At 51.5% G+C, this 141,722-nt stretch overlaps 2 protein-coding genes across 3 annotated transcripts; one reads left to right on the top strand and one right to left on the bottom strand.

Annotated features, from left to right (window-relative positions):
- Nucleotides 1-42,679: 42,679 nt before the first annotated feature.
- LOC125353330 (tyrosine-protein phosphatase non-receptor type substrate 1-like) lies at nucleotides 42,680-81,475 on the top strand. Of its 2 annotated transcripts, none has more exons than XM_048348929.1 (9): nucleotides 42,680-42,908; nucleotides 43,811-43,898; nucleotides 59,712-60,065; nucleotides 65,300-65,617; nucleotides 66,089-66,421; nucleotides 68,322-68,429; nucleotides 70,451-70,475; nucleotides 76,808-76,859; nucleotides 78,904-81,475. In XM_048348929.1, the coding sequence occupies exons 2-9, from the start codon at nucleotides 43,820-43,822 to the stop codon at nucleotides 79,165-79,167; spliced, it is 1,533 nt and encodes a 510-aa protein (XP_048204886.1). In that variant the 5' UTR covers nucleotides 42,680-42,908; nucleotides 43,811-43,819; the 3' UTR covers nucleotides 79,168-81,475. The 2 variants fall into 2 exon arrangements, with proteins under 2 accessions (XP_048204886.1, XP_048204887.1); XM_048348930.1 differs by having other exon boundaries at nucleotides 42,682-42,908; nucleotides 76,808-76,847.
- Nucleotides 81,476-113,683: 32,208 nt separating this feature from the next.
- Pdyn (prodynorphin) lies at nucleotides 113,684-115,366 on the bottom strand. Its single transcript, XM_048349375.1, has 2 exons — nucleotides 115,235-115,366; nucleotides 113,684-114,307 (listed from the first exon to the last, which is right to left on the bottom strand). The coding sequence occupies exons 1-2, from the start codon at nucleotides 115,364-115,366 to the stop codon at nucleotides 113,684-113,686; spliced, it is 756 nt and encodes a 251-aa protein (XP_048205332.1).
- Between the last annotated feature and the right edge of the window lie 26,356 nt (nucleotides 115,367-141,722).

The raw sequence follows: 141,722 nt of genomic DNA, 5'->3' as shown, positions 1-141,722 counted from the left end.
GCAGAAAAGAATAGGATTGACTTTTTCTTTTTCAAGCTTGCAGGACCTTCCACTGTGTGAGATCATTGCTGTTGTCTCCTCTCCAGTAAAGCAGGTAATCAAGGGCTGCCTTGAGCTAGCCAGCGAGCAGATGACCCCCTTCTAGAAAAGCAGCTAAAAAAATCCCACGATTCCAAACCCAGCATATTTGATTAATCGCTTGAAATTCTTTCAAGAGGCAAATGGAGTAGTGGGGAAAAGGGGGAAGATCAACACCCTATTTTTAAATGGTGATGTGAGCTCACAGGAACTAAAGGCAAAAAAGAGGTATATACCATTTCAGGCCTTATGCAAATCTATGTAAATGAGACACACTCCCTGGCTAGGCGAGAATTCTGGGTCTGTGTTCCCACCTGGCTTCCATGGGTGTCACTGAGCAGGGGGAAGGGAAGGGAGAGGAGGAAACAGGGAGAAGGACCATCACTCATTGAGGACCTACTAAGTGTCTAGCTTGCAAAACATCTTCATGGCTCATGGGTCAGAGGTGACCCACGCCCTCACCTGAAGGTATAGGTGAGATGAGGTCCTTGCCTTGCAGGCCTGGGGTAAAAGCAGGTGCCACATAGGCTTTGCCCTTGCCTGGTCTTTGTACCCATGGTGTTCCTCTGCATGGGTACCCCTTTCCCCAGATGTCTCCCCAGACTTGTGGTAATGCTCAATGAGCTCTTTCTTCCTTTTCTCACTGTGGCTTCAGCTCACCCAGCTTCTTACTGGGTTTAAGTTCCTTTACCTGGGGGGCGGGGAGGGGGCCACTTCCTCTTCCTCACACCTCTCCAGGAGAGGAGTTTAGCTATGACTTCATCTCTGCCTGTCACCTTCTTGGTGTTCAAGACCTTTGTATCACACAATCCTGTACAATGACCGACAACCACAGAGGGGAATCTACTTTGTTCTCCTGCCTCAAGGTTGCTCCTTGGTTTGGCCACTGACTACCCTGCTCCCAGTGGACCTTCCTGAAATTCTCCAGCTCAGAATCTTAATCTAAATGTGACCCCCCCCCCCCCACATACACACCTGCCCTGACCTGAGATCCTCTAAGCTGGCCACACCTGGTGAAGCAGGGCACTTGTTCAAATAATTGGTTCCCAAAGCCAGGCCTGTACCATAAACTCAGGAAGCTCTTTGAACCCCCCAGCTACCTGCAACCCTGTCCCCTGCCCCCATTACACCTCGTGACACCATGCGTCCCCCTTCAACTCTCATAAAAGTTGGTCTGGTCTGTTGAGGCTGGTATCTTTCTTTTCTTTCTTCTCACCTTTTGAATCTGTCCCTTTCCCTAACAACAATAATGTGATGACTAGCATATGTATGGTCTGAGCATGTATTTTTACATTCCTTTCTTCAGTTGATCCTTAATTCACATCATTATCGACAGCCTTAATTCCAATTATTCCCATTCAACAGCTGCAAGACACAAGCATGTTTTGATTGTGTGTGTGTATGTGTCTGTCTGTCTGTCTGTCTGTCTGTCTGTGTCTGTGTGTATGTGTGTGGGAGGTGTTAGCACTGAGGCTTTGAACTCAGAGCTTCACACTTGCACTCTAGGTTGGCACTCTACCACTTGTGCCATGCTTCCATTTCTGACTTTTTGCTGGAAAAAAAAGAATCTCACAGACTGTTCTGCCTGGGCTGGCTTCGAACCACAATCCTGAGATCTCAGTTGCCTGAGTCTCTAGGATTATAGGCATAAGCCACCGATACCCTAGCAAGAATCCAGCATGTTTGATTCGAGCATCTACTCTCCTACCTCCACTCGGGGATGAGGGGCAGACACCACATCTATCTCATTCGCTCCCCTGTTTCCAGCGCCTTGTGCTAGCCCACTTGTCCTTGGTGCTATCATGAACCAGCAGCACCCGCCTGCCTCCCCAGGAGAGTGTTATAAAAGGAGATCCTCTAGTCCCACAGCCAACCTTTCAAGTTGCCAACCAAATGGGGGACCACAGAACGAGCATCTCCAAACTGCCGTCCTGTCCCATCAGCAGAGCTGATTATCCTGCGATACAGGATGAAAGATGAAGGTCCCCCAGGGCTGGACCTGCCGTGGGGGCTCCGGCTGTCCTGATTCCTTCCCACCAGCTCTCGGAGGCAAAGTTTTCAGCTGCAATTTCAGGCCTTTGATTTCATCCTCATCTGGCCGGGAAGATGCCAGCTTGTCAGAGGGAGTGGGGAGCTGCAAGTGATGGAGCCCGAGCAGGGGGATCTATTATTAATTACCATGTAACATTGATTAAGAGCCCACAGGGCAGCAAGGCAGCAGGAGCCAGGGAGAGCCTCCGCTCCTGCCTGGAGGGGAAAATGATTAGCAACATTATGAAAGGAAATATGCATCCTGGAAGCTCTGAGCAAACACCTCTAGGGATGGGGTGTGCTCCTCTCCCAGGGGGGGTGCTTCCTTCCTGGGGCAGAAATCGCCACCTCCACAGCCTGGGAGAAAGCTGTTAGGGTAATGAGGTGGCCTTTTGACCTTGAACCTGCCTGAGATTGTTGGCAGGCGGATAGTGTGGCCAATCAGAGACCGTAGATGTGGGGGTTAGTGATGCCCAGCTCAGCTGGTCTCGGGGCTTGAACTCAAGGCCTTGAGCTCTTGCTTCTCTTTTTCACTCAAGGCTGGTGCTCTACCGCTTGATACACACTTCCACTGCCAGCTTTTTTTTCCTGCTTCATTGGAGGTAAGAGTCTCATGGCCTTTCCTGCCAGGGCTGGCTTCCACCCTTGATCCTTCGATCTCAGCCTCCTGAGTAGCTAGGATTCCAGGCGTGAGGCACCCTTGCCTGGCTCCCAGCTTGGCTTCTTGAGAAAGCAGTTCGGCATGGCTGCATTCTGGTTTTTGAGTGACAGAGGCTCCTCCTCTGTAAATATGGTGATGGTAGATTCTGAGGTGGTTAACGTGTCCAGTAGCGCAGCTGCTAGAAAAGTTAATATCTTCCCACTGACCTCTTTTGATGACTCCGTCTCCCTGTTCTGGATGAGGCTCAGGGAGGTCACTTACCCAGCAACGGGTGACACAGCTGGGATTCTAGCCCACGAGTCACCCGAGCCCGGGCTTTCTCCAGGTATCCTGCCCCTCCATGTCTCCAAACAAGACGAACAAAAGACATTCCAGAATGCTCTAAATTACAACCCTCTGGATTGTTCTAAATTACACACTCCAATGTAGCATACAGGCTCCTAGTCAGACACCGTGTCTGGGTGTTTGGACATGAACCTCATCAGCTTCTTTCCTTCCAGCATTGTGCTCCACCAAGCTTGGGATCACGGAAAGGGAGCCTGGCTCTGCCCTCTGCCCTCACGTGTCTAAGAGGGGTCAGATGGTGATGACGGTGGTGGTGCTCTGTATGATGTTGTCTGTGTCCCAGGCACCCAGCGTGGACTGATTTTTACAATCCTAGAAGAATGTGGCTGCAGCCCAGGTTTGACTGCGCCCAAAGGCAAGTGTGGGATGCAATCCACAGCGTTACGTGTTGGGAGGTGGGCTGGATGGGAGGTGTTAGGTCCTAAGAGCTCCATCCTTGTGACTGGATGGCTGAGATTACAGGAGGGCTGAGACAGGCTATGGATGACACAGTAGCAACCCTGGCCGCATACCCGTGCCCTGATCATGGAGCCCCAGGAGCCAAACTAACTTGGCGTATGTGGGCCCCCCAAGTAGCTGGGATTGCAGGTGTCTGTCATGGCACACGGCTCCACATAAACTTCTATTGTTTATAGACACCAGACGCTCAGGGAGGAAAGCAACTCCAGCGCAGAACGAGCCTCTGCGCTAATGTCCACACTGCGTCCTCCCCGCCCCCACAGACACACCACGTGCGGCTCGTTGGCGCTCTCTAAATTTCTCCATTGGTAATCCAGACCATACCAGCTCCCTGGGGGCTGAGCAGGCGGCTCTGTTTCCCAGGAAACCACTCCGAGTCTAAAGGACTTATTAAGGAGCCCACAAACCTGGGCAGAGTTTTCAAACTAGTACAGCAGCTGGCCCAGACCTCCAGGGAAGTAGTGAGTTCCCCAGCTCTGCAGGTGTACAAGATGAAGTCAGCAGTGAATTCAAGGGAGTGTGGCAGCAGAGATGCCAACACCAGATGGGAGGGAGGGAGAGAGGGAGGGCCGGAGGGCGGGCAGGCAGGCAGGCAGCTAAGAGTCAGCCTGACTGGCTTCCATTCCTAGCTATTTTGCTGAGTGACCTTGGGTGAGTTGCTCAGCGTCTCTGCTCAATTTCCTTGCCTTGAAAACAGAACTAATAATAGTTCTTCCTCCCTCCTCGCCGCATTACTGCAAGATTACATAAATTAATATGTGTGGAGCATTTAGCCGAGCGTCTGGCGCATGGCAAATCTATAAAGTGCAAGTTATTACTTTCCAACTTTTCGTTTCATCTTTGGAGTCCTGTCTTGCAATATAAACTTCAACGGAGGTTGTGTGTGAAACGGAGCAGAGTGGAGCTGCCCTGGTGGGGGGTTGGGGGGTACAGATGCCTGTAATCCTAGCTACTCCAAAGGAGGAGGGAGGAGGATCACAAGTTCAAGGCCCGCTTTGGCAAAAATGTTAAGAGAGATCCCATCTCAGAAGCAAAGGGGCATAATTCTGCCAGTGAAGCCCTTGTTCAATCTCCAGTACTACAAAAGAAGAGGGAGGAAGAGAAGGAAGAGGAGGAGGAGGAGGAGGAGGAGGAGGAGGAGGAGGAGGAGGAGGAGGAGGAGGAGGAGGAGGAGGAGGAGGAGGAGGAGGAGGAGGAGGAGGAGGAGGAGGAGGAGGAGGAGGAGGAGGAGGAGGAGGAGGAGGAGGAGGAGGAGGAGGAGGAGGAGGAGGAGGAGGAGGAGGAGGAGGAGGAGGAGGAGGAGGAGGAGGAGGAGGAAAAAAGAAAGAAGAAAGAAAAAAGAAGAAAGAAGAAGTTGTTTCCCTGAGCGACAAGGCAGGATCCCTGGATCCCTGTCACATCTGTTTCTGTCCCGCAGTTGCCTTGACACCACATCAAGGCATTGGGGGCCAGTGTGCACACAGCCCGTCCTCAAAATCCAAGCTGCTCGGAGCTCCTCAAAATCCAGCTTTAGCTGCCACATTGCACTGATGGGGAAACTGAGGCTTAGAAAAGTAAGTTCTCTCTGAGGTGCACAGGGAGCTCTGATAGCCACCTTCCTGGTGAATGACACACACACACACACACACACACACACACACACACACACACACACACACCCCTGGGTCACACCCCTTTCTAGCCACTCCCTCAGGGGGACCCAGGCCCTCCTTGGTTCCTCTCCCTGAGGCAGGGCCTCCACCAGAGGTCAGTGGGGGAAAGCAACAGGCAGGAGAGGAATTGGGGAGCAGGAGCCAAGAGCAACATGTGGGGGTGGGGAGCAGGCAGAGGCCCTGCTGGGCCAGGGCAGATGCAGAAACTGGGAGTCAGCAATCCCAGGAAGCCCCCCACTCCCATGTGCCGTCCTTTTCCTGCTGGACTCTCTGCCCCCTTGCCCCAACAGGGCCCAAGTCTGAGTGTCTGGGGTGAGGTGGGGTTCTCTGAGATGGCTCCCTTACCACCCATGAAGAGCCCCCCCCCATCCCCACCCCAGAGAGTGGGCAGAGCCGGGTCACCCCTGGGGCACTGGGGCCTGATTGTTTCCACCGGCAGCAAAGCTGTAGCTTAGTAACCACAGTGGTGGAGAAATAGCGACAGTGAGCTACTGTCTGCTTTAGGTTTTCTTTCTAATGTCTGCTCTAGGGAAGAGCAACTCCAAGCCCCTCACAGGATGGATTACTTTCCATCTATCCGGGTAAAATCACTCCCTAGGGGAGCTTGTGATCCATTTGACAGATAAGCAAAGCTGAGGCTCTGGGAGAATCAGCCCCTGCCTGAGGTCACCTGGCTGGGTCTCCGTGGGGCTAGGATGGGGCCAGCAGCCGGGTGATGCAGCCCACACCGTGTAGATACAGGACATGAATGACACGACTTTCTTTCCAGAAGCTCAAGCGAGAATCACTGCTCGTGCCACAGGAGACCTGGTAATGGGTTCTAGGGAGTGAAAACCATGCATGGGCAGTGGCCCTCCTCTTGGCTGACAACTCCCCTCACACCAGCCATGGGGCTTGAACTCAGGGCCCAAGCACCATCCCTGAGCTTCTTTTGCTCAAGGCTGGTACTCTACTACTTGAGCCACAGTGCCACTTCCTGCTTTTTTTGGTAGTTAATTGGAGATAAGAGTCTCACAGGCTTTCTTGCCTGGGCTGGCTTCGAACCTCGATCCTCAGATCTCAGTCTCCAGAGTGGCTAGGTTTACAGGTGTGAGGCCCCTGCGCCTGACCCCAGCATCCTTTTGAACTAAGCGTGGTAGAGGACATTGATCAGCCAATGAGACTGAAGTAGAAGCCTTGAGAGTATGTTCTCCCACATTAGGGGCCCTTTCCTTTATGCTGTTTCTTCCCTCTCCTCTCTATGTGGAATCAGTGCACAAGGACTGAGATTTTGCAGTCATCTTGCAACCATGAGGCATTAGGAATGAGGATAAAGGGACCAAATGGTAGCTGGGTGGTACCTACCTGTCATCCTAGCCACTCAGGAGGCTGAGATCTGAGGATAGCAGTACAAAGCCAGCCAGCCCAGACAGAAAAGCCCCATAGTTCTTATCGTCAATAAATTACCAAGAAAAAAAAAAAAAAAACAGAAGTAGAGCAGTGGCTCAGGTGGTAGTGTGCTAAAAGAAAAAAAAAAAGCTGTTAAGCTTAGGAAAGAAGCTCAGGGACAGTGCCTAGGCCTTGAGTTCAAGCTCCAGGACTGACCAAGAAAAAGGCCCAAATGACAAGTTTGGCTTTGGTCCCTAGTGACAGAGCAAGAGCTACATGGATCCTGAGCAGTCTATCTTAAACTTCTTGTCACCCACGACTGTGAGAAGCAACGCCATGATGCCCCTGTGCTTACTTCTATGGTTTGTGGCTGAGTCCATTTCTAAATCGCACAAGGTGCCAGCCTGGATGGCGCCCAGGCCCTGCCAGAGCCAAGCCCATGGGGCCCTGCCTCCTGGGACTGCCAGGAAGCCCTTTGAGCTAGGGCCTCAGTTTCCAAGTAGGGGACACCACGTTCCAGCGCTCACAGGTGGACAAGGCCAGCAGAGTCCCTGTCCCCGGAGCAGGCAGGCAGGCAGGAAAGCAGCAGGCAGCTTGTCCTGACTCTACCTCACACTCATCCAAGGCACTTTCCCATTGACCACCTGCCTCTCCTCCATCCTGCGTCAAAGCAGAGTCCAAGTTCCCACTGGACGGAAGAGACGAAGCCCAGATGGGGAAGGGAAGGGAGGCCTCCCCGAGGTCCCCAGTGTGTCTCGGGAGCAATGAGATTCACACCTGGGCCTCCCTGCCTCTGGCTCTCCGACCCTGCCTCTGTCCTTTGGAATCCCCTGCCACGGGACGGGACGTGCGTGCCTCTAGGTGCCACCACATGAGTCATCAGAAACAACAGCCTCGCCCCAAAAGCAGAGTCAGGCTGGGACACAGCACTGCCAGCTACACAACACCCCCTGAGTCAAGCTGTTGGCGCCTGATGGTTCTTTAATTATTCATCCCCACTGAACACGCAGGCCCGGGGCTTCAGCCATGCTTTTTTGGAGCTCACCCATGGGGAGAGCCTGGGTAATGAGTCCAGACCTGTCAAGAAGTTTGGAAGCCGTCTGCCCACAAAATGTTCCCTGGTCCTCCTCCCACACCGTCCCCGGCAGGCACTGCGGAGAATGACAAGAGCCAGGATGCTTCAAAGGCACCAGGCCCAGGCTGTGCGCTCCGTGTGGATGGCTAAGGTCTTGGGGCCTAATTTCTTTCCCTCTAACCCAGGATCTTTCAGACTCTGAACTAAACAGGGTACCGGGAGGGCTGATGAAGTGTGGGGATGGGGAGTCTGTTTCTTCAGGGCAGTGGGTGGCTGGGGGAGGGGGAGGGTAGAACCAAGGAAGCCAACAGACGGAAAGAGGCCTCGTGTTTCAACATGGAAGGTGCCACCCAGACCTGGCTAGAGTCTTGGCTCTGTAACTTCCTAGCTGTGTGGCCTCAGACAAATCACTCTATCTCATCAGACACCTGTGATGTGTACCTGGAGATTTGTTCGCTCTGTGAGGATTGCCTTGGGTCTTCTGCAACACTCAGTGTTGGTTGCTGGGGATCCCGCAGCAAAATAAATAAACAAATAACAATGATTCTCACGGGACTTCTGCAGAGATCAGAGTGCATGTTCCTAACCCACTGGATGGGGTATTTATATACCAAGAAGTCTGTACCTGGCTGCTGTTATTGCTTTTGTTAGTATAGGAGACTTTGGACTTCATATACAACACTGTTTTCTGGCATATATTCTGGTCATGGTTGTATAGGAAGCAAACCCGCCCCCCATCACAAATAGAATCATGCATGTGCACACACACATGCACACACACAAGCATGGTGAGGACTTCTTTTCCTTCTTCACAGTTTCCTTTGACCTCCCTCTCCCTTCTGATCTGGGAGTGTGTGTGTGTGTGTGTGTGTGTGTGTGTGTGTGTGTGTGTGTGTGTGTGTTGTCTCATCCATTTCCTTCCAGTTTTAATCACCCCAGCTTGTCCTGATCCAACCTCGCATAAAACAAGGACTAATAGATGCTTTCTTCTTTGGCTCACTCATTCATTCATTTACTCAACAAATATTTACTGAGTCCTGTGTCATATCAAGCCCTGTTCTGGGCACAGGGGACCCAGCTGAGATTAAGACAGATGGTCTCTGCTGTTGCAGAGTCTACCTTCCAAAAGGGAGGTAGACAGGAAAGCCAAAAGCCCCCCTGGGTCCTCGGAGGATGTGCCCTGAGACCCTCACAAAACACTCAAACTGCAGATAAGGCCAAGCCCTATACCGGTTCCCTGTGCATACATCTTACCTGTGATATAAAGCTTGGTGTGGAAAGTGAGAAGAGTTAGGAGAGAAGAAATAGTAGCAACAGTAAAACAGAACAATCATAGCAGTGCATTGTGATAAAGTTTATGTGAATGCGGAACCATGAGCTGAGCTCTGATGATACTGGCCGATCGCTGGTAACTGAGACCACATGAAACTAATGTGGGGTCAGGGGAGGGGTGTACCCCAGGAAGTGATGGGTATAGAAGAGGAGAACAGAGGGCTAGGGGGGACACTGCAGATGGACAGTGCCTTTGCTGAGAGGGGACATTTGAGCAGCGGCCTGGGCGAGTGGAAAAGGAAGTCCTATGGACATCTGGGGAAAGGCATCACATGCACCAAGGACGAAGGCCTGAGGCAGGAGGCAGACTAGTAATGTCGCCAGGAGCCCATGGCCCGTACCGGTAATCCCAGCTACTTAGGAAGCTGAGACTGGAAGGATTGCGGTTTGAGTACAGCCTGGACAGAAAAGTTCACAAGACTCATTCTCAACTGAAAGCGGGACATGGTGACTTGTGCCTGTCATCCCAGCTATGCTTGAGAGACCAAAATAGCTTATTGTAAGACCAAATCTCAAAAACAAGCAGTCCGTAAAACGGCTGGAGGTGTGGCTCAGTGGCAGAGCATCTGCCTAGCAAGGTGTTAGGTTCTGAGTTCAAAACTCCTGTACCACCACCAAGAAGGAAGGAAGGAAGGAAGGAAGGAAGGAAGGAAGGAAGGAAGGAAGGAAGGAAGGAAGGAAGGAAGGAAGGAAGGAAGGAAGGAAAGGGAAGGAGTTCACGGGTAGCCATTCTGGGATCCAGCCTGTCACCTTGGGGGTGGGCATTAGGTATGACTGGCAGCCCCTTAGACCCATAGGAAGGGATTGCAGACTCCAGCTACTTCCTGAAGAACTAGGAGAATGGGCCCCAGAGAGGGAAGATGATTTTCCAGGGACACACAACCAGCACTGTCTGGGCTAGACCCATCCCAAATCTCCTAATTCAAGCTAGTGTTACTTTAGTCATTATCTTTCTGGGTAAACGATTAAGGGGTCCAAGAAGACCCTCCCACCAGGGCACTGAAAATCACTTAATGCTAGGAAAGGTAGGAGCAAGAAGCCACGAGCTATCATCCTCTTGCTCAGAGAACCACAGCAACCAGAGAGCAGCCTCAGCCAGGTTCTGCATCTGGGAACCATGGTTACGGCTGCTGCTTGATTGGCAGGGGGTCCAGGCGCCTTCCAGCTACCCCCTGCTTCCTAGAGGTTGCCTGAAAAGCAGGGGCAAGGGCTAAGGGACAAGCCAGGGGTCACCCGTTGCCCCTGGATACCACCCACTAACAACCCTCCCTTCCCAAACAGTGCATCCGGGCACCGCACACCACCGCGAAATCCTTTTTAGAGCTCTGAATTAAAAATAAATTTGCAAGCACATAACCAGATGTTACATGGGGAAAAGATAAATAACTCAGCCTGTCAAGGAACTGCCTCATCTCAGTCAACCCTCTCTCTTTCACAAGGTTTTAATTTTTAATTTCACAGCGGTAACTATAGCAACCTGCAAAAATAATATATTCCAAAGCAAAACAACTTTCTTGGCTTCAGCTCGGCATCTCCATGTTCCTGCCTTCCCTTCTTCTCTCCTCCACCAACTTCACGCAGGTCTGTGCCCAGAGTTGGCGAACATTCTCGGCTTTGGGCTCCCTCATTCATTCATGCAAGCATTCATTCATACACAAGTATCTCTGGCCAGCCAACGCGTGGAACTCTGTTTGAGGGTAACAGGCTGCTGAAAGTGGATTCAGAATCATGTGGGACACCATGTTCTTTGGACCTGTTGTTTCCTGGCTTTTGAGCAGATTAGGAGAGGTTGTCTGTGGTTTGGGGTGGGCTGCCCCAGGGAGGCTGAGAAGGGGACTGAGTTGAATCTGAGGATCTGTTGGCACAACAGATACAGAAGCTCATAATACCAAGAAGGGAAATCTTGGATGACATAAGGTGCAAATGGAACCCAAAGAAATGAGATTGTATTACCTGGGGTGGTCTAGGGAGGCTTCAGAGAGGAGGTGATTCCTGAGCTGGGTCTTGCTGGACAAGGAAGACAGGGAATAGCATAGCTGGCAGGTGGATCAGCACATGCGGAGGCAGAAGCATGTGAGGAAGGTGAGTAGGATGAGGATTGGATTTTTAGAAGAAGCCAGAGAGCCTGAGAGACTAAAGGTCACAGAGCTCAAAAGCCAAGGTGGACACTTCAGTTTGGAGGCCAGGGACAAATCCACCAAGAAAGCTGAGTGGATGAAATGTTTCCAAAGGGGATTCTGGGCCCAAGTCAGAGAATGGGCTAGCCAGGGAGTGGGTAACATTAGAATCAGAGTATGTGGGGGACTCAAATAAAGCTGGCTTCAGGGGGGAGGAGGAGGAGGAAAAAAATGGAAGTCTTACTTTGGCTTCCCCAAGACAAGGGTTCATTTGGAGGGGATCCCCCAGGATGTACTGATTTGGGGGAGGGGAGAGGGAAGCAAGTAGGGAAGGCCTGTGGTTCCCAGGTGGACATCTAGAGTCTCTCCTGCTAGAAACTTTGGGGAGCCAGTGCTGTGTGTGGCTCAGAGCTGCAGTATAGAAACAACTCACCCTACAGCCAGCGGTTGGGACAGGGAGGGAGGGTGTGGCTCAGTTCTTGAGGAGCAAAGGATGTTGGGGACTGAGTAGACTCCACAGGCCAACGAAAGTCCTTGTGCAGAGAGCCTCACGCTGACTGCCAGACACACACCCGGTGTGTCCTGACATGGGAAAGGAAAGCCAAGGGAGCACGCGGCAAACAAGGACAGATGCCCAGAGGGAGGACATGCTAGGCTACCATGGTGTCTAAGACATAGGTGGGCTGGCACTCAGCTGCCAAGACAGGATATGGGCACCTTGTTGTGGTGGAGGTACACAAGGGCCAACCTATACCCAGGGTCCTCAGTAGCGGGTGAAGGAACCCCCCCTCCTCCCACAAGAATAGAACTGACCAAAGGCTGAGCAGCCCATCCAATGCAGCCTTGGGATCCCACCCCCTTGAGCTAAACCTCGGACCCAAACACAGAGTCCTGTCTTTAGGGCAGCAGAGTGGTCCACACGCAAGGTATGATTTTAAAAGGGACACAACCTGGAAACACGTTGAGTAGAGAAGGTACATACAGGGTTGTGCTCCTATAGGTTACAGAACGAAAGGCAAACTGACACTAGGCTTTTTTTTTTTTGGCCAGTCCTGGGGCTTGGACTCAGGGCCTGAGCACTGTCCCTGGTTTCTTTTTGCTCAAGGCTAGCACTCTGCCACTTGAACCACAGCGCCACTTCTGGTTGTTTTCTGTATATGTGGTGCTGGGGAATTGAACCCAGGGCCTCATGTATATAAGGCAAGCACTCTTGCCACTAGGCCATATCCCCAGCCCTACACTAGGCTATTTTTAACCTCGCCTGGACTCCGTTTCCTCTTCTATAAGACATGGCTCACAAAAAATGATGATGATGATGATTATTAACCTGTTGCGAGGATGTCATTAAATAACACCCCGTGATGCCTCCAGGTCACTTTTCCCATGTTACCTGTGACTGTGATTCTCAATGATGGGTTTTGGATTTTTTGAGGTTTTGTTTTTGTTTTTGTTTTTTTGAGCCTGCAATACACTCTTGACCCCAGGGATCCTGCAATTATCAAGCAGACATAGTCCCTGCCCTCCTGCCGCCCATAGCCTGTGGACAAGCTGAAAGGATTTATACAAAACGTTGAAGAAAGCCAAATTAAACACACACACACATATATATATATATATGCAGAAAGCATGATTCTAATTTTGTTTAAACACACACACACACACACACACACACACACACACACTCACAGAGGCCTGAGGGAGATACAGCAACATGTAATGAGAGTTAACACTCCATGGTGAAGTTGAAGGTGACTCGCAGTTTTACATTTTTTTTTCTTCTTTTAAAATGTTTACAGTGTTATTTGAGTGGTTATTATTTAAAAAAAAAAAGAAGAAAGGAAAACAAGCAAGCTCCATTCTTCTGACTTCTTGCCCATCACCCCATCAGTTTCCTCAGGAAACTCCTCAGGGGACACTTTCTGGTCTCCTCAGGGGACACCTTCCAGGGTGTGCCCATCAGGCCCCCCTGCCCCGCACGCATGCGCAAGGCTGTGTGTGCACCCGCACACTCACATACTGCCCACTGTATGGACAGGAAGAACCAGGGGAGGGGACAGCCCTGAGCTAACTGGTGAGTAGAGGATCAGCTGAGCTCACCAACCCCAGGGCGGGTACCTTTGAAGTCCCACTGTCCTGGGGGAGGGGGCGTAGATCCGACAGCTCTGTGCTCATCATCTACCTGTGGCTGCAGAGGAATGGCTGTCCAATTCCCAGCGCCGTCATGAGCAGTTCCATCCCACTGCCTGTCCAAGACGCGTTCTCTAAACAGTTTCATCTGTAACAAGCTGACGTCTCGTTCTTTATCAAATGCCCCTGGGTCTCCTCCTGCTTCCGAAGATGGAGGAGGAAGAAGACTTACATGCTGACACCATACAATCCTAAAAACTGGTTATTAATAAAGATATTAACGGCCCATCATTTCTCTTCTAGCCTCTTTGCTATCTAGATAGGTCCAGGGCGCCTGGAAGTTCTAGTAAGGTCCCCCATCACAGCCTTAATAATATTGTTTGAGTCTCTTTTGGGGAAAATAGTCCCTTATCCCTCCATGTGGGCTCGTACCAAGATGACAGAAACAGAAAGTGGAGATGTGGATCAAGTGGTGGAGTGCCAGCCTTGAGTGAACAAAGCAAGGGAGAGTGCAAGGCCCTGAGTTCAAGCCTCAGTACCAGCACATACCAAGGAAATCAAGGAAGACCACAGGAACAGGGTGGTCATGGGCCCCCTGCAGGATAGAAGTCATGTTTTGGGTTGAATGTGCAGACATGTGCATGGATATAAGATAGGCAGGAGATCTGTAAGAGGAAGGAATTCTGTCTCCCGGGCTTGATGATCTTAGAGCAGCGGGTGAGTTTGTGTCCACCTGCAGGTGGCCGTTCCCTACCACACGCTGGGAGCAGGCTTGCAAGCAGACAGAGAGGATGACTTCCTGGAGTCTCTCTAGCCAGCCATTCCTGAAGTTGTCTCCTCAGAAGACAATCTTAAGTGGTTTGCTGCTGGGCTCTATGGATGGAAGCTGAGGGAGCTCTGACAGCTCACCACAGTGAACACCCTGAGAGGCTTGTGGCCATATCCAGATCCGTGTCCCCTTCCCAGGAACCGCCTTCGCAGGATGTATCTGGAGGACCACAGTTCTGGAACCCTCATGACCCCTTGCTACCTCTGACCCCAGGCAGACCAGGGAAATGAGCCATGAGCCCCTGCTAGTCTGCCTTCAATTGTCTCGCATGCCTTGATTTCTCCTCTTTTCCTTTAGGAAAGGACCCAAGGATCCAGAAGGGTGTCAGAGCCACTGGGTGGTGGGACCTAGATCAGGGTGGGACCCTGAATGACTGGAAGGAGTTAAGCCATGTGGAAATGTGACTTGAGTGACAACCAAACAGCATGCTGAGCCATTGTGATTGGGGGTTCTTTTGCAGTAGGGTGTCATGGTGGAAAGCTACCCAGAGCTTTTATTCAAAGGGGTTCTCAGCTTTCATCTGACCGCAAGTATTTATTGAGTTCCTTGGGTGTGTTAGTGTAGCACCCCCCCACCCCCGAGCTTCTCTTTACCCTACACTGCCCACGATCGCCTCTCTCCTCATCTGCGGTCTCCATATGGAGTACACGTTTCCCAAGAAACAGCTCCTCATCAGCCTTCTTCCTCTGCAGAATTTCGGGTATCTAGTGTATTTCTAGGCATACAGTAAGTGCTCACTCAGTAAATTCTGACCAGCTGGACTTACAAAGCAACCAGATGCACAAAATTGCCATGTAGTTCTGGTTAAGAAGGAGCACAGGGCACACAGAAGGTTCTCAGCCTGTGTCCACCCCCTGAAAACAGGCTCAATAATGAACTCAGCAAGGCTTTGGGGGGTGGGGGGAGGGAGAGGGTACAGAGTTTAGCCAGGATTTACCCATGCAGGCTCCAGGGCTGAATGCAGTCTCCCAGGAGGATGCCTACATGCTTGGTGTGGGGTGGCTACACTGGATCCAGATAGCCTAATAGGTTAGTGTTCTGGAGCCAGAGTCCCTGCATTCAAATCCTGGCTATGTGATCAGGGACTACTTGGCACAGCCTGAGCCTCAGGTTTCTCCTCTGCACAATGGGACGGTAATCATTGTTGGGTTGTTGGGAGGAAGACTTTGGTGCTTTGACCACTAAAGGAGAGGGTTTTTCAAAATACCTTTGGTTTAATTTCTTATTTGATACCTAGCAATGCACCAATACCAATAGAAACTCTCTAGGCTCCTTAGTCATTTTTGTTTGCTGGTGGAGGTATTCAGACTTAAACTCTGGCCCTCGCGCTTGCCAGGCAGGTGCTCTACCACTTAAGTCATGGCCTCCAGCCCACCTCAGTAACCTCAGGAAATTAAAGGGATCTTGAGGACAAAGGGTTGGAAGCCATTCTCATGTGATAACTTCCTGTTAAACATGGTCTACTGTTAGTCTGGAATCAGTTGACTGCCTTCTTCCCTCTGTCTGAGTCCCAGTTCTGCCCAGCTGACCAATGTAAGCACCTAGCCATGAAGGTCTGAAGATTCTTTGCTTTATCCTGCCCTCCCACACAGCAGCTTTCCACCTTCGATTCCGCCATGCCTCTGCCCTTAACTAAACCTATTCAGCCTTTAGCTCCAGTCACTCCTGGGCCCCAGGACCTGGCTGGTCACCCCAATCATGAGAGAGCTTTGGTCCTCAGCTCACAGGGTACTTTCCTCGTTGTGGGGGTGGACAGCCCACATGACAGGACTGCTTTGGGGGGGGAGCCCCCACCTCCCCGACTAGGAGCTGCTTCTGCTTTTTGCATTTCACACAGCTCTGAACACGTCATCTTTTCTGCTCTCCCCACCTGCAAAATGGGGTGAGTCCAGTACTGACCACGCCAAGCCGAGAAGGAGCAGCTGTGCACCTGTGTCCACACCAGGGCTGTTTCTCACAATCCCGGGATATCCAAGTCCCAGCCCCAGGTCGAAGTCAGCACGTCTGTTTGCTCTGAGGCCTCACTCCTTGGCTTGTAGATGGCTATCTGCTCCCTGTGAATTGACAGAGTGTCTGAATCCTGATCTCCTCTTCAAATAAGAGCATCATCCTATTGATTAAGGTCCCCCCCCCCACCCCTGACACACACACATAACATGATCTCATTTTAACCTCTTTAAAGACCCAATCTCACTCTGAGGCCTTGTCCTTAAGACTTCAGCATATGGATTTTGGCAGGGGGCAGAGGAAAGGACACAATTCAGCTCCCAATAGCACCTAGAGGGTTCTGCGCAGGGCAGTCACCTATGACAGAGCTGTTTCTTTTCTGCTGGAGCCTAAGGCTGTGGCCGGTGACCTGGGCCTGGCCAGTAGACCCTGCAGAGAGAAATCAATCATCAGAAGTGAGCTGCTAGATGAGCGGGCAAGAGTGTCCTCGTCAACTGCTGATCCCTAAGGCTGGCTCTCTCTTGGACTTCAGGGCCCCTACCATCCCTCTTTTCTAGATAGGTCTTTCTGCATTCAACCTTTTGCCTCAACTTCTACCTCAACTTCCAAGACTGGCAAAATGGAGAAGATGGCTAGCAGGGTTGCTGGTGGCAAAATGAAATCCCGAGATATTGTGTATCTGTGTAGCAACTACTTTTACTGAGTACCTGCTATGTGTGGGATACTATGCTAGGTTCTGGGAATCCAGCAGAGGAAAACAAAACAAAACCAAAAAACCAAGGCACAAGGGCTGAGAATGTGGCTCAGTGGTAGACTGCTTGCCTAAAGTATGCATGAAGTCTTGGGTTCAATTCCTCAGTACCACATAAACAGAAAAAGCCGGAAGTGGTTCTGTAGCTCCAAGTGGTAGAGTGCAAGCCTTGAGCAAAAGAAGCTCAGAGATGGTGCCCAGGCTCTGAGTTCAAGCCTCAGGACTGGCAAAAACAAAAAACAAGCAAGCAAAAACAACAACAAAAAACCAGGCAGAGTCCCCAGCTGATGTCAGACACAAAACAAATAAGTAGCTTACCTATCAAGTGATGATGAGTAATAATTAAACCCCCCAGGGAGCGGGGGGAAGGGGGTGAGTAGGGAAGAGGTGGGGCTTGCAATTTACAATATAATGGACAGGGCAACCCTGTCTATAGAGAGGTATGGTTGGGTGAGGGGCCACAAGATGGGGATGTCACAGGGAAGAGCTGTTCCCCTTGCCTCTCTCCTGTGTGGTGGGAGGAAGGGTGGGTTGCTGAAACTGGGTGAGCTGGAGGGAGGCGGGCTGCAGGCCAGGTCAGAGCAGCAGCCCCGGGTCAGCCAGGGCAGGGCCTCACAGGCAATCGTAAGGACATTGGCTTCTCCTCTGCCCACCACGGGGAGCGGGGAGCGGCGGGGAGTGTTCTGAGTGCTGGAGGGGGCGTGACCTCACTTTGATTTTACTAACAGAGCGTAACCCGGGTGACAAGATGAAATTGCAGCTGCAGGCTGGCGCCTCGGCTCAGGGGCTCCCAGAGCCCCCACGTGCCTCTGCACTGCCTCTGTCTCTCTGGCTGCTCCTTACCCAGCCTCCTGCTGGTGTACTGCACCCCCCCACAAGGTCACACCCCATCCTGTGTGCTTTACCCCTGGTCTTCAAGCCTCTGTCTGTACAGCTCACCCCCCTCCTGGGAGTCAGCCCAGAGCCCCAGACCTGCCCTCATCTCTCCCTTCCTGAGATCCAAGAGGCAGTCAGAGTCCAGTATGAAAATGGCACACATCTGTAACCCCAGCTACTCAGGAAGTGGAAGAAGGAAGATCGAGGTTTGAGGTCAACTGGGGCAAAAGTAGCAAAACCCTATCTGAAAAACACAGTATAAACAGAAGGGTTGAGGCTATGGCTAACATGATAGAGTGCTTGCCTACATGCTCCCAGCCTTGGTATCCAGCCATACCACTACCACCACCACTACCACCATTACCACCACCACTACCATCACCATCATCACCACCATCACCACCACCACCACCACCACCACCATCATTACCACCATCACCACTATCATCACCACCACTACCACCACCACCATCACCACTATCATCACCACCACTACCACCACCACCATCACCACCACCACCACCATCACTACCACCACTACCACCACCACCACCACCACCACCACCACCATCACCACCACCACCACCATCACCACCACCACCATCACTACCACCACCACCACCATCACCACCACCATCACCACCACCACCAACACCAACACCACCATCACTACCACTACCACCACCACCACCATCACCACCACCGTCACCACCACTACCACAATCACTACCATCATCATTGCCACCACCACCACCACCATGAATAGACAGGGAACAAGTCTGAGCACCCAAGTGCAGGGTTCAAATCCTCTTTGTTCTCTCTGGGCATCAGTGTTCATCCTCAGTAAAACAGGATTAGTAAATAACAACAGATCATTAAAAATCTGCTTAGACCAGGGGCTGCACAGAATCCCTAAGACCTGGTCATGTGAAAGGCAGCTCGGTGCAGTTGGAGGTTAACGAGCATGAGCACTTTCAGCTGCTCAGGGTTGTAAGGATGTAAAGCACACCATCACCAGAAGAACGCCAGTCTGGTGGTCATAAGCTCTTTTTACTTTTGTTTTATTTCTGGGGTTCCTGTCCTAGGGCTTGAGCTCAGGGCCTGGGCCCTGTCCCTGAGCTTCTTTTGCTCAAGGCAAGTGCTCTACCACTTGAGCCACAACACTACTTCTGGCTTTTTTGGTAGTTTAGTGGAGATGAGAGTCTCAGGGACTTTCCTGCCTGAGCTGGCTTTGAACTGTGATCCTCTGTTCTCAGCCTCCTGAGAAGCTAGGATTAACAGGTGTGAGCCACCAGCACCTGGCTTACACCCAGTCAATCCAAATCTACCCACACATGAGAATAGGAGCTGGGCCAAGGTACACTTTCTCCTGCCCAGAGGGCTGCACACAGGGAAATGAGCCCACCCAAGAAACATCCATGGGTGGAAGAGTACTCAGTAAGAGGAATTGAGACCACAGTTCCCACCAGCGCCACAGGGAAAAGTTCTCCATCCAGTTCCTGGCAGGGGCCCATAGACATAGCACTGCTTATCCAAGCAACGATAGCATCAGGGCTGGGCAGACTTGGGGAGTGAACTCTAATGAGGCTCAGGGTGGGGTCCAGCCTGGAATCAGAGGAGGCTCACCAAGGTCAGATGGCCTAGGCTGAGTCACCAGTTCTTGTCCCAGGATGGAGTTTTGTGTTTGGTAGGTTTGCTCTGGGCTCAGAAAGGAGCAGGGCTAGCTCATTAGAAACCTTCCTGGTCCATTTCCCAGTCCGGGGTAAAGAATCTCAAAGAAGCCACCCACCTTGAGAACCTTCTGTCTCCTAGCCTATGCAGCAGCTACCTGAGCCTCCTACAAGCCCTTTGGGATAGGTAGTCATAGCACCATGCTCCAGATAGAGAAACTGAGGCACACAAAGGGTCACACGGGAAGGAAGTGGTAGAGTTAAGGTTTGAGTATGTAGATCTGGGTTCCAGAGCTTACTGTGTATAAGTAGTAGTAGCCCGGTTAGCCCATGGATTAAAGGTATCATCCTTCCCAAAGCCAGGCTGACAGTGTTCAAAGCTAGGCCTGACCCTCTGTGCCCCGTGCCTCTGTTTCCTCATCCAGAAAACAGGCTCTATAGGACCGCCTTCTCAGAGCTGTCATGTGCAGAAAGTGAGGGGCTGTGTTTGTAGTGACAGGCGATCCATCGGCACTAAAAGCTCACTCTTATCTTACCAGATTATCCCTTCTCTCAGCTCTGCTCACTTTACCATGCGTCTCCGACTTCCTTGTTTCTCTTGCTTGCTGCCATCTCTTCTGAGGCATATCTGTCTTGCTTTGAAAAGCTTCTCTTTGTCACTTTCCTCTCTTTCTGGCTCCCTTCTGGGTCCTAAATCCTAGCTTTGCATTTATATGCTGCATAAACTTAAGCAGAGCTAAGCAGAGCCGTATGGACAGCGGTTTGTCCTGACAGTCATACTCTTGAACAGTCTCTTGGGGAGTCTGCAGAGTGCTGGCTCCACTCGAGAGAAATGAGTTCTCCCAGGGTAGATCAAGAAATCTATGTTATTGTTGTTCTTATTCTTATTAATTATTAGTGTCAGTAAGGAGGCTTGAACTCAGGGCCTGGGCACTGTCCCTTAGCTTTTTCCCTCAAGGTTAGCACTCTACTACTTGAACTACAGAACCTTCAGTTCTGGCTTTTTGCTAGTGAACTGCAGATCAGTCTCTGATTTTCCTGTCTGGGCTAGCTTTGGACTTTCCTACCCAGCTTGTTTCAAATTTTGATCCTGAGATCTCAGCCTCCTGAGTAGCTAGGGTTACAGGTGTGACCTCTCCCCTCCACATGCTCATACCCTACTTTCTACCTCTGCTGCATTCTGGGGAGCCCCTGTGTGCCCTCAGTTTTCCTATCTGTAAAATGGAGAGACAATTTGTCTGCTAGGCAAACATCCTTTTCCCTGCTGTGGCTTTGGCAGGATTGCTTTTGTCTCGGTCTGCTCCATTCTCTTTCTGATGGGTTTGTCACTCCCTACCTGCAAATGTCCTGAACTCCAAGGCAGAAAGGAAGCATTGAGCAAGGGTAGCCTTTCTGTCAGGGCTGGAAGGCTCCAAGGCCAGCCAAGTGGCCTGTCCAGCTCCTCAGACAGTGCCCCCAAGATCGAAGAGTCCCCACCCCTGCAGCCCCCATAGCCGTCAAGCCCGGGAAGATGGGATCCATTGTATAGGAATGGCCTGCTGCTATGGAAACCGGTGCTCAGGAACCGCAGAGAAGATCCAGTGGGGTGGGAAGTTGGGGGGGGGGGAGGTGAGAAGCAGCAGCATGGCCTTGGGGGAGGGGGAGAGGCCAAACTGCGCCTTGAACTTTGCCCTCCCATTACCATCCGTGTGGTGCTGGGCAAGTCACTTAACCTCTCTGAGCCCTCCTCTCCCTCACCAGCCTGGGAGCAGCAGCCCCCATTAGCCGCGGGTAATATGGGCCTGATGACTGAACGGCGCGCTGCGGCTTTCAAGCCTGAAGACACGCCAAATTGCCGTTTGCTTTCATTACCGCGAGCTCAAAATATTCCAGTGCCAGCTTGCCGCGCGACCCTGTGCCACCGGAGGGCCAGCAAGCGATTTCCATGATAGAATTCCCTCTCCTGGAGGCACAGGGTCCCCTTGTCCGCTCGCACTCACTTGCCCACGCGAGCCCACCGGGGATGAGCTAAGCTGCCCATGCTTGTGCCCCTAACCCTGGTTGAGAATCGCAGGAGCCACAATGCCCCTGCTAGGAAGGGCGAGAAGTGAATGCTGCTGCTAGGGTTAGCTGTCATCTGAAGATGTGCTCTGGCCCTTGGAGATGCCTCCCAGGCTCCCCAGGCCCAAGTTCAAGTTCAACAACCTGACCTTGGAGCCCCTCAGCACTCCTTGCTCTGCACCCCCCCCCCCACTCCAGGCATCACTCACTGGGTTTATGTAGGTACAACCCTCTGTCACCACCATATATCCAGTGTCTGGAAGATCGGGCAGGCTCCTAGGGAGGGTAAGAGGCCGAGGCATGGGCCGATGGGGTGGGAACTGCTTGCCTCCCATCCCAAGGGGCATCGGAGGGCCTTTGTCTACCTTGTGTTTCTCACACATACCCGCCTCTCCACAGTACCATGCCACACGATACATTCTCAGAAGCACAGTCACAAAACAGAGAGCGCGCGCGCACACACACACACACACACACACACACACACACACACACACCAGACGAGAAACAACATTGTATGCCTCAGTGTCCATCCTGCTGGACACACTGGACACCTTCCTGCCTCAGCTTGTGGGCTTCTCCCTACCTGCAGCTTCCTCCAGCCCTCCCTGGGCTCCCCTCTCGCCCTCCGGCAGCCTCGCCTCACTCACCCAGCTCATTTTTCAGGGAACTCGGTGACTTGCCCAAGATCACACAAGGAGCGTGTGTGGCCACCCAGCCTGTGTCAGAACCCAAGCCTCCAAGGGACGCGAGTCCAGCTGCTCCTAAGAGCATCCCGATCGAGCCAGCCAGCGCTCATCCCGACAGCCAGGCTGTTGTTTGTTTTCCCAACAAACATTTATTACGCCCCAGGCAGGCTGCTCAGTGCTGGGGACCCAGCCATGAACAAGGCCAGCCGAGAACAAGTACTGCAGCCCAGAGAAGCAGACAGATGCTTAACAAGTAATTACAAGTGTGATGGATGCACACAGCAACAGCAGAGTCCCAGAGAGGGGACAACAGGGACCACCAGTGTTTCCCACTTGCACTGTTTTGCAGCCCCCAGGGTGGTCCTTTAGCCCCTGCATAAAATCTCCTGTTTAAAAGTTCCTAGGAGCCGGGCACCTGTGGCTCATACCTGTAATCCTAGCTACTCATGAGGCTGAGATCTGAGGATCCCAGTTCAAAACCAGCCTGGGCAGAAAAGTCCCCATGACACTCTTGTCTCCAATTAACCACTCAAAAACCAGAGCTGGCACTGTGGCTCAATGTGACAGAGCACTAACCTGGAGCAGAAGAGCTCAGGGACAGTGCCCAGGCCCTGAGTTCAAGCTCCAGGACCAGCACAAGAATAAATAAAGGCTCTAGACCTGCAGCCTTTCCTCCCAAACACAAATCCTGGAAGGTCACCACCGTGGGGTGTGAGACCACTGGAGACCTGGGGGATGGGAGGAATGTTCTAGAATCACTCATCACTTCTTGGGCCGGCCCATCTGCCTGGTAGGCTTTGGAGGCAAGTGTAGTTTGTCCCAGTGTACAGACGAATGAACTGAGGCCTGGAAAAGTCCAGTGACTACTGAGTGCAGAGAGAGGATTTGAACCGAAAGCTGCCGGACTTTGACATCTCTAGTGAAGCCCTGAGTAATGAGCTTCTGTAGGCCCAGCCTGTGGCCTGGCTGCATGTGCTAGGTTAGCAAGGAAAACCCAATGAGCCAGCATCACCTGTGACCAGGCATGTGGTAGGCAGCTCAGGGTGCTAGGCAGCCTGACAGTGTCCAGCCGGGTACCTATGGGTTAGGAGCTGTGCGGAACTCCGGCAAACTGTCTCACCTCTCTGATCTCCATTTCCCATTGGTGTCATGGGGATGGTGGTAGGGACAGCGAGGAGTGGGCTTCCCTTTTCCTCTCTGTCCTCCTGCTCTGACCTGCTGGCTTCTAGACCCTTCTTGCACAGACAGGCCCTGCCCTCCCCCCGCCCCCCAAGCTGCTTTGCATGAACACACTTCCTCCACATATCTCTGCATCTCTGCCCAGAGAGGCCCTCCCTGGTCAGCCCCAGGCCACCCTGGGTGCCAGCCAGCCTGCAGCATCACCAGCTCCTAGGCCTAGCACCGTGCTGCGGAGGGCCGAGGCTTTGTTCTCACCATTCTTTCCCAGCCAAAGCACCCAGGAGTAGCAAGACCACTGGATTTCAAGCCAGGCCTCAGAGCCTCCATGGCCTGTGCAGCCTGAAGCATGTGTGCCTGCCCACCCTTCCATCCCCAGCTGGTCCAAAGCCTCTGATTTCTCTGGTCCTTGCTGGGCAGACAGCAAGGACCAGGACCCGTGAGTCATGTCCAAGACTGTGCAAACCTGCTGACTTTGAGATGATCATCACCCAGGCCTCCGTAGCAAAGACTCAGGAGAGGGGCACCAGATTGCTCTGGGCCTCCTCCTCCTGTGCCCTGTAACCCGCAGGCAGCAGGAAACCAGGCCGAGGCTTGGCAGAGGCCTAGCAAGGGGCTCAGTGCCAAGGGCCAGTGCTCTGCCAACCTCACAACCCCCAAACAGCTACCGATTGTCTCGGTGCCTCCCTGAAGACCTCCCAGTGGCCACTCTCTCTCACAGGGACACTCACTCTCAAAGAGGCCTCGGCCTGGCCGTTTCCGGCCACAGGCAGGGAGGCTGGACGGGCATGGGTGGTCCCAGCCTCCAGGGAGACCCTAGGTCTTCCGAGCCCTGCTGAGAACTCACAGCCTGGTGCTTGGCTACAAGCAGTTGAGGACAGCTCCGGGCGGGCCAGGGCTCTGGGCATTTGTATGCAGGTGCAGTCCCCGAGCATGAGCTGGAATCCATCAGCAGAAAATAAAACACTCAGGAAGAGCGGCCTCCGAAGACAAATGGCGGTGGGCCAGTGAGGGGACCAGCCACAGCGGCTTGCGGAGCGCTCACGACGGCTGGAGGAGCCCGCGTCTAACCTTCGCCACAGCAAGGGGGGAGGGGGCACCTCCACTTCTCCAGAAGAAAAATGAGACCCATAGAAGGAAACCACTTGTCACTGGGACTTGAACCCAGGGCCCCCAGCTCTGCTCCAGAGGCAGGATCTAGCCAACTCTGCCACACTCCAAATCTCCCTCTCTAGGCTCCCCAGGGTCACGTTACCATGGCAAAGTCTCATTTATCACACCCACAGAGCAGGTCTGAATGTAGCCGCAGAGGACCTGCATCAGAATAGGGTACAAAGAACTTTCTAGAAAGCTCATCAGAGAACTTTCTAGAAAGCTCATTCCAAGCCCACTTCAAGTCTGCTGGCGGCTGGCTAGACTGTCTTTTTCACATCATTCTGGGAGAGGTACTTCAAGGCTACTTATTGCCGAGAAACACTGACTCCTTCCTGCCTCTCCCATTTTGTATCTGTGTCCATTGTCCTGAGCCATTCTCTCCTGTGGTCACTTGGCAGCCATCTTGGAATCCACCAAGATCCCACCACCTGGCCAGGCCTGAGACAAGGGAGTAGTGGGCCACCTCTGACCACCCCTGACTGTCTCTCCACACACCTGTGACTTGGGACTGCTTAAATTATGCATACCTTTTCACCCAATCCCCCCCACCCCCAATTCTCCCTATTGAACCTAAGACAAATATCTATACTCCAGAGATGGCTGAAGATGTCTTCCATGGCAGCCATGTAAAAGACTTTCTTTTGCCCTTCTTTGGTGTATAGGAGTGAGTGGCCAGGCCTGACATGTAGAAGCCCTAGAGTTTGGGGTCTAAAATTCTGTCTCTGTCTCTGTGTCTCTGTCTCTGTCTCTCTCTGTCTCTGTCTGTCTCTCTGTCTGTCTGTCTGTCTCTCTGTCTCTCTGTCTCTCTCTCTCTCTCAAGCATGCTTTCTCTCTGTCAGTCCTTGGGCTTGAACTCAGGGCCTGGGCACTGTCCCTGAGTTTTTGCACTCAAGGCTGGTACTCTACCACTTTGAGCCACTGCACTACTTCTGGTTTTCAGGTGGTTAATTGAGGATAAGAGTCTCATGGCCTTTCCTAGCTAGGCTGGCTTCAAACTGTGGTCCTTGGATCTCAGCCTCCTGAGTAGCTAGGATTGTAGTTATAAGCCATCAGCACCTGGCTTAAAGAGTTTGTTTGGGTCTTTTTTTCAACTGTGTTTTTGTTTGCTTGTTTGTTTTTGTCTTTCCTCTTGGTGCTGGGGATCAAACCCAGGACATTATACTTGCTAGACAAGCGCTTAGCCACTTTGCCACTGAGTTACATCCCTGTCCTAAAACTCTTCTTTTAGTTCTCGTTTATTCTTTTTTTTTTTTTTTTTTTTTTTTTTTTGCCAGTCCTGGGGCTTGGACCCAAGGCCTGAGCACCATCCCTGGCTTCTTTTTGCTCAAGGCTAGCACTCTACCACTTGAGCCACAGCGCCACTTCTGGCCGTTTTCTGTATATGTGGTGCTGGGGAATCAAACCCAGGGCTTTGTGTATACAAGGCAAGCATTTTTGCCACTAGGCCATATTCCCAGCCCCAGTTCTGGTTTATTCTGAAGGCGAAATTAGACAGGCTTAAATTCGACAACTACTGGCTTAGAGAAAGACCCAACCTAGACAGAGATAACTTTTCCTCTGTCAGAGGGATAGGCCCTCAGAGAAATGGAGGAAGTGATTGGGAGTTGACAATGAAGCAGTTTAGTGAGTATGCCAGGCCCTCTGGGAAGGGCTTTCACAGGCAGCTAGCTTCATGCGGGAGGCAGCCTCGTTTCTTTCCCCATTTTGCAGATGAGATCCCTGAGTCCCAGAGTACATAAATTCCCTTGTATGGTGTCATCCAACTAGAAAATGCCAGGATTTGAAGCCAGGTGGAAGTTCCTGAGCCTTTTACTGCCCTAACACCAGGATGGCTCTTCTGGAGCCCACAGCTGAGTGGAAAGGAAGAAGCATGTCCTGTAGGAGAGTCTATGCATGGGCTGCGGAGGCACAAAGGGTCCTCTAGCCTCTAGCACGGGGCTTGATGGACAAACCTTCCTAGAGGAGGCCTTGAGTTCCTCTGTTGGGCTTTAGCAGGTGAGTAGGAGTTTTCTGGGCAGGTATGATAGGTATGGTGCTCTTGGAGCTAAGTACTTGTGGCTCACGCCTAAATCCTAGCTCCTTAGGAGGCTGAGCTCTGAGGATTGTGATTCAAAGCCTGCCGGGGCCAGAAAGACCATGAGACCCTTATCTCCAATTAACCACCAGAAAATCGGAAGTGGCTCTGTGGCTCAAAGAGCTAGAGCACTAGCCTTGAACAAAACAGCTCAGGGATAGCACCCAGGCCCCGAATTCAAGCCCCATGAACAACAACAAAAAAAGAGAATAATGCTCTTGGCAGAAGGCATGGATGTACAAAGATATAGAGAGGAATTCATAGAAAATCATGTGACTGCCACACTGATGTAGAGTGGTGGGATTGAGTGGGGATCTTGGTCACAGAGGCCTGGATAAAGTCCTGGGAGAAAGACTGGAGGGGAAGCCCATAGGTCAGAGCTGGACAGAGCTGGTGAGGGGCCGGCAAGGGCAGCCTAGGCAGGGCCAGCAGTACTCTGTGGAGAAGGAAGGGGAAGAGAGAGGAAGGCCGCAGGGCTAGTGAAAATTCTTCAGGAAAGCAGGAGAAGGGAGCAACAGTACCCAGGAAAGAGCAGGCAAGGGGGAGGGGACGGATGGTGATTTCCTGTGTGTGCTAAACTTGACCCTCATCCAGGAGAGGAGACCAGGAAGAAGTTGGACATGTCTGAGTGGGAATCAAGCCAACCTTTGAGTCTGGGGGACAGTGGAGGGGGGCACTGGCAGGTAAAGAGCACCAGGGGAACCACCAGCACAACATCCTTTTTGTTTCCAGCACCCAGCGTTGACCCCTAGCAGGGGGGCTCCATCCTCTTGTCACTGCCCAGCTTTTCCTTTCTCCTCTCCACATCCAGGAGTGGGTGAACAAGGGAACATCTGCCTTGCTGTCCTCTGCGAGTACCACAGTGGCTTGGGGGAGGTCTGCCCTCTCTCTGGGGGATTCCCTCCCCTATCAGATCCTCTGTGCTTACTTGAAACACACACACACACACACACACACACACACACACACAGAGACAAAAAAAGTGAGCCAATCCAGGCACGTTTGGACAATGTGGAGCCCTAGGACAGAAGGTTCCAGAAGGTGAGCAATGGAAACTTTCCCATCATCACCTCCCCAGGTCCCAGTGGCCATCTGTGAACAAAGCCATCACTCCTGTCTTCACCTGTGAGGAGACCTACTGACATGGAACTATTTCAGAACTGGGGCTACATGGGAATAAAGCCCTGGGATGTAAATGGGGGTTTGGCGTGGGTGTGGCCCCAGATTCAGCTCCAATCCACCCTGGATGCAATCCCTTGATGGTGAAACATACAAATGCCCACACACAGTGGGTCTCCCAGCATGCACTTCTCTGTGTATACAAGGACTGGGGGGCCACCCCTCCCCATAGCCATCTTTACAACGCGGAGTACCTCAGACCCCCCTGGTTGCCCACTGCCCCCCCCCACCAGCCCTGCAGAGACTTGGGACCCTTGAATGTAAGCCAGGCTGGGGCCCCACCCCTGGGGCAATAAGGAAACTGTGGGCTGGGTCTCTCTGGGTCCTAGGAAGATCCCAGCTGTGGAGCCAGCCGCCGACAACAAAAGATATTTGCATCTGATAATGGGTAAAGTGTCTTGTTATTCCATTAACTGTGCAGCAATGACTGCGGCAGAGGGAGAGAGGGAGGGAGGGTGGGAGGAGTGCTGGAAACCCTAGGGTGGGCAGGAGCTAGGATTGCTGACCGCCAATCAGCCAGGAGTCTGTGAGGGCTGAGATGGGGGTACAGAGTCTTGGGCAGAGGTTGCATGAGTGAGTCTGGTTTTCCTCCTAGATTCTCAGCCAGAGCCATAACGCAGGGACTCAGCGGGAGGCGGGGGGGGGGGCGGTTTGCAAAGAGCAAATCCAAGATGCAGAATCCTGGTAACCCCTGCATCTCTTGATGGAGCACTGGTTTCCTGGGGCTCTGGTGTGAGCACCCGGGTAGGGTACAGGGTACACAGCCTAACAGTGGCTTAGGTGCAGAGCTGGTGGGTGAGGGTTGGCTGATGTAGTGAGGTGCACTTGGGCTGGTTTTGCTGGGGTTTCTGTACAAGGAGACAACAGGGGTCTGTGTGCTCCTCTGGGAAGCCACCTTTGCAGTCCTATAACTAATCCCACAAGTCTGTAGGACACTGCAGCCACTTTTTAGGTCCTGGAGCCCCAGCAGGGAACAGCAGGAAGTAAAGCCCCTCTGTAATGAAGTTTGCATTCCAGTCAAATGGGATCAGAGAAATGCCAGGTGATCGGAGTTATAAAGCGTGGAAATGGGATGTTGAGGAGCTGGGTGCATGGGGGCAGGTACTGTAGAGTGTGAGGAAGGAGGGCTGTTCCCAGCAGGTTACCTGGACCAGTCGCTCAGGCAGCCCCCAGGAACCATAGGACGGCCCCAGGTTGGACAACATGGGCTCCTCTGAGAAGGCAGTGTCACTGGAGGGAGGAAGAGTCCATAGGGAGCAATGTCAGCTCTAGGATCTTGGCTGAATTTTTAGCCCCACAGCAACTCTCAGAAGGTCAGAGCCAGGGAGGGACATGAGCTGATTTCAGTTGCCGGAAAGGAGGCTCAGATGGGGGTCCAGGAGGGTGCTGAGGGGTAGGTAGAGTGGTGGTAGATGGGCTGGGCTCTAAAGGCACTATCAACAGGATTAAGGAATGATGATGGGAGGAGGCAGAGAAAGCAGCCAGTGAGAATGGCCAGGATTATATGCGGCTGTGCGTGTTGGCAAGTGGCTTATTTAGTGTGTACCTTACACATAGTAAGTGCTTGATAAATACTGCCAGTTGCAAAAGCATTGTGTGCTGCATGAGGTACAGCTTATAAAGGGATGGGCCATGCAGAGCACAAGAGCTCGCTTCTCTTTCCAGGTTTCTGGCTTGGGCTGGCTGATCTCCTAGTGGTCTCTGGTGCTTCGTGCTTGTAATCCCAGCTACTCAGGAGCTTGAGACCTGAAGATCACACTTCAAAGCCAGGAGACTCTTATCTCTAACTAATCACCAAAAAGGCTGGAAGTGGAGCTGTGGCTCAAGTAGTAAAATATCAGCCTTGAGTGAACAAGCTAAACAAGAACATGAGGTTCTGAGTTCAAACCCCAGTCCCAGCACAAACAAACAAGAAACAAAATAAGACAACAACACAACCCCCCCAAAAATGGAGGGGGAGGGGGTCAGGCACCAGTGGCTCACAACTGTAATCCTAGCTACTCAGGAGGCTGAGATTTGAGGATGGTAGCTGGAAGCCAGCCCAGGCAGGAAAGCCTATGAGACTCTTTTTTTTTTTTTTTTTTGCCAGTTCTGGGCCTTAGACTCAGGGCCTGAGCACTGTCCCTGGCTTCTTTTTGCTCAAGGCTAGCATTCTACCCCTTGAGCCACAGTGCCACTTCTGGATTTTTCTATATATGTGGTGCTGAGGAATCGAACCCAGGGCTTCATGTATACAGGGCGAGCACTTTACCACTAGGCCATATTCCCAGCCCCCTATGACAATCTTATCACCGATAGATAAAAAAGCCAGAAGCGGAGCCATGGCTCAATTGGTAGAACATTCTTCTTGAGCAAAAGAAGCTCAGGGTCAGGTACTGGTGGCTAGGCTGACATCAGAGGCTCACAGTTCAAAACCAGCCCAGACAGGAAGGTCCATGAGACTCTTATCTTCAATTAACCACCAGAAAATCGGAAGAGGTGCTATGGCTCAAAAGTGGTAGAGTGCTAGCCTTGAATAAGAAGAGCTCAGGGACAGCAAGAGCCCAGGCCCTGAGTTCAAGCCCCATGACCAACAATAACAGCAAGAAGAAGAAGTTCAGGCCCAGAACCCAGGTTCTGAATTCAAGCTGGGGTGCGGGGTGGGATGGGTGGGTGGGGAGGGGATCTGATTACTATGTTGTCAAATACACACAGTGACAACCTGTCAGAGTGTCACCCAGGTTCACTGGGCTTCTTAGAAGCAGGGCAAGCTCCTTCCTGTGTGCTGATCCAATGAAGCCCTCACTGGAATCCGAGAAGTCCTTGTGATTCCCCAGTGTGAATCCTGGCAGCACCTCCAGCCACATCCGCTGAGACATGGGCTCTGGAGTCTGTTTCCTGCCCCTCTCCTGACCCCCCTGTCCCCCCCCCCCCCCCGCCCCACCAGCTGTCAGTAGCAGAGACCAATCTCAGAGCTTCTGCCCTTGGTGCTCCATTTCCTGAACCTTCCCACTGTGGTTGAGTATCACTTGGCACCTCTGCCCTTGTCCCCGGCGCTCCTGCAAGGGTCAGCGTTCTGAGAAGACCCCCAGCCTCACAAGGCCTGCGGGGTTTCCCAGGCCATCCGGAGGGACCAGTGGTTCCCACTACCTCATGTTCTCTCGTAGCCAACTTGGAAGGCATTCGCAGCCTTCTGCCAGGACGGGCTGGCATGGCTGCCTGAGCCCCAGTCTGTGCTACTACAGGCTCTCACGTGGACTGACTCTGGCTCCTGGTGGCCAAGCCACACAGGATAGACCCGACCTTCCTGCTGGGACATAGCATTCCATGTGGAATCCCCCTTTCACCCCTCCAGGGCCAGCTCGGATATGAGTCAGGCAATATCCATAGGCCTCTTCCCCGCTCCTCTTCCCCAGCCGAGGTGGCATGGGCAGGCATAGCCCCGGGTGGGAGGGAGAAAGACCAGCAGCTGTAGCTGATGCCCAATCTGCCTGCTAAGGTCACTGGGAGCCACAAGCCAACAGGTAACCCTTCTCCACAGCCAGAGGGTCTGGCCCTGTGCTGGCCCCAGACTCAGGATACGGGCTTTGTGCTTAACCTCCAAACAGCCTCTGCCTCCATCAAGGCCAAGTTCAAACAAGAGGCAATCAGGGTCTTAAGTGGCTGCCAAAGAAGGCCAGCCGCCTGGTTATTAAATATTAAGTGGCAAGAGCCTGGGAACGCATAATTGCAAATGAGACTCGGAAGCAGATGTTGCCAACAGCTTGGACTGGTGCTGGCAGTTGGGACCCACAGGGGATTTGAAGTCACCCAACCCCAGCGGCTGGTGACTTCCTTACATTTGCTGAGCCCCTGCTGGGTGCCTGCCTTGAACCAAACACTACAGGCAGGGAGATGGAATAGACATGGTGTCTGTGTCCAGGAGCTCCCTGGCTTCCGAAGAAGACAAAGCAAGCCAAGGCCGCCTAGGGGTAGTGTAGCCCTGGGAATATACCTAGAAAGGGTTGGGGAAAGGGTGGAGGTGGGGAACTGAAATTTCCAAGGGGGAAATGAGCTGGCTTTAAAAGAATGCTTTCCGTCAGTTAGTCAACCAGCATCCATTCCCTGCCTTCTGAGTTCCAAAACGTTGTAGATTTCCAAGAAAGCATTTGCTAAGTCGCACTCTTTCTCTCATGGCACTTACAATCGAGTGGGAGCTTGCACTCCGTGGATGGATGAGGGCTGGCACCACCCAGAGTGGTGAAGTGGAACTGGGTTTGTACAAGTGAAAGAGCTGAGTGGGGCTGGATATGTGTGTGTATGTGTGTGTGTGTGTGTGTGTGTGTGTGTGTAGGGGATGGCTAGTTAGCAGAGCCCAAAGACCAGCTGTGCTAGAGAGCGTGAGTGAGTCCTGGAGTATTCCCTGGCTGGCTACTCCGCCCCTCACTTCCCCCAGCCCAGGCTGAAATTAGTGTCCCGGCACCGTGAGCTGAGTGAGCACAAGGCCACTGTGTTCAAACCCTGGTGCTAGAGAGTGGGCAGGCGGGGGGGGGGGGCGGTGTGAGGACGAAGAGGGAAAGATTGCCGGGAAAGGTAGTGAGCTTCGCACCAATGGCAGCAGTCTAGTACAGCAGAGGGGTTTATGGGTACTGGGAGGTCTGAATGTCTTAAATTCCTTTGGTCTGGATGACGTCCCATCACACCTGCAGCAGAACCACTGAAAACATATCCTAGGAATACACGGGTGCCTTTGTATTTGTTGGGAGCACCGCCCTCTGGGGAGGGATAAAGGGAGGGAGGGGTGTAACATGAGACCATAGATCGGTCAGGCAACAAGTCTTAGTCTGGGATGTTTCCAGTTTACCATCTCTAAGATGTCCTAGCTGACAGAACTCTCCACTGCCCTGCCTGGAGTCAGGGTATGGACCTGGTGAATTTCCAAGGTCATTTCCCTGGCAAGACTACACAAAGGAACAAAGACCAGAGAGGAAGAAGAACGACAAGAATATATATTGAAAATGCCAGGAGGAAGAGTCAAGTCCCTGAACATAGTCGTAGGAATCTAGAATTACATTGGACCGACACTTGAGAATTCCACAGACCTATAATGCTAAGATTCTTGCATCCTGTGGTGTTATGACCCCTGAGTGATCAGGGAAAGGAAAATCACAGCACAGCCACACACACACACTCCTCAAGCTTCCCGCCTCTAGAGAGAACCCTACACCCATAGCTCTGAAGGCAAGCTGGGTCGTTTCCCCCCCTTTCCTGCCTCTAAATCGTCTTCTCACTCTCTCCTCTCGCTCTCTCCCCGTGTGTGTTCATCTGCACACCCCCTCCGCAGTCCCTCCTCTAAGCCTGGCAGCCACACATTTGCCATCTGCATATAACCCAGTCATTAGCGCCTCGAGAAGGAGGGGAGGGGCACAGAGCCCTTGCTGCCTGCCAGTCAGGAGGCCTTAAGTCAGCCAGGCTGCAGGAAGTCACCCCAGCCCCTCAGAAGGCCATGCAGGGAGGGAGGCCCACAGCAAGCCACACAAAGGAAGCCCAGCACACAGACAGAAAGACACCGAGAGACATGCAAGCTGCAATGGAGAGCTCAGACAACACCCTCACACGTGTACAACACACACACACACACACACACACGCACACACACAACCAACCGAGAAAGGCATGCAACCCCACAGGGGCACAGACATGCAAACACACACACACACACACACACACACACACACACGTGCGCATGCACACAGTATGCAAGTATATTTGCAGCTGGACCTGCACACATACCTGCATCCATAGAGACACAGCTATTTAGCAAAACACACAGGCAGACACACGGACAGCTCTGGACAAACACATGCAAACAATCACAGCCACGTACTCAGTTACAGAGATCCACCCACTCCCCAGGGACCACAGTGCTGCACGTCAGCTCACCCACAGTGTAAGACAGGGCAGCAGCACCCCTCCTCCCCACTCATTGTGGCACATTATCTAGGGACTGCTAGGAAGCCTTGCACACAGCCTGGCACAGACACAATGGTGACGGTGGTGGGGTCAGGGCTCAGACCCTCAGGGGTGTAAAGACAGCTAGGGTACACACAGACCCTCGTCTGTGGGCTCGTCAGATCAGATCTATAAGAATTAGATTAATGAAGCCAGTCGCCAGGGGTTCACTCCTGTTCTAGCAGCTCCAGAGACCGAGAATCAGGGGATCACAGTTCAAAGTAAAATCCAGGAGATTCCATTTCCTGGACTTCAGATCAGTGAAAGGCTGAGCTACAAGGCGTGGTGGCTCCATTGGTTGAGCACCAGACTAGCAAGCGAGTTGAGTGAACCCAAGGCTACTGAGTTCCAACCCTGGTACTTTGGGTGGCATTGTGGGGAAAGACTGCTATGAAAGGTAGTGAGTTTCCTACCAACGGCAGGAGTCTAGTACAGCAGAGAAGTTTGTGGGTGCTGGATAATGGGAGGCCTGGGTGTCTTAAATTCCTTTGCTCTTGGTGCCATCCCCACGGGGACAATGGGAAGTGGCCAGTCTTGGTGGAGCTCCCTTCCCCATGAACATCTCAGGCTTCTGGAATCTGTCTGGCTTGCTCGCCCTGCAGCTGCTCAGGCTCAACCCCTCAGTAGCTCCCACCTGCATCTGAGTGAGGGCTGAATGGCTTGCCTGGGCTTGTGGGGGCTCTGCTGACACTCTGTGACTCTGTCCTGGGCCCTGTTCTGGGTCCCTCCTGTTCTAACCTAGCTCAGGCCACCCACTGGCCTTGAACTCCCTGGCTCTTGGGCTTAGCAACACTAAGCCACTGTGCAGCCGATAGTTGAGGGCAGAGGCCTGGGAGGGTCAGGTCCCTTCTCAGGCCTGTGGGGGTATGGATGGTACCCCGTGCTAACCTGCAACACCCCTTCCTCCAACACATGCTTCCTTCTCCCCTCCCTACTCTCCTGATGATCCATTGCTTCGGTTTTCCACCTTCGTGGAGATGCGGCCCCTCATATGAGGCCGCCTTTGGCCTAAATCCCAGCACAGCCTCTTCTCTAAGGCCCACTATTGGCTTACAACTGGGAGAACTTCAAGAGGCCAAGCCATTGGAATGTGCTCAAACTTTCTCTGTGGTATCTCCAGGCAGGGAGCCCTGGGAGGCCTAGGGATTCCCTCTGAACACACCCCCCCTCCCCCTTCCCCCCTGCCCCCCCCCCCATCTCATCTATTTCCATGGGGACAGTGACTGCTTTCTTTGCTGAAGGGGGAATGAGCCTTGGGGAGAGAGGAAACTCAGGCTGGAATTCACAGACATGTGGGACTTGAAGGGGTCTTGAGAGAGGAGTCAGGGGTTAGGTACCAACCCATCTATGCTCATTTGTCTTGCTTTGCCACTCATCCGATAAGTGGCCCAGGCAGCCTTTCTGCTCACTCTGCCTCACACTCTCTTGGTTGACTCACCTGTGCAAATGGGCAGACGGAGGAGGAAACTTTGCCAGGAGAGGCCAGCATCTAAGCTCAGTCTTTCACAGTATGGCAGGGGCTTCATCATACACGGGGACCAAAAGGTTCTGGACTCGAGTTCTAGACTTCTTGCTCATCCAGCTCCTGGCTCCAGGAGCAGTGGCCATCTAGAGGCCGGTGTGGTCACTGCTCAAGAAAGTGGTATGTTTCGCTGGGCTTTCCCTGAGCTCCTGCCCAAAGGTGGACACTTCCTCTTGCAACCTCCATTTGGCCTCCTTGCCTGGGAAAGCGGCTAGGAGTTCACCGAGAAAACCCAGGCCAACGAAGCCCTCAGGAGCTTCAACTTCTCAGCCAGCCAAGCTGCCAGTGCCCCCTGAACGGAGCTGCTTTCCTCTTCCTGTTTCCGGCTTCCTGTTTCTGGCTTCCTGATCTGCTCTTCCATTCTGCTAACCTGAGGTTCCTCCCTGTGTTGAATGGAGTCCAGCCATCACAGAGGAATAAAGACAAGCGTGTACGGAGCCCAAATTTGAATGGGAGAGAGCTACAACCACCAACAACATATACTTTTATATGCCACCAGGAAGTATGGGTACTTTCAAGAACGATAAAAAGGGGAAGGAAACAAGTAGTTTTAGATAGAGCAGCCAGGTCAAGGTTTCCAAGGAGGCAACATTTGAATAGATACCCAAATGAAGAGTTGGGGCAGGGGGAACTAGCCAGCTAGCTGCATTGCTGTGCATAGGCACAGGCACCATAAAGTGCAAAAGCCCTGAGGTGGACACCTGTTGGGAATGTTCTAGAAATACTGAGGAGATGAGTACAGCTGGAATGAGGGAGGAGGGGTGATGGAGGGGTTGGGGGGAATTACATACTTCACGTGAATGTCTGGTTTTATTTCAAGAGCTAAGACAGAAAGCTATGGGAGGCTTTTATGGAAGGAAGGGAAGTCCAGAGAGGAAGTAGGGGAGAGGAGGTGAGAAAGACACTAGGCAGGTGAGAGAGGCAGGTGCTGAGACCAGAGGGTGATACAGAGCAGAGGGGAGGGGAGGAGATCCTCAGTTAATAGTGAAGGTAAAACCAAGAGGATTGGTTAATGGCTCCGAGGTGGGGGAGGAGGAGAGAAAGAAGATGAGTCAAGAGGGCCCCCAAGGTGTGCCTGGAAACCACAGAAGCAGAATCCAGATGAAGATGAGCAGAAATAGGTACTACACAGCTGCCTTTGCTGATCTCTCTCCTCCCACCCTCCCTTTCTCTCCCTGCTCCTGCATTAATCCCACTCCCAACCTGTTTCCAGATGAGAACACAAGAGCTGAGACTCACCCAGGATCACACAACTAATGAATGAGAGGCAGAGGCTGGGAAGGAACGTGGGTCTCAGCCAATGAACTGTATGGTCCCAGCAGAATGGGTAGGAAGAAGTTCAGAGTCATGATTCCACTTACTATGTCACTCACCAGATCCTGATATGCCCCGACCCACCAGAAGGCCCAGCACTGGCATCACAGAAGGCACTGGGGATCATCACACAAGCAAATCAGTGCCATGCCAGAGAGGGCAAGGCAGTCCAGAGTTCATCACAAAGGAGAGTTTGCAGATGTGGAGTGCAAGGCTGAGGACCAGTGAGCCTGGATTCAAAGAGCCTACCTCTGTAGCTCTGAAGCTATGAGCTTTTATTTTATTTTATTTTTTGTTAGTTGTGGGGCTTGAACTCAGGGCCTGGGCACTGTCCCTGAGCTTCTTCCCTCAAGGCTAGCATTCTATCACTTTGAGCCACATTTCTCTTCCAGTTTTCTGGTGGTGTTCATTAGAGATAAGAGTCTCATGGCCTTTCCTGTTCGGGCTGGCTTTGAACTGCAATCCTCAGATCTCAGCCTTCTGAGTAGCTAGGATGATAGGCGTGAGCCACTGGCACCTGGCACAAGCTGTGTGCTCTTACTTATTGCTCTCTGCCTCATTCTCATCTGGAAAGCAGGGACACGATTTCTGTCTAGAGAATAAGAGTTGTGAAAGAATCCATTGAAGTCTTTCAGGGCTGGGATTTAGTACAGGGTCCCCTGTGTTAGCCATGATCAGTGTTATTAGGCAGTCTGCCCTTGAACTCAGAACTCTGGGTGCATGTGGAGGCAAATGGCTCTCTGCCAAAACCTCCCACTCTTCGGGGACAACACCTCCCTCTTCCCCGCACCCAGAGCTGGCGGGGAAATCTTAGCTCAGCACAGCTGGGCTCAACAATGAGTGGAGCCAGACCCCCAGAGCTTAAGAAGAATGTTTAGGGCCTGACAGTGCCGCCACCCACCCCTGATGAGCTCCAGCAGACTAGCTGCCTGCTTGCCTGCCTGCCTGCTTGCCGGATGGTTTCGTGGCTGACTTTACTAGGAAAGCACTAATTACCACACGGCTCCCTCTGGGTCTGGCTGGATGATCTGTCACAGCCCCTGCCTTGGAGCGCTGGCTGCAGTTTCTGAGCAGGGGCTGTCCTGCTCTCTGTCTTCTTCCTTGGTAGAGTCAGGATCCAGAGGGATGGACAGACTGACCAACCAGCCAGGATGCTGGGGTTGAGCCTAGGAACCTTCTCTCCTGGGTTTGAACAACAGTCTGTTCAGTGGTTCTTGAAGTGGGTTCCCTGGAAGAAGCACTGGAGCTTTGTTAGAATGCAATCCTCAGGCCTTACCTGAGATCTACTGAATCAGCTACTCTGGGGCAGGGCCCTGGGGCCTGGGTTTTAACATCCCTTCAGGCCAGGCAGAGATACTCAAGTTGCTGAATTGCACCCCTGGTTCCTGGGCAGTTGTGGCTGAAAGGCGGGGTGATTATAAAGTGGGGGTGAACTGAAGCACAGCCTAGTATGCTGCCTTTGAATCTCTGAATTTCTGTTCCTCTGATTCCCTCCCCTGTAAACTGGGGCAGATCACTTAAAAAAAATCAGGGCTGGGAATGTGGCTTGGTGTTAGAGTATTTGCCTAGCCATGCACAAAGCCCTGGGTTCGATTCCTCAGTACCACATAAATAGAAAAAGCCAGAAGTGGTGCTGTGGCTCAAGTAGTAAAACGCTAGCCTTGGGCAAAAAGAAGCTCAGGGACAGTGCCCAGCCCCTGAGTTCAAGCCCCAGGGTTGGCAAAACAAAACAAAAAAAACCAGCCCATATTTGTTGACAAACTACTGTTTACTACTGAAGGCCCTGGGGATTCAGCTCTGTGGAGGGAAAAACAAAACAAAACAACAATTGCAATAATATCATTGGCCCTGTCTGCACTCTGGAGAGAATGGTTGTCTCTGGAGGTAGAACCATGGTTCAAACTCTCCTCCAGGGCCAATCTCAGAGCCTTCAGGCTGGACTGACCTGTAGTGTTAGGAAGACTGACAAACTGCAATAAACATGCAGTTTAATAAACACTGGCAGGTGACAATACAGACTACAAAGATACAAACAGGGATGACTATTTAACAGGCCTTCCTGAGGAGGAGGTGGCCCGTGGGTGGGAGCCCCTCAAAGTCTCAGCTGTGTCAGTTGTAAGCGGGGAGGAGGGGGGAGGGTTACGAGCAGAGCCTCCTCCCAGGTGGGTCATGAGTTGTGAGAACGAGCTGGCAAGACAGCAGATGCTGAACAAATGAACTATTATTATTTTGAGAAGAACTAAGTTCAAATCTTGGTTCGGCCACCCAGTCACTGTGAATCTTAGGCAAGCCACTCTCCCCATATCCCTCCCTCTCCACCCCCAGCCTGGGTTCTCATAGCTACAAAATGGAAATGATGGCATCTGTCCCCAGAGATGGGCCTTGGTGATGACCCACCTCAGGGTCAGAAAACAAGCAGGGCTCATCATGCCCGCCCCCAGCTTGGGCAGCAGCTTTCCTCCTGGACCAGCTAGTCCCTGCTCCAGGCTGCCCAGGGGTGAGTCTGTGCTTTTTTAATTTTATTTTTAATTTTTATTGTTCTGGCTCCACAGCTGAGGCCTCCAACTCCAAATGGCTCCTCTTGCCCAGAAAAATAGGTCGTTGGCAGCTCCAGCCTCCTGACAGGCCCCACACAAAGGCAGCCTGGCGGGCTTGCCTGCTGATGCCAGCCCAAGGAGATGGGCACTCAGGAGCCAAGCCTGGGCAAAGCTAAGCCAGGCAGAGCCAGATCCCTGACAGGCCCCAGCATGTCCAGGCTGAGTGGCCCTGGTCAAGTTGCTTTCTGTCTCTGGCTTCTTTCCTCACCTCTGGGATCTTTTGATGTGGGGGCTCTGATGAGATGAGTGACATGTATGGAAAGGCCTGGCCCATGTCAGGATGCCTTCGCCCATCCTTCACAACCAAACTCCCAACACTTCCTGCCACAGTGGCTTTTACATCTGGTCTACCAGTGACTTCCCATCTCAGGGTCATCCCTGTGGTTCTTACTTCACAGCTCAAAACCAAAAACAATCCTCTTCAGCTAAGTTGCCTGAGTGCAATTCTCCGAGTCTTGGCTTGTGGAGTTCCTGTTCCTTCTTCCTGGCTGGTGCCTGTCCTAGTCTCCTCTCTGGCAGCCTGAGACATCAGGGAAGGGTCTCATCTGCTGTATGGAAGAGCAGCTCTCCGGCTGCTGCTGAGGGGCAATGGGCACCCGAGTGGGAGTTGGTGGAAGCAGTGGTGGTGCTGAGCACTGGCTGAGTCCTGGCTGTGGTAAGAAGCCCACCAGGCTGCAGGATTCCTGGGCAGATCCCCATCACCCAGGGGAGCAGGGTCCAGAAGCCAGGGCTGGCCCCCAGGAGACTGCTCCTGTCACTTTGTTAAAATCATACCCGCTCCTGTCATTGTCATGGTCCTTGGAGCTCAGGTCCTTTCTTCTCTCCACCATGTGTGTCTATCTGATGGTCTCAATGTCTTACCTGTGGGGTTGTCTGTCTCTCCTGTGAGACTGTTTATCCTAGCACAGTGTACATCAGAGATGCTTAATGAATATTGAAGTGGATGGGATGAATGATTTGAATCCAGGGCAGCCTGGCCAGTCTTGCTGTAGGAATGAGCTGCTGATCCCTACCAATGGTCTGCCATTATCTCCCCTCCCCCCCGCCCTCGACTCAGTGACCTCAAACAAGCTGAGCCCTACCTAGTTTGCTTGACCCATCTGTCCATGGGCCTCCCTGGCCTCTCTGGGCTCCATGGCTAGCCACAGGGGAGCTTTTATGTGGGCAGAGCCCAAGCCCCGCCCTCTGGTTAGAGGTGAGGATGAGAAGGGCCCTGGGAGGGGGGGAGAGCGCTGCTGACCGCCTTTGACAAAGGTGCTGTGTATAAATAGCAGGTGGTTCAATTATTATCCTTGCTAATCCCCAGGTTCCTAATCCCAGGAAGGTCTCTCTCTGTCTCTGTGTGTGTGTGTGTGTGTGTGTGTGTGTGTGATATCATGAGTAACACAGCCTTTTGGAAGCCCAAGGCAGGAGGTTGCCTCATAGCTGACCTCAGCAGGAGGCCCAGCACCCTTCCCTCCTGCCCTAAAGATAGTCTGGAGACTGATTTTCGTCGGAGTCTCTCTGGACACCTTGATGGTCCTACCAGGTGCACCTGCAAAGCTGGAGGGTCTTTCTGTAGCCCACCTCAGATAATGCCTCCTCCCTCATACCTCCATTCTCTCATCCCCTCTGCCAAGCCCCCCCCCCCCCAGTCAAGAAGCATTTTGAACACCTAAATCCGACCTAGCACTCTCCTTTCTAGACCCCTCCAGCCATTCCCACCTGCAGAGTAAACACAGGCTGTCTACCTAGCTCTCAAAGCTACCCAGCCAGACCATCCTCCAGCTAAGCTGACCTCAGGACCTTGGTCTATGCCTGTGCTGTGTTCTCTCCCTGGACTCTTTTGTTCTTAGGTCTTGGCTTTGCATTCCTTATTGTGCTTCAGCCTACACATATATGGAAGGGAGAACTTCATCTACCTGCTGCCCTAACATAAATGAGCTCTCACCCTCTGGCCCGACTCTGTAAGCCCATCTGCTGGGTTCATTCATTGTTTCGACTTTGTTCTCATTGTTTCGACTTTGTTCTACATTGTTTCTATCCTGTGATAATTTCCCATGCCCAGGAAAATGAAAATTCCTTTGCACTTCCACAGAACCTGGGAGTTAGCAAACACTGTCCTTGGTGGGTGTCAGGTTCTTTAAAATGCAGTGTATGGATCAGCTCAACCTCATGCTGACCCATCTAGGTTTGTACCCACTGTTGCCTCATTTTAGATGAGGAAGTTGAGGCTCAGAAACAACAAAGTGTTTCCCCAAGTCTACACAGCTCAGGAAACCTGAGAAAAGTTAAGCCCCGCCTGCAAAGAAAAGCAGAACCAAACAAGAACCAAACATTCCAGCAGGAGGCCTGAGGAAGGAGGGGCATCACTGGGCCTGGGAGTCAAAAATTCTTAACTGTTTTTTCTTTGGGGATGGTATTGGGACTCAACTCAGGTACTAGGTGCTATGCCTTAGCTTTTTCATTAGCTTTTTCATTCAGGGCTGGTGCTCTATCACTGAAGCCACACCTTCACTTCCAGCTTTTTGGGGGAGGGGAGGGGGTGTTAACTGGAGATGTGGGTCTCACAGACTTTCTTGCCCAGGCTGGCTTGGAACCTCAACCCTTACAGATCTTAGCCTCCTGAGTAGCTAGGATTACAGGCATGAACCAACCACCAGTGCCTGGCTCATATATATATATATATATATATATATATATATATATATATGTGATGTACAGAATGTTACAGTTACATAAGTCAGGTAAAGAGCTCATTTCTTTTTGGACAACGTCTCCCCGCCCCTCCCCACCCACAAGTTGTATGGTGCATTTTCAACATAGTGTCTAGTGAGTACTACAGCTTCATATTGTCCGCCTCCACCCCCACCCCCTCCCCGGCCTTGTGTAGCCTTAGGCAAGCATCCTCCAGCATTGAGCCTCCATTCCTCCATTCCCATGCAGGCCACTTTTCCCACTTTGCTCCACCAAGTCCCTGAACTGGGAGATATAACTGGCTATCTCGGAGCTTACTTCCAGCTCGGAAGCTCTCCGAGTAGAGGGCTTCGAACTTCCCTCGCTCACGCCAGCGCCTTCTGCCCAATGACCACCGCGCTGCGGATCCCGGCGTCCACCTGGCTTTTGCTGGTAAACAGGGCATTCCCTCCAGAAGAGCTCCATCCTCCCGGACCCCAGGCCTCGGGCCCCACCTCTCCTCCTGCTCCTCTTCCTCTAGGGCCTGACCGCCCCCCCCCCAACCCCGGTACTCCTCGACCCTGAATCTGCCCGGGGTGAAGGAGAGGCCCCTATCCAGAGACCCCCTTCGCAGGGAAGCCCGTCCTGGCCCTCTGCTTCCCCTGCCAGGGCCCCTGCCTGCTCCCCTCCTCTCCCCGAGCGCCTCTTTTCCAGGCGGCACTGAAGTCCTTCCTACACACACGCTATTTTTGTACCATCCCTCTCTCCTTCCTCTCCCCCTTCCCCGGCATCCACTTCCTGCTTTTGCTTCACCTCGGCCCAGCGCTGGCAGACCAGAGTCCCTGGGGCTCGCGCGCACCCACCCACCCCAGGCCCCCCTCTAGCTTTGGGATCTGGGGAGCCTCGCACGGCACTTTGGGGAGGGGCTAAAGGCAAACACCACCCCACCCCCCGCGCGCCCCTCCCTGCCACGGGCCGCGCCGCCCGTCTCTAGCCTCCCCGCCCTGGGGAAGCTGGGAGCTGCGGAGCCCGTGGCGGAGGCCCGGGTGGGTCGGCCGGCCGACTGGCCGCAACTTCCCCAGTCCACCTTAAGAGGACGATGTAGGCAGCTGGCAGCGCCGACCTTAGAAAAACAAGTTTGCGCAAAGTGGAGCGGGCCGGGCCTCGGGGCGACTCGGGCGGCGCTAGCAGAGCCCCGGCGTCCTTCCCGCCGGCGCAGGTCCGCGGGCGGGCAGGGCGCGGGAGGTGGGGGTGAGGGGGGGTGGGGGGCGCAGCGCGCGCGCGGCGGCCGGGGCGCAGGGCGCGGGGGTCGCCGGGTCCCCAGCCCGGACGCGCGGCGCGGGCCGCCTCTAGGGGTGCGGGGGCCGGCGTGGCGCGGGGGACGCTGCCCCCGCGGGTCCCGGGGCGCAGCGGGCGGGCGCGCGCGGGCGGGCGGCGCGGGGCGGGAAGGTGCGGGCGGCCCGGGCCCCGCGGCCTCCGGACGGACCGGCGGGCGGGCAGGGGGTGGGGGGGCGGGAGGGAGGCGGCGAGAGAGGACGGGGCCGGGCGCGGCGCGGGGATCGCGGCCGGGCGCACGGCGCGGAGCCGGGCGGGGCAGGTGGGCAGCGGCGGGGGCGGCGGGCGCTCGGTCCCGGGTCCCCGCGCTGCCCTCGCCTGGCCCTGGCGCTCCGTTCCCGCGCTGCGCCCCCGCGCGCTCGCTCTCTCTCGCTCGCGCTCTCTCGCTCGCTCGCTCTTTCCCTCTCTCTCTCTTTCTCTCCCTCTCTCTCTCTCTCTGCGCGCTCGCTCTCTCCCCCCTCGATCGCCTCCCTGTGTCTCTGGCTCTCCGCCTGGCTCCCTCGGGTCCGGTTCCTCCCCTCGCCGTCCCCGGCCGCGTCTGGCGCTCTTGGGGTGCCTCCCCGCCTCGGTCTCCCCATCTCTCCCGGAGGGAGGGGGGCGGGGGGTCTCCGATCCCCGCGGCGGCGGCGGCGGCGGCGGCGGCGGCTCCGGGCTCGGATCGGGGCGGGAGGGGGCGGAGGGGGAGGGGGAGGGGGCCTTAGTCATTTCCCCGCGCCTGCCCGCCCGCCCGCGCCGGCCCGCCCGCCCGAGCGCGCACTCACCGCCGTCTCCCTCCTCGCTCCGCAGCCGCGGCCCATGGAGCCCGCCGGCCCGGCCCCCGGCCGCCTCGGGCCGCTGCTCTGCCTGCTGCTCGCAGCGTCCTGCGCCTGGTCAGGTAAGCGCCCGACTCCCTCCCCGAACCGCGGGGCTCCGGCCTCGCCGACAGACCCCGGGAGCCGCCGGGCTACAGCTCGGCAGTCCCAATGTGTACCCGGTTATGTGTATGTGTGTGTGTGGGGGGGGGGTGGTTATTCCTGTAAACCAGGGTTACAGATGCAGAAACTGAGGCCCAGAGAGGGCCAGCCACTTGCCCAAGGTCACACAGTCTAGGGTAGAACTCTTCCTGAGAGGGGGGCTCGTCTCCCCGCACCGTGTGCAGCCCTCCCGCCGGGCACCGGGACGTGGATGTGAGTTGTTATGCCCAGCCCCTGCCCAGTCGGATGGAAGAGGCAAGACCGGCCGTGACTGTCAGTGCTGGCAGGGGCTGGGGGCTCCTGGCTTCCCCTAGCAGCTTTCTCACTAGACTTAAGCTTTCCACAGGTTAGACTTGGAGAGAGGGGGTGGGAGCAGAGGGTCTCTGGTGCCATCTGGAATGAGACAAGCTGTTGGAATTAGGGGAGAGTGAGCCGTCCCTGCAGCAAGCAGAGTCCGGCAATGTTTGTGTGGAGAGGGAGAGAGAGAGAGAGAGAGGGAGGGAGGGAGCGAGGGCGGCAGGCCCTGGTGAGCCACTGCGATCAACAGATCCTCATCCTCGGGGAAGACGGGGTGGACTGCCCGGCAGTGGCTCAGCCTCTCCCCATTTTGCCCCTCCTCTGCTCGCCTGCTGCCTGCTCCGGCTTTCCCCCCTGCCCATCTTCTCCCGGCAGAGGCAGCTCCCTGCAGTTCAGGTGTTCTGCGGGGCTGTTACCTGTGGCTCTGAGCATGTCTTTTTGTTGGCCTACATCAAACACCTGGCTGTCTCAGGCAGGCAGGCAGGCAAGCAGGCAGGCAGGTAGGCGGCTCCGGAGGCCAATGTATGTTCGCCAAGGGGTGAGGTCACCATTTAGGAGTCCTGCTTCTTAAAGGGGGTTTGCAAAATCCTGGGTCTCCTGGGAGGGCGTGAGGGGCAGGGAGATAAATGGCGTTCCAGGGGCTGGGGAGGGAGAGAACGGCCATCTAGTTTACTGGCCTCTTGGAGCAGCATTCTATGGGCAGAGGGGTCCCCACCACCCCTCCTTTGAGCAAGCCTGGGAAAGGTGGGCTCTAGGTCTGTTGATCTGCGTTTGCATGGAGCCCAGTAGCCATCTGATATCAGGGAGGAAGAGAGACCTAGCAGGGTGGGTGGAAGAAGTGGAGGGTGAAGCCGGGCAGCTTCTCTGTGCCCGGCAGTTTCCCTGAACCCCAAGAACCACAAAGCAGCCCCCCTTCTGCCCTCAGAGCCTTTCAGTTACAAACCGGTCCTTGCCTTGCCTGGTGGTCAAAGCACTGATACATTTCCTATCTCTCCTGTGAGTGGCTCTCTGATCTCCAATGCCCCTGTCTGCCCAAGCAGGCCATTTATGCTCTGCAAAAAAAAAAAAAAAAAAAAAGTCCCAGTTTCTGCCCTGTTATCCTCCCTGGTTGGGAAATGCACACACGTTTCTCCGAAAGTGCTTAATTTTCCTGAAGCAGGAAACTGGGCCCCAGCTAATTTCTAAGTATCTATTCTAGACCCTGCTCCGACCAGGACCCTGTGGTTCAGTGCCTGGCCAACGAGTGGTGACGCTGATTAGCAAGTGTTCAGATGGGCAGCCTGCCCTTCCCGGGGGCGCTGCCTAGAAACACCAGCACGTTTCCTCTGAGCACCCCCCCCTACCTATAAAAACAATCTATAAAATGGTAAAGATTGGGTCATAAAACTTCCGTTCCAATCCATTCACCGTCAATAGCCCACAAAAGCGGAAGGAGCAGAGGGGCCCAGATTAACTTTGAAATAAATAAATCCTAGGTGGTGAGAATGATGACCCCTTGGCGAGGGTGGGAGGGGTGGCCAAGGACTGGGTCCGATCCTCAGAGCTGGAGCCTCCCTGTACCCCCTCATTTGGGCTCCTGTGGGGGTCCAGTCATACCCTGGGCCCAGGCATGGACTTGACCGATTTGTCTGGCAAATGGGGGTGGGGGGTGGAAGGTGGGCTCCAGGTCTCTGTCTATTCCTGTGGTTTGGGGCGTAAAATTTACGGCAAACTCGTAGAGCGACGACGAGCTTAGAAAGGCAAGAAGGGAGGAGAGGCGGTTGTCCAATTTTCTAAGAAAATGGATTTGTTTCGAGTGAGAAACTCAAATGTCAGGCTTCGGAGACAGCTGTGGATTGAAGGACCGCTGGTGGCAGGCTTGTGTCTCAGGCAGAGCTGTCATCCTGGGAAGCATCACGTGACTTCTGGGGGTTCACATGATCCCCCGGGGGTGGGGACGGTCATGTGGATTATCTTGGTGGGGGGAAGACAGGGGAAGAACTTGCTCAAGATTGTGTTTGGCACAGATGCTGCCAAAGGGAAATTCTAAAATGATTCTGGTGAAGTCACCACCCAGTGTTCTGGAAGCCTGTGGAAGGTCTGTTTCTTGGTGTCGCTAAATGGGGGGACATGGGGACGCTGAAAGAGCCTGGCTCTGGGGCCTGCCCCTGACCCATGCTCACCTGGCCCTCCCTGGGCCCTGGGACTTCAGGGGCACACCTCCCTTACAGACCTCTGATGAAGTCCTTCACATGGGGTTTGGTTTTGGGAAGCAACAGGGGGTGCCCAGAGACTTTGCGACGCTGGGGAAGGTAGAGTGTGGCAAGTTGTGTGGCTGTACTGTGCTTTCCAGAGTGGTAAAACTATTCTCACTTCCTCTTTCATAGGAAAAGAAAGGGGGCGTGTGTGGGGGATTGGTTCTCATGTTGGCCTGGCTCTTGTAAGGTCCTCAGTGCTGCAGGGGTTTCTGGGTACTTTTTGGCCTTTGGTTATCCCTTCAGCAACCCCGTGGAGATTTGTGATGTGATTCATTCATTCGGCATGGATGAAGTCCCCACATGAACCCTGTGCTCAAGGAGGGAGGAGGAGAAAAAGCTGATGGTTATTAAGTAACTCGTGCATCATCTGACTTGGCTTCCATCCCCATTTTACAGATGAGGAAAATCAAGTGTAAAGCACTGGGGACTTACCTCCATCCCAGGACCAAGTGGTGAGGGAGCCAGGATCCTGGATACAGCCTTTCCTGCTGGGTGGTTTCTGATGGGAGAGATGCGTCAAACTTCACCAGGATTACTTAGTCCCTTGCTAGAGGGGTGGGAGCTTACCCCCCCCCCCCCATCTCAGTGCTAAGGTGGAGAGTTGTAGATGGGGCAGATATTCTTGACAGTGTGCTGAGTGGGACAGTGGCAGCCCCTTGGCAACACAGGTGACGACACATGGGGTGCGATGTGGCTTGGGTGAGGGGGCCCCTCCCTCCCCCCCCATCTGGGCTGCCAGGCTCTGGAGCCCTCAGAGCTGGAACATTCCTTCTGCATCTTCCTGGTGCCCTTTGTGACAGATGGAGAGGGGGTGTGGTAGAGGAAGGGAGTCTAAAAGTGTTGTTCGGATCCCACACGCTCGCTCGCTCGCTCGCTGCTTCCAAGGGCTCCGTGCGACAGGTTATTTTCTTATTTGTAGTCTTGGACTGATGGGGGGGTCCCCTCCCCCCAGCCACTCTTTTTAACTGTGCTCAGATCCCTGACTTGTCAACACCTTTCTCGTCATGTCTCTCCTCAGCTCAAAACTGTTGCGCTCATGGTCCAAGTTTCCCTTAAAAAAGAACCCAAAGCACCAGCCGGTGCTGGGAGTCCTTGCTGGCAAAGCTCTGTTTCTGCACCCTTTTTTAAAAAAAAAACAAAAAAAAAACAGGCTGACCTGTACTGATGCTACAAGGTGGCTGACAGGAGCTTTGCAGGCTGCTCTGTTCCCATGTTGCTGAACATGTGAACCAGAAGTGTTGCGTTTGTACAAAATCCACCAGCACACAGCCTGACCCAATTTGGCGCTTTTTTTTTTTTTTTTTTGCCAGTCCTGGGGCTTGAACTGTGGGCCTGGGCACTGTCCCTGAGCTCCTTTTTGCTCAAGGCTAGTGTTCTGCCATTTGAGCCACTGTATGCCACTTCCAGCCTTTTCTGTGATTAATTGGAGATGAAGCTCACGGATTTTCCTGCCCAGGCTGGCTTTGAACCAAGATCCTTAGATCTCAGCCTCCTGAGTAGCAAGGACAACAGGTGTGAGCCGCTGGTGCCTGCCTTAAGTTTGGTGACTATACAAACCCAAGTGCTACGCTGAACCCATATGGTCTCTACCTTAGTCCATCCTGTTCCTGCCCCTCCCTGAGGCTGTTGCCTGTTTTCTCCACCTTCCTTGATGGTGTGTCTCACTTGCTTGATTCAGATGTGTCTCCTTGTAGAGGCATGCATGGTCTATGCTGACATGTGTCCTGGGACCCCGGATGTCAGCTCAGCTATGCTACTTCTTCAGTCTAGTTCCTGAATTTTGCTGGGCTTCAGTTTTCCCTTCTGTGAAATGCCACTTAGCAGCACTTGAGCAAGGCCTGGGCCCATTCACACAAGTACGATGCCTGAAGTTTGCCTAGGGTGCAGTTGGTGTTCAATATGCATGCCCTTGGCTATTGCTGTCTTTGGTTTTGGTTTCTGTAGCTGTAAAATTGGGTGAGCATTGTGAAGCAACAAGCAGCGGCCCCGATACCTAGAAAGCATGGGGGAAAGAGCCAGGATCCTTGAGGCAGTGAGGGTCATCGCTGTCCTCTGGGAAGGCTACTCCTTGAAGCCACCCTTGCTTGCTGCCTTGGGGAGGGCTGGTTGGGCTGGTCAGGCAGGAATTGCCTGTTCCTGCCTCTGGAACCCAGCACTGTACTGTGGCTCATCTGCCTCTAGGTGTCGCTGTGTAGACTCAAAATTGCGGGATTACAAGACTCTGAAAGCCAGGAGTGGGCAGCGCAGCCAGGGGAGAAAGTGGCTGATTGAGTTGGCAGGCTAGGCCCCCACCCCCACCCCTGGGACGAGGAGGTGGGGGAGGCACCCCAAGCTTCTTAGAGTGCTGGAGAATTCCACCGTGAAAGCCAGAAATGTGACGGGATCCTGAGTTCTGTGGGCAAATGCTGAAGTCAGACGGTTAGATAACCATCATTTCTGGCCTGTTTCTGGGCTCTGCACTTCAGTGTGTGGCTCCCCCATCCCCTCCGAAAGAACTTGTGGCAACCCGGGGTGGTGGCGTGTTCCATGGTCCTGAGGAAAGTGGGGCTCAGAGGGGGGCCATGGCTTGCCCAAGGTCACTCAGTGTCCAAATCCAGTGGCTGCTGACCCATTTAGATCAGTCTGCTCACAGAGCCCAGCTGTGACAGGTCATGTGATACTTTCCTCATTCCCCCCCACCCCCAGCCTTGCTCGGCAGGGAGTAAACTGAGGCCCAGGTTGCTGGCACCCTGCTGTCTTAGGTCTCCTCTCCTGGTATCAGCATGTCCATGGTGGGGGCAGCAGGTTTACAAGACCAGGTTTCTGACCCCATCTTTTCTTTCATCCATGCCGGGGAGGGAAGTGTCTGTTTTAACAGCTGATGCTGTCTTCCTGCTAACTTGAAAGAGTAGCGGTCTCCTGACCGTGCCTTCTTGGGGCGGGTCTCCCCGTCAGGTGCCCTGGCCAGGCCCTGGGTCCATCCAGGGAGAGAGGAAACGGCTGAGGTGGAAGTGAGACACAGCACCGGCTCTCCGTGTCTGTCAGATTTCCTGGCACAGCCACATGGGGGTGCAGGGTGTTAGATGCTGCAGATCTGTGCAAGAACCCGAGACCAGGTGCTCCAATCAGGAGGAGACTGAAGGTGGGGAGGGCCGGCTGGAGCAGGTGGGTGGTGATGCCAGAGCCACCTCTCCTGCCCCATCCCTCAAGCTGACCCTCACCTCCTCCAGAACCGGAAGCCTGGGGTGGAAGGAAGCACAGACTCGGTGTGCACGCCTGCCTGGCACAGGCTGAGGCCTGGGCACATGTTCTCTCGTGGATCTCACTTAGGAAGATTTCAGATCTGCAGAACCAGGAGGGGTGATGTCATGAGGCCCCAGCCTCGACGCCAATCAGCTGTTCTTCATTCTCCTGGCCCCCGGTGCGGGCAGCAGTGGGAGAGAGTTGGAAAGCAAATGCTGGATGCCTGTGCCATTTTCCATCCAGACGTGGCCTCCATCCCTTCAAGGGTCGTGGTCTGATCCTCACATCCTCATGTTGGGGCCCCACAGCATGGAGATCTTCTTCCTTATTTTCATTTTTCTTTTTGGTCCATCATGGGGCTTGAACTTGGGGCCTGAGTGCTGTCCTTGCGCTCTTTGCCTCAAGGCTAGTGCTCTACCACTTTGAGCCACAGTGCCACTTCCAGTTTCCTGGTGGTTAATTGGAGATAAGAGTCTCATGGGAACTTTTCTGCCCCACTGACTTTGAATAATGATCCTCAGATCTCGCCTCTAGAGTAGCTAGGATGACAGGCATGAGTCACCAGTACAGATAAGGAAATCGCAGCTCCCCAAAGCTACTCTCGGCTCCTGCCAAGGCCACAGAGAGTTAAGGAGTCAGGATCTAAGCTCCAAGCCATGGCTCCTCTTTTGCTGTGCTTGTTAGGGTCATTGAATTATAAATACCCGTTCAGCAAAGGCTTTCTGATTGTGTAGGACGTGCTGTGGGTACTTGGAGGGACAGCTGGGAACAAGACAGACAAATATGCCTGCTCTCATGGAACCTTCCATTTCTGCTTTTGCACTAGAAGTGCAAAGGCCCAGGGGCTGGCACAGCTTGCTATATCCAAGGCTAGCAAGGAGACGTGTGTGTGAGTGTGTGTGTGTGTGTGTGTGTGTGTGAGAGAGAGAGAGAGAGAGAGAGAGAGAGAGAGAGAGAGAGAGAGAGAAGTATGAAAGAGAAAGAGATGGGAAGAGTTAACAAGTCAGAGCCAGGCCAAGCAGGATCTAATTTATTGGGTATCTAAGATTGAGTGCCACAGGATCATGTGATTCTGAGAGGTGGCAGCTGTTATTTTACCCATTGGGTAGTTGAGGAGAGGGAGACACAGAGAGGTAAAGTGACTTGCACAAGGTCTCACAGTTTTTTGTGCAGAGCTGGGATGTGAGTCCACAGGTTTCTCACTGCTGCCTCTGCCCTCTTAGTCTCTTCATCCTAGTAGCTGCAGGGAGCCTGTCTTTGGTCCTGCTCTGTGTTCTCACTGTTTGTAGATTAATATCCACATCCTTACAATGTGTTGCTTGGAACATGTCTAATCCAGCACCCTATCCTGTCTTGTCCTTTCCCTGTGGGCTTCATCTGTTATCTTCTCTCTAACCCCAGGGCCTTTGCACTTCCTGTCCTCTATGATTGGGACACTTCCCCTGTCCTTTCAGTCCTACACGTTTCAGCCGTTGAGTCACCAGTGTGGACACCTTTCTCAGGTGGACCAGGTCCTCCTTGTGATCCTCTTGTTACTGTGCCAGCTTTGGCTTCAAACCATTTCTGTACTCGTTTCATGATTTCAACCATGTCTTCCAGCCTAGGATATAAACCAAATAAGAACGGGAACTATGTCTGGTCTACTCATCACTGGGCCTCCCAGGACCTCAGCTTGAGGTCTGATCCTCAGGGGATGGGTTTACCCATAGGGTTCAGAAGGAGGAGCTGGTAGGTGTGAAAACCTGCTTTCCAAGAGGAGGCTCAAGGCCAGGGGCACAGGCGGAGCCCATTTCCTGACTGCCACATGACACAGGGCCACCTCTGTAGGCCAGGACTGATTGTGCCGCGGACCCCGGCCCACAGAGCTCCCACTTCAGACAGCACAAAAGATCTCCGAGGTTGGGCATTGGTGGCTCATGCCTATAATCCTAGCTACTCAGGGGAGCTGCGATCTGACGATCAGGAAAGTCCATGACACTCTTATCTCCAATTAACCACCAGAAAAGCAAAACAGAACAAAAACCAGAAATGGTGCTGTGGCTCAACATGGTAGAATGCTAGCCTTGAGCAAAAAGGCTCAGGGATAATGCCAAGGCCCCAAGTTCAAGCCCCATGACCGATGAAAGAAGATCTCTGCTGTGACCAAGAAGGTTCAGACTCTGTGTTTAGTTCAGTGGCACAGAATGCTGATCCCGTGTTAGGTGATGGTGAACGAGCTGGGACGCAGGTGTACATGTGAAACTCAGGTACAGGAAGGGCTGCAACGTGGCCAGCTAGGGCTTGGGGTTTGGAGGGCTCAGCATGGGCTCAGCCCGGCCTCTTCCTGACAGACCCTGTAGTCCACCCTTAGCCTCGATTTCCCCTGTCTGCTGCATGGACTGACAACCTGTTGCTCCCTGCATGGGCACCGTGTGGGCTCAGGGAACTAAGAACCCTGCCTGCAAAGAGCTTTTCCAGGCGGCTGAAAGCTCAATAAAAAGTCAGTGAGTAGTGTCAGCTCGGGGGGTAGGGGAGGGAAATTTCCACCTGGAGACTGTCTGCTGCCGGCAGGCAGGGCTCAGAAACCTTGGCAAATGTCATCTAATAAATGTGTGTTGCTTTTAAGAGAACCTTTTTCCCAGCTGGGGGGGGGGGGAATATGTGCGTGTCCTTGGCAGCCCAAAGATGGGGAGGCCTGAGCTGGAGGGGACCCCGTCTAGGCTGAGGCGGTGTCACGGGAGGGTTCTAGGCTCAGGAGTTATTTCTGCCTTGCAGGAAGGCGGTGGTTACAGGCGCCTGGGCCCCGTGGCACTGTCTCGTCTGCTCATTACCTCATGAGGGGATGGCCGTGCAGCCCGGAGCTCAGAGTAAGCCTGGGCCTGGAGATTCCGAGGAGATAGCCTCTGCCTCCCCGCTTCCCTCCCAGTCTTTGCTTCCGTCCTCTGTTGCTGGGGGCAGTGGGAAGAAGGTCTGGAGGTGGCTGAGGCAGCCGGCCAAGTGGATGTGGTGTTGGTGACCTCCTCGTGCTCTCTCCCTGCCTCTTCTGGTCCCCGGAGGCCATCGCGGTCCAAAGGGTGTTTACAGAACACATGCTTTTACAGGGCTTTTCCTGTCACCGTGCCAGCGGGGCCGCCCTGCAAGCCTTGCTCTGTCACCTCCGGGTTCTACGGCTGCCGGTGGCGTTCTGCTCATCAGCACTGCCAGCCCTCCGGGCCTCCCGCCCTCCCTGCCTTCCAGGTCTCCCTGTCTTCCTGCCTCTTCCAGGCCATCCTGCCTCTTTGCTGCAGGTTTCACTTCTAAGTTGGAAGTTGTTTTGTTTTGTTTTTCTTATCAGGAAAGCCATCCTTGTTTTCTCACTTTTGACAACTATTTGCCTCTTCCTTTCATCTCAAAAAAGCCACCCATGTATCTCTATAGAACTGAAGGTGTGCGTCCCTGTGCACGGCAGTGAGTGCTCCGTGCCCCGCCTTACTGCCCGCGCAGGCCGCATTTGACACACATGGCCCAGCATTTGGCATCTCAGCCAATTGAGGCAGGGACAGGAAGCAGAGTGGTGGACAGTAGGCACAAGGGGGAGATGGAGTCATCCCCTCCCTATCCCCCACCCCCCAGTTCCGAGAGCATCAGCAGTGTCCATCCCAGATGCAGTCAAGCGCTTGTGTGATTCCTTCAGAATCCGCCCTCACAATTAGTGTGCGAGCACCATGAGGACATGGAAACAGCCGACCACAGCCCCGGCCCAGGGTGTGGTGCCGCACAAGCCTGGCACTGTACAATTTGAACCTCAGCTCTACTTCCTGCATTTTGGTGGTTGATTGGAAGAAGTAAGGATCTCATGGGTTTTCCTGCTGAGGCTGGCTTCAAACCATGGTCTTTAGATTTCAGCCTCCTGCTGGGCCCATTCACCCCTCACTGCCCAGGCCCTGTACTCCTTGCACTACCCACGGGAGGTCCTCCTTCCTAGAGAACGTCCTCATGTTTTGGTTCATTCCTGTCCTTCCTCAAAGCCTGGAGAGTGTTCATGAAGCAAAAAAGACTTTAGTAGAATACAACTGTAAAATGATAAGAAAATGTATATTCTACCTAGTCTCCTTCTGTGTGTGGAACCCCACACGTGACGGTGCCAGGTTTTCGATTCCAGGCTTCGTGTTCTGGACCCACCACCGGTCAGTGCCATCCGCGGGGATTTCTTGAGCAGAACTCCTCGCAGGCAGGTGTAGTGGGAGGGTGGTGACACAGCCGTGAACAAAACAGGTGGAATCCCTGGTGGGGGTGGGGGAAAGTTCTGTCAAACAGTGTGGCTCTCAGCTGAGATCTGAGGATCATGGTTCAAAGCCAGCCCAGGCAGGAAAGTCTGTGAGACTCATATCTCCCATGAACCGCCAGAAAACTAGAAATAGTGCTGTGGTTCAAGTGGTAGCGCACTAGCCTTGAGCAAAAGAACTGAGGGACAGCACTCAGGCCCGGAGCTCTCATGTAGCATGAGTAACAAGTGTAGACATGTAGTAACGTGTATGTGTGTGTGTGTGTGTGTGTGTGTGTGTGTGCATGTGTGTATACTTTGTTCTGTTTCTGCTTTTCAGTCCTTGAGATTGAACTGAGGGCCTTGCACATACTTGGCGAGTGTTCCCCCACTTAGCCTCACCACACACCACAGGCTAGTGTAGAAAATCTAAAAACGCCCAGAGTAGAAAGAAGAAAACAAAACAAAAAGGAAAGAGCAATCTTAACAGTGTGCATTTATTTTGGGTGCTGGTATTGGGCCTTGAACTCAGAGGCTCATGCCCTTGCTTGGCGTTTTTTGCCCCCCCCCCCAAGTCTGGTACTTTACCACTTGAGCCACAGCTCCACTTCCTGCATTTTGGTGGTTAATTGGAGATAAGAATCTCATCGATTTTCCTGCTGAGGCTTGCTTCAAAATCTTTAGATCTCAACATTCTGATCAGCTGTATGATTACAGGTATGAGCCCCCAATGCCTGGCCTCCCCATCTGGTTTAGATTCACAATCCAGAGAACTCTGAATAGTACTTTGCAGTTGTTATTAGTTTTATTAATTGATTGATTGATTATTACAGTTTTTCTTCATCTTTTCTCTTGTGAAAGTAATGCAAATTGACAATAGAAAACAAAATCCTGTGTAAGTCTACCACTCAAAAGTGATCACAGGGCTGGGCATGTGGCTTAGTGGTAGAGTGCTTGCCTAGCATGCATGAAGCCCTGGGTTCGATTCCTCAGTGCTACATAAACAGAAAAGGCCAGAAGTGGTGCTATGGCTCAAGTGGTACAGCACTAGCCTTGAGCAAAAGAAGCTCAGTGATAGCACCCAAACCCTGACTTCAAGCCCCAGGATTGGTGCTGATGGCTCACACCTGTTATCTCTAACTACTCAGGAGGCTGAAATCTCAGGATCGCAGTTCAAAGCCAGTTCTGGCAGGAAAGGTTGTGAGACTCTTTATCTCCAGTAAACAACTCAGAAAAAGCCAGAAGTGGCACTGTGGCTCACGTGGTCGAGTGCTTGCTACACTCGAGCGCAAAGAGGCTCAGGGACAGCACCCAGGACCTGAGTTCAAGCCCTATAGGACCAGCACACTCAAAAAAAGTAAGCACAGAGAATCCTGAAGATCCTTTGCACCACCAGAACTAGAAGCTTGGGATTTTATTGACTCTAGTCATTGGACAACTCTGACTTTGGATGTATTTCTGTTGTAATTCTCTACCACCGTTTTCACGACCTTGGACTGGTTCAACCGGTCTCTTTTCCTTGAATGGTAGATGTTCTCAGTTTCCATTTTTATAAGAATTCTTTGAAGTGAGCAAAGCACGATGTTTGCACATATCCTTAGCTATCTGAAGGTATGATTTTTACATTGTTTTTATTGGCTCATATTTTAACTAAGATATGGTGAAGCGTTGATTGCAGTTATCTCTGATGATATTATATGAGATTATTACTTTGTTTTTATACTTTTTTGCTTCCTCTAAATGCTTTTGCAGGGAATGGTTTTATTTGCATAACCACCATGTTATTTAAAATTCTGCCACGAAGAACATGCACAGTCCCATAGTTTTTGTGGTAATGGTTTTTTATGTCTGTCCCTAATTTCCCATATGGGATATGCTGTCATTCCCTTAACCACTCTATCACTTAAAACAACCTTGGGGTTGTTTTCATCTTGTTCCATGCTCTTGTTTTAGAAGTGATGCACTGTGAGATCAGGTCCCTGTGACCCAGCCTAGCAAGGGGCTGGTGAGCAACTCCCAACATGTTTTCTTTCTTAGGTAATAGTAATACCCTCTTCCCAAGAGGGCCAGGTCAAGCCCACCTAAGCCAGGCCACTCCCACCCAGGCCAGGCCACGCCCACCCAGGCCAGGCCATACCTATGGGTCTGCCAGGGAGAGCTGCTGCACCAGCATCAATGACCCCACGGGCTGGACTACAGGAGTTCTGTGTGTGTGTTTGTGTGTGTGTGTGTATGTGTATATATGTATGTATGTATGTATGCGCTCACACCAGTACTAAGACTTGAACTCAGGGCCTTGGCTTTCTTTGTTGCTCAAAACTGGTACTTAACCTCTTGAGCCACCGCTCCGCCTCTGGCTTTTTGATGGTTAATTGGAGATAAGAGTCTCACACATTTTCCTGCCTGGCTTGGATTCAAATCATCTTCCTCCGATCTCAGCCTCTTGAGTAGCTAGGATTGCAGGCTTGAGCTACTGAGCACCTGGCTCGAGGAGTGATCTCTTTTTTTTTTTTTTTTTTTTTTAACAAACCTACTTCCCAGAACAGAACCTGTAGAGAAAAAGAAAAGACAGCAAGAAAAGGAAAGGAAAGGGAAAAATAAAAAAGCACTCTTGGAAACACACACACACACACACACACACACACACACACACACACAGAGAGATTAAAATAATATTTGGCACTTACGTCGCACTTTTAAAATTCTTCAAACGCTTTATAAACACTAGCTAATTAATTAAGCTTCCTAAATCTGGCTTGTAGTTGGTGGAGAGCTTGAGAGGAGCTATAAAAAAATTTTTAAATAGAAAGGAGCCAGCCCTACCCAGCTCCAGATTTTATTGTCGCCTGCCTGGGGTGTGATGCCCGGCCTCTGGCTGCACAAGAATAGCCCTGCTCCGACTTGCCTTGCCGGCTGCCTGGGAGCTGGGAGCCTTCCTGCCTGCCTTCCTCAGCCCTCCTGAGCACTGCGCTCCTCACCGGCTGCTGCTGACTCACCGTCCCCAGCTCGCTGTTATTGATAAGAATAAGAATAACCAAGAGCTGGCTTCAGTGCCCTGGGGCCACTGTGAGCTCCACTGAACCCCAGGAAGGAAGAAGAGATTCTCAGAGGATCTGCCAAGGGTCACAGATGGCAGCAAGTCTGTCTTCCCTCCATCAGGATGTTTGCTCAGCATGTGTTTGTGGAGGACCTACTCTGTGCCAGAAGCCAGTCCCTGTGGATCCCCCAGAGTAGATGGGGAGGTGGGGGAGGTTTAGAGCAATGGAGACACACCACTGTATATAGCAGAGCTATGTATGTGATGGTAATAGGGCTAGGAACTCCAGAAGTCCCACTTCACCTCATGACTTGGGGAAGGGAGATGGGTGCATTTGCTTTATGGATGGTGGGATGGGGGCCCAGGGAGTAGGGACTGAGCTGCCTCAGGGAGCCTGCTCTTACCCAGGTCTGCTGGCCTGTGCCTGTGTTTCCAGTTCCGCTCCCCTGCTCCAGTGGGACCCATGCATCCATCCTGACTTCCTGTTGGTGTCCCCAGATAGTTGAGTTGTGCAGGGAGTCTGTTGCAGCCCTGACAGATGGACGGGGTCATGTTGGGGGTCAGGGAGGAGGCCAGCTGGGGACCCAGGCTGCCACACCTGCTGCTGTCTTCCTCATTCTCCCTGCCCCCATCCCGTCTTCCCTCTCTGACCCTGTGTCTCTCACATCTGGATTGGTCTTTGCGCATGTGACTGGCCCTTCCAACCCTCCTGTTCCCACATCCACACCTTCCGCCAACCGCAGATCAGAAATGCAGTGAGCCCCACAGCGGTGGCATTTGTGTTGAAGAGCTACAGGCTTCTCCTGCCACTCCTTCATAAACCATACAGGATGAGGACCTTTGTGTCAGGTGTTACATTGGGTGTCCTGAGTAACCACACTCTGGGTAACCATGGGCCACATCTACATAGTGTACGCTACCAGCCCAGGTGCGCAGTGGAGCAGACCGTCTGGGATTGTGTGGACACGCCGCGGTGCACACACGATGATAAAACTGCCTAATGACCATCTCAGTCATTGAGCAGTACATGACTGGCTAAGTTACCAAGAGGTGACAGATTGCAAAAGTGAGAATGGGGATAGATTATGTACAAGTACTGCGTTGTCTGTTAGGGACTTAAGTGCCCTCATATTCTGATTTCCAAGAGAGATCCTGGAACAACCCCCCCACCCCCATTCCTGCCGTAAGTACTGAGGAGTAAATAAGGTTCTCCAAGGCTTTATGATCTATCCTTCCTTTCCACCTCCTGCCTTGTTCCCCTGGAAGTTCCTCTGGGAATCCATAGCGTGGCTCCTATCACCCCTGTTCTGCCCCGTCATCTTCCTGGCTGTGTTCTCGCCCTCACCCCCTAGTCACTCCACCTGGGGGTCCCTGTCACATGCTCAGTGGTTTCTTATGGCACCATGGCTGACCTCCGGGGACTCCTGTCAGCAGCCCAGCCTGGTGCCTTGAGTCCTTGACTTGGTCCTTGTCCAAGGCCCCATAATACAAGCACAGGGCTGGCCCAAAAGGCATCAGCGGAGGAATATGGGGTGAAGTTTGAGCATCAGCCTCCTCCTGTGTATTCACTGTATGGAGGGACTTACATACACAGCCTTGTTTTCTTTCCAAAACAAGGCAGAAGGCTGGGGGTCCTCAAATGGGTATTCTAGAGCACCCACAAATAGAATCTCCACACGGATGTTCTACTCACTTGAGAAAAAGAAACAAGGACTCAAAAGGGATGGATAGACTCGGGGTCACGCGTGACCCAGGGGTCTGCCACGTAGCAAGCAGGTCAGATGACCTCCAGGGCCAGATGTGGCTTCTCAGTACTATTCCCCGGCCTCGGTCCTCGGTCCTGCCAGACATGTGTGGACATGGGCTAGAACTAAGTGGTCTCGGGTGAGAGCACTGAGGCTGAGCACCATGGAAGACCCTGCCAAGCCAGGGCAACACTTGGCCCCGGGTTCTTCTTAGTCACCCAGGTGAGGGCCCCAGGTGACAGCGGTACACCACCCTGCACAGGCGCAAGCGCACAGGGGTCCTCCCACTCCACTGTACTCCAGGCCGGAAACAGAATCGACCCCCATGCAGAGTCCCTCCTCTGCACTCCCCACCCCCCAGGCTGTTCTGCCCACAGCTTCTTCCTTCCTGGTGAATTCAGATTTGAAACCCTAGCTTAAAGGTAACTATTTATTATTTGTACTGATCCTGGGGCTTGAACTTGTGGCCTAGGTGATACCTATCAATATATAGATATCCATCTATATATATGTATCTATAGATATCTCTACAGATCTATCTATCTATAGCTATCTATATATCTATAGATATATACATCCCTGAGCTTCTTTTTGCTCAAGGCTCTACCAATTGAGCCACGGTGTGACTTCTGGACTTTTCTGGGTAGTTTATTAGAAGTAAGACTCTCATCCTCAGATCTTAGCCTCCTGAATAGCTAGGATTACAGTCATGAGCCATTCAAAGCCTAGATCAGAGGTGGCTCTTTATAGAGGACCCAGGCGATCAGCCTGCAGCTGGCCTCAAGTCAGCACTTCGTGCCTCCATTTCTACATTCATAGTATGTGTGTTCCAGGCCTGGGGGAGAGCTCACTGTCATTACAGGCAGTGTGCTGGGTTCATGTTCCTCTCCTGGTTTGTGCTTGGATAGTAAATACCAGGGTTCAGGAACCTCACGGGGTCCCGTCAGGTTGAATAACTGCCGTGTTTCCTCCAGGAGCAGCTGAAGATGAGCTGCAGGTGATACAGCCAGACAGAGCAGTGTCTGTTGCCGCTGGACAGTCGGCCATGCTGCGCTGCACTGCGACCTCTCTGCGCCCCTTGGGGCCCATCCAGTGGTTCAGGGGGAAAGGACCAAGCCGGGAGTTGATCTGCAATTTCAAAGAACCATACCCTCCCCGCGTCACACCAGTTGCAGATCCCACACAGAGAGAAAACAGAGACTTTTCCATCCGCATCCAGAATGTCACCCCAGCAGACGCGGGCACCTACTACTGTGTGAAGTTCGAGAAGATGCCCTCTGGGGACCGGGAGTTTAAATCTGGATCAGGCACTGAGCTGTCTGTGAGTGGTGAGTACAGTATGGCTGCCTTTGTCCCCTAGAGTGTGACAGTATGTGCAGAATAACAACCTCAATTCTGTGAGCCTAGGAGCCGGGGTTGGGGGGGGGGGGAGGAAGGGAGCTGGAGTTCATGCTCTGCTCCACCCTCCATGTGTCAGGGAAGCCTGGGTGTGCACAGGGCCTGCTGCAAGGTTTCACAGCTGGACACTGGGGACATCTGTCCCCTGGTCTCCCTGCTGTACAGCTGGCCAGTGGGAACATCTGTCCCTTTTCTTCCTGTAAAACAGCCAAGCCCCTTGGTTCCAAAGAAGAAAGATGAGACAGTGTGAGTGACTTTCCCATCACAGGTCAGAAGCCAGCTGTCTCCAGGGAGCACTTCTTGGTAGCCCGGGACTCTTTTCATGCCAAAGCCCGAAAGACTTGGTGTGTTCCAGGCTCTGCTCTGAAAGCCATGGGGAAACAGAACAGGCTGAGGCTCTGCTCCCTCACAGCTGTGCCTGGTCTTTCCTCTCCAGTGAGGACTGGTGTGGTCAAGGCGGTGAGGGCCAGGGCATGATTTCCTGATGTCTTCTTCACAGGCAGCACTGAGGAGACTCCCCAGGGCTCAGGTTCCCTGCTGAGCGTCCATCCTGGTGGGCCAGGCTGTGAGGTTGGGCCTCTGCCCTGGCTCTGTGTGTGTTCCCTGAATTAGGTAGTTGCTCTCCCAGGTGCTGAGGCTCTGGGCAGAGCTGGGTCATCCACCCAGGCTCAGTTCTCATGTGGGGGACTTGGGGACCCAGGTGAGGCAGCAGAGTGACTCCCTTGGGTTTCTTGTCAGGCCCAGGGTCTTCTTTCTACCTCCGGGCCCCCTGATTCTCTGCACACACAGGCCATCCACCACCCACCAAACCCCCTATTCATAGGTGAGAGCCAAATCCCAGACATGGTCAAGACCAGAAGTAGGATCAGTGTCCAAGCCAGATTCACAGCAGATGCTAGACACCATCTCCTCAGAGGAGCAAGGCCCACAGGTGCTGAATAAAAACTCCCTGAGCTGAGCTGTGGTGAAAGGGCCAGCACTCTGCTCTTCACGGGCTTCCCAGGCTCAGGATGCTTCTCGCAACGAGGCCCTCAGTGACGGGAGAAGCGGCTCCAAGGCTGGTCCACCTCCTCACAGAGACCCCATCAGCACGTAGGAAGCCACTCCATCGTGTACATAGCTACTCCAGGGCGGGTCCACCTCCTCACAGAGATCTCATCAGCACATAAGAGGCCGCTCCATCGTGTACATAGCTGCTTCTAGCTAGGTGCCGGTGGCTCATGCCTGACATCCTAGCTGAGATGTGACGATTGAGGCTCAAAGTCAGCCTGGGCAGGAATGTCCAAGAGACTCTTATCTCCAGTTAACCAAGGGGAAACTAGAAGTGGCTCAAAGCGGTAGAGTGCTAGCCTTGAGCAAAAAGGGACAAGTGCCCAGGCCCTGAGTTCAAGCCCCATGACTGACAAAATAATAAAAACAAAAATAAAGAACACCTGGCTGCATAGGAATACTACATCTGGAAATGTCATAGTGAAAGGTGCAGCCTTCTGTGAGTGGATCCTTCAGTTGCCCCAAGCTTGAGCTCTTGAGATCATGGACGACCTTGACATGTGTCCGATTTGGGACAGAGATGCCACTGCAAGAGGTCTGCCAGGGCAAATACTAGGCTTGTGTTCATTTACCCAGATAATGTTTCCTTTTTGGTAGGAACAAAATCTCCTCACTAAGTCTGACAGGGAGGAGAGGGGGTTTCCTCTTGATTTTGCCAGGCCTGGCCCAATCCCAGCCAGCAAGCAGGTAGCTCAGGTACCCCTCAGCCAGTGCTTCTTTCCTTCCACCATATCTGGGCCTAAAGGATGCTGTGGATGAGAGAAAGGGAGGCAGAGGTGACGGGGAGGCAGCGTGATATGTGCTGTGCCACTTCACAGCTTTTTTTCTTTAAGTAAGTGCCTTCAGTATCTGCTTTCCAGAGTGTTCTGTGGGTGCAGGGAACCTGCTGAAGAGCAGACCCACAGGAAGTCCACCATGTAGTCTTACCAAGGGTCAGCTTCTGTGGAGTCCTGTTTCTCCTCTGTGAGGTGGTGATAGTCATGGCTCCCATTCGAGGTTTAGTCAGGACAGAGAGGGCATGGTGGGGGGATGTCATGGTCGTTACTGGGCCTCTGGGGTGTAGTGGTCATGAGGGTCACAGCCTGCCTGTTTAGTCCCACATCCCAGCACAGCCATTGCCAGCCTGGGACCTGGGACAAGGTGCTGCACACAGTGGCCCTGACACCCCTCCTAGAGCATGGCAGGACAGAGGGACAGAAGGCCTGGGACACTTGGAGCAGCACCTGGCTTGTAGGAAATGCCCTTGTGGTGGGCAGAGGCCATGTGACCTTGGACAGGTCACTTTCCCTCTCTGAGCCTCAAGTGTCAGTGGGATGGGGTGGGGTCAGTGGCCCCCCACCTGGCTCCTCACTGGAACCACCTGGGAACCTGAAGTAAATCCCAGGCCCAGGCTGCACCCTGGATATTCAGCTGTACTTATACTGGTAGGGATGTGGGCATCTGAACTTATTATTCCAGGAGAGTCTAAACTACAGCCAGGACTGAGAACCTCTGAGATCCACATCCATCCTCAGATGTATGGTCAGAGGGAGGAAAGCTGGGCAAGGCGGACCCCCTGGAGATGAGCATGAGCAGGACACCCTTCCTCCGTGGTTCTTTCAGAATAGTACGCGCCGGCCACAGCTCTCTGGGGTCCACACAGTCAGAGCCCTGCTCGGACCTCAGCCTCAGGGTGGGATCGTCCTTCTACATCCTGTATCTGAACAGGGTGTGGAGCCCAGAAAGCCTCCATTCTTCCCAGAGGACCCCCCTGCCCCACCTCACCACCTCCACAAGCTGCAGTGACGCAGAGGGCTTTACCTGTCTGCACACAGCTGCTCTGGGGGAAACTCCTGAGCCCCCGTGTGTGTTTAAAAAGTGATTCTGCAACCTTGGCTCCTAGAGGATTATTAGTCTGTAGAGGAGGTCCTGCCTGATTTCGTTGTTTTTGCTCCTTTCTGATTCGGGTTTTTCCTGGCAGCTGCAGGAGCAGGATGGAGGCTGGTCCTGGAATATCTGGGCAGCTTTGTTGTGCCTTTGGCTGTCTAAAGAATGAGTGTGTATCTGGGTGCTGGTGGCTCATGGCTGTAATCTTAGCTACTTAGGAGGCTGAGGTCTGAGGATCACGGTTCACAGCCAGCACGGGCAGGAAAGGCTGCAAGACTCTTATCTCCAACAAACCTCTCAGAAAGGGCCGGAACTGACGCTAGAGTACTAGCCTTGAGCAAAATGAGCCTAGGGACAGTGTTCAGATCCTGACTTCAAGGCCCCTCCCCCCCACATACATGCAGAATGAATATGTAGTCAGAGTGTCATTCGTGAAGCACCCTCTAGATACCAGGCACTGCGCCCTGATCTGCTGTCCTCTCAGCTTCCCGGGTGGAGGGGGTTGTTGCATGCACTTTTTATAGATAGCAACGCTGACGCCGAGACAGGTAAGAACAGAGTGGGTGAGCTGACCCACCTGTTCCCCACTGTACACCTAGGAGCAGCTCCGCCCCTGCATGACGCTTACCTTGTAAAGGTGCCCACACTCTGACTCCTCGCAAGGCTGGTGAGTGCAGAGTGCAGTGTGGGCTCCCAAGAACTCCTGAAGCCGTACCCCCTTAGCATCTCTGGGGATTGACCCCTGGAGAGTGGAAGATTCCAGCATCTAAGGATGCTGGAGCCCCTCATTGAAAGTAGCCCAGAGCATGCATTTAACCTATGGCATTTATCCCTGTGCCTTAAACTCTCCCTAGAGTAGTAACAGCCAGTTACTAGTTACAGTGCCAGTACCTAGTAAATAGTTTATATATACCATATCGTGTAGGGAATCATAACAAGAAATAAGTCTACACAGGTTCACCTATAATTTAAAAAATAGGCTTTCTGTCTGTAGTTGTACAATTGCAAGGACAACTTTTGCAACTCCTCATCCTCCCAGGATCTTGTGGGTAGCCGGTATCTTGGTGGCCTGATTTCCTCAAGTATCAGCCTCCTCCTTGCACCCTCCAAGTTTTTGATGGCTTCTAGGGAGACAATTAAATATTAACAAATAGAAATATGTCTGGTATTCACTGCCTGGCAGCTGTTATCAAAGGTTCAGAGTAATAATTAGCCATTTGGAGACACCATGAGGACATGCTCACCCAGCAAGCTGCCCTCACTCCTCTGATTCAGAAGCAGGAGTGTATGTCGCCTGCCCCGGGGCCTGGGTCTTGGTGTCTTGTGATGACTTAGGGATCAAGAACTTTACCACCGTTGGTTTTCTCAGTACCCAGTCATCTGTGTTTCCAGCCTCACACCGACCGAGAGAAGCCCCCAAATTCAGTAAAACACCTGTAGCCTCTCCCTTCCAAATTCATGGCTGGGCACAGCTCAGAACTTCTGGTGTGTTTGTGGAAAGAAGGAAGATTCTGGAGGCAGTTACACATCTCTGCAGGGAAGCTCTGGTTAAGAGCAGGTGTGTGCATGCATGTGCGTGCTGGTGTTCGATAAGCATCTCCTGGGTGTGATACAAAAGCTCCCAGGGCCTCATCCCTCATTGTATCTTCATGACAGCCTGGGAAGGAAGAAATGAGGAAAGAAGGAGGGAAGGAAGGAAGGAGGGAAGGTGGGCAGGCGTGCAGGTGGGCAGGCAGGCAGGCAGGTGAGTGGGCAGGCGGGCAGGTAGCCTTTGCCTCATTTCACAGCTGTAGTACGAAATACATAGCACCCCTGGGCAGGCAGTCTGCCTACAGCATGAGGCAGATCAGTCATTTCCTTCTTGTACCCGGATTGGTTGTTCCTCTAGAGCAGATAGGACTTTGACCTCAAGCCTGGAGTCTACCTGCACTTGCTTTTCTTACTGACTCACTGACCTCCTGCAGCTTCTGTATTCTACTCTGTAATAGGAAATTAAGGATATTGCCCGCCTGGCTTTATTAGGAGGTTTAATAAATAATGCTCTATCTGTGGCTGAGGATGTAGGTAGAGCATGTGCTTAGCTTGCATGAGGCCCTGGGTTCAGTTTTCAGAACAGTAGTAGTAGTAATGATAATGGTGTACAGTAGTAGTAATAACAGTAGTGTGTGGGAAAGGTTGCTCACGGCGTCTCTCCTGCTCGGAAGGGCCCATCCTGCAATCACATCTCTCTGTAAATCCTCCTTTGTAGCCAGACCTTCTGCTCCCGTGGTTGCGGGCCCTGTGGCCAGGGCCATACCTGGGCAGACAGTGAATTTCACCTGCAAGTCCCACGGCTTCTCCCCCCGGAACATCACCCTGAGATGGTTCAAAAATGGGAACCAGCTCTCTGACTCCCACACCAGCCTGGACCCCAAGGGAGAGAGCGTCTCCTACAACGTTTCCAGCACAGCCAGGGTGCAACTGGCCCCCGGGGACGTCCGCTCTCAGGTCATCTGCGAGGTGGCCCATGTCACCTTGCCCGGGGGCCCTCTTCGTGGGACTGCCAACTTGTCTGACGCCATCCGAGGTAGATGACCCCAAGTCCCAGCCCAAGCCCCCGCCTGCCCACCAAGCCTGTCTCTCCCCGGGGCTTTAGCTCTGCAGTCTGAAGGGCCTGGGACCCGGTGCCCAGCCCTGTGCTGGAGGCTGCATTTCCTGTACGTGTGGCAGCACAAGTACTCACCGTGTGCACGCCCAGCCCCCTCGTGCTGCAGGTCTCATTTGTTTTGCTGCCATCACTGCGTCCATCTGCAGGCCAGGGCTGCATGTGTTGGTTCCATGTATTCGTTTAACAACAGCCATGAGTACTGTGGGTCTACTGTGCAGGTTCTGTGCTTAGTGATTATGTTCACGTGCATACCCTCAGTGTTGGAACCCTACCATGTGCCCAGCACTGTCCCGTGTGATTCCCATGCCCTGGTGTTGGGGCTCAGTGCTCCAGCCCCTCCTCCGGGGTCTCTGAGACACAAGGTCAGAGGCTCTGCCTGTGCTGTTTCAGTGCCGCCCACCCTGGAGGTCAGCCAGCAGCCCACCATGGCAGGAAACCAGGTGAACGTCACCTGCCTGGCATCCAACTTCTACCCCTCGAGCCTGCGGCTGAGCTGGATGGAGAATGGAAACGTGTCACGGGTCGAAACGGGCTGGGCCCGCACCGAGAACAAGGATAGGACCTTCAACCACACGAGCTGGCTGCTGGTGAACACCTCTGCGCACAGGGAGAGCGTGGCGCTCACCTGCCAGGCGGAGCACGAGGGCCAGCCCGCCATCACTGCCAACCTCACCCTGGAGGTCTCTGCCCAGCAGAAGGAGCAGGGCGCCGACACCACCCCTAGTGAGTGCTCCGCCACAGAGGCCCCGCCCCGATCCTGGAATGTGTGACTAGATTTATTTCCCTTTAACACGTTTAAATGTCCAAAGTAGTGTAGAGTGCTGATTGCAGATGCATCTAGAAGTCTAGAATGTAGAGTTTACAAGTCAGCTCGCACCCTGTGAGGCACTGGGAGGAGCTTGGTGCAGGGCTCCAGGGAGCTTTACAGATATTGAAGGAGAGCGAAGAGTGGGAGGGGGATCTTCGTGCCTCCTTCACCTGCAGTTACTGCTTCCATTCTGCATGGCTCTCTTGCGCAGCCCTCACTCAGTCTCCTCTGCCCTCGGGAGTGGGCCAGCCACTCAGTGGTTCGGTGGCTGTCTTTGCATGCGCTCTGCCCTGTGTGTGATGGTCCCCTTGGAGACCATTTCTGGAGGTGCATTTGTAGGCCAAAGGCATGGTGGTTTCGGATGAAGGTCATATTGTATGGTGGTTTTGGATGAAGGTCATAGTGTGTCAGTCCTAGGGCATTGGGGTGGCATTTCCTCAGCCCCCTTTTCAAGGCTTGTTGGTCCCCATCTTGTCATTCTTGAAATTCACTACAGCTTGGTGGCTTTTCAGTGGAATGTTCTGGCACCCATCACCATCATGGCTGACGAGTTGTCCATAGCAAAGCCTTTGAATGGATTGGAACCATGTCTTCACCCATCCTTGGTGTAGCCCCACACAGTGTCCTCCGGGTCATGTCAGTTGCCCCTTGATGTTGCCAGCACCCGACTTTCATAGCACACACTGCCCTGGGTGAGGGACATGTGGATTTCCACCATGATTCTGTCACTGACCTGCTGTGTGACCTTGGGTCAATCGGTGCCCTCTGAGCCTCCCTTTGCTCATTGAGTTTCAGGGTGCACAGTAGGCCTTTCAGTGTATCTAGAGGGTGCAGGAGTCAGTGGGCAGCTGGTTTCTTTTTTTTTTTTTTTGGCCAGTCCTGGGCCTTGGACTCAGGGCCTGAGCACTGTCCCTGGCTTCTTTTTGTTCAAGGCTAGCACTCTGCCACTTGAGCCACAGCGCCGCTTCTGGCCGTTTTCTGTATATGTGGTGCTGGGGAATCAAACCTAGGGCCTCGTGTATCTGAGGCAGGCACTCTTGCCACTAGGCCATATCCCCAGCCCCGGCAGCTGGTTTCTTAGAGGATTCCCAGAACTTTCCACTCAGGTGGAGATGATTATTGGTTATTGATGATTACTGATTATTGGAGGAAGCCAGGAGGAGGGTTCAGCCGACTTGTGGAGCCCATGAAACAAATGTGTTAGGGTGTTGATGGAAACCTGTGTTTCCATGGTACACAGCCCTACTGACTTCCTGTTATGTTTTAGTCTAGAACCTTCTGTGTGAGCCCTGTGCCCACCTGCCCCCCCCCCGGACCCCAGCTGTTGTCTCTGTCTCTGGTGACCTGACTCAGTGCTCTAAGGCTGGCTATGGTCCAGGCCCAGGGCACATGTGGGTGGCCAGCCCTGGGTGCTCTTCAGAGCCCCTCCCCCTCCCCTCCACCCCAGGCCAAGGACGGCCACTGGATGATTCAGAGTTTCCAGGGGATCTGGGCTCCTGGTGTGACTTCCCAGCATGGGTGAGGTAGGGGTGGGGGGACAGATCTCTGCAACCCAGGAGAGGAAGTTGGGTCTTCCTCCAGGGGCTTCCATTAGCAATGCTTCCCCTGACGACTCCCTAGGCATGGCACCTGTACCCCTAATGGATGACCTAGTGTAGGTGATGTGTGCAGGTCCCTGAGGAGTCCAAGTGTGAGTCCTGATGTCTCAGGAGACCCCAGCAATGCCTGTGTAGTGAGAAAGGGCAGAAGGCTCTTTGCTTTTTCCCCACATTTTTAATCTGTACGGATGAAGCTTCTCTTCTGTGTGATCTTCAGATGGCAAGACTAGCTGGAATATCTTCATCGTGGTGGGCGTGGTGTGTGCTCTGCTGGTGGTCTTGCTGATGGCCGCCCTCTACCTCCTCAGAATCAAACAGAAGAAAGGTAGGTGGAGTCCCTTCTTCCTTCCTGGGAGTTTGTGCCAGTCTGCCCTTCCTAGATGGTGTGTGTGGACTGGGCACTCTGAGCACTGGTGACTGGGATTGGCGTGGTAGCCTCACCGTGTTGGAGTGGGGAGGCAAGAAGAGAATCAGAGAGAACAGTCTTTTCCAGGAGCTGCCTGGAGCTCTGCTTTCCTTTTACCTAGCTGTGCACAGTGCTTGCCAGGCAGGAGGGTGGCCTGAATACTTGCAGCTGCCTCCAAGGCTGGGCTGATGGGATGGATGGAGGATGTGAGGTTAGGGAGGAAACGGCATGCAGCACAGGCTCCTGCAGTCAGCACCTCTTCCTCCAGATCCTTGGCACATATTCAGCACCGTCAGTTCCTCCTCATGCACCTCCACTTCCTTGTCTGTAAGATGGGTACAACCTTGCCTGTCTTGGAGGATATTTTCTTTTTTCTTTTTCTTTTTGCTAGTCCTGGGGCTTGAACTCAGGGCCTGAGCACTGTCCCTGGCTTCTTTTTGCTCAAAGTTAGCACTCTGCCACTTGAGCCACAGCGCCACTTCCGGCTTTTTTCTGTATATGTGGCGCTGAGGAATCAAACCCAGGGCTTCATGTATGCAAGGCAAGCACTCTACCACTAGGCCATATTCCCAGCCCTTGGAGGGTATTTCTGAAGCTCAAGTTCACGGTCACGGAATAGTGACGCACTCCAGAGCCTCGGTCTGCACGTTTTCTTCTTCATGCTCGGAGGAGGCAATTTTAAGCTGATATTTCCAAGACCTTTTTTTTTTAAACCACAAGCCATAGAAATAACATTTCACATCTCAACCCAACACAACCCTTTATATAAAATTGAAACTGGTATTTTCGTTTTTGGACATATCCTGTTGTTTTTTTTTTTCTCCTATTAAAAATGCTGGTCGCGACACCCCTTCCCCAGCATGAGCCCCAGCTTGCAGAGTGAACAAGGCTGCCTGAGCGGTCACGCATGCAGGCCCTGGCTGAGCCTGGTTGTGCATGTCACCCGTTGTTTCTGCACCCCTCTTTCTCCTCTGCCCCCAACCCCAAGTTCTGTCCTTCCTAAGAAAGGGGAAGGATTTACTGACCCAATTTATACACGAGGAGACCGAGGCCTGGGAACAACCTAAAACCTGCCAGGGCCTCACCTGGTAGTTGAAGCTAGGATTCAAAGTCATGAGTCGTGGTGAGACCCCTGGGTCCTGGAGGGGTTCTCCCCGCATCCCCCTCATTTCAACCCTTACACTCGACCACATTGGGTCTGGGGAGACATCAGCGTCAGGACCGCCCGCATTCCATCCCTGCACTTGAGATGATGAGCCCCCCCCCCCCCCCCCGTATTTGGACTCACGGGCCTGGATTTGGATGTGGGGTGCTGAGAGACGGCCTTTCCACCACCACCCCCTCTCCCCCAGCTCACTCCCACAGCCAGGCTCCGGCCTGCTTACCCTGGCCATGGAGCTCCCGCACCAGGACAACCTCCAGCAGCCTGTTGGAGTGTGGCGCCCAGCACATTGGAACACGCGTGTTGCTTTTTAATTACAAATTTACTGTAAAATGGGAGTCAGATGGCTGCGGAGCCTCGGAGGCCGCTCTGTGGGATACCCCGCATCACAGGCTGAAAACCTCCGCACCAGGCAGATGAGTGCTCTCCTGGCATGTGGTACAATGTGTAAATAAATGGAGGAGTTATAACAAGCTCAGAGAGGGGAAGGGCCTTACCCCTGGGTCACACCTGCTCCTCGTCTCCTGCTGTGAAACCTATCTGGGCCCTGGGCTTGCTAGAGGTTTCTGCTCCTGTATGTGCTGAGCACAGGTGAGGACTGGCCTGGTCCCTCCCAAGCTGCAGGCTGTTTTGGGGGAAGGTGGAAATCTCCAGAAGTCTGGGAGGGCCTGGCTCACCCCACTGCCTCCCGCTTCCTAGAAGAGAGAGGATAGTGAGCAAGTGAGCAAAGTGTGCTTCTAGCTAAATAACTAGCATTTTCTTTTCTTCTCTATTCCAGCCAAGGGGTCTACTTCTTCCACGAGGTAAGTGCATCACGAGGAAGGCTTTTTTGAGGGAGTTTTCTGGGTGGTCTTCGAAGCCACAGTTTGTTACTTGACTGCCACTCAAGTGCCTCAATGTTCTGACCTGGCCTTTGTAACCAGTTCCCCTGGGTTGGGTTCTAGTTAGTGTTGTAAATGAGCAGGTTTTGGCCACAGCTGGGTGGATTTTTTTTTTTTTTTTGGCCAGTCCTGGGCCTTGAACTCTGGGCCTGGGCCTGAGCACTGTCCCTGGCTTCTTTTTGCTCAAGGCCTCTGCCACGTGAGCCACAGCGCCACTTCTGGCCATTTTCTATATATGTGGTGCTAAGGACTCGAACCCAGGGCTTCATGATTATGAGGCAAGCACTCTTGCCACTAGGCCATGTTCCCAGCCCCAGCTGGGTGGATTTCTTGCCCCAGACAGCACGGCCGCAGCCCTTGTCTAGTCCCGCATGGATTGTGGTGCCCGCTCTTTCCTTTCTTCCATGGCTGTTGGCCGATCAACCCAAGATGGTGTGGCTGGGAGAATGCCAGGATGATGGAGTCACATCCAAGGCCCCCTGACGTCCACAGCCTGGCCAGGGGCTCAGGTGCTGACACTCAGCACACCTGTGTGTGGACTCGCGTTTGCAGGGATTTGTCGTGGAGTCACGACTCTGTGTCACTGTCCTGTGTGCTGGGGATGGATCTGTGAACCAAAATGAGAGCCTGGGCTCTCAAGGGGCTGAGATGTGGGGAGGCACGTGGCCCACATGGATGTGAAATGAACTAGAATGTTCTGTTAGATGATGGTCTAATATAGGGTGAAGATGGAGGTTCATAGGTGGGGGGAGAGATCATAGGCAGAATAAGCAGCTGCCTGAAGAAGGAGTGTGAGCAGATCTTCAAGCTATGGACAAAGCTTGGCCTGAGGAGCAGAAGGGCAGGCAGGGAGGGCCAAGGCTCTGGTGTGGGATGTAACAGGAGCCCCATCTGGCTGGGCAAGGGGGCAGTAGGGAAGGCACCAGGTGACATCGGCAAGCAGCAGGTCCTGGGCTCTTAGCAGCAGCCCATATACAGCAGCCTCTTAGTAAGAGGCTTGCTAGGAAGGAGCCTCACACGCAGCCTAGCTGTATACAGGCAGCATCCACCGCCCACCCGTGGATGTACTGCATGGACGTGTGTGCTTCCATACTCCGTACTATAGTGACTGATACGATCAAATCTCCTGTGGTGGCCAGCCAGGTTTTACCCACCCATGCAGATCTTTCAGTGTTTGTTTGTTTGTTAAGCATTCTGGATTTCAGAATTGCAGAATAGCTCTGAGATAGAATGAGAGACAGTAGTCCAGGGAATGTGGCTTCAAGAAGGACTTTTGAGGGTGTGTGTGTATGGGGGGGGGTGTTTAATCCCCAGTGGGGTGATGAGTCATGGGAAGAATGTGGTCCTACATTTTTTTTTCCAGTTGTGGAGCTTGAACTCAGGGCCTAGGCTCTGTCCCTGAGCTTTTCTGCTCAAGGCTAGCACTCTACCACTTTGAGCCACAGCTCCACTTCTGGTTTTTCTGGTGGTCAGTTGGAGTTAAGATTCTCAGTCTCCCAGACTTTCCTGCCTGAGCTGCTTTGAATTGTGATTCTCAAATATCAGCCTCCTGAGTAGCCAAAGATTACAGGCATGATTACGTGCCTGGCTCCTCCTGGCTCTTGTTGAGTGGTCTCTGCTAAGGTGTGCTCCTTTGCATGCTCTACTGAGGGCCTCTCCATGGCTCTAGGAACTACACTCTGTGAGTTCTGTGTCATGGCAGGTAGTGTGGCCACCTCCTACTCTCCTGAGCTTGTTATGGAGGGCACAGCCTCTTCCCCAGGCTAAGGAACTTCCTGGGAGTCTCCTCTGGGCCGGCCCTGACATCCAGTGTGTGCAAGGTGTCTGTGTGTGTTCCCTACTTAGTCCCTATGTCCCTTATGTTCCCATTAGGTGCTCAGACAAGGTTTGTTGAATGAACAAATAACCAAACAGAGGCTGAGTGCTACAGTTAAGATCTGCAGAGCTTCTGAGCTCTTTCCTGTCTCCCCTGGAATACTCCCCACCCCACCTGTCTTCTTTTACTTATCTTACCTATCGAAGTTACATGGTGAGGTTCTGGGAGAAAGGGACGAGGGTCCCTAAGGATGGTGACCAGGAGCCTTCACCTGCTGTTCACTGAACACTTGCTGTGTCCTCTGTGACCATCTGCCCCTTTGTGCGTGTATCCGTTTGTGATCTGACTTCTCATAAGACAGTGGCTCCAGACCTGCGGGGGGTAGGGGGGCAGCACTGCTGCGGATGGGGCTGGGCAAGGAAGGGAGGCCGTTTCACCAGCTGCAGTCGGAGCCCTTGTGCTAGATGGTCCCAAACCGCAGCTCCAGAGCCCCTGTTCTAGACAGCGGTCAGTGTCCCCATCCTACAGTGGACACTGTGCGGTCATGTGACACTGCCGGGGTCCCGCACACCCCCAAGTGCTGGCATTAACCCCAGTGCTCTCCATCCTGGCCTGGAGGCCTATTCCTGCCTCCCTGGAGGAGCCCGCTGTTTTCTGGCTGTTTCATATTTTTCCAGCACGAGCTACCCAGGGAGCCATGAGAGATCACTCGCTTCTTTCATCTCTCTAAACCAAAGCTGTCGCTGGTGAGCGGTGATGGTTTCGGGTGCAGCCTTGGCTCCAGCCTGGCTTGCTGAGATCAGACGCTTGTTCAAGGATGTTGGTTTAGGGGATAACCTTGCCTCTCGGGGGCAGTTGCCTGGGGAGCACCCCCCCCCCCTCGGCCGCTGCTTTGAGCACAGAGGCTCTACAGGGACCCTGCTCTCTCCTAACTCCCTGGTTAGGAATAACAGGCAGAGCACCTCCCGCCACCCTGCCTGGATCAGAGGAGAGAAAGCATCTCGGCTGCATTAATTGGGCAGTGGGGTTCATTCAGGCGGCCATTTGTTCGCTTGTCAGATGATCACTACGTTTATTCTTAGACTGTAAGGGCTTTCCTGATTCCCTCACTTCTTCCTTTGGATGGAGCCCAGCTCCGGGCCAGATAGGAGCTGGGGGCTGACAGAAGGAGGTAGGGAAGATGCTAAGCCTGGCCCTTTGGCCCCTGGCATCGACTGGAAGAAGCGCTCATTTATTCATTCAACAACTGTTTATGATGTGCTGGTGGTGTGTTGACACAGCACAGGCGTGGTGGCTTCGCTGTCACTCTGCACATGGATGGCATAGGTCTCTCGGCTCGTCAGACACCGCTGTGCTGCAGGGGCGGAGGAGATAGATGAAGTAAAGGCAGCCAAGGGACAGAGTGAAGCTCAGAGGTGAGACTTAGGGGCAAGCAGGGAAGGCTTCTCCAAGGAGGTGGCATTTAGAAGACAGCTGAAGGATGAAGAGCCTCAACGTGGGTCCATCTGGGGCAGGAGTTAGGCCAGACAGAGGGAGCGGTCAGCGCCAAGGCCCCAAGGCCTTGGGCATGTTTATTGAGCGTGAAGGAGGCCAGAGTTGCTGGGGCGGAGGGAAGGAGGGAGGGAGACAGGGAGGGAAGCAGGCAGGCAGAAAGCAGAGCCTTGCTGTCACTATGGTGCAGGGCCGTGCCATGAGTGTTTTGAGCAAAGAAATAAAGTGACATTGTTGATGCAATTTTTTTTTCCTTTTTTAGAGCTGTATCTTTGGCCCTTTTGCTTTCAGTTTGTTTTTGAGATGGAGCCTTGTTGATTTTTGCCTGAGCTGGCCTCAAATGATGTTTCTTCTGTTTTTACGTCCCAAGTAGCTGAGATTACAGCATGTGACACCGTCACATGACCTTTGAAAAGGCAGGCCTCACTAGGTAGCCCAGGCTGACTTTGAACTCACAGTCTTCCTGTCTCAGCTTTCTAAGTGCTAGGGTTATAGACATGTACCACCATACCTGGTTTGGATATCCCTCTGAACAAAAGGGAAAGGGAAATGGGTCCGTTCCACCCCCCAACCCCCCGCAGTGGCCCAGGGAGCCAGGATAGGGGAAATGACATGACAGAATGGCTACATCCAATGTGTCGATTTTAGAGGTAGCCATTCAGCCTTTTGACTGGTTAGGCCTGGATTGTAAAGGAGGAAAGAACCAGGGGGTACTTCAGAGTCTAACCTGAGCCTGGGATGAGCACTGGTCGTCCCATTCATTGAGGTAGAATGACCAAGGGAGAAACAGACTCAAGGAACTGGATGATTGTTTACAGTGTGAAATATTGCTCTGAAAGAGATGATTGGATCTCTTGAGAAGGGAGTTTGGGGGCTAGGTGAAGGTTTCCCCTAGAATGGGATGTTTAAAATAGGACTTAGAGGAGGAAGAAGAGTAAGGACATGACAAAGTAAGAGGACTGCATAGGCAAAGGCCCTGGGGCTGTCTGACCACCATTCATCCCAAGTCATTTGGGCAGCCTTGACTCTTGTGATGAGACAGCATGGCAGACAGCAGCCTAATGCAGAGATGACACGACGCTAGGAGGGAGGAGGCGGTGAGGGAGATGCAGCCCAGCCCACCATTAGCAAAACCTCAGGAGGAGACAACATAAGAGTAAAGTCTAGAAGGATGCCCAAAGGTTCACCAAAAACAGTGGGGTCACCCAAGGCAGAGAGCATCAAGTGTGGAGCATCAAGCAGCCCTCAGGAAATGGTCCGTTACAGGTATAAGTGAGGGTGGGAGACTGAAGGGCCTGACTGAATGGGGGAGTTTACTCAACATTCTACTGGGTGAGTTAGGCCTGAACGGGATAGGCAGTGGGGGGCCGCAGAGGCGTGCAAGCCAGCCGGGTGGGACGAGACTTGCCTGATCTCCTCTGCGGTCCTAGCGAGCTGTTTCTGTGCCACGTGGGGCTTGCATTGCCCCAGAACTGCCTGTGAGCCAAGCCCTCATGCCAACTCCATTAATAACCCTGCTGCCAAGCCCCATTGCTCATGTCTGACATTATCCAGGCTCACGTGCCTGGAGTTGCTGGCTGGAGAATTTACACAAACGGCTGCCTGACCCAGAGCAGTGGCTGACTCGCTCATCACCTTGACCGTGACCCAGGCTCCAATTACAGAATCAAGTGCACGAACAGCCTTTCTTTTTGTGATTAATCAGAACATCTCTCTCTCTCTCTCTCTCTCTCTCTCTCTCTCTCTCTCTCTGTCTCTCTCCACTTAAAAAAAGCACCAGTAATACATAATATTTATAATAGAGAACATTTGGAAAGTATAGGGAACTAAAAGGAAGAAAAATAATCTACAACGATCCCTGCTGTGAGCATTTCCCTCCCAGGGTTCATCGTGCATCTGACACCGTAGAGATGATCCCACAGCCTTAAGCTCTTTTCCTCACCATCCCAATGTGATCGTTTGTAAGTTATAATGAACAGCTGCTGGGGTTGGAGGTGTAGCTCTGTGGTAGAACCTTTGGCTAGCATGCAGGAGTCCCTGGCTCTGATCCCTAACACTAATCACAAAAGCAGAAAGACCTCCTCCTATACCTTGTAGTTTCATTTATTTTCCCCTTTATTATTTATTTATTGGGTAGTAATGGGACTTGAGTTCATAGGCTTCCCCTTGTTTGCTCAGCTGATTCTCTCCCACTTGAGCCACACCTCTAGTCTGGCTTTTTTTTTGGGGGGGGTGGGGGGCTGGTGATTTTGGAGATGGAGTCTTCAGAACTTTTCTACCCAGGCTGGCTTCCAACCCTGATCCTCTAGGTCTCAGCCTCCTGAGTAGCGAAGCTACTAGGCATGATTATAAGTTATGATCTAATTAAGCCTAAACTTAAAAAAAAATCTTAACTTCTAGGTTGATCCTAATTTTGTAAACTGGTCCCAGCTGACAACAAGGTCTTAACTTCTCTCTCCCACCCTTGCTTTGTGCAGAGAGCCTTTTTTCCCCCCTATATGGAATGGCCCCTTCCCCCAGGAAAGTCAAATTGTGAGTTAAAGTATGAAGAGTTTCCCAAAAGGCCCCCCTGGCTGGCCTCTCAGCGGTGTAGGAGAAGGCCCAACTGTCTCTCCACTCCTTCCCTGGGGTACCTTCTCTGAGCAATAGTTTTCTCAGAGACTCAGGCCAACAATGGTTTACACACACACACACACACACACACACACACACACACACACACACACACACACACACACAGAGCCAGTGCCTTGTTGAATATTCCTTGTTTGTGAGATTGGCCCTCATGTCTAAACATTCGATATGCTGCCGAGGTCTGTGTATGATTCATTCATCCCGCCCTCCCTTTGATATAGGAAGTGGAACCTAAATGTTATTCTTATCGATTTGCATGAGCACTTGAGATAGTGCCCGGTTATTTTTATCTGTGCATCTCTTTCCTTTTTAGGTTGCATGAGCCGGAGAAGAATGCCAGAGAAATAACCCAGGTACAGTCCTTGGTGAGCCGCCCTTCCTGGTAAACTCCGGGTGTGATTTCCTTACATCAGGCAAAGCTGAAGATCCGGTTCTAAATTAAGACCCATCTCCGATGAGGGAAGGGCAGATCTAGCTGTACAACCCCAAGTTCCTCTTCTTGCTTCATGGCTACTCCTTGCACAACTCCAGGGGGTGGCCGTGGCTGTCGTAGTATGCCCTGTGTCTGTGTGTGCTGTGATGTCTGGTTTCGGCCTTCACTTGTGGATTTTCCCTTCCTGCCACCTGGCCTTTGCTCGAGCCAGTTCCTCCAACTGTAACATTTCATTTCCTCCTCCTGCAAGCCTGGCTTTCCCTTGGAAAAAGCAGCATACTGCAGCCTGCCAGGGCCTCTCTGGCCTCCCCTGATGGAAAGACAACATCGTTATTCATTACCCCGCCCAAAGGCACCTGCCCTTGACCTGGCAGCTTCTTCCCCACATTGCTGAGATTTCATAGACAGCTGGAGCCCTGGCTGTCACCAGTGGACGCTGTCAGACCCCAAAGGCTCCAGGCTCCTTAGCACTTGTAATGAGACAGGCCCTGCTCTATACCCTGACTGAGAGAGTGCCAACTGCCCTTGTTTATTTCCCAGGCACTTGGCATTGTTTTAGATGTAATCTCTCAAAGGAGCTGTGCTGAGAGAGGCATGGTGCTCGTACGCTGGATACCTTGGCCTGCTCTGCTGCTCTCCCCTGCATTGCCCAGCAACTCCTGGGCACAAACCTGGGTGGCAATTAGACAAAACCTTTGCCAGGTGTGGCAGAGAGACACTTTCTCCTTGGTCATTTTACCTTTGGACTTCCCCTAGGAACTTTCTGAGGGAAAAGATGGCAGTGATGAAGATCCTACGTTTGTGTGTGTGTGCTGGTCCTGGGGCTTGAAATCAGGGCCTGTCCCTGAGATTGTTTGTTCAAGGCTAGCACTCTACCACTTGAGCCACTGCCCCACTTCCGGCTTTTGGTTTTGAGTCGTTTACTGGGGATAAGAGTTGCATGGACCTTCCTGCCTGGGCTGGCTTTGAACCTCAATCCTCAGACCTCAGCCTCCTGAGTAGCTAGGATGACAGGCCTGAGCCATTGGTGCTCAGCTGAATCTACTACTTGTGTCCCCACTTTACAGCTGGGAAAACGGGGGCCCAGAAAATTGAAGTGGATTACCCAGAGGCCCTCAGCTAGGCAAAGCAAAATTAGGATTGAAATCCAGGCCTTTTGGGTCCACTGATAAGAGGCCTCATTTCCACACTGCTGTGTTCTACCTCCTAGGTGCCAGCTTCACCCAGAGGGGAGCTGACATTACTGCCATCATGTTCACCCACCCATCCATTCCCACACACACTCATCCCTCCATCATCCATCTTATTACTCATACATCCATCCACCTATTCATCCACCCACCCATATCTCCTCATCCATCCAGTTATTGATCTATCCATCCAACCAGCCATTCCTCCCTCCTGATTGATTGGGCTTCAGTGCCAGTTCTTGGTACTTGCATTATAGGAAATACCCAGCAAGTATTTGCTGAGTACATACATACATACATGAATGAGTATCCCCACCCACTGGGAGATCATATATACTCCAATGCACAGCACACCAGGTCTTGGTGGTGACAGGGTTGTGAGGGGAGTGGGGCTGAGGAACATAGCGGAAGAGCCCTGGGCCAAGGCCATGGGGGCAGGGAAGCATCTCAAGATGGGGACATGCTGGGGTTGAAATGTGTAAGGAGGATGGGGACCCACTGCCAGGAGGAGGGTGCACATACCAGGCAGGTGGGTGGACTTGGGAGAGGAACTCGGGTTCCATGGTTTAGAGGTGAGTATTTCAGAAAGATCCCTTCGGCTGTGGGAGGAAGAAGGTGGGGGTGTGGGGAAGAAGGCTGAAGGCAGCATTATCTCATCTAGAGGGATTTGCACTAGGGCTGAGCCTCTGGGAGCTGGAGGGATAGAAGCATCTAGACCTGGTATGAGTCGATGGGCAAGTGGGCTGAGGGCACCGATGTGACCTCTTGTCGATCGATGTCTTTTAGATCCAGGACACCAATGACATCAATGATATCACCTACGCCGACCTGAATCTGCCCAAGGAGAAGAAACCCGCCCCCCGGGCTGCCGAGCCCAACAACCACACAGAGTACGCCAGCATTCAGACCGGCCCCCCGCCCAAGTCGGAGGACACCCTCACTTATGCAGACCTGGACATGGTCCACCTCAACCGGGCCCCCAAACCGCCAGCTCCCAAGCCTGAGCCATCCTTCTCAGAGTACGCTAGCGTCCAGGTCCAGAGGAAGTGAACCAAGGTTCCAGTCAGCTCTAGGGTCTGGCCCCACAGGCTTTCTTGTGCCCCGTGTAGAGTGGCCATGATGAGGACAGCCAGCCCCATTTCCAGAAGGCCCCGGGACCAGGAATGAGGGTGGTTCTGATCTGCCTGCCCACCTCCCCGCCTTGGCTCTCCAGCATTTCCAGCTCAGCCATGCCTCCATCTTTGTCCCACCTCTGAAGGAGGAGAGATCATCTAACCAGCCAAGGACTTGGCCAGAGCCTTTCAAGAGTCCAAGGACTGTTGTGCCTCTGACTACGTCAAGCACAGGTCTGGGTCATGGTTGTTGAGAGACCCCAGGGCTACCTCCTTGATGTTCCACAAGCCTGATCTTCCAGGTGAAGAGGGAAGAAGATCCCACTTCCTGCCTGCCACCTTCACCCAACTGGGGGCTTTGGGGACATTGCCCTTCCGATCAAACTGTCCCATCCATGGAGAAGCTGGGGAAGAAACCACAAAAAACTTTGAGATCCGCAATCTGAGCCCTGGTGAGGCTATTATTAACATCCCCGGTGTGCCCCCCCTTCTCCGGGCTGATGAGCCACGAGCCTTGGGGAAGGTGGGGGAATGGCTCTTCTTCCTGGGGACAGCTGCGACTCCTGGGACAACCATCAAACTCATCCGGGGTGCTCCCGCCTCTCCTTTCTAGACCCGAGCTTGCTTCCTCCAGCTAGCACTAACAGCAGCACGCTGTGGACGCCTGTAAATTATTGAGAAATGTGAACCGTGCAATCTTGAAGCCGAGGTGTTAGAAAACTTGATCTGTGGTGTTACGTTTTGTTTTTTGGTTTTGGCTTTTTTCGGGTCCCTCCCCACTTCCCCCTTAAAACAACAACATCATTATCTTGGCTCTTTTGTCATGTGTTGAAGTTCCTGGTTGGGTCTTGTGAAGTCTGAGGTTTAACAGTTTCTTATCCTGGAAGGGGATTTCTTACCGCAGGAACTGAGGTCCTCCTTGATTAGGTTCTTCTAGGATGGAAAGGAGGATCTGTTTGGGCAGCTCTGTGGAGGTGCTCGGCCATCTCTCTGGGACTAACTTGACCTTGTTCTGGGCTGAGCCACAGGCCCGGTCCTGCTGCCCTCCACAGCCAGCCGGCCTCAGCGGCCTCGCCATCCATCGTAAGTGCATTTCCTCAGCTCCCTCTGCTCTTCCGCAAAGAGGAGCTGGGAGCGGAATCGTGACATCCCTGGCTGCTGTCTCTCAAGCACTTTAGGGACAGGCGGAGGGGGAAGGGTACTGAGCTGGCATCTGCCCAACTCCTTCAGCAAGCGTACCCCCTTTCCCTCTGAGCTGCCTGCCCCTCCCCTATGCAGGAAGATGCTTCCTATTTTTTTTTTCTTCTCCCAAGCCTCATGGGGATTAAACTGGAACCAATGCTGGTCTCAGCCAGGCTAGACCAGCGGTGGGCCAGGACATGTCCCTCTGTCCCTCTGTCTCAGGAGGTTGGGCAGAGGCTGTGACCCAGTTACTCTCTGACCTCTCCTTATCTTTTTAGCTAGGCCTCACCGGGTGCAGGTGAGCAAGCATTGCAGCCCTGCTCATTCCGTCTCCACGTAGAACTCAGAGAATTCAGACGCTGATGCCGCTGGAAGCCAGAGGGACTCCTGGCTTGGGCCTTCCAGGAGACAAGTGGGGCCACCCTGCCTGTTTCTGCAGGTGTCATGATGGGGGTAGAGTGGGAAGAGGAACCCCAAGAGTTGAATGAGGACTCATCAGCTCTCTGGGATGGGTCACTTGGTATTTTACAGGGTGGCATCCGGGAGTGGGCGGAGCCAACAGGCCGTGTAGACAGCACTGGCTGACAAGCCTGAGCCTCCCATATGTCTGAGCCACCATGGCCCAAGCCACCTGCTTGGGCTGGTTCCCCGATTCCAAAGGTGTTGGTTTGTAAACCTCCTTCCTTCTCTTTGGCCCAGACAGCACACGCATGTTTGGATACACACACACACACACACACACACACACACACACACACACACACGATTTTAAAAGGATGTTTCCTTGGTGCCATCTTAATTTCATTTTCCTTTGCTCTTTGGAGGGGGATGTAAGGGAATGTGGCTAGCTTTAGCTTCCGCCAGGCAGCCTAGAGGGTCCCCACAGCTTATGGAACCCCAGGAAAAGGAAGAGGTTAAAACAACCCTGCGGAAGGAGGGTGGTTTCAGGAGTTTATTTTCAGACTGTTGGGAAGGAAATAGGCCCCATTTTTGTATATAGTTGCAACTTAAAACTTTTTGGCTTGCAAAATATTTTTGTAATAAAGATTTCTGGGTAACAATGACGCCGTTGGGTACTGCGTGTGTATGTGTGTGTGTGCGTGTGTGTGTGCATATGTGGGTGTTCTTGTCCTTGGGGGATCAAGTCCTGGGGCCTCTTGAAGACTGCAGTCTGCCTCTCCCAGGAAGTGGGTGGGGGAAGGGAGACACAGGGCCTAGGCCTTGCAAATGGTTGGCACTGCCCCTCTTCTCCGGAGGTTTGATAGATTCCCTGTGAAGCTTCTGTGTTCCCTGGCTCAGGATGGGATGAGACTCCACAACAACCACGTTTGGGTCCTGGCTCTGTTGCTTCATAGTTGTGGACATTTGGATAAATCACACCCTGAGACTTGACTCCCTTACCTGCACAATGGGGACCATTGGGCTCCCCCACCCCTGCCCCCGCTGGGGTTCCTGTAGAGACAAAGGCAGGAGATAGGATGCTGAGCCCCAGGCCCAGCACATGGCAGGCCCACTGAGTATTGATTGGCCTGTTTCCCCCTACCCTTCTTCCTGGAGCCTCTCTCCTCTAGCAAATTCTGAATCTGATTCCTGTAATACCCTTGCTGGATGATTATAGTAGGTGCTCAATAAATGCTTGTTTTTTACCCTCCTTGCATTAGAGTATTACTATCAATACAATCAGTCATCATGCAGCAATCCTAGTGTGTTAACATAGCAACATACTTAGTGCTTACTGTGTGCCAGCACTTTACATTGACCGAGTCCTTTAATTCAATGAGGTCAGTTATTAGTTTTTGTTTTGGTTGTGGGTACTAGGGCTTGAAATTGAGGCCCTACAGTCTCACTTGAATTATTTTTTTGGCTCAAGGCTGGTGCTCTACCACTTGAACGACATCTCTACTTCTGGCGTTTTGTTGTTTAACTGGAGATAAGAGTCTCAGGAATATTTCTGCCTGGGCTGGCTTTGAACTGCAGTCCTTAATTAGAAGCAGCTCAGCTACTCAGCCTCCTGAGTAGCTAGAATTCCAGGTGTGAGCCACAGGTGCCCCAGTTGGACCCTATTGTATAGGCATTCCGTATTAAGTATGCACTGACTGCAAAATGTATGGTGGCTGCTGACAGCCATGGGAAGTAAAGTGTTGGATCGCCATTAACTTGCTTAACCATCTCATCATCCCCGCTGCCAGGTGAGGTGGATGTTGTCACTCTCGGTGGGCTTGTAGATGAGATGACAGAGAAAGCATTTCCCAGTGTCCCACAGGCCTGGGTGGGCACCCAGGGGGTCTGACCCTCACTACCCGCTGCTGACACCCTTCCTCAACCCTGGACGTCACTGAAGCATGTGACCCAGCCAAGCCCACGTGCCATCCTCTGTGCATGCTTGGCATGGCCTACGTGACCAGGGTCCCACCACCCAAGCCAAGGAGCCTCTCCAGCCATGTCCTAGACTGTGACTGAGAACTCCAAAGGATCTTGGCCCTGGCCTAGTTCCTCCCACCCTCCCACCCCTCTCTCTTTCCCTTGCCCAGTCTGTGAAATATGTGTGCAGCTCCCAGGAATGGGGTGCTCAAGGCCTGAATCTCTCTGAGTGGGTGCGGACATGCCTTCCATTGCCTAGGAAGGGAGAGAATGATGGACTATGCGTCCAGGCGAGGAGACTTGGGAGGCATATTTTATGCAGCACCTGGGCTGCTTTCACTACAGCCCAAATCTCCAGGGCTGGAGGTTGGCAGGTGATACGAAAGTTGATGGGCGCCAAGTGGCCCTCTTCCTGCCCGCCAAGAAATCAGTCAAGCATTTGCCATTTAGTGGGCAACTTCTTGTGGGGGAGGGAGGTCTTCCCTGGGCAGATGACCCCTCCTTCCATGAGGACCTTCTCAGAAGCCCTGCGCCTGCTTTGCCCGATGAGCAGGAAAATCTCCACTCTCCCTAAAGAATGCCTGATGTGGAAAGCCCCCATCTAGCATATTCCAAACAGCCAAGATTCCACCACGGTTTATTTACATAAATACATAACTTTACATACTGCATATCCAATCCTCCGTATAAATAGTAACTTACTCAACAGCGATTCCCTCTATCCTGGGTAGCTCTTGTAATAACCCCAATTTAATAAGGAGAGAAAGCCAAGGAACATCACAGAGTCTCATCAGGAAAGCATCAGGGCGACATCCTGGTCACCAGCCAGCCAGAGACACCCTGGGTCTTCCCAGGGCTCCGCCTGCTGCTGTTGGCCCTCAGTCCCTGACCCTAATCACCATAGCACCATAGCTCAACCAGGGTCTTGTTCTGTTTTGTGAAGACAACACATTGAAAATGCTTTAAAAAAAAAAAAAAAAAAAACACAACATTGCCAATAACCTGGTAAACTGGTGCCATGGGTGGCTCCTGCCCATCATCCTAGCGACTTGGGAGGCTGAGAAGGCAGCCCAGGCAGGCCCATCTGAAATCCCTGTCCCACCAAATACCAGATGAAGCATCCTCTGTGGCCCTGCCCCAGAGATCTGCTTCCCACGTGCCTTGCCCCTCCCAACCAGACCCTGAGCTCCCCGCCCCCCAGAACTTGATATCTTGCCTTTGCAATCCAGTCTGTAGGACAAGACAGGAGAAAGCCCACCACGTGTGCGACCTAGTTTTTCATCACTGTGACCTAAGAAGGTAACGTAAGGAAGGGGAAAGGTTTATTTCGGCTCATGGCTTCAGAGGTTTCAGTCCAAGGTCAGATGGCTCCATTGAAATTCTTTTATTTTTTTTCCTCTCTCCTGGGGTTTGAGCTTAGGGCCTGGGCACTGTCTCTGAGCTTCTTATATTTTTATAGCACTCTACCACTTGAGCCACAGTGAGTGCTACTTCCAGCTTTTTCTGTAGTTTTACTGGAGATGCGAGCCTCACAGACTTTCAGGCTTGGGCTGGCTTTGATCCATGCTTCTCAGATCTCAGGCTCCTGAGTAGCTAGGATCAGAGGCAGAAATTCTTTGTTCTACAGAGCCTTGTGTCCCTTTGCAGATGGGTGCTGTGGTGTCCATTTCACAGGTAGGAAAGCTGAGGCTCGGAGAGGTAAAGGAAGAAGTTCAAGAGCAGCCATTTAGCTTGCAATTTATTCCTCAAGCTCCTCAGAGGAGGCAGACCCATAGAAAGCTCAGATGAACCATGCCCATATGAGCTCATGAGGCTGAAGAAAGCCAGGACACAGGGCAGTCCCAAGGCAGGGACACGTTTGCAAGATAGCCCACTGCAGGATGTGGGCAAGGGACCTGAGAACAAAACATCTACCTTAGGGCTGGGAATATGGCCTAGTGGCAAGAGTGCTTGCCTCCTACACATGAAGCTCTCGGTTCGATTCCCCAGCACCACATATATGGAAAATGGCCAGAAGGGGCGCAGTGGCTCAGGTGGCAGAGTGCTAGCCTTGAGCGGGAAGAAGCCAGGGACAGTGCTCAGGCCCTGAGTCCAAGGCCCAGGACTGGCCAAAAAAAAAAAATCTACCTTAGAGACAATTGGTCAACGCGGTACAGGTATGTGCACCTGCAGTGTGGTTTTTTTCTACCAGAGAGGCCATTTGTCCACTGCCAGACAACAATCTACAAATGACCATGACCCACAGCTTTAGAAAAGCTGGACTAATAAACTCGGACATACTCCCAGACAGAATTAACCAACCCTTCAGTTACTCTCTTTCCAACTGCCCTATGTGGTCAATGAAAGGAAATGGCACCTTCTCTTGTCTTATTTCCAAAGTTGGGAATTTTTTTTCTTATTACATAAAAACACAGAGGCCTCACTCAGCCTGCCTGAGGCTGAGAGATTTCCAAAGAGGAAATCTCTTTAAGAATCAGGCAGTCAGGGTAGAGGACCAGGCTTCCCTGCATGAGTTGGCCCCATCGAGCTTGTAACCTGGATCATTATACGGTTCTCTCCATCACCCTGCAGTGGTAACATCAGCCTCCTGGCAATTTCTAACGTGAGCCCCGGGACCTTTGCACACATTCCTTGTCTTTCCAGCTTGCTTTCAATCCACAAACTGAGCTTAATGCCTTTGTTAGACATTTGACAGTAACTGTCTAGCCATTCTTTGGAGCCTATGTCACAAATTTGTAGGTATACAATGATCTTGTGTTGAGTGATTCATCTCTCTCTCTTCCACTGCCCTGGGAATTGCCTGCAGATAAAGAGGTAGTTGGATTTGCTCTCTGATGGAGTTTCTGTGCCTAGCTGCCAGGAAGCACCTAACTAATGCTTGCTGGAGAAATAAGAGGATGCAGATAGAGGATGATGGGAAGATGGAGGAGGATGAGCGTCTGGGTCAACAGATTAATAGGAAGATGGATGGGTAGATGAGCGAGTAGATGAATAAATGGATAAGAAAGGAAGAAGAGAGGGAAGGGAAGAAGGAAAAAAGGAACAGAGAGGCAGGAGGGAGGGAGGAAGGAGGGAAGGGAGGGAGAAAATGGGAGAAAGAAGGACTTAAAGACAGCTGGCTTCTTAGGAGAACCAATGCCCTGGCTGGCAGTTTAGAACTGGGCACTGGTGACTCATGCCTAGCTACACAAGAGGCTGAGAGCTGAGGATCAGTAGTTTGAAGTCAACCAAGCAGGAAAATCTGTGAGAATTTTTTTTTTTTTTTTTGGCCAGTCCTGAGCCTTGGACTCAGGGCCTGAGCACTGTCCCTGGCTTCTTTTTGCTCAAGGCTAGCACTCTGCCACTTGAGCCACAGCGTCACTTCTGGCCATTTTCTGTATATGTGGTGCTGGGGAATTGAACCCAGGGCCTCATGTAGAGGAGACAAGCACTCTTGCCACTAGGCCATATCCCAAGCCCCTAGACTCTTAGCTCCAATTAACCAACTCCAAACCTGGAAGTAGAGGTATATATAGTTCAAGTGGTAGAACACCAGCCTGGAGTGAAAAAGCTAAATGACAGCGCCCAGGCTCTGAGTTCAAGCCTTAACACTATAAACAACAACCAAAACAACAATAACAAACCACCCCCAAACACCTTTAAAACTAGATTCAAACCCCCAGCCCACCTGGCTGGTCGCACTGACTCCCCCTGCCCTTGAACATGACCCTGGGTTTAGAGCAATCTTCTTGATGTGGGCTCCCCAACAGGGAGGAGCTAATGATCTTTGAGTCTTTGTTGTGTCTTAGAGAGAAACAGAGCCTTACACTTAGAAGCCCGGATGACAGATGCAGAGGGCTGTCTATCCTGAGATTGCACAGCCCCTCACCGATACTGAGGGGGCCCAACTCTGAGAGAGCTGCCGGATCCCGTCCCTCAGCAGCCCTGTCCTCCTAGGCCCACTTCAAGGACGACAAGCCAGGCCCTGGTGGTGGAAGGTGCCGTTCCCACAGCTCCCGACCCCTGCCCCCATCGCCCTGCCCAGAGCACAGTCAGCGGCTGTGGCAGCCAGCCAGTGGAGCGGGGCCATGCACCCATCTCCACAACGAGGCCGGGTGAGAGTTTAATGGCGAGGAGGCTGCAGCCTGGCTGTGGCTGCCGGCCGCCGGGTTCTGCCACGTCTCCCTCGGTGCCAGTAAATGGACCCGGCACACATGCAGATTAACGCATTATCGCTGGTATTATGTGCGGGACACAGGGAGCGCTTGAGCAGCCAGGCTAGGAGCTGTCATTATTGCAGGACCTTTTGCTGGGAAAAAAAAAAAATTTTTTTTCTTGGGGCAATTAAATCTTCAGCTGTCTCCTCACCGGGGAGTGCCAGCTTGCATTTTAATTATCCTTAAAAGAGAGAAGTAGGGGAAAGGACACACAGCAAAGAATTAAAAAATAACAATCTGCTTTATAAACATGACCATCCTCCCCCAGCTGTGCATCTATTCAGACGGTTCCCCTTGCCCCTCCCTAGCCCCCCTTACCCCCCCACCAACGCCATGATGTTCTTGCACCCTCTGGGCTCCAGACCCTCTGTCACATCAGAGAAGGGGCAATGGGGAGAGCTCGGGCTCCGTGTGGAATGCAAGCTGTGTAAGCAACAGCTACTGGTGGTCTAGTTTGCTTATTCTCTGCATTCTGTGAGTTGGAAGTGATTAACCTCCCTGGCCGATGAGGAAACTGAGACTGAAAGTAATTTGTGCTTAAGGTAACTTGCAGCCACCAAAAGGAGCAAGGTCCTGAGATTCCTAGCAAATAGAGGGGGCGAACTGCAAAAACAAACAAACAAACAAAGAAAAAACCCTAATGCTGAGCTCAAAGAACCAGCATGGAAGGGTGTACAATCAAACTGTGCACTTGAGTCTTCATGAACGATGGCTTAATAAAACCAGTCTTAAAAGAAGTTGCAGCCTCTGCTGTGTGGTGGTGCATCCTTGTAATCCTAGTTATCTGGAAGGCAGAGGTAGGAGGATTGTGGGTGGGTGGGAAGAATGGGGTCTAAAGCTATATGCCAGCCTGAATTTTAAAAAAATAAAAGAATTTATTGGAAAGTAAAACTAAATATAAAAAGGGGTAGGGGCATGGTTTAAGTGGTAGAACAAGGTCAAGACCCTGACTTCAATCCCCAGGAATGAAAAGGAAAAGCATAAGAATGAGTTCATATTTGTTCATCTAAATCTTCCATGGGTCAGCTCTTCTCATAAGCACTTTCCATATTTTAAAGCAGTTCTACCTCTTGCCTCAGTCGGTGAGGCAGGCGTCACCCATTTCCCAGATGAAGAAACTGAGGCACAAAAATAAGTGGAGACCGTCTGCCAGGGTGACAGCCTACGGTGAAGGCAGCACCCGAGCTCACATTCAGACTGGCTTTGATCTCTGCCCCCAAACCTTAAAAACAAAGTCCGAGATGACTCAACCAACAAGCTGGAGGTAGAACTAAAATCCCAGGGCCTTTCTGACATGATGAAACTAGCAGAAGGAGAAATCCACCCATTCATTACAGAAAGGTTTACTCGGTGTCTGTTTTAGGTCATGAGGGAAATGAAGAAGCAGCTTTTGCTGCCAGTCCTCACGGCTGTAGGCCGGCTGAGGAATTTTCGTTCATCCTCATGATTGGACTTCGGTTGTAATTTCCATTCTGAGCTATCTGCAACAGCCTTGTCTTCTCGCCGTCTGCACGTCCACCTGCTCCTCCACGCCCCATGCTTATCTCCATGAAACCTCAGAGCCAGCGCCGGGCTGTGCTCTCTTTCTCATAGCCAAGGCTGGGAAGATGAGAGTACCACTCCGGTTTTCTTTAATAAAACCTGCCTCTTGTTGAGTAACCTGCTCCTGTCTTTGACTCCCTTTGCTCACTCACACCTTCAGTACTTCTCTTACAGAGGGAACTGCAGACATGAGGCTAGCAACAGACAAATCCAAGCTCTTAAACAATCGGGAAAAGAAACACAAGCCGGGCACCAGTGACTCACATCTGTAATCCTAGCTACTTAGGAGGCTGAGATCTGAGGATTGAGGTTCAAAGCCAGTCAAGGCAGGGAAAGTCCATGAGACTTGTAGTTCTAATTAGCCATCAAAAAGCTGCAAGTAGGGGCTGGGGATATAGCCTAGTGGCAAGAGTGCCTGCCTCGGATACACGAGGCCCTAGGTTCGATTCCCCAGCACCACATATACAGAAAAACGGCCAGAAGCAGCGCTGTGGCTCAAGTGGCAGAGTGCTAGCCTTGAGCGGGAAGAAGCCAGGGACAGCGCTCAGGCCCTGAGTCCAAGGCCCAGGACTGGCCAAAAAAAAAAAAAAAAAAAAAAAAGCTGCAAGTAGAGCTATGGTTCAAGTTGTAGATCAGTTCAGAGTGGGGAAAAAAAAAAAAACCAAGGGACATTACTCAGACCCTGAATTCAAGACCCAGTACCAACACACACACACACACACTCATACACACTCACACACACTCACACGGGGAAAGAGAGAGAAAAGAAAGAAAGAAAGAAGGAAAGAAAGAAAGGAAAAGAAGCAAGGGGAGGGAAGAAAAGGGAAGAGGAAAAAGAAGGGAAGGGAAGAGAAGGGAAGGGAAATGTGTGCACGACACCCATGTGTTGGTGTTCGTTCTCTGTAGACCCAACACTTGGGACCCACCCCCTTACCCCCCACCCAAACCCTACCCCCACCCTTGGCGGGGGTGGGGGATGGGGGGGAGGGAAGGGAAGGAAAAGAAAAAGAAACATGAATCACAGTCATACTAAGTGCCCAGAGGAAGGCAAAGTGAAGTCACCCCCCAGCCATGCCCTCCTCCAGCATTTCTGCAGAAGTGAGCTGCCCCCCAGCCCAGCCCAGCAAATACCAAGTCCCCCACCCCACTCGCTCTCCCTTCCACACGTGTCCTGCTGACTGGGGCAGAGCAAGCTATGAGGATTCACCCTTCAGCTCCCACTGCCAAAGCCCTTGGAATTCATCTGCCTGCACCCAGAGCCAGGAGCTCAGCCATTTCAAATATGTCCCCCACAGATTCTCTGGTGTGGCATGCAGACTCACATTCCAGCGCTGAGGGATGGCAGTGCGGTGACAGCTGGGAATGCTTGAAGCTTCGTGGAGGTCCTTGGCCTTGAGCCGTGCCACCAGGCCTGTGGGGTCCCACAGGACCCTGGCTCGTGGAACTGGGACGTGGCTTCCGGGCTGTTCCTCCAAACGTTTGCTGCCATGCCTTGCTGGTACCTACCATGTGCTGAGGCCCCATTGGGCACATTGGGAACATCATTCAGTGTGTTCTTCTTGGCAGCTCTGGGCTACCACCTCTGGTTCCCCAGGCACCACAGAGCAGGTGGGTGGCTTTCCCCAGGTTGCTCAGCATCTGTAGCCTTCCTCTGACTCCACAGCCTCCTGGTCCTGCCTCCCGTTCCCTGAGATAACCCCACCAGACCCCTTTACCTCCTGGGTTCCCCACTTCCCAGCTGCATGACCTTGCTCAAGTTTCTTCCATTTCTTCCTCCCCCCCCACCCCCCTGCCCACAGATGGTTCTCAAAAGCACAGCTCTGGAAAGTTACAGTGAGGATCAAATGACGCGAATCAATAAGTGTAAAAGTCTGTAGAACTGGCCCAGGAAAGATTGTGAGCACTCAAACAATGGCTGTGCTCTGAGTATGAACTTAGCTTTTTCAGAGATGGGTTTGTATTCGTGGTCTCTATTTGGGTCACTTTTCAAGTAAGACATAGAAAGTCGACCTTGTCCTTTGAAGCAGCTTCAGAGAGTCTCACCTTGTCTCTTCTTCGACCAGAGTGTAGAATGGGCAAGTTCTGTACATCAACCAAGAACACACCACCGGTAAGGTCCTCGCTTTCAGTTCGGTTGGGAGTAAAGATGAATAGGAACACAAATAAGCGTTGGAGACCATGTCACTTTATGCAAATGCTATTAAAAAAAAATAAGATGAGGGCTGGGGATATAGCCTAGAGGCAAGAGTGCCTGTCTCGGATACACGAGGCCCTAGGTTCGATTCCCCAGCACCACATATACAGAAAACGGCCAGAAGTGGCGCTGTGGCTCAAGTGGCAGAGTGCTAGCCTTGAGCAAAAAGAAGCCAGGGACAGTGCTCAGGCCCTGAGTCCAAGGCCCAGGACTGGCCAAAAAATAAATAAATAAATAAATAAAATAAGATGGGCCGAGTGATGGAGAGGGTGGGCAGGGACAGTGTAGATGGTGCTTATACTGCCCCCTAGAGGAAGGGAAGGGAAAGGCACCGCGTAGGCCAGGCACAAGCATAAAGGAGGCTCTTAGAGGGAGAGGACCAGCATTTTAGCCATGTTGTGAGGGGATCCAGCCAGGGCCTCAGGAAGCAGGGACTGAGAGCTCTGGTGAGGAGGTCAGACTTTATCCCGAGCAAGATACAAGGCCCCTGGGATGGGGAGCACCGGCAGCAAGCATGTTTGGAATGGAGAGAGGAGAAAGCTCAAGGAGACCCTGGTGTGACCAGACCCTCGTGAGACATGGTAGTGACCGCGTCCAGCTCAGAGCCTGACTCTGTGGGGGACCCCCAGGACCAGCCAAGAGAGGAAGAAGCTGGAAGAAATTTTAAAAAGAAAGGAGAGCCAGGCTTTGGTGGTTCACGCCTGTACTCTTGGCTACTACTCAGGCACCTGAGACCTGAGGATCGTGGTTCAAAGCCAGCCCAGGCAGGAAAGTCTGTTGAGACCTTTATCTCTAACGAATCACCAGAAAACCAGAAGCAGCACTGTGGTTCACAGTGGCACAGCGCTAGCCTTGCGCAAAAAGAGCTCAGGGACAGCGCCCAGGCCCTGAGGTTAAACCCCATGTCTGAAAAATAATAAAAGGAAATGATTTTCCACCCATGGATGTCACCATAATCATTTAATTAATAAATTTCCTGTTGTTGTGGGCTGCTTCTATTTTCTTTTCCCCTACTTGCAAAGCAATTTTTTTTTTCTTTTTTTGGTGTATGTGTCACAGACTTCATGGCACAGAAATTCTCAGAAGTGAGATGGTAGGGTCAGAGATGTGAACTATTTTGTTTTTAAATCATTTCCAGTTGGCACACGGCCTCCACTCCATTCTCCCCACCCCTCCCCAAGCTCAGGGGCTCTGGGCTCCAGGCTTGGACACGATCCACCTGCTGGGTGTCTGGGAACACTCTGCCCCTCCGCTCCACCGCCATGCTCACCGGCCAGTCTCCAATGCGCTTGGATTTCTTGCTGCAATCTGAAACCACCAGTGGTTCAGAGAGGAAAAACAACAACAACCCACCAACATAAAACAAACCCCAGAACTAGGCTAAAGTGGCTAAGAAAGAAAAGCAAGGGGCCTTGTTTTCCAGCAGGAGCCAGAAAGAAGCTTCTGACACCCTCAAGTGGGCCAATTTGCCCTTATTCTCCCAACCACATAGAATCTGCTTTTCTTTCTGTGCAGACCTGAAAACAAGACCCCATAGTGAGATGGCCCTGAAACCAAAGGCGGGTGACAAAACCCACCCCTTCTCTCCACCGCTCTGAGCACCAGGAACGAGGGGGAGCCCGCTGGCCTCTGGGCCCTCAGCCGTGCACCCCTTGGGGGCCCCCACCTGGCCTTCTCAGCTCCCATCTCATCAGGGCCCCTGGCTATGGCCTCCAGCCTTCTGGCTTCCACTCCATGCCAGCCGGGCTGCCAGGCCTCCCTTTTCATGCACGGTGTTTCAAAGGGAGCGTTTTCCTTTCATTAGCAGCCACCGCTTCTGCATGGGGTGGAGGCACAGTTGTGTTCTTTCCCCTTAATTTTGGTGGAGGTGGGGGGGGGGTGAGCAGCTCATTTCCATGTTGGCACTGAGGGCTGCTGGGAAAGATAGCTTATGCTATTCTTCTAAGACTGATCTGATGAGTGACTCTATCAAGAGCGGATTCTTAACATACTCCTTTTTTTTCTTTTTTCTTTTTTCTTTCTTCCTCCTCTTTCTTTTGAGCGGGGGTGCCTCTTGCTGGCTAGGTTGAGCCACACTTCCAGCCCTGTTTTTCGCTGGTTATGTTGGAGATGGGGGGCTCTTTTCTTCCTAGGCTGGCTTTGAGTCTCAAATCCTAGTCTTCTGAGTAGCTAGGATTTCAGGTACGAGCTGCCAGGGCCTGGTTAGATAGCTTCTTAAGGTAACAGTCCCTCCTTATGCACCCGAAATATATTCTGAACTCAACATGCATGGTGTTTCCCCGCCCCCCACCCCATTTCTACGTATGTATGGTGTTGTTTCATTTATCAACTAGGCACAAGAAGAGAGTAACAGCAACTAAAAATAAAATGCAACATTCGTAGCAGCACGCACTGTGCTGCACTAAAATGTGTAGAAACATAGTTACTCTGGGAAGAATCCAGACAAACCACTCTTACTGGGCTTAGTGGTGTATGCCTGTAATCCCAGCACTCGGGAGGTAGAATTATGAATTTGAGACCAGCCTGGGCTACCTAGCGAGACCCTGTTACAATCAGACAAAATGACAAACACTAACATTTTCAGGCTGCAATTAACCTCGGGTAACAAACCACAGAAAGCTAAATCATGTATAAAGGGAAACTGCTAGATCTTGTCTTTTAAGACAGTGATTTTTTATTTTCCCCACAGCAAACTAGATGCCAAACTCTGTGGCGTGAATATCAATCATTATTAGCTAACTGCTTAAGAGGTGTCAGCTGTCATGAGGGGCTCATTGTCTCGTTTCAAAAAAATTATTATTATAAAGGTGATGTACAGAAGGGTTACAGTGACATAAGTCAGGTTCCTTGTCTTTTTAAATCCCTATAAGAGGTCATGGCCTTTGTATTCATCTTACAAGTGAGGAAACTGAGGCACGAAGGGGCCAACTCCTGTCTGTCACTTACCCAAGGTTACAGGATTAGTCAGAGGCAGAATTGGGGTGCAGACCTCTGACCTCAGCACCTTTATTTTTTATTTTTTGCAACTATAGTCTTCAACCATTATGTGCCCAGGATTGGCAGAGCCTGGCAAAGCCTGAGCGGCCTTCTCAGATTTCCTGGGCCCTGGGCTCAGGGCTGACAACCCTGCTCCCATCCACAATGCTCCAGGAGCCAGTGAGAGATGTGAAGATGGTCCCACAGCAGCAACTGCTCACTGGGGGCTGGATGTCCGCATATGGTATGGTGGGGTCAGAGTTCACCTGCAGCTCTGGCAGTGACCCCTGCCCTCTTCCTTCAGCCCTCACCATCACCCCACCTGCCTTTCTTCATCGCATCCTGCGTCAAGTGACGGGTTCACCGCACCTACCCAGTAGGGACAGTGATGCCCAGCTAGCAAGCACGAGGGAGTGACAGTTCTGCAACCACGTGCTTTCTGGGAGACATTGACCCCAGGATACTGTGTGTGTGTGTGTGTGTGTGTGTGTGTGTGTGTGTATGTGCACGTGCGTGTGTGTGAGCACACGCACTTGAACTGGCACTTGAACTCAGTGCATGGGCACTGTTTCTGGGTTTTTCTGTTCTTCTCTCTCTCTCTCTCTCTCTCTCTCTCTCTCTCTCTCTCTCTCTCTCTTTTCTTTTGTGCTCAAAGTTAGTGCCCTACCACTTGAACCACAGCTCTACTTCCAGATTTTTGGTAGTTAATTGGAGATAAGAATCTTATAAAAGAATCTTATAAACTTTCCTACTTGGACTCGCTTTGATTCTTTCCTTCCTTCCTTCCTTCCTTCCTTCCTTCCTTCCTTCCTTCCTTCCTTCCTTTTTTTTTGGTCAGTCATAGGGCTTGAACTCCTCCTGGGCGCTGTCCCTGAGCTCTTTTGCTCAATGCTAGCATTCTACTGCTCCAGTTTTCTGGTGGTTAATAGATATAAGAATCTCATGAACTTCCCTAGCCTGGCTGGCTTCAAACCACAATCCTCAGATCTCAGCCCTCCTGAGTAGCTAGGATGACAGGTGTGAGCCACTGGCACCCCAGCTCTCCCTTTAAGTCTTGATCCTCAGATCCCAGTAGCTAAGATTATAGGTGTGAGCCACCAGTGCCCAGTGGCTTCCTGGTTTCTTGACTCTTCATATAACTCTTATTAAAATCAAGAGGAAATCTATAGTAAACTCTATATTTAACCATCTCCACCTGCACTTAAGGAAGCTTCCAGCACATTCCCAGGCCTCTCAGCCAATACACAGTTCAGGCCTGACTCCGGGAGGAAGAGTTGAATTTGATCTCCCATCTTTCCACTCTTGGCCACCTAGCCAATTAACATTCTCTTTGTCGAAATTCTTCAGTTTTAGTGACTGGCCTTTTGGGAGCATTGATATCTTGTATTTTATTTGCAAAGTACCTATCTTTCCGCCTCCCCACCTCCACTCCTTAGCCAGTCTAGAGGACCCATGAGGACAAGATTCTAAGTCAGCCCAAATCTCCAAGGTCAAATCTACAGTGAAAACCAAGAGCACTGGGATGGAGTTTCAAATAGGGAGGCAGGCAGGAAGAAAGAGGAGTGGTCCCTCCCTCCCTATCTCCTTTGGCTCCTGGCCTGTCCAACAAGCATCTGATGGGACAACTGGATCAATCGCTCTATTCTTTCTCCTATCTTTTCCAGGAATCATAAGTCAGGTTTGTAGCTGTCTAATTTATTATTATATGCTACAGTGCAGGGTAATTATACGCTGTGGTATAATTTGTTATAACTTGGGCTGAGGCCTATAACTGTATAATTTATTATTATACAGTACAGTGCTGAATAATACCATGAGTATATAATTTATTTCAGGCTTCCGAGCCTAACCTGTAATCCAAATGCAGTAAGCCGCCTATGTGGATGAGTTAATGTTTCTACGGTAACTTCAACTTAGATATTTCTTCATCGCTAACTTCTCTCCTTGGGTCTTCTCAGAACACGGCGTGGTCGAGGGCTGCCAAGTTCCTGGTACCTTTTATTTTATGCAACCCTCAAATCTTGGACGATCCTGGCTTGGACTGTGTGTGGGTTCCATGGAAAAGGAGTGGCCGGAACTGTCACCCATCATAATGATAGGCTGGCATGCGGACCTGCGTCTTGGCCAAGAGCCATGAGCAGATCTTGGCTTCTTGGGAATCCCTGGCCTGTATCATGCATTCAACAGTGATGGTCTTTTTCGGGTCTCAGTTCCTGGGTGTGTGTCCTGGGGCCTCCTAGAGCTTGCATTCCGGAAGTTGGGAGCTTAAATCTCCCTGCTTCCCCAGATACCCATGAGCACCATGAGATGGGAGATGGTGAGCAAGGCAGCAGGTCAGCCACCCGGAACTGCACAACGGCAGCCCGCACACTGACTGGACCCCCCAGGGTAGATATGGCTGGCAGGCATGGCTTAGGTTTCTATACAATTACAAAAAGCAATTTCCATCTGTACTTTCTTCTCTCAGAATAGATAGGCCATCCAATTGAGCTTTGAAGTTTCTTCTCCCTTTTCCTTCTCCTCCTCCTCCTCCTCTTCCTGTTTCCTCCTTCTCCCTCTTTCCTTCCTCCTTTCACCCTCTTTCCTTCCTCCTTTCTCCTCTCCTCTCTCCTCTCTCCTTTCTCCTCTCTCTCTCTCCTCTCTCCTCTCTCCTCTCTCCTCCTCCTTCTCCTCCTCCTCCTCCTCCTCCCCCTCCTCCTCCTCCTCCTCCCCCTCCTCCTCCTCCTCTTCCTCCTCCTCCTCCTCTTCCTCCGCTCCCTCCTCCTCTTCCTCCTCCTCTCCCTCCTCCTCTTTCTAATTGTGCCAGTACTCAAGGCCTGGATACTATATTTTAGCTTTATTCACTCAAAACTAGCACTCTTCCATTTGAGCTACAGCTCCACTGCCATCTTTGTAGTGGTTCATTAGAGATCAGCGTCTCATGGACTTTCCTGCCCGAGCTGGTTTTGAACCATAATCCTCAGATCTCAGCCTCCTGAGTAGCTAGGATTATAGGCATGAGCCACCAACACCTGGCTCCTTCTTCTCCTTTTTTCTCCTCTTTTAACACACTCTCTGTGTATGCAGGTGTGTACGTACCCCAGCCTGCTCTGGGGCCGAGCATTTTGTCTTCATAATGCCGCGTCTGCACCCACAGGATATAGTTCCTGGCTCCTAAGATGTTTGTAAGGATCATGTGAGCAATTACATTAGGGCACAAAGGAACTGTTCATTATAATGCATCTGCATAGAATTTTGTCACAATGGTTCCTCGGCATTTTTCATGTCCTTGTTCTTCTGTGCATTTGTTGTTAAAGGCTGCAGGCAGGGAGGCCTGTCATGCAGATGTGTTTATCCAGTTCCCAGTCTTCACCTAAACAGCTCTGCGAGGAGCGTTCTCTTGGATAAAATCACCACACACCTGTCTGCATGTCTCCTAAGGAAAGAACATGCTAAGTGGGAATTCACTGGGAAAAGTTATATGAACCTGTATAAGGATTTTGGTAAGTTTTTGGTAAGTGGCTTCTAAAAAGAAATTAACTTGGTGTTTGAAACCACTAGCGGTGCACCAAGTCTTCCCCCTTCTTTCTCACAAGCCATGTTATGGATTCTTTCTTTCTTTTAAAAATTGTGGATGGGCACCAGTGGCTCACACCTGTCATCCCAGCTACTCAGGAGGCTGAGATCTGAGGATCACAGTTCTAAGCTGAGCCCAGACAGGAAAGTCTAGGAGACTCATCTCCAATGAACCAGCAAAAAGCTGCGAGTGGAGCTGTGACTCAAGTGGAAGCGCACTAGCTAAGAAACAAATACCCAGCTCTGCATTTTTAAGCCCCAGTTCTAGCACAAAGAAAGGAGAAAGAAAGAAAGGAAGGAAGGAGGGAAAGAAGGAAGGAAGTTGTGTCAATATTTTGTTGGTTATTTGAATTTATTTTATGTCCAAAAAAAAAACTTGGGTATACCCTCTCCATTATTTTTAAGATACTAAAAATTTTTAAAAGTTCGCTAAAAGTTTAGGCTGCATGACTAGCCATCCCTTCTCCTCTTCAAGGAACCAACACTATCTTGGCAGCTTCTCCCTCCCCCCCACCCCACGGGGGCAGAGGTGGCAGCTCACAGGTGCCTGATTGAAATCTCACCTGTGCTGCTGGGAGCACACCTCCCACTTCATAGATGGGTGGGGACTTGAGGAGACAGGAAGCATGACAATGGCAAGCAGAAGGAGAGCAGCTCTCTCCCCATCTCCCGTGGCCAGGCCCCCTGCCACACACGTGGATGGTGTGGCCAAGTACGGGTGAGGGGACCACCCCTTCCCCCTCATTCACAGGACAGTGGGTGAAAGGTCATGAAAGAAATAGCACAATGCCAGAGAGAATCTGGGTTCCATTCCTGTCTCTTCCAGATCCTAACTTGGAGCAGGAAAAGAAATTATTTTTAGACATTTTTGGGGGAAGGAGGCTTAAATGTTTGTGCAAATGGCAAAGGAGAAAGATCTGGAAGCAAGCCCCCAGTGCAATGGCACATGCCTGTAATCCTAGCTATTCAGGAGGCTGAGTTCTAAGGATCACAGTTTGAAGCCAGCCTGGGCAAGAAAGTCCACGAGAGTCTTACCTCCAATTAACTACCCAAATAGCCTGAAAGTGCCTCAAGTGATAGAATGCTGGCCTGAGGCAAAAAAAGAGCTTGGGGACAGCACCCGGGCTCTGAGTTCAAGCCCCAGGGCCCCCCACCCCCACACCATCCCCACCTGCCCTGAAATCTGGAAGCAGGTAAGATAGCAGTCTTAAAATGTCAGCCCCAAATATGATCTATCTAAAGTGGTTATTGAAAACAAATTTTAAAAGAGGAATCAGGATGGCTTAGACAAGCAGCGCTTCACCCTGGCTGCCCCGCAGAGATGCTGTGGCGTTCCCAGCCTCTGGAGAGGACAGAACTCACATATTGAATTTCCTTCTGGCTGATGCTCCATCGCATGGGATGAGGTTACCCTCTAACCTGGAACAAGCAGCAGTTTTCAAGACTTTTGGACCGGAGAGTGGTCCCGAGAAGGCGCAAACAGAAGTGTGGGTTGTCTCAGCTGACCGGGGGGCACAGGCTGGGCTCAGGGTCTCATCCTGAGGAGATGCCACTGGAGGTGCCTGTACCTTTAAGGCTTTTCTTCTGTCCGAGAGAGAGAGAGAGAGAGAGAGAGAGAGAGAGAGAGAGAGAGAGAGAGAGAGAGAGAGAGAGAGAGAGAGAGAGAGAGAGAGAGAGAGAGACCCAATACTGGGGCTTAAACTCAGGGCCTGGCCACTGTTACTGAGAATTTTTTCGCTCTAGGCTAGCGCTCTACACTTGAGCCACAACTCCATTTCGGCCTTTTGGTGACAAAAGTCTTATGGACTTTGCTGCCCCCCTGCTTGGCTTTGAGTTTCAACCTTCAGATCTCAGCTTCCTGTGTAGCCAGGATTACAGGTGTGAGCCCTCAGCCTTCAGTAGGGTTAGTCATGGGGTAACAGCTGGGAGGTGGCGCCTCTGAGGTGCTGAGGTTGGGAGGCCTGAGCCCATCAGTTGGATCAGTGGGCAGGGTCCCCCTTTTGCTCTTTGCCTCTGGTGGTGGGTGCATGAGCACACAGCACTGCACCCCTGCAGAACATACAGACATCCACACCGCATTTGGGACACAGTGACACCCAACCTTTAGTACCTGGATTTTCCACTTCCCGGCCCCCAGAACTGAGAAATTAATTTCTGTTCTTGAAAATGTGTTCAGTCTGGGCTCTTCTGTTGAGTAGCACAAAGGCACTAAGAGACCAAGGTGATCCGAGGCACAGAATAAGGAAAGAGAAGGAGAGAGAGAGAGGGTGGAGGATGGAGGGGGAGGGGAGAAGAGAGGGAGGGGAAGGAGGATTACTAGAGCAAAAGAGGCAGTGGGTGAGTGGGCATGGCTGCGTTGGGTCAGCTCCTAGGCCTTGGTAAGCCCAGAGAGTATGTGCAAGGAGGTGGAGCCAGGAAGAAATAGAATGTTCCAGATGGTGAGGGTCCTTGAAATGCCTGGCTTGGGAGTTTGGACTTGAGCCCTGGCCTGGTTTTCTGCAGGTGGCTGTCGCAAGGGCTTCCGAGAGGTCACTCAGGAAGCCAAGGAATGGCCATGCAGAGCTAGAGGATGCGCTGGAGCAGAGATGGGGGGGGGGGGGGGCCCGGCAGGGATGGGGGGGGCCTGGCAGAGATGAGAGGGGCCCGCAGAGATGAGGGGGGGCCTGGTAGAGATGGGGGGGCCCGGCAGAGATGAGGGGGGGTCCCGGCAGAGATGACGGGGGGGGGGGACTGGCAGGGACATTCAGGGGAGTGATACTCGGGTTTGCGTTGTACCTGACAAGGAGAGGTGGGTGAGTGGAGGGGACCAGCAGGACCCAGAGACCTGTCATCAGTGGGGGACACAGTGGAAGTGGGGAGAAGGACACGGAATCTGCGAGGCACCACGCTGCTGGATGTGAGCCCGTGGAAGAGGGCCAGGGCTCTGACGGGGACCAGAAGAGATGAGCGGCCACCAAGGGCACCCCCAGGAGTGCCTGGACATCTCATGTGCCCACGGAGCTGTTCTGAGGATCAGGGAGCCCTGATGGGGAGTGGGGAAGACAAAGCACCAAACCAGGCTGTCCTCACAAGATTCGAAGGTCTTAGGAATTAATATCTGAACGAGGCCAGTGTGACCCCAGGTGGCCAGCCCACCCTCTACTGCTCGTCTGCCCATCCTTCTGTGTTTTTCCAGCCTCCAGCCCCACATACCTGGCCCGGGTCACTCAGCTCCACCCACACATGTGCCTTTCTCAATGCTGGAGATTCCCACTGCCACATCTGGCTCCATTTAGCGCACGTGTCATTCGGGACCTGGCCTGGATCGTGGTCTGTAAGATTCACTCCCAAGGACTTCGGGTCCCTCCGTGCTACGCCAGCTCCCTGGCACGGTTTAATCACAGCAGCTGGTCACCATTCTTCCTGTTTTGCACCACTACTAGAGGGTGAATGCCTCAGAGGTGGGAACTTGGGTTACATAAGCTATTGGGTTTAATTTGTAGGGTCAGTATGAGGACAGAAAGAATGGGTGAGCTGATGGATGGAAGGATGGATGAAGGGATGGAAAGAAGGAAGGAAGGAAGGAAGGAAGGAAGGAAGGAAGGAAAGATGGATGTATGATGAGTAGATGGATGGATGGTGGATGGATGGACATGCATCAGTGAAGGTGTAAGTGAGTGAATGGTTGGTGGAGTAGGAGAATTAGTAAACAGTGCACCAGTGAATAAATGAGTGATTAAAAGAACAAGTGAATCGATCATTGATTAGATGATCATGCTAGTCCACCCTCAGTAATCATCCTATCAAATCAGTTTAGCTAGAAAGCCTCTATTCCTAGATGTTTCTCTTAGTAATTGTGTGTATTTGTGCACTCCCCCCCCCCCAAAAAAAAACACGCTGGTTCCGAGACTTGAACTTAGGCCCTTGCACTTTCTTTTTTTTTTGGCCAGTCCTGGGCCTTGGACTCAGGGCCTGAGCACTGTCCCTGGCTTCTTTTTGCTCAAGGCTAGCACTCTGCCACTTGAGCCACAGCGCCGCTTCTGGCCGTTTTCTGTATATGTGGTGCTGGGGAATCGAACCTAGGGCCTCGTGTATCCGAGGCAGGCACTCTTGCCACTAGGCTATATCCCCAGCCCCCCTTGCACTTTCTTTTGGCCTTTTCACTAGAGGCCAGTGCTGTACTTGAGCCAGGTGTCCAGTTCCTCTCTTATTAATCATTAGCTACTGCCCCTACTCTGCCCCTTGATTGTAAATGCTTGGTCATACAAGATTAAATCTAAAACAGTCTTAAACAACATGGTGCAGATATACACTAGATTATCAATGTGTATGTGTGTGTCATCTCCACTCTCATCCTGGTTGGGCTTACTTGAGTCTAATCCTTTTCACCCTGTAAGACCCCATTTCAGCCTTTCTCACAGCCTGCCTTGCCATTTTGAGCAAGTGCAATGATTAATTTGTTCCTTTAACAGGTCTGTGCTCATGAAATGCTCTTCCACATAGGCCTTTCAATCTTGGTTCAGAGCCCTCAGCATTTACAGTTTGTTATTTTTACTTTTATCATCATTATTATTTAAAATTCCCCCTAGAGCTTCAGGCAGAACTAGGTAGACAAAATACTTTAGGCCTGTTTCTTTATCGTCAAATTTAATTTTAAGTGGAGGGAAAAAATGGGATAGGCAGAGGGGGAAAAAAACTGCTTGACTGAGCTGAGATTTCTGAAAGCCAGTCATTCGGGCTCAGTCTCCACTCCCATCCTACAGAGTTACAAGAATCCTTGTTTCCTTTTTTTTTTCTTTCTTTCCCTTAATCATTCGTAGACAGAACAATGAAGAACAGGATTATTTCAATAGGAAGCACCAAGATTAATTTCATAGGAAGCCTTAAGATCTCAATGCTAAGAATCACTCACTTCTACTTAACAGACTCCCTGGTTCACTTCTGAAACCTTGCGGGCATTTGAACCATGAACCTACCTGGATGGTAGCCACGTCCCCTGGTGTGTATTTCTCTGTCTCGCCACGAGGGGGAGCTCCCAGACCAGACACCGGCAGCCACCCGCCTCTCTGCTGCCACCTCTGGCTGATGTATCAGGGTCTCCGCAGACCTGCCTGGAAGTTCTCCGAGCCCCAGGAAGGCCCTCCCCCAAGTCCAGTGCAGCCTGGAAGGCTAGAGCAAAGTCACTAGAGGGGAATGAGGTGTTTCCCTGAGACTTTCCAGGATCATGGTAAAACATGGGCTTCTGGCAGTGGGGAGGGGTAGGAGGGGGACGCGGGAAGTACATACCGGACCTACTATGTGCCCATGCAGATCAGTCAGTGCATTCCCTCTGCAAACACTGGGAGCCTGCAGGGAGGAAGGGAGAAAGGAGAGAGCCAAGACCTGGTGCTCCACTGCATGTTGGTAAGCAAAGATGCTGCTGCCTGGTCCAGCTAGACACCAAGAGAAGGGAAAAGGTACCGTGGGCACTGGGTCGTTCGGTGGCACCCCAGTCCACAGGGGTCAGTTTTCTGGACAGCCTGGTGAGCGTGGGGACTCAAAACAATGGAAGAGGTCCCTTTCTAGAAATGGGGGAGGGGGCACCATGTCTGCGGGGATGGTGTCCCAATGGTTAGGTTGAGAATCTGTCCCTGCCAGGCAGAGTGCGTGGAGATGGCTCTTGGTACTTCTGGGATTCACCTGAGGGTCTTGGTGACCAGCCCAACTCCTCCATTTCTTGCATGTGTGTCTCGTAGGACTCCTTCTCTTCCAAGAAAAGTCTCCGGTGAAGGTCAATGTGTGACCTTGGGTGGTTGAGCTGAAGCTGGGCTCTACACGTGCACACCTGTGCCCAACTGAGCTCTTGAGTGAATTTGAGTTCCAATGTAGGAGAAATGTTTTTATATAGAGAAAAGTTCCTTGAAAATTCAATGAAATGAAATGAAATACAGTTGCTTTGGAAGGAAAAAAAAAAACAATCTCTATTCTTTCTTTCTTTCCTTTCTTCTTTGCCAGTGTGGGGCTTGAACTCAGGACCTGGGCACCATCCCAGAACTTCTTTGTGCTCAAGGGCTAGCTCTCTACCCCCTTGAACCACAGCACCACTCCTGGCCTTTTCTGAGTAACTTATTGGTGATAAGAGTCTTACGGACTTTCTTGCCTGGACTTTCTACTGGCTTTGAAATGTAATCTTCAGATCTCAGCCTCCTGAATAGTTAGGATCACAGGCACGAGTCACCAGTACCTGGATCCTAGTGTTTCTTTCTTATAAAACTTTCATTTATTTATTTTAAAAATTTTTGGTAGTGGTGGTCGTAACTGGGGTTTTAACTCAATCTCTCCTTGACTCTTAGGTAGGCGCTCTACCACTTGAGCCATACCTACAGCCCTTTCACCCCCCCCCCCAAAAAAACCTTATTTTATTTCTATGCAGTCACTTTTGAGGGGATTTTGATTCATGGTCAGTGATTTAGTATCTATCCCACTTGCTAACTTAATTAAATGATCTTCAGCATTTTACACGGGGCTTAACTAATTTACCTTGTTCAATTTCCTTTGTGCAATACTTTCCTTTCCTGACCTGACAGGTAAAATGTTCCAAAATTAAACCACTGAGGGAAATCTAATTTAAAAACTTAAACAATAGTGACTCTTAAGATCTCTTGAACATGGCGGTATCATTTCTAAGTTGAACATAAGGAGCGTCACAGGCTTCTCCACAGAAGAGTTACAAGTCTAAAATCAATTACACACTGTAAATTGGAGTCACAAGGCTAATTTGTTCATGTTGTACGCAAAAAACTCTCCAATGTTATGAACATTTTAAATAGCAAATGCACGATAAGATGGGAGCTACTTCTAACCCTTAGCAGGGTTAAAAAGCATTTGCCCTGTGAGGAAACTGTTCTACATTGGAGGGGATTTGGAGGTGAGCCTTTCCAGTACTTTGTAGGGGAATGAAAGTTCCATATTGTGACCCAAAACAATGTTCTTCCTCCTCTCCTTAGAAATAGGACCTCAGAGTCAGGCGCAGCAGGTGGCTCACACCTGTAATTCTAGTTACTCAGGAGGCTGAGATCTGAGGGTCAGGATTCAGAGCCAGCCTGGGAAGGAAAGTCTGTGAGACTCTGATCTCCACTTAACCACCAGAAAACTGGAAGTGGTGCTGTGGCTCAAGAGGTAGAGCACTAGCCTTGAGCAAAAGAAGCTCAGGGACAGCATGTAGGACCTGAGTTCGAGCCCCAGGACCAACACCAAAAAAAAAAAGAAGAAGAAAAGAAGGAAGGAAGGAAGGAAGGAAGGAAAGGAGAGAGGGAGGGAGGAAGGAAGGACCTCATGTTACATATGGGCCCTGGGCCCTGGCATAAAGACAGTGTTTCCCATTACTCCGTCAGGCAAGCGTGTCCTGTCTGAGATCTGGCCAGTGAGACCCAGCAGAAATATGATGTGGCACTTCCAGAATGCTTTCTGAAAAGACAGCTGGTCTGTGTCCTTTCCTCTTGTTTGGCCCATTTCCAGTCTTGTCCTCTAGACCATTGGGTAGTGGCTGGACTGGGGGGCCAGGGCCCCTCTCCAGGCATAGTGAAAAGGTAAGCTGGAAGGACCCTGGAATTCTGGGGATTTCCAAGAGCAAGAATCCATTTCAGTTTCCATTCCATCCCGACTTGCCCTTTTTATTTCCTCCCTCTCCTCCATCTTGACCCACCCTGTGGCTTGCTTTGACCACTTGCTTTTAGCAAAATTGGTACCCTGGGACTTCTGAGCCAGGGCCGTGGAGTTTCCACAGCTGCCCACTTGCAATGCTGACCAGAGACCTCCAGGTTGAGCGGGAGGGTGAGAGTGTCCAGCCAGGAGTCCTGGATGCCCAACATCGTACACTGGATCCATGGGACCTCCCGGCCCCTCCTCTCGCCAGTTCTGCCTGCAGCTCTACCCTAGGTGCAATCTACAGGAGGAGGTGCTCTGAAAATGCATAAATGAGACATAAATCGTTGTTTTCAGCCATTGAGTTTTATGGTGGTTTGTTTATGCAGCAAGAGCTAAGTAAAACACAGCCCTGGGCTGCCAGGCTCATTTTTCCATGAGAAATTTTATCTTATTTGAGCCATTATCATTTCAGGTCTTAGGGAAAACAAGTCCTGATACTTGGATAGACTAGACATTAGATACTCCAGTGTCCAGGGTTAGTCTCTCTTCTGAAAATGGATATGTGGAGCCCTTTTTTAATTGGTTGCCATGACAACGAGGGACTCTATTTCCTCTCAAGAGGTTGATCTAGTGGACAATTAGATTCTGGCCATACCGTTACCTAATTCATCCATCTGATCTGAGACTACAACCCTCTCTTGTACACACACACACACACACACACACACACTCCCCCTGCCTTGCCCTCTGTTACCAGGAGGTCAAAGCTGGCTTCCTTCCATAATCCACTTATTGCCTAATTGAATTCTGTAGCTGTGTTTTGCCCTTGCCGTCTGCCCAGGCCATGACTTCTCATAAAGATATGGACAGACATCTTTGAGGATTCTGCACCTCTCTCTTTTCTGGGCTATAGTATCCTCCAACTCCAATTAGATAGCGAATGTGAGCCTTCTCCCACTCTGATCCCGGTTTCCTTATCTGCAGGAGGGAGCCTGTGTGCTGAGCCCAGGGGTTTGCCAGGGGAGTTCTCAGGTTTAGCCTACAAACACTGCTCAGCTCACAGAGTCGCCAGTTGTGCCGGGAGGCCCCAGACTGTCTCCTAGAGCCTGAGCAATGAAAGCCCTGGGCTTGGGGTCCACACAGGTCCATGAGCTTTCCACCTCCTTCACCCCACAGAGCCATGGAGACCTTAGGCCCCCACAAGGCTCCCACAGGTGTGTGTGTGTGTGTGTGTGTGTGTGTGTGTGTGTGTGTGTGTGTGTGTACTCCACCCTCCCCACTGCTCATCCCAGAGTCTGAGATGTCCCACCCCCTCCAGCTCTGCCTGGCTGGCCCCCATCCTCAACTCTTAGGTGGTATCCTCTCCTCAGAGAACTCTTTCTTCCCCCACCACATCATGGAAAGAGTCAACTTCCTCATCTCATTCGCCCCTACCCATCGAAAGGGATTAAAGACAAGAGCATGAAATAATTTTGATAAAGAGTAAAGCACTTAGCTGAAAATTTATGAACACATAAAAACCTGCAAATAAATGTTTATAGCAGCTTTGTGATGGCCAAAACTCATGTTAACATCCCAGCCCTCCAGAGGCGAGATAGGATGATGACAGATTCAAGGCTGGCCTGGACTACGTAGTAAGACCTCATCTAGATAGATAGATAGATAGATAGATAGATAGATAGATAGATAGATAGATAGATAGACAGACAGACAGACAGACAGACAGACAGACAGACAGATAGATAGATAGATAGATAGATAGATAGATAGATAGATAGATAGGCAGACAGGCAATAAAGACATGGGCTAGATATGTAGCTAAGGTCCTGGATTCGAGCCCAACACCACACACCCCCACCAAAAAAACCAGCCAAATTAACAGCAAACAAAATCAACCATGGACACAACTGAGCTAACCATGAGTAGGTGCAAGAATTAACTGAGAGCTGTCCACCCAGAATACTATCATTACTCAATGAATGAGCAATGGCAACATGAAGGGTGCCCATTGCTGAGTGAAGGCTGCCCTCTGCGGACACTGATTTCAGCCTGGGGCTGTTCTGGAGAAGGTGCAACCCTGGGGACCCGGGAGGTGTTGCCAGGGACTGGGGGAAGTGGGATGAGCAGGTGGAGATGTATGGTGTGTGTGTGTGTGTGTGTGTGTGTGTGTGTGTGTGTGTGTGTGTGTGTGTGTGTAGGGTTCTGGCAGTCGAGAGCATCTAGGACAGTGGGTGGGGTCTCCATGTGGTGTGTGGCAGTGGGTCAGATGACAGTCCAGAGCCACATTCACTGTGGTCACAGGATGTGACTTCCTCTGGTGAGACCAGGTCCGGCCTTGCCTCAGAGAGTCCAGAGGGAGCAGGCACTTCCCAGTGCTTGCCAAAGCCAAAGGCTCTATTTAGTGCTGGGGAGTCTTACTAACCCTCATGCCCCTCTTCTCCAGACTAGCATGCCTGGCATCACTGCTCCCTTCCTTCCTTCCTTCCTTCCTTCCTTCCTTCCTTCCTTCCTTCCTTCCTTCCTTCCTTCCTTCCTCCCTCCCTCCCTCCCTCCCTCCCTCTCTCTCTTTCCTTCCTTCCTTTCCTTTCTCTCTCTCTCTCCTTTCTTCTTTTTCTTTCTTTCTAGGGCTTGAAGTCAAGGCCTGGACACTGTCCCTTAGCTTTTCCACTCAAAACTAGCACTTTACCACTTGGGCCATACCTCTACTTCCAGCTTTTTGGTGCTTCATTGAGATATGAGTCTCACTGACTTGTCTTCCCCTGGTCAGCTTTGAGGCATGATCCTCAGAGCTCAGCCTCCTGAGTAGCTGGGGTTATAGATGTGAGCTGCCAGCAGTGCCTGGCTCCTTTGAAGTTTTTCCTGAATTCATCATGCTGCCACTTTTTTGGGGTGGTGGGGTATAGTGGCCAGAGGATCAAGTTCCCATCTTCATTCTGTTTATTCACAGAGGGCTTTTAAAGAGAGTCACTCACATCAGGGAACACATTAAATGAAGGGAAGTAGCCCCAGCAGTGGGTAACTGGCAGATTGCATGTGGGCTCTGGGTCTGAGAATCCCCCAGAGCCCCCAGAACTCTGTTAGCATTTACTGATTGGAATTCTGGGGCCTTTGTAAGCCAATTGGTTGAAATACATTCGCCACATTTAAAGCAACAGAAACATCAACAATAATAATGTAAGCATGTAATAATGTCAGTTCACTCCATAGGAAAGTGATCACATTATTTTCCAGGACTATCAAAAGTGCAAGTTATTAATATGGACCACCAGAGCAGAGTCACACCCTGGGACCAACTCAGTCTTTCTACCCAATCATGAAATGCTTAAGGAAATTGTGGCATAGCCCAATTTTGGGCTTTTATGATTGCACAGATTTTTTTTTTTTTTTTTTTTGGCCAGTCCTGGGCCTTGGACTCAGGGCCTGAGCACTGTCCCTGGCTTCTTCCCGCTCAAGGCTAGCACTCTGCCACTTGAGCCACAGCGCCGCTTCTGGCCGTTTTCTGTATATGTGGTGCTGGGGAATCGAACCTAGGGCCTCGTGTATCCGAGGCAGGCACTCTTGCCACTAGGCTATATCCCCAGCCCGATTGCACAGATTTTTAAGACACACTTTTAAAGAATGTGTTTTAAAATGCTTAAGACATAATATTAAACCAGACATGTAAATCATTCAGTGTTCAGAGACAAGGCACAAAACCACCCTGGGAAGAGCTATGTTAAAGCATTCATCAAAACTATGTCTGAGAGATAAGACCCAGCAGGACATTTGTTTGCTTTATTGGAGGTTTATGTATCAATACTTATGCCTTACCAAGCTTGCCCTCCCCCCAGCAGCCCCCCCCCCGCATTCAGTACATCAGTCCAAAAGAGACTTAATTGGCTTCAAATCTTCTTAGTTGCCTTGTTTCTGATATGATGGTTACACATTACAACACAGTCTGCAGGTCTAGTGTGATCAAGCTCTTTTTGTGCCTCTGTGAAGCTCCTTAGAGCCTTTTCTGCACCCACACCGGCATTTTGCTGCACTGCCTCAAGCCATGGCACTAAAGCCACTTCCTCCCAGAGCCCCCAGCCCCCCAAGGCCAGGCCTCATCTCCCCACACTGGCAGCTCTTAGTTCCATGGGTCTACAGGCACTGGGACCCCCTGCGCCTCCGCCCAAGGTAGGGCTCAGCATGCATTCATCATCTGGCCCCTGACAGTTGATTAATTTTACATGAACATTCTTAATGCTTTCCTGGACTTTTTCAAATGTTCTCAAATGGGCCAGAGACATGGTAATCTGTCACATCAAAAAGGAAATCAAGTAGGAATATTCCCCAGGGCACTAAAAAGAACAATTTGATTTGCAAAAATCTGATTTATGCACTTCCCAATTATACATCTTGTATGTAAAGCAAGTCTCAATTCAGAGCATTCTTTTCCAAAGCTCAAACTAGGAAGCCTCCCTTTCCAAGGCTGAGATGGCGGCATGGGAAGGAAGGGTGGCAGGAGGCCTTCTTGCTGAGGATGAGATTCTCAGTGGATTTCTCCAGCATGATTTCCCCAGCCGCCACCCGCTTCTAAGAGCTCTCCCCTGCCTGGTAGGAGGTTGCGCACACAAGAACCACAGGTCTTGATGTCAGATAATGACCCTCCTGGACTGAGAGCATCGTACCAGGGGTCACAAGTCCAGATCTTTTCCAGGTCTCTATCTAATCTATCTATCTATCTATCTATCTATCTATCTATCTATCTATCTATCTATCTATCTATCTATCTATCTATCTGTCTGTCTGTCTGTCTGTCTGTCTGTCTGTCTGTCTGTTTGTCTGTCTGTCTGTCTATCTATCTTCTGTATACCTATCTGTCTATCTATCATGTCTCTATTTTTGTGGTACTGGGGATTTGGACTAGGGAATTTGTCCTTGCTTGGCAGGCAGTCTGTTACTTGAGCCATGTTCCCAGTCCCCCCCCCCCCCCGCCTTTTTTTTTTTTTAAGTTTTTGTTGTTATTGGATCTTAACTCAGGAGGGGCCTAGGTATTCTCTCTTAGTTCTTTTTCACCCAAGGCTGGTGCTCTACCACTAAGCTATACAACTCCACTTCCAGCTTTTTTGCTTAATAATAGGAGATGTGAGTCTCATAGACTTTTCTGCCCAGGATTGAAGCTCAATCCTCAAATCCTCAGCCTCTTGAGTAGCTAGGATTACAGGCATGAGCCACCCGTGCTGGGCTCTGGTTTGCTCTGTGTGTGTGGGGGGGGGGGGGGTCCTGGGGTTTGAACTCAGGACCTAGGTGCTGTCCCTGACCTTTCATGCTCAAGACTAGCACTCTTCCACTTGAGCTACAGCTCCACTCCTGGCCTTTGGTGTTTAATTAGAGATAAGAGTTTCATGGACTTATCTAACTGCACTTTGAACCATGATCCTCAGATCTCAGCCTCCTGAGTAGCTAGGATTACAGGCGTGAGACACCAGTACCTAGCTCTGGTTTGCTTTTTGAGATAGGATCTTGCACTAACTTTGTCCAGTCTGGCATTTCTGAAGCTGGATTTTTCCTATCTCTACCTCCTGAGTAGCTGGGATTATAGATATGCCATACAGTCGCCCAACTACACTGAGCCCGGTCATTATTTGTGACAAGATGTAGATTATAGGTATGATGATGCACCAGCACTGGAAAGGCCAAAAACCTTACAATATTATCAACAGCATGTGATGGCGGGAAAATGGATCCTGGAGGGGTCTCAGCCCCTCTGTGGCTGGTTAGCTGAGTTGGGACCACATTTAGACTTCCAGGCTCTGGGCTGTCTGTGGAGCTCCTCTTCTCTAAGTCCACACAGTGGGCGCGACTATCAGTAACCCAAAGCACTCAGCTTCCTAGCCCTGAGCAGGGGCCTGCAGGAGCCTGGAGCGGCCATGAGAGCCCAAGAGGAAGATGAGGCACGTGTTCAGAAGGCACACTTCCTATCAGAGGTGAGGAAGGAGCCGAGGACTCCCAGGGTTCAAGATGAATGGGCTTGACTCAACTTAGACAGAGACAAGACAAAGCGTGTGGGAGCGTGCCATGGGTGGGAATTTACATACTGGAGGAGTGATGATAAACCTTTGTTACAAATCTCCACAGCTAATGGGAGGTGTCATGGAGTCAGAGCATGAATCAAGAACGCCCCGATGATATCTCTTAGGGAACCATTGTTCGTGACATTGTTGGAGGGATCTTTCTTGTCCTCACTTTGGGGCCTTTAATTAGCAGACAAACCTCTATCACTGGGTTCGTTCCTGTGCAGGGCTTGGAGTTGAAGGGCAGATGTGGGGGAGGGGGGGAAGGACTACCATTGGGATCTCAGGGAATGTAATGATTGTCATGATCATTATGACAGGATTTTCCTCGCCAATGATGGCGTATGGTGTTGTCGTGGAAACGGCGCACTTATTAGTAACCTGCTTTTTTCAGGTTCCCTGGGAGCTGGCATTCCTTAGGCAATGGATGGCTGCCTGCTCTGCCGTCTCTGCCCTGTGGCCTTGGCACAGGGACAAAGGATGGGGCTCTCGGAGACTTGTGGTGCTTTCGTTCCTCTTTCACATCTGCCCCAATTTTGTCTCCACAGTTTGTGAAAATGATCTTGTTGAGACCTCTGGTGTGTGGACAAGTTCCATGTGTTCATCTGAGTGGTGGTCACACAAGTGTGTGTGTGTAAAAACACACTGAGCTTCACACTTCAGATAAGGACGCGTTATAGCACATATGTTCTAGCACCATGAAAATAGGCTTTTTTTTCCTTTCTTTTCTTTTCCCTCCCTTCCTCCCTCTTTCCATCCCTCTCTCCCTTCCTTTCTAACTTCCTTCCTTCCTCCTCTCTCCTTCCTTCCTTCCTTCTGCTGGTACTAGGGCTTGAGCTCTGGGCCTGGGTGCTGTCCCTTAAGCTTATTCATTGGCACTTTACCACTTGAGCCACACCTCCACTTCCAGCTTTTTGGTGGCTAGTTGGAGATGAGAGTCTCATGGACTTTCCTGCCCAGGCTGGCTTTGAACTGCACTGCAATTGTCAAATCTCAGCCTCCTGAGTAACTAGAATTACAGACATGAACCACTAGCTCCCAGTCACACTCCTTTTTCTAACATGGCCCTCTGTGTATGTGTGTGTGTGTGTGTGTGTGTGTGTGTGTGTGAATAACTATATGTGTGTATATAAAAGGCAGGTTTGTGGGTGGATATAGATATTCATTTCCTAGCGCTCTTTTATGCAAAAGGTCTTTTCTCTCCAGAGATTGAGGCTCATGTATATGCACACATATGCACATGAGTGTGTGCATGTGTGTGCTCATGCACACACATATCAGCAGAAGTAGCAACATCTTTTATTTATTGTACTGGAGAAGCAGGAAATTACACAGGCTTATTAGAGACTAAGCAAATTCCAACTAAGTTGGATAAATATTTTGGCGGGTTTTTTTTCTTAAAAGCACACAAAATAAGTCTAAAACCACCTATACATTTCAGAACACCACATGAGACCTGGGGGCTGGGCTCAAAGCACCCATTTCACTTCCCATCCAGCCCCATCTCCTAGATCTACACACCCAAGCATAGTGCATGGGGGGGGGGGAGAGAGAGAGAGAGAGAGAGAGAGAGAGAGAGAGAGAGAGAGAGAGAGAGAGATGAAACCCAGGCATCAGGAGGTCTTTGCCTCTGTTTCTGGAATATTTGAAGAACTTCATTTGGCCTCAGACACTCCATCATTTCATTCATCTTCCTGGTTTTATTTGGAGACGTGAGAGGAAGGAATTACCATGAGGGTTGAGGGGACTTTCTTCCTTTCTATCCGCTGCTTTTGGATTCCCTTACCCAATGCCCAGGGCATATGCTGGGCCAGATGGCTTGGGTTCCTGGCAGTCAGCGCTGCTGCTTGAGAGCATGGTTGTACTTAACCTCATCAACAGCACTGGGTTTCAGTTCGTCATGGGGTAGAAGTGAGATACCGATCAGTTTAATTAGTTTAATGAGGGCTGTGGGAACTGGTCCACATTTTTTAATTTGTTGCACAGAACAAATTGGTCTGACTGCGCCCTCCTTATGTATTTCAGCCTTCAGAAGGAAAAGTTCTCTCTGTGTGACTCTATCTCTCTGTGTCTCTGTCTCTGTCTCTCCGCCCCCACACCCCCTTCACCTAGGATCTTTCCCACACCCAACCGGTGCTGTCCAGGGTGCTGACACAAACTGGTGTTCAGGGGCTCTGCGCTTCTTTTGCTTAAAACTTTGGCAACTTAGAAGAGGCAAACTGGATATTTAAGCCATGAGAAAGCCTGGACTCTCATGTCGGAATTCCTGCTCAAGAAAAGGCAGTGTTCATGCTGTTTAACCTAACAAGTAGTATCCAAGGGGGTGCCAGGGAGATCTTTAGGAGTTTCAGGATGCAATGTTTGGGTTTTTCTGTGTGATTTCTGCCTTGGTTTTAGGTTCTGTCCTGTATGTGTTTGTCTTTTGAGATGTGTGTTGGCTCTCGGCATGGGGAAGGCTCAGTTTTCTCTTGAGAAGGACAGGATCAGTATAGCTTGGAGATCATAGATGTGCAGGTACCAAGAACACATCTCTGGGTTCCTGCATTTGGGGAGGGTGGGGGGGGGGGGACACAGGGGCAGAGTGGAGGAGCAGAGAGCAAAAGCTTCTGGCAGTGGTCGTTTAGAAATCTAGGAATCAGAGCCAAGCAGTGGTCCCAGGGAGATGCTAGGCCCTGAGGCAGGAGCAAGGGGGCTGCGATCTGAGGTTCTGTGGCCAGTGCTGGACAGCGCGCAGGGGCGGGCACACAGCAGGATGAGGGATAGGGTATCGCTCCTGGCTCCATGGCGGCAGGGAGGGGGCGGTTACACTTCAAAAAGCTCTTGGGAGTAGGCGCTGGGGTCCTCCTGAGACCGAGTCACCACCTTGAACTGGCGCCGGAGGAAACCGCCATAGCGCTTCTGGTTGTCCCATTTCAGCTTGGGACGGATCCGCCTTAAGAAGCCCCCGTAGCGTTTGTACAGATCCTCATGGCCCACTCCGTCCCCCTCCCCATCCTCCTGCCCAGCCACCTCTGAGCTTCTCTTGGGGTATTTGCGCAAAAATCCCCCATAGCGTTTGACCTGCTCCTTGGCACTCTCCTCTCCAAAATCAGGCATACGGGCCTCCAGGGCGCCATTGCTCAGCAGGGTCTCCCCCGTCCCCATCCGCCCAGAGTCCCCTCCCTCCCCCAGCCTGTCTGGGAGTCCTCTGAGACGCTGCTCCTTGGCCGGCATGCTGGGGAGGCCTCTGCTTTTCTCCAGCTCCTTCAGGAAGGGCCCCAGGAGCTGGGCCAGCTCGCTGTAACCTTCTTCCAATGCTGCCTCCCTCTGCAAGCCATCATCACTTCGGAGCCCACGGGCAGAGGGGGACACGACAGGCAGGAAGCCCTGGCATCTGCCCCACTCCTCAGAGGGCAACAAGGCTGCCTGGCATTCCAAGGAGCAAATCTGCAAAAGACCCGGACATCACCATGGTCATGTCACCCCCACCAGAGAGTATCAAAACACCAACCTTACCTCCCTGCCTCCCCAGCTCCCCAATCCCCAGCCCCTCTTCAAAATGAGCCACCTGGACTAAGCACCTGGCTACCCATTTGGATGCCCCCCCCAAGGCACATAAAGGGAGGAGATGTTGTGCCAGTGTGACAGATGAGAAAATAGGCTTGGATAAGCGGAATCACTTTCCAAGTTCACCGAGCTACAGGTGGCCAGACCCAAATGTCTCAGCGCACCCTGGGGTACAAAGGATGCTGCTAAGACTTTATACACAGGGGCTGAGTAGTGCAAGTGGCAGGAAGATTTTATGTGAGGGGCACGGGAGGGCTTGTCGGGTCTGGGTGGAGAGAATTCAACCGCAGTGCTGACCAGGGATCATGAAGCCATGGGACGGGACTGAACCTTGAACCCTGGCTGTCCAATGCATGAGTCCTCTGGTTCAACCTCCCAGACGCACATCCCAGCTGAGAGACGTCAAGACCCAGGGGAGGGGATGTCAACAGATCCTGGAAATTGGGGGCAATGGACACAGCTCTCTACAGGAGAGTGGCTAGGTTTGGGGGTGCCATGAACCCCAGAGTGAGAGCCCCGTGAAAGTTATTATGGAACAACTGACTGCAACACCAATACCTCATGAACAACACCCTGTTGCCAGGCATCCAACTCCCTGGAAACCTGAGTTGGTCCTGGCTGGAAGAAGCCCATGGTGACAAAGACAAGGGTGCAGGTGGGCACTAGAAAACAGCTGGCCAGCTGTCCACAGGGCAGGACAAGCCTCACAGGGGTGGCATGAGTTCAGGCCAGGTACAGCTGCCCCAACACATGGGCTCTCCCCTCAGGACTCCACACACAGCGGGACCCAGGCCCAGAAGAACCTACCAGGGGGTTGATGGGGTTGGCGCCATCTTGGGTCTTCACTGCACACAGGGAGCAGCGGGACAGGCAATCCTCTGTGGCCACAGTGGAGAACATGAGGAGACAGACCACTGATGCCAACGCCTGCCACATCATCCTGCCACCTCTTCCTGCTGGGAGGGAGCAGGGCAAGGCTGTGAGAGCTGGTTGTGCTCTGCAAGGTGAGTTCTGAACCGCCACCGCTACCTCTTACTCCTGCCCAGAGCACTGCAAGGCAAGCATTCTCCTTCCCATTCGAGAGAGTCCAGGGAATGGTAGCTTGGGGAATGAAGAGGGAGGATGAAGGATGAAGCTAAGGATCAGCAAGTGCAACGCACCTTCCAGGAGCTTTGTGTGTTCACAGTCTGTGAGACAGTTCGGCAAGGTGGGAGCTGTTACTTTCATTGGACTCTTGGGGAAGTTGAGGCACAGGGAGGGAAGGGATAGTACCTAGATAGGAAGCAGAGAAGCTAGGACTTGGTCTGCTCATCTTCAAATCCTGCTTGATCGTGTCCTGCTTGATCGTGTACCACGTGGAAAGATCCATGCTTTCCTGGGTTCTCTGAGGCCCTCTTTGTGTTGTCTTTGTCCTCTGTGCCCTGGGCCAGTTTCCCCCCGCCCCCCCCCCCACGACTTTCCCAGTGTTGAGGGTGGAATCCAGGGCCTTGTGCATGCTGGGAATGCACGCTACCACTGGACTCCACTCCCAGCCTCCTTTCTGCTTTGCAGTTTCTGGAATTTTCCTTGCCTATTCCAGCATGACTACCTATACTGTCCATTGTTTCCCCTCCCCCTCAGATCCTTCTCTTTTCTCATCTTGAAAAACTCTACTCAGCACAAGACTTCTACGACCACAGCCACCAGGTAGTCAGACCTGGTTCTTCTGCCTCACTCAAAAGCACCCTGAGTTCCACTCTGTACCCCAACACTCAGCTCTGAGAGCCATACCACATCCAATTGCTTGTAATTCCCTTAATGAAACCATCAGGCTCTGTCCCACTCCTGGGCCTTTGCACATGCTATTTCCTCTCCATAAGACACCCTTCCTCTCCTCTTGTTACCTGTCTCCACCTGTGGAGAGGATACAACTTCCTGTTCTCCCCTTAACGTGGAGCTCTTCTATCACAGTGCACCGCTCAATAATTGGTTGTGTGAACATCTAGACTCTGGCTTCATGAAAGCAGGAGCTGTGTTGTCTTTTCTCCATAATGCTCCCTCTGTGTTCCTCAAACAGGCCAAGCTTATTTCTGCCTCAGTACCTTTACTCCTCTTTCTCCTTCTTCCCCCCTCTCTCATGCCAGTACTGGGGCTTGAACTCAGGGCCTGAGAATTGTCCCCTAGCTTTTTTTAAATTTATTAATTGAACACAAATTTTTTGACAAGGTGTTGTGCAAAAAGGGTACAGTTACATAGTAGGGCAGTGTGTACATTTCTTGTGAAATCTTATGCCCTGTTTTTCTATCTCTTCTCTAGGTCATGTCCCTTAGCTTTTTACCTCCAGCTGGCACTCTACTTACTACTTGAGCCACAGCTCTACTTCCAGCTTGTTTCTGGTGGTTAATTGAAACTAAGAACTACAGGATTTTGCTGCCCAGGTTGGTTTCAAACCACAGATCTCGGCCTCCTGAGTAGCTAGGATTTGTAGATGTGAATTAATTAGATATCACGTAGCCAGTGATGCAGATGATGGTTGATTTCCCTCATGACCCTCTCAGCACCTTGTTTGATATTTGTTTGTTGGTGCTGCCAATTACTGTTCCCTTTTTTTTTTTTTTTTGCCAGTTCTGGGGCTTGGACCCAGGGCCTGAGCACTGTCCCTGGCTTCCTCCTGTTCAAGGCTAGCACTCTGCCACTTGAGCCACAGCGCCAGTTCTGGCCATTTTCTGTATATGTGGTGCTGGGGAATTGAACCCAGGGCCTCATGTATATGAGGCAAGCATTCTTGCCACTAGGCCATATCCCCAGCCCCTACTGTTCCCTTTTGAGGACACAAACCTTGGCTGTCATATCCCTTGCCATATCCCAACAACTAAAACCCTGGCCAGCACACAGTAAGCCCTCAACAAACACTTTGAAGATGAGTCACTGTGTCCCAGGAGTCTGTTCAAAGTGGTGCCTTTCATAGTGGACTCCCAGCGTGGCAAATACAAAGATGCAAGCCCATCTTGTGGGTGAAATGTGCAGTTCCCCACCATGGAGGTGTGAGGTTCCAGAGACACCCACCCCGGCTGGCCAGCAGGGGGCTCCACTCGCTTCCCTGCCTGACCTCTCACCTCTACCTCCCATCTCAGAGATGGTGTCCTCCTTTCTTCCATGTTCCTGCAAACTGCTTTGCTGCTCAGGGGCTTGGAAAAAATCCCACCTCAAGCCCAAGTGCCACACCATATCCTGGAGCTAGGTCTCTTCTCCAAAGGTTCATGGTGGGTTTCCCTAAGAAAGCTGGCCTCATAATGATCCTAGTTGCCATTCCTTGGCCTCAACTTCTGGAAGCCCCTATGCTGCCTCACCAGCAGTGAGGTGGGCACTTCCACCATGGTCAAATGCCAGGACATACTGGAGTGGCAAAGCTAGGGAACTGGGCCAGTTCCCTTTTCCTCCCTCAACTTATGAGCATGGGGGGGCTGTATTTGCAGGCACATAACTGTACACTGTACTGGGCACACACACCAGCGGTGATGGGGAGCCTCGTCACTCCCACTTTAGAGATGAGAAAACAGGTGCCCAGTGATTCTGGCAGATCTTCTGAGGTCACAGGGCCTCAGGAGCAAGCTCAGGCCCACAGACCTCTCTTGGGCTTGGGGTACCCTTCTGGGAAGCTCAGAGTAAGAAAATTCAAGGCAATGGCCTCGGATCACCCTGCGTGTCTTTGCTGCCCTTGGGCTCTCTGGCTGCTCTATCAGTGGCTGAGCCGATTAGTGTTCCAAGCCAGTGAGCTGCACTGTTTACTGGGAGACACAAAGCAGGTGGCCCATGTTTTCTCTGACACCAGCGATGGCTGGGCTGGCCTGTTATAGGATTATAGCGAATTACCTCCCTGGGGAGGGGAGCCTGTGCTACTCCGTAACTCCTGAGCAGAGGTCTACACTGCCAGGCTGCTAGGAGAGGCCAACCTGTCTATCCTGGGCAAAACTGGTACCAGCATCCTTATCCCCTACTCATTGAATTTCTAGTAACGATACAGCCAACAGATGGTAATCAAGTGTTCACGGGGCTCTGAGCAACTCACCTGGGTGAGCTCACTCACACATGTGCTCAGCAATGCCAGGGACTAAGTGCTACCACTGTGTCCACATCACAAACCAGGAAGCTGATGCTTGCCAAGACTTCTGAGCCAGGCTGGAGAGCCGGCTGTGTACAAGGTGGTCTAGCTCTAGAACTCTCCTTTTATTAAATCAGCCATGGGGCTTGAACTCAGGGCCTGGGTCTTTGAGCTCTTTTGCTCAAGGCCAGTGCTCTACCACTTGAGCCACAGCGCCACTTCTGGTTTTCCACTGGTTAATTGGAGATAAGAGTCTCTTGGACTTTCCTGCCCCAACTGGCTTTGAACCACGATCCTCAGATCTCAACCTTCTGAATATCTAGGATTACAGATGTGAGCCACCAGCGCCCAGCTAGACCTTTCTTCTTAACCCCTCACTACTGCTCAGGTCTCCCAGTCCTCTGCACCAGACTAATTTGTTCTCCAGGGTTCATATCAGCTTCTACCTGCTTCTAGAGTGGCCTCCAATCTGGTCCTCTTTGACCTCACCCCCCCTCTTCCAGGAGCTAGGGGACTCCTCATCACAATGAGCTAACTGAGTCCCAGCCCTGCCCCAGGCTCTACTGCCTCCAGGCATTTTGCTAGGTGTTCACTGGGTGCCAGGCCCAGTTCTCCATCCTGTATATATCTTCATGTGAGGAGGTCCTTGTTATAGATGAGGAAGCAGAGGCACAGCAACCTCAGAATCTCTCCAGGATCCCGGCAAGTGCCCAGGGTCCAGGCAGCTGGGTGTGAGTTCTGCTTGACTTAGGATTCATGAGGTCACCTGTGATCCCACAACAAGGACCACGTGCACCAGCACCAAGCCTTTGTCCATGGGAGTCCTGTGTCCGAAGCACCTTCCTCACCTACTCATCCCCTCATCTGGCTCTCACTCTGGTCTAACTCTTCAAAATCCATTCTTAGCCACCTTCTCCAGGAAGCTTGTCTGGATTAAGCCCCTCCTTTGAGCTCTTGCAAAATCACCTCTTCTATTCCTTACTCCATTAGCAGAAAGGACTCTGAAAGTGCAAAATCCCTGAGGGGAAGGTGTGTGTGTGTGTGTGTGTGTGTGTGTGTGTGTGTGTGTGTGTGTGTGTGAAAGGTATAGAAGACAGTGAGATCTATAGATATTCAATAATATTAGCCCTCGAGGGCCAAAGTAGAGTTTGTATCTGTTCTAAATACAATACAAAGATCAAAGAAGCTTGAATGATTGCTGCATGAATAAATAGATGGATAGATGGAAAATAAATGAATAGATGGATGGGAAAATGAATGAGTGGATTGAGGATAGATGGATAAACTGACAGGTGGATGAATGGATGGGTGGGTGGATTAATAAATGGGTGGGGGACCTGTTTGATGGATGAATGGATGGGTAGATAGATGGGTGGATGGAGGATGAATGGGTGGATAGATGGGTAGATGGATAAGTGGATGGATGGATGGATGGATGGGTGAGTGGATGGGTAGATGGATGAATGGAGGAAGAGTGGATGGGTAAATAGATGAGAAGATAGATGAAGATGGGTGGATTGATAGGCGGATGAGTGATTGGGTAGGACTATGGGTGGATGGAGGATGGATGGGTGAGTGGATGGGAAGATAGATGTGTAGATGAGTGGGTGGATGGTTGGGTAGATTGTTGAGTAGATAGATGAATAGATGGATGGATGGGTGGGTGGATGGATGGATGGATAGGTGAATGGATGGGTAGATGGATGAATGAATGAAGAATGGATTGGTGAATGGATGAGTGGCTGGATGAGGATGGGTGGATGAATTGATAGGTGAATGAGTGATTGGGTAGGTGGATGGGATGGAGGATAGATAGGTGAATGGATGGGAAGATAGATGGTTAGATGAGTGGGTGGGAGGATGAGTGGATGGATGGATGGAATGATGGAGTTTCAGCACCTCATACAGGGAATGAGAGTAAGCATTCTATACAAGTTTGTTAAGCAAATAAACAGGCAACATTTCTAAATTGGGATATTTTTGTGTTAAAAAGAAGTTGATCTCCAACTTGTCTTGAAATGAAATAGAGTGGAGACATTGGTCCTGCATCCCATTGTGGTCATGGATGTACATGCCGTCTGGTTCCCCCTGGCTCTGAGAGTCATTTGCAGCTGCAAAAGTTGGCCAGTAAGGACACAGCACCCAGACAGCCTGGCACGGGCTCTCCCTCCCCGGGGCCTCACCAGGTCACCTGCCATCGCCCAACAAAGACCCAGGGCACCCTGCAATGGGCTGCTGACTCTAGAAGCCTGAAGAAGCGGCATGGGCAGGAAGGGTGTCAGTGGGGAGGAAGGAGGGAGAGGTTCTGATTCTTTCCTGGCCCAGCAGCAGTTTAGTGACATGGGTTCAGGTCCCATCCCACCACTTCCTACAACTCTGGGCACATGACCTGCCTTTGCTGTGCCCCTGTTTTGTTTTCTCTTCTATGAAATGGGAATAGGGAAAATGCTTCAGAACATTGTATAAAAAGGAATTGAGACTCCATGTTTGGAGCACCAAGCCTGTGCCTGGCACATCTGGGTGCTTTAAATAATTTAGTATGAAGGCTGCAGTCCAGGCTTACTTGGGCTATTGGGGATGGAGGAAAAGGCTGGATGGATGGTAAAAGGCTTGGCGCACACGGTGGCGCACAGACCCGCAGCTGTTCCCATTCTTGACCATCCTGAGCTTCTCAGGAGCCTGAGAGCCGCACATTGCCCCTTTACGTGTGTTAGTTCCAGTCCTCACTGCTAGCCTAGAGCTAGGTCTGTTCACACCCAGTGTGCAGAGGAGAGGAGCCTCACTGGTCTTTGCAAAGAGCGATCCCACATGGCAGGTGGCAGGGTGACCCACGCAGGGACTCGTGTGGCCTATGATGGAAGGACAGATTCCCCTCACAGACCTGTGGACCAAGAGGCCTCACAAAGAAAAATCTCCATGCTTGGCAGTTCATGTCCTCGGCTTGAACTCAAGGCACCGTGTGACAGCTCAGGAGAGAAAAGAAAGATGGGCTGATGCGGTTGGGATGACTTTCCCCTAACAAATAAAGACAATGGGGACTCAGCAGCCATCAGAAGTGTCAGCTGATTGCTTATGTACATGGGCTCATCCTGTGCTCCTGCTGTTGGTAGAGAAGCCTGACGGATGCAAACCCCGCTGCTCCTGTGGAGGTGTCTGTGTCTCTCATTGTTTTCTGGCCATGAAAGCATCATTAACTGTTGAAACAAAGGCTGAGTCCAGAAATATTTACTATCTGGCCCTGCCAGAGAAAGCGTGCTGACCTGGCCTTCATTAACTTTAGAACCATGGTATGGTCCGAATAGCTTTTCAGCTCATTTTCTTGGGTCTCCAGGCACACAGACCCATTATCAAATAATAACATAGCCATCACCTGCTGGCAGGTGAGACGGGTTAATTGGGGGAGAGCCAGGCTGCATCTTGCCCTCCGTGAGCCCTGGGTTTGCCTGGTGTTTTTTCATTCTCTTCAGGCCAAAGCCCAGAGGCCCAGGGGACCTGTCGAAGCTCACCTGGGAGTTTTCCCTTTCTGTGGGAGGGAAACACATGAACTTGGGTTCTAAGCACATCCCAAGTAACATCTCTGCCATAGCCTCGGTCTCCCCCATCTGTGAGTAGGGCATCCCCTCCTGCAAGGACTGTCTGAGACACTGTTCTTGAAAGTCTGCACACAGTAGGCTTTCCCCGCTCAAGGCCCAATCTCTCTGTGAAATTTCTACATTATAGCCAACCAGGGCTCAGAGAAGCCTTAAGCATTTTTATTAAAAAAGCCAGCATGGAATAATAATGGCTTGATTTAACATCACAATTATCTCTGGGAGCGTTTTATCGCATCTGATTATCCCTATTTGATAGAGAAGGAAATGGGAGAAGGGAGAAATGAAGTCACTTGTTTAAGGTCACATCGTGAGTCAGGAGGGACCTGCAGCGCTCAGGCTCCCACGCCAACAACGGTGACTCTGTTGGGAGATGTCACTGTCTCTGTGACCCTCCGATGACAACCATTCCAGCAGCTACCAAGCATGGTGCTGTCGCTGTGCTGTGCCAGGCCCTAGGATTCTGGTGGGCTGAGAGCTGGGCTGTTATTTCAGGATTGGGCTCCAGGGACAAGCTGTAGACTCTATGGCACAGTGACTCCAGGGCACATGAGTGGTACAGTGTGTGTGTGTGTGTGTGTGTGTGTGTGTGTGTGTGTGTGTGTGTGTGTAAGCCCTTTGTTGTGCGTTTTATATGAATTATTTCACTTTTGCCCTCAAGAGATTCCTGTGGGCTGGGAGCTATTAGTCCCATTTTCTAGCTGGGGAAAACAGGCTCAGAGAGGTAAAAGGATTCCAGCCAAGAAGTAAGGAAACGAAAGTAGGCTTTAAAGCCTATCTGCTGACGACACTCCACCAACCAGTCTGAGGTATAGGGATACACAAAATGTCCTTCAGGTTACAACCCCCCGCCCCCCTCCCCATGCCCAGAGATAAAACCATGTCAAGAACTTTCCCTCGCTAGAAACGTAAAGTTCATCCTTGTGGGTCTCCTGCAGGTTGGCAAAAGGAGGTTCTGAAAGTGGAGACAGGCTATTATTGGGCTTAGGACCATGATGAAGGGTGGCTGATTGGCTGAGAGTCGTGAGGAAGGATGCCTGATTGGCTGATCAACTTGGGCAGAGGGGCTCTGCGGTTCTGAACAGAAAGCCAATGAGCAAACATCAAAGCAAAAGACCCGCTCTGAGGATGCCATGTTTCTGGGGGCAGAGATGGCTCTGAACTTGACAATCAATGGTCATCATGAGTGGGATTGTTTAGATGAACTTTTAAAGGAATGTTTGTTTTGTTTTGACAGCTGGATTTGAACGGAATTCCTGCCCTTTGTCATTTGGGGAATTAAGGGATAAGAAGAAAGGCAAATGGAGGGTGAGCCACAGAAATACAGAGATACAAGGATGCAGGAAAACAAGATGGATATATACGTGTATATATATATTTATACATATATGTGTATATACAGTTATACATATATATGCATATATTTGTATATATACGTTCTTTACATAAGTACACTTACATAAAGAAACCTAGAAAAGGAAGAAAAAGGTGGACCACATGAGACAAAAGAAAGACAAAGGTAGGGATGGGGAGAAAATGAATGGGAAACAGAGGGAGAAGGTATTAGGGGTCAAGGAGGAGGAAGGGAGGCACGAGGAGGGGGAGCAAGAGGAGGAAGCTTGTGCAATATTCAAGAGGCTGTTCCATGGTGGGAATCTCAGCCCCCAATCGCTCCCCTATTCCTCCCAACTTCCTAGACCCAATCACATAATACCTGCTCAGTAAATAAACCAAGCAAAGTCAAATCAGCCAGGGATAAGATATGAAGCAAACGGCAGTTCAAGCCACAATATAGACAGATGATTTATGGCGAATGCTTGCAGCTGTGGCCGAAGACTCTAGATAGTAGAGAGAACCGAGTGGCCTCAAGGAGGGGGCCAAGAGGCCACTGGCTGTCCTGTGGGGGGCCAGGAGTGGGGAGGCGGATCTGGGTCCCAGGCTGATGTGGCTCCACCCCGAGGGTGTGCTGCTGGGCCGACCTCCACAATGACCAGCTCTGTCTCAATGAAATTGTTTTCGCACCTTGTCAGACACACTGAGATTAGTCGACCGCTTCTGGGCCGAGATGAGCGGAAATGGTGTAAGCAATCAGCGGTGACCACACTCTCGTCAGCCCACATGGAAATCAGACCGGCAACTATTGATCCCCCTTAGAATGATGGATGCGATGTAATAAATACAATTGTGCCAGGGTGACCCAAGGAGGTGAGGTGGGCGGTGGGAGGGGTAGGGGAGGATCCTCTGGGGAGAGGGCTGAGTGATTCCCCAGGAAAGAGATGAAGAAAGGAAGTCTTAGGAAAGAATGGGACAGATGACTGAGGATCTCATAAAACACTGTGTGGGGAGGGATGGGGGGAGGGGTGTCCCACCCCGCCATTTTGAATCAGTGAAGACTTGACTGGTCAAGCTAACATTTACTGAATACCTACTACGTGCCCGGCATATTACAGAATCCCTCCCCCCCCCCCCCCGAGCCTCGCAAGAGCTCCATAGTGAATCTTATAACCATCCTCATTCATCAGGTAAGGAAGTACTTGTCTGTCTCAAAGTCACACAGAAAATAAGAGGTGGGAACTGGGCTTTGAACTCAGCACTGACTCAGATGCTGTCCGACACCCAGCTAGATGATTACATACCCAAAAGTTCCGGCTCAAGGTCGTTCCCCCAAGAAGCTTTTATCATTGTCGTCCATGTATCGTAAAGCTGATCACAATTTTCTTCAAGCAGCCCAGATCCTACCCTCTTTGCTTGCTTTGTCAAAGCACCACTGCCCTGCTACCCAGCCCTGGGACCACTGTGGCCCCACTGCTCCCTCCTGGTGACCAGTGGGGACAGGAGATTCGAGGCCTCCTCACTATACCTGTCACACCTGGGGCAGAGTGGCGGGCTGAAGATGCCGTCTGCAAACGCAAACCTCTCCCCACAGCCTAACTCAGCTATAAAATCATCCCCACCCTCCTCCTCGCCCCCACAGATTCCAAAGCCTGACCTGCAAAAATAGAACAAAAGGTGGGGAGGTTGGAGGGAGGAGTGGGGGGGGGTGCAGGTAAGGGGAGCAAAGAAGAAGGGTGCACAGTGGAGGGGAGGGAATAGGGTCACACCTTCCCCCACCCCCTCTGAGTACAGAAGACAACTGACATTCAGAGACATTCTGGTGACCGATCTTGACAGCAACTCCTGTCAAATTAGAAAGACAGCCTGGTATATTTTATCAGTCCAAGGCAAAAAATGGTGCTAATGAAGGCTTTCAGTCTGCAGGAGGGAACTGGAATTAGATCCAATAATCCAAAGAACTTCTTTCCTCCTGGGAAGCTCGAGGCTTAATTAAGGAATGTTTGTACAGCCTTGAGAGATTCTTGGAGGAAGATACTCAGGGAAAAGTAAGAGGTCGTGGAATTTACCATTCAAGCCTGGAGCTGTCCTCAGGGATTTGATTTTTAGGGGGAGGGGATCTCCCTGAGGGTCCCTAGCCTTTTTGTTTTCTTGAGACAAACTTCAGGGTTCTAAAAAACTCTTCCTTTCAATATGGGTATCTTTTTCTTTCTGAGCTGCCTGCGTCTGCCTGCCTGCCTGCAGGACTTAGCAGCTGCTGGCTGTAATTTACATGAAAGCAACAAGTCTTTTCCAAGTAAAATTGACAAGAAAAATCCTGTTCTGCCAAAGGTCTCTTGGTGCGTGATCACTTTTACCCATCCTCATTTCCCAGCCTAACAAAACAATCCCCAAACTTCACTCCCTGTGAAACGAAGCCACTCTCAATACCCACCCTGTCACCAATTAAACGCTGCCATCCAAGAGGGATGAAAAGGCTGAACCTGGCTGACACTGATAGATGTGACAACCTCAACCTCATTAATGTCCCCAAGCCCTTGTCCTCTAAGTCTCTGGAGGATTGTTGAACTTTAAACCCATGCTGATTAGCGAAACCTCTCAGTCTTCTACTTAGGGCATCTCATTCTCCCCAGACCACTCCCACCCACCTCCCCCACCCCCCAAAAAAAGAAACCTGGCATGGAATTGCTGCTGTGTGGCAGTCACAGAAAGAAGAAAATATCCTGAAGCTAAAGCCCCCAGGGAGAGAGCATTAAGCACCGGTGTAAGCCAGGACCACTGGAGCAGAGCAGAGGCGCCAAAGGGCAGAGAGTCTCTCAGTGGCCTGGCTTCTGGAAACGGAAAGCAGTACCTGTGACACAGCAGCAGACCCAAGCAGCATCCCCAGCCCAAGCCTAGAAGAGGACCAGAAGAGCAAGAATTCCAGGCCCCCTTCTTTGCTCCTTACCTGTGCCCAACTTTGTCTCTGGATGGCTTCTGGCCGGACTGGTCGTTGGTAGGATGGTTGCAGGTCAGTCAGAGGCCACCGTGACTCCAACTCCGACAGGAGCCAGAGAGGTGGCTGTGAACACGCTAGCTGCGGAAGCCCCTTAGAATGGCAACTCTGGTGCCTCTTCCCCCCTTTTATGGACTCGAGCCTCCCCCTGTCGCTCAGCCCTCGCGGAGCACAGGCTGCTTTGAGCCAATGGGGAAATAGCTCAGAGCAGTCAGAGCTCAGACCCCCAGGCCCTTCCACTCAACTCCCTGGGCCCGGCACAATAACACAATAGCTCCTCTTCTCTTCGTGATGTGGAGGAGGAAGCAGCCGTGCTGGGGGCTGGGGGTGGATTCTGGGTGTAGTGCTTGTTTGTCACTTGAAACCCGGCCACTTCAGTTTTTGTTTCCAGGAGAGGGTGACAGGAAACGAGAGAGAAGAGGTGGGGAAAGGCAGTGAAAGGAAGAGTTAGAGAAAGACTGAGTCGGAGGGAGACACTGAAACAGGATCAGACTGCCAGGTGCAGGCAGATGGCGAGGAAGTTGGAGAAACAGAGCAGGGACAGAGGAATCGGGAACTGAGAGGTGATGGGAGAGACATAGGGACTGAAGCCCAGGGACAAAGCCCAGGAGATAGAGGTGGGATACACAGGGGGACAAGTAAGAAGCAGGTGGGGAGCAGGGAAAGAGGGAGAAGAGAAGCAGGAAGGCAGACAAACTCACACCACACAGCTTTGAGGGAGGACATGGAGCCAGCCAGCAGCTGAGAATCCTTCTGATAATGGAACAGAAAGAACGGGAGAAGGGGAAGCCGCAGAGGCTGGCACGTGTGCTGCCCTGTGTTGGTGCCATGGTAGCTCCACGCTGGCTGTTACGCGCGCGCGTGTGCTGGAATGTTTCTGTGTGTACATTCGCCGGCGAATGCCAGTTGACTCTGGTATGCACCTGAGCCCATGCCAGGCACCCCAGCCTTGGCACAGCATAGCTTTCCCCACAGCCAGGAGCTGCTGTTCTGTTTTCTCTGGCGACAGCACCAGAATGAATGTCACGAAATCCCCCTCAAAATATGCGATGAGCCTTTGCACAGGCGGGCAGGCGGGGGGCTTGCCTGTCTTGAGAGCACCCTCCAGCCTGTGCCAGCCTGCCTTGACTGCTTATGGCTCCTCATGGCTACAAGCACCCCATGGATGTGGGGGACGGTGGGTCTCGGAGTTTGGAAGGAGGCACCCATCTCCAGACAGCAGCGGAGCAGTCCTGGGTGGGCATCATGACTACGTTAGAGGGTGTAGCTGGCCACCCATGTTGAGGGTGCCTCTGTATCCCCAGGCAGGGGAGCCAAAGATGTTAAGCTGAATCCCCAGATCCCAGCCAGGTGAGGATACTGAGGCTGGAGAACAGATAAACTTGCCCAATTATAGCACAGAGCAAGTCAGTCACCAAGCTCCTCGTTGTTCCCAAGTCCCTGTCTGACCCCAGGCAGGACGCCTAGATCGGCCTACCCTGAAGGACAGGGTAGGGGAGCGGGGGTGGAGGGGGCCCTCTGAGACTCAGTCTTCTCCACTTGCACAATGGAGAAGAAAACTACAGCTAGAAACACTAAAAGGAAGATGTAGGTTTTGTCATTTGCCACTTATCTGAGTGACTACTCTGGTCCTCGGTTTGCTCATCTGTAAAATGAGGGCAAGAGCACTGAGCATACAACACTCTTTTCTGGATGAGCAGAAGGTGTGACCAAGCCCTGGCCCAGCCAGCACTTGATCTGCGGCCTGTTAGGTAGCACCGGCTTCATTATTAACCCTTTCATTCCTATCAGTTATGATGTCTTGCTCTCCCAAGGGCATTTTGCACCTGGCTCATTGCACTGTCACCAAGTACAACTAAATGTACCTACTACATCATAGGTGCCATTGGCAACACATAAACCCACAATGTGGATGTCAAATAAGGCAGCTCTCCTGCAGAGGGCCTCCAGCCACATAAGGAGAAAATGCTGCAGCTCCCCGCCAGCCCTTCCAGCCTTCAGACTGGGTTCCCTGTCCCTTCCAAAGAGGCTTCTTGGCTCCTCAATCCATGTGCCCTTTCTGTTCCTTTTCCTTTCCCAAGGCAGAACACCATGCCAGACCTCATGATGGCTTCCGGGTCCTGTCTTGTGTGGAAGCCCCTTGCCCCATTGCTGATGGCCACGGCCAGGACCTGACAGTGCTTGGCCAGACCTGAGCCTGATTTCCTGCCTAGCAACTCACTGTCACCTCAAGACTCTGCAGGACAGCGAAATGGATTGCTTGTTCACCCTGATGGCCCAATCCTCACATCTGTCACTCTCTACCTGCCTCACTTCCGCTCCCCATCCTAACCTCCACAAGCTCTAGGCAATAATCCTGGAATAGACAAAGGCTCCAGGAGACAGGCACGGGGGCTCCTGTGGCTGGAAGCAGCAGGGACTAGACCAGGAGAGGAGAAGAGGACCTGACTACAATTCATCAGACAGACCAGGAAGGGCAGCTTGCTGAGGTGGAGGTGTTTTGGATAATGTCATCGACGCCATTAGTGTTTCCTGTCCTTTACCCTGAGTCTACCATCAGCCTCCAGAGCAAACAGTTCATGCATTGGTTTTCCTGTCCATCTGCAATCCTGTTTACACACGCGTGTGCACACTCTCAAACATAGCACACAGGAGAAGGCCAGGAACATCCCCCCTTAGTGCTAAAGCCTTGGTGACACGTGGGGGTCCTGGCAGTGGTCCTACACGCAGCAGCACGAGGAGCAGGATGAGGGAAGGGACCCAGGGGCTGGGCCGGCCTCACTCAGGCTTGCATGCGGCACTCCTGCTTATTCCCTGGGTGACAAGGAATGGACTCCTCACCTCACTGAGCAAGGGCACGAGTCAGCTTTTGAAGTCAAGCGTGGGCCTGAGCCTCATACAGTTGTCAGCACTAATCCCCAGGCTCTGAACAGCAACTTCCTGCATGTCAGTGTGTGATGACAAAAAGCAAAGCAAGAAGAGAAGGTGGTAGCTTGTGGCTCAAGTGGTGGAGCATTTGCCTAGCAAGCACACAAGGCCAAGCTTCCTTTTCTCTTAGTCTATAGTGTAGCTTTCCTGCCTGTGCCTTCTAGTTGGTGTCTATCTACTTGGCATCCACTCTTTCTACTAAGTCACCCCTGATTCTGTCTCAGGTGACCCCCACAATGAAGCAACAAAGTGGTGCCGCCTCTGTCCTCATCTGCCTGACTACAAAACCAAACTTGGAAAGGCAGTGATTTCCTGACAGTCACATGACACAGCAGCTCAACACACCTCCAGTGTTTGAGACTCCAAAGCCAGGCTTGGGGCTGACACCTGACAGAGGCAAGCGGCTCCCCAAGAATCACTGAGAATTCCAGGCCAAGAGCCAGGATCCCAGATCTTTCCTGTCTCACCTCACACTCAGTGGCTTCTCCAAAGCCACTTGTTCTTGAGCTCTCAGCAGCAGCCTGGGCAGCAGTGGCCTGGGCATGTGCAGCAGGACAGAACTACCCAGGGCTCTTCTGACTGAAACAAGCCCCTGATCTTGCCACTGCTTCTCCTGGTCTCATGAGCTCCATACGGTGCTGCACCCTGGCAGTAGCTCTTCACCTCAAGTAAGTCTCTTTTTGCTAAAAGGAAAGGTTAATTGCTTTTTCCTCAGTCCATGAATCTTGTGGTGGTTTGTCCTAAGTCCTATTGAATTGACAATTTGTAGCCTTCTCTGTATTGGTTCTACTAATCACCCCTGAGCCCCACTATAGCATGGCTGAGAAGACCCAGCCTGCCCTCCAGGGACCTGGTGGGGATGATGGGAAATTAACAGCTAATTTCAGGACCACATGCAGGTCTGAGGTGGGGAAACTGTACAATCACACAGGAGATGTCCTCAAGCCAGCCTGGCCAATGCAGGAAGTCATAAAGGACCTGTAGACTGGGACTGCGCTTTGATAGCTGAATAGGAGTGCTCTACGGTCTGAGGCAGGGCCTGATGAAGAAGAAAGAAACAACCCTCGGCTTTTGGAAGCAGAGCGAAAGAAGTAAAAGAAAGAAGAAGAAGAGGAGGAGGAGGAGGAGGAGGAGGAGGAGGAGGAGGAGGAGGAGGAGGAGGAGGAGGAGGAGGAAAGGAAGGAGGAGGAGGAGAAAGAAAGAAAGAAAGAAAGAAAGAAAGAAAGAAGGAAGGAAGGAAAGAGAGAAAGAAAGAAGAAAAGAAAGAAAGAAACAGTAGGAAGAAAAATTTATCAGAGAAGATTAGAAACCTAAGGTGCTAGGGAAGAGAGAGATAATGGAAGAGTAGGCTGGGCTCCTAGGAATGACTTCTAGAACTCCACATGCCTAGTCTGTCACCAATCAGAAAGGAGCAAACAGAAAGCCATCCCTAGAAATAGTGAGTTTAAGAACTTAACCACCACATGAAATCTAGAGGCTAAGAGGAGGGAGCTACCTACCGTGTTGCCGTGACAACTGCCTCTCGACAACCCACAGTGGTGCCCCTGGCCTCTGAGACATTGCTGCAAAAACCCCGCCAACTCTGTGCTGCCTCTTGCTCAAGGAAGAGGGCCAAGGCTGCAGAGAAATGCCTCCATTGCATTTTCATTGCCTGGGCCTCACCCAAGCAAGTCACTAATGCAGCTTCCATCTGTGCACCAAACTTTAGCTGCAAGGGAAGCTGGGACATTTCTAACTTCCATCTCAGCACCAGGGAATGGGTGCCCAGGGCTAAGCAGGAATCTGATCAGGTGTTGTAGGCCCCCACTCTGAGTCTGTCTTCCAGGTCAGCATTCAAGGAAGCCACCTCCAAATAACTCCCCCATGGAGAACCTAAATTCTAATTTTTGTGACCAGGACATGGAGGGCTTAAGGGCCATACCCAAGCCACATAGAGCCCAACCCAGTTCTTCCCACTATGTCATGCTTCTTCTTCCTATGCCTGCCACCCAGTCCCCTCCTCCTCATATCCAGGGCTGCTGTGCGACTGGAGCTGGGAGTGGAGATGCTGTAGACAGAGTAAAGGAATGTGGAGGAGGGCAGGTAAAGCTGCAGCACTTGAATCAACAGTCCTGGATTTCCTCCCTGGATCCTCTCCTCCTGCCTGGTTAGCTTGAGCAAAGTACTTTGTGTCTCTAGGCCCGGTTGTTTCCTCTGTGAAAAGGGCATATTGGCACCACAAGGTTATGAGGAGAGGGGCAAGTACTAAACACAAAAGGGCATCCCATAGACCATATCCAAGCATCTAAATAGGAGTTGACCTGCATGGGTCTACAGCATCATTGTCAGTATAGACACTGACATTATTCTTATAGTGGCCAAAGAAGGGAGGGAGGGAGGGAGGGAGGGAGGGCCCATTTCTTTGTAGAGGTCCTGGAACTATTACAACCCTTCCCCACCCTTAGGACTCACAAGGTCCCACGACCCATACACAACCTTCTCATCACTCCTTCATACACACACACACACACGCACACACACACACACATACACACTCACACCAACAACCCGTGTCCCTGTGCAAGCACACCTGTGTCATGCACACCTTCCACTCTCCTGGCTTTGTAACACATCAAGAAGATGACCTGCAAGGAATGGAAGGAGCCCGAAGGGAGTGCTTGCCTGTCCTCTCTCTCAATAGTCGGTCAGAGACCCTGGGGACTTCTGGGAGAAGTCTTGCATCCTGGCCCACCTCTGATAAGATAATTACTTTTCCATGGTAGCTTCTCCTTGTTGGAGTCACAAGGCTCTGTGATGGTGGCATTTACAAAGGGAACTTTCGGAGCACTGAATCCCCTGGTGAGCCGCAGCCTCCTTGATGAAGCATTTCCATGCTGGGGAAGGGGGGGGGCACAGCAACGTGGTCTCCACCTCTGAGAAAAGCAGGAGGGAGGGAATCAGCACAGCACAGCCCCACGGGGTTCCTGGCAGCCTTAAAAATTCCTCTGTGCCTCTTCAAGGTATGGCAGACCTGGCTCTCTGCCTCCCTCTGTGTTACCAGTGACAGGGGCCTGAGCTCACTGGAAACATCTCGGGTTGGTCCTGGGTGAGTCCAATCTGCTATTTTTTTTTTTTGGACTGTGTATATCTGGGAAAGTCCTTGTGCTTCTGAGTAAGGCTGCCTTCATCTACACAATGTAGAGAGGTCCAGAGCCAGATTGCCTTTTTCTGTCTCTGATTAGCTGTGTGGTCTTTGCTAAATTACTTACCCTCTCTGGGCTTCAGATACAAACATGAAAGTAACATGCATTAAATGCTTGATAAATGTTAGTTGCTATTTTTTTTTGGTCAGTTGTGGGGCTTGTGTGGATTCAACTCAACCTGGGCACTGTCCCTGAGCTCTTTTTTGCTCATGGCTAGCACTCTACCACTTTGAGCCATAGCTCCACTTTTTGGTTTTTGAGTAGTTAATTAGAGATAGAAGTTTCAGGGGGACTTTTCTGCCCAGGTTGGCTTCAAACCATGATCCTCAGACCTCAGCCTCCTGAGTAGATAGGATTATAGGCATGAGCCACCCACACCCAGTGAAAGCTGCTATAGCTGCTTTTCTTTTCGCTGCATCCTTGCAATCTTTTGGGGAGGATTAAGAGAAGGTAAATGAGATTATGTAATGAAAGGGACAGAGATTTGCCAGGTGGCACCTTGATCAAAACACTACTACTGCCTATGAGGAGACTGGTCATTAAAAACAAAAGCCAAACAAATCAATGGCAAGCTGGTGAGCCAAGGGAACTTAGAACGACTAATGGCTTCAGGGTCAGATTGAGTGAACATCGGGCCCTATTTCATCTCTTAAGTACTGAGAGCCTGGGAAGGTCGCTTAACCTTTCTAAACTCCAGTTTTTCATCTGTCAAATGAATGAATGGTGAGCTTGCTAACACCTCAAAGAAGCCACACAGGAGGCAGGTGGATAAAATTCCCTTGTGACCTGAACCTGTGTCCTCTGGCTGCAGAGACAGACTCTTCTTGCCTGGCAACAACTGTGTCAGGCCTGGGCCTCTCTAGCTCCTTGCTGGGATGGTAACAGCCCAACACCACTGGGCACTGATTGGCTGATGAGGTGGACTTCTATGTGAGTTATTGGGAATTGAACCTGGGATCTTGCATTGGTGTGGCAAGCCTTTACCACTTGAGGTGTATCTTCATCCTCCTGTTTGTATTTTGTTTTTGAGACAGAGGTCTTGCTCCTATTTTCAGGCTCGCAATACTCCTGTCTCTGCCTTTAGAACAGGTGGGGTTACAAGCATGTCCCATGATGCTCAACCTAAATAAAATTCTCAAAAAAGATGGCAATAATGTGAGTTCCTCTTTATCAGGTGTGAGCCGGAATTGTCTCACCCTCTTGCTTCTGAAAAAAATGGGGAGCTGAGCCTCTGGGTAGGTGGTTTTGTGGGCAAAACCACCTCTCTCTGTCTGAGAAAGCTGAGAATGAGAATTATGTGCATTCTGTCAGATTTTTCTAACTTGTCATTGGGTATTCTGGTTCCATCCAGTGACTCATACCTGATTCTCCTGTAATTTTCACCAGACAGTGACCTTTGGATGAACAGCATGGCCTAAAAAAATAAGTGAATGGATGTTTCTAGCTCCTGTTGGCCTTCATGTTTTAGGGTTTGGGACATGGGAGCTCTAGGAAGACAAGAGTTTTCCTCTAACTATCTTGGTGTCCCTGGGGGCACCCAGGTCTGTGACTTGCCCGTGTGGTTACTGCCATTGTGCAAGTGTGGTGTTCTATCCTAAGCACTTTGCTTTGTCCTCCTCAGGACTTCCAGAATCCCCCACTTCCCCTTAGCCCCTTGGTAAGACTGGTACCCCCGCCCCCCACTGGCCTCCCAGTTGTCCCTCAGCCACGCGGTGCTGTCCCCACTTCCAGGATCTTGCTGTGGTGGTTACTTCTGCCCCCAAATGCTACCCACTCACTCTCAATATGCACATGACTTACTCTTTTCATTTACTGTCTCTATTTTCAGTGGTCACCTCTTCAGAAAGACTTTCCATGATTACTTCATCTGAAAGAACTTCCCCCACCATCATCTATCTCCTTGACCGGAATGATACTACATGCTTATTTGTGTTACTTTGTGGAATGTATGTTCTCTCTGCTGGAATGTAAGTTCTGGGATTTCAGGGAACTGTATCTGACTGTATCTGGAGGCTCCTAGCACATGCCAAGCCATGGCAGGCACTCAATAAATATTTATAGGATGAATGAATGAAAGTATTATCACATTGAATATTGGTTGAAATGAATTCCTAGCCAACTGGAACACTCATCCAACTCCATCCTGCTAATGTCAGACCCCCTCCCCCGCCCCACACACACCTCCAGCTCTCTGGTGTCCACATAGGAAGTTCTGAGTCAGAGCTGCCTACATTCTCGGATGACAGACATAGATGAAATCAGCTATAAGAGGCATCTGTGACTTATCTCTGACGTTATGCCTTTTCATTGTCCAGGAAAAGACTGAAGGAAGCGTTCGTCCTTTTCCAGAACACTTTCCTTTTTATTTTTTACTTTTTGGTGCCAGTCCTGGGCCTTGGACTCAGGGCCTGAGCACTGTCCCTGGATTCTCTTTGCTCAAGGCTAGCACTCTGCCACTTGAGCCACAGTGCCACTTCTGGACATTTTCTATATATGTGGTGCTGGGGAATCGAACCCAGGGCTTCATGTATATGAGGCAAGTGCTCTTGCCACTAGGCCATATTCCCAGCCCCCAAGAACACTTTCAAATGGAGATGTACAGGACTATGAGCTTGCTGCAGCTCCCATTTATCTCACTGTGTGGTTATTAAGAACATCTGTCTGTCTGTCCAGTGTTTCCAGCTAGCAAGAAATGCCAAGTGGGGACAGCTGAGGGAGGAGAAAAGAGAGAGAGAAATATCAGACTTGGATTACAAGTGGTGGCAAAATGAAGATGTCACTAATAACCAGTGAAAAGTTGGCTGGCTCTTCCTCTCTCCTCACTTCCCTTGGGCTCCATTTTCTGCCTCAGCACCTGCGCTGCCTCTTGCTGAGGAGCACGGATTGCTTTTCAGCACCGCGGACAGCGGTCGGCAGGCGGCTAGCTAGGAGGCAAAGGGAGCCAGAACGCAGGGCATTCTTGAAGCCAAATAAACATTTACTGAGCGCATCCTGGGGCCGAGCACTCTAGAGAGCGATGTTATTTTGACCTTCAAACAGCTTAATTTCTCCAAGTCATCAGCATTCTCAAGGTGATAAATCAGGAACAGGCCCTGAGCTTCCTGGTTCTTTTGAAATTGGGGTGAATGGAAAGGGAAATGGTTTCCATTTTCACAATAGTTGAATCTACGCTGGGCGTTTGCCAGACTGGCTAGAATTTTGCTAGACAGCCACCCTCGAGGAACACAGGCACTACAATAATCTGTTCATTTCATCGCTGCATTCCCCAAGACCCAGCCCATTGCCTGGCCCTTAGTACATACCCAATAGTTACTGAAAAGATGTATGGATTATGTGGCTTTTCCCTCCTTAAATCCTTACCTTACCAAAGGTTCTGATCTTCACACAACAGATGACAATGGCAGAACTGGATTCAAACCCAGGGCCCTGGACTTCAGAGCCTCTATCATGCACTCACTAAGGTACTCTTGGAACTAGAAAGTGATAGGCTGGGAAGAGGCTAGTTCAAAACCTTAAACCCTGACTTACTACAGTCAGCCTTGGATAAATCATGCTGTTCCTCCTGGCCTCAGTTTCCCCAGTTTGTAAGATGGAAAAAGGAGGGTGTTTGGCTATGGGCTGCCCCTCCTTCCCCCCCCCCCCCCCCCTTATATCTTCTGCTCTAAGCATCCTCTGAAGGCTGGGAAATGTGCCTGCTGCAGTTGAACAAGGGGACCAGCAGGGGGCGCAGTGACAGGAATGCAAAACGCCTTCCACTGGCCTCTGCAGGGCGTCAAACTGATATCCCAACAGGCCCCGGGCTCCTTTTTCATCTTCCTGCTAGAACCAAAATGTGCGCAAGAGCTGTACAGACTCTCTTCTTTTTAGAGCGCAACAAATGAACTTCAACCCCTCTTGAGAAGTGAGTAAAGAGACAGCCCCAGGACACAGAGGCAGTGGAGTGAGGTTTTGATGACTTATCGCCCAGGAACCCACTGGTTGAGTAACTTTGGACAAAGCCTCGAGCAAAGATAACTGTTTAAATGGCTGCAGCAGTGGAAAAATCAGTTTGGCTGATTGATGTCCTGGGTTTCTGGTTAGTGGGTGGCTTCCAGCCACATTGCTACCTCAGCTCCTAGAATTACTCCAATAAGAGATTTGCTCATCTCTAACTCTTCCCGGGGGGTCAGGGAAGTAGGGAGGGAAGGGGGGGCTGAATCAGCTGTCTCACAGCCTGATTGGGATTTAATGGGGACCAGTGGGTATTTGAGCACCGAGGGCAGTGGGCGGGGGGGGGGGGGGGCGAGGAACAGATCCGTCAGGCTTGGCAGAAGTGTTTGGCTCGTGTGTGTGTGTGTGTGTGTGTGTGTGTGTGTGTGTGTGTGTGTGTGTAGGGGAATACACAACCAGGAAAGAACTGATTACAGAACAAATGTCTTCCAGTGATTTGAAAAAAAAACACAACAAATTAAATGTGTCATAAAAGTTGTTTATTTTTATCCCTCCTAACCAAGTCCTGGTCGTTGAAATCTATGCTGACCAAGGACTGTTCCCAGATTGAAAGATAGTAAATCAACAGCTTGGGAGACATCAAGGAGAGCCACTCAGTAGGAAACATCTGGAATAATCGGGAGAAAGCAGGATCTTGATTAGCCAGAGTTGGCTCTGCCATTGAGGGCCTGCGGGAAGTGGATCAAGTTGCTTGTTCTTCCTGAAACACTTTTACTCTTCAGGTTAATGCAAAGAATATCTACTTCCCCCACTATCTGTTCCTGCTTAACAAACCACATTAATATAATCATGTGATTATACTCACAGATACATATTTTTTTCTGTCAGAAATTCAGTAAGGCATGATCGATATGGCTTATCTCTATTGCTAAATGTTTTGGTGTCTCTGATGGGAAAACCAGGCTCCTTCCCACCTCCCAAGCCCCTTGGCTTTGCTGCTCTCTCTGCCTGGGAGACTCTTTGCTTATCTCATTATTTAGCAAAAAGAAATATATATCTTGTAGGTCCCTGGTTAGGTCACTGCCTCAGGGCAGTCTTAGGCTTCCCAATACCTACATCACGCTACCCCTTGCTTCCATCCTCTGTTGTCACACCCACCATTAGTCACAGCCTTCACCACCACTTCCTCAGTCCCCATTCCTTTCCTGTGCTCCGTACCCACCCTCATGTTAGCAGATGGCTAGGAGCCCTGCCTGCCTCACATCTCCAGCACTTAGCCCAAGGAGAGGCACAGCCAGGGCTGTCAATAAACACTTGCTGAATAAATGATGGACTAGATAATTAGGCGGCCAAGGTTTTGGAGCTGGGCCTACATCGCATTTGGTGATAGTAATTACCCCATTTGCACCACGATCTGATTGGTTTTGATGTCATCCCAGGGCTCACTGATATTCAGGGAAGAGACTCCTGGTGCCTACAGGAGGCTTTCTGGCGTACGCTTCTGAGGGTTCATCTCTTAGAGACGACAGGATGACCCCCATCTCGCCAGTGAGACTCAGAGCTCCTCAGGACAGCAGAGGAGAATGTAGGAAATGTCTAGCTGAATTCTACAAGGTACAATAGTAATGTTTGGGCTGAACGCATCGAAGCACAGCTTCTTTTCAGCCGAGTTGGTGCCAACAGCACCATTGACATTGAAAGAATCATTAAACCATGGAATTGTGTGTGCTTGCTTAGCACATACAGGGTATTAGGTGCACATGCTGGGTCTCAGGCATGGTGCCAGGCAGCAACAATACAGTGAATGCACAATGTCTCTGGTCTTCCAGACCTCCCAGTCACAAGAGCAGACAGCCATCAACAGACACCCAGAGAGAGGAAGAGCTCTGTCACAGAGGAGTCCCTCCCAAATACTGCGTAATGGTACTGCTGTTGTTGACAGGGACTAGGTCGGCTACTGGAGAGCTGCCTTCAACACACTGGGGCCACCTCAGCACATCGGCCTTTTGTAAGTCTTATACATATACAGAATTTCATTGGTTTTCCTCAGAGAAATATAGGAAAGACTCAAGTCCTAGGCAAGAAATAAGATCAGGTGACCTTGAAGGAGAGTCTTACTCTACTCCTTCCTTCCTTCCTTCCTCCCTTCCTTTCTCCCTTCCTTCCTTCCTCCATCCCTCTCTCCCTCCCTTCATCCCTTCCTTCCTTTGTTATTTTCTTTCTTTGGCAGTAGTGGGCTTGAACTCAGGACTTCACACTTACTCAGAAGATGCTCTACCACACAACCATGCACCAATAGATATTTTTTGTAATCCCATACATGAAGGAAAAAAAACACCTTAAGTATCTCATTGCCTCCATTTCTTCATCTGCAGAAGAGGGTATGAAGTAATGGTTTCAAAGAGCTCTTCTCACTTGACAACCACAACTATTTTGTCAAGATCCTCCTTATTGATTGTTACAAAGAGTTCTTCTTGGTTCTTGTCATGACTGATCCCCACAAGTATTTTTCTACTCTTAATTACTCTCTGTTTCTTGACTTATTCTCTTACTGGGACCTCTGAGACAAAGCAATTTCTTTCTGTCTTCCTGAGCACTGCTCTTATGCTTCTTCATGGTATCCTCATCCCTCCGCCCATCCTGTAAAATGAGCCTTCTCTCTTCTCTCTCTCTCGACACACTCTCGAGCCATAGCTTCATTCACCACTGTCTTTCATACACCCACTAGATGGGAACGTGCTGGTCAGAAATTTTGACTGGAAAAGTAGCATTGAAAATGTGCTCTCACCTCATTTAGGAAATATGGAAAGTATTAAGCTCTCATAACTGAAAAGTCCAGAGACTAAACACAGTTTGACTAAAGGCCCAACCAGTATGGGAAGATGTGCTCACTCCCAGCATGTCCCAGCTCTGCTTCTTTTCCTGCTGTTGTGTCTTTGAATAGGTCTTCCTTCAAAGAAGGAAGATGGCAGCATCACCTTCAAATCTTAGCTCCTGTTAGACTAGTTCTGACTAGGAACAGAGTGTGTCTTCCCAAGATTGTGGGAGTTAGTGGAGTTCATTCTCACAGTGCAAATTCAGTTACAATTTTATCCCCGAACTAACACCTGTGGCCAGGAGGAAATGGAATATGATAGTTTCATCCACTGGAGGCCCATTTGCAGAACTGAAAATGAACTGATCCCTCTCCAGTGGCTGAGAGTTAAGCAGGATTTGCCAAAGGCAACCATGATGGACAAGAATGACAGATCCCATCTGCAGCTGCTGACTTCCCAATCTAACTCCTTAACTTCAGACTCATACCCAATCAATCGCCTTCTGGGACATCTCCATCTGAACGCTCTTCAAGTAGCTCAAGTTCTGCATATTCCAAACCCAACTTCTTTCCCTGAGATCTGCTCTTCCACGTCTATGTACCCTGGTTGTGAATGACATCAGTTCATGCCCAGGTACCTAATTCAAGTACTTATATCTTACACATAATTCCTCCTCTTTCTCTACCCCAATTTTGAATCAGTCGCCACATCTTATTTCTGTATCACCTGTAGCTGTCGAGTCTCCCACTTTTCTCCATTAACCAATTGCTTTCCTAGAAGAGGTCACCATGATTTTCACCTTGAATGATTCTACAACAGCCCATTTCTAGGGCTCACTATTTCCAGACGGGCCTCCCCTGGTCTACTAAATATGACCAGATCCAGGTTGCCGGTAAGATGGAGCAAGTGGCCTTTCCTGCACCTGGGCAGTAAATGGTAGCAGGCTGACTGGGAAAGGAAATCAAAATTCTCAAGGCAAATGATATAAGGGAGACAGGCAGTTCTGCTGCCATTTCTTCCTCTGTTGTCTGATCTGGATTCTGCAGCAGTACAAATATAAAAATAGGGTGTCTGACATGAACACAAAGAGCTCCTAAAGAAACACTCAGTTCTAGTCTGGGAAGTGCTCCCTCAGCAATTTAATCTAGATCCAGGATAATCCTGCCCCTACACTGCGATCACACCGTGTCCTGTGTAACCTTGCAGTGGGCCTCACTTCAAATCCCATTTCTCTCACTCTGGGGTCCAAATGACATTAAGTTATCTCACCTCTCTTTCCCCAACTCCATCTCACTTAGCCTCAGAGGCTGACTTAGTGGGTAATGGAATGGGGAGAATGAAGTTCTGGCTTTCTAGTTGGAGGAATGGGAGGTGTGCCACTGACAGCTAAGATTTTGATGAGACTCAGATGAAGAGGCACCTGGAGAAAGGAAATCTAACAAAGTAGCTCATGCATTCTGGGCTTATGGCCAACATGAGCAGGACTTTGGCAATTGAGTCAAGCATTAGATCCCAGACTGGCCAGTGACAGATCTGACTAGATATGTAAATGATTTGAAAGCTAAATTAACATGGACACCACAGGTCAGAGAAGGTGGCTTAGAGCTTGCAGCCAGAAACTCTGTTCCACACAATGTCTGCTTGGTGATGGCCCCAGGATAAGGAAAACACAGATCTGCACGGGCAAAAAGATGGACAAAGAGACTACAGATTTAGGAATGTTACAGAGAAGGAAGTCCACCCCTGCATACACAGGTCAAGGATGACCTCCACTGTCCCAGCCCAACTCACTCCTGTATATGGCTGCAGGTGTGTCACAAATGAGGAAGTCTGTCAACTCCCGCTAGCAGGAACTTGCTTGCAGGGAGGGGCAAGTTGGTGAATATCCTGAAGAGCTGACATTTCTCCACTCAGGGATCTGGCAGAAACAAAGGCATATGGTTTGTAAAAGACAGGGGAAAGGGTGAGCTGGGGCTGGGAGATCCTCTTCTCCCCAGTGACAGAGCTCTTGCCTGGGCTGAGGATAGAATGGACTTTTGACAAGGTGGTGGGTGGGAAGAAGTTGCCAACTCAGGTCTTCAGGGAGGTTAACACATCTGTTTTTGTTCTGCACATGTTGTCAGAGCAATGTGGTACAGGCCCTTTAAAAGTGCCTTGGAATTTGAATTGTGGGGATGTTGGATGAAGGAGTAGAGCTCCTGCCTAGCAAGCTTGAGTGGAGTTCGAACTTTAGTAACAGAAATAAATACAGAAATAAATGAGAAACTTCACTGAGGGATGGCATGGCCCTGAGTTGAGACCCAGAGTTAACCCAGGACCATAAACAAGTAAATAAATAATAAATATTTCTGTGTGGGGCCTGAGAATAAGAAAAAAGAAGAACTTGCAGCCAGAAACCAACTGGGTCTGTTCCCTACCTTAAGAAAATAATCAATGTTTCA

The sequence above is a fragment of the Perognathus longimembris genome, chromosome 6 (assembly GCF_023159225.1).
Source record: "Perognathus longimembris pacificus isolate PPM17 chromosome 6, ASM2315922v1, whole genome shotgun sequence".
In the NCBI taxonomy this organism is placed as follows: Eukaryota; Metazoa; Chordata; class Mammalia; order Rodentia; family Heteromyidae; genus Perognathus; species Perognathus longimembris.
Note: the sequence above shows the minus strand (reverse complement) of the source record. Positions and strands in the feature narration are given on the sequence as shown.

Excerpts from the sequence above, each read along its gene's own strand:
- LOC125353330 (XM_048348929.1), top strand. The coding sequence starts at position 43,820 with ATGGAGCCCGCCGGCCCGGCCCCCGGCCGCCTCGGGCCGCTGCTCTGC. Across the intron at positions 60,066-65,299 it reads CACTGAGCTGTCTGTGAGTG|CCAGACCTTCTGCTCCCGTG; the intron begins GTGAGTACAGTA and ends CCTCCTTTGTAG. Across the intron at positions 68,430-70,450 it reads CAGAATCAAACAGAAGAAAG|CCAAGGGGTCTACTTCTTCC; the intron begins GTAGGTGGAGTC and ends TCTCTATTCCAG.
- Pdyn (XM_048349375.1), bottom strand. The coding sequence starts at position 115,366 with ATGATGTGGCAGGCGTTGGCATCAGTGGTCTGTCTCCTCATGTTCTCC. Across the intron at positions 114,308-115,234 it reads CCAACCCCATCAACCCCCTG|ATTTGCTCCTTGGAATGCCA; the intron begins GTAGGTTCTTCT and ends GGTCTTTTGCAG.